The 119,266-nt window shown below is 41.4% G+C and overlaps 2 protein-coding genes, 1 non-coding gene and 1 pseudogene across 18 annotated transcripts; 2 read left to right on the forward strand and 2 right to left on the reverse strand.

Annotated features, from left to right (window-relative positions):
- Positions 1-6,010: 6,010 nt before the first annotated feature.
- NLRC4 (NLR family CARD domain containing 4) lies at positions 6,011-52,309 on the forward strand. 3 transcript variants are annotated; one of them, XM_055253545.2, is made up of 9 exons: positions 6,011-6,159; positions 15,255-15,373; positions 19,523-19,783; positions 20,597-22,591; positions 31,823-31,915; positions 34,632-34,802; positions 37,238-37,330; positions 38,006-38,173; positions 51,993-52,309. In XM_055253545.2, coding segments are annotated over exons 2-9 (3,075 nt in total). In that variant the 5' UTR covers positions 6,011-6,159; positions 15,255-15,372; the 3' UTR covers positions 52,286-52,309. The 3 variants fall into 3 exon arrangements, with proteins under 3 accessions (XP_055109520.2, XP_063479803.1, XP_063479804.1); XM_063623733.1 differs by lacking the exons at positions 6,011-6,159; positions 37,238-37,330 and having other exon boundaries at positions 15,019-15,373; XM_063623734.1 differs by lacking the exons at positions 6,011-6,159; positions 20,597-22,591 and having other exon boundaries at positions 15,019-15,373.
- On the reverse strand, positions 14,930-111,699 carry SLC30A6 (solute carrier family 30 member 6). 14 transcript variants are annotated; one of them, XR_010117199.1, is made up of 15 exons: positions 111,612-111,697; positions 106,186-106,272; positions 103,450-103,534; positions 102,254-102,296; positions 92,995-93,060; positions 85,412-85,492; positions 84,874-84,909; positions 83,841-83,935; positions 80,146-80,194; positions 79,711-79,830; positions 73,083-73,185; positions 70,829-70,876; positions 68,215-68,283; positions 37,200-37,293; positions 14,930-15,023 (listed from the first exon to the last, which is right to left on the reverse strand). XR_010117199.1 is itself a non-coding variant. In XM_063623772.1 (15 exons), exons 1-15 carry the CDS (start codon positions 111,612-111,614, stop codon positions 56,534-56,536), a joined length of 969 nt encoding a protein of 322 aa, XP_063479842.1. In that variant the 5' UTR covers positions 111,615-111,697; the 3' UTR covers positions 52,668-56,533. The 14 variants fall into 14 exon arrangements, 12 of the variants coding, with proteins under 12 accessions (XP_063479846.1, XP_063479842.1, XP_063479841.1 ...); XR_010117198.1 differs by lacking the exon at positions 14,930-15,023 and adding an exon at positions 20,202-22,463; XM_063623772.1 differs by lacking the exons at positions 14,930-15,023; positions 37,200-37,293 and adding exons at positions 52,668-56,552; positions 66,833-66,897.
- LOC129468772 (U6 spliceosomal RNA) lies at positions 63,190-63,296 on the forward strand. Its single transcript, XR_008652832.2, has one exon. It is a non-coding gene; the product is annotated as a U6 spliceosomal RNA (small nuclear RNA).
- On the reverse strand, positions 75,434-79,700 carry LOC134731310 (ATP-dependent RNA helicase DDX50-like; annotated as a pseudogene).
- Positions 111,700-119,266: the final 7,567 nt, after the last annotated feature.

The raw sequence follows: 119,266 nt of genomic DNA on the forward strand, positions 1-119,266 counted from the left end.
AGCTATTTTCATCCCTCAGCCTCCCGAGTAGCTGGGTTTCCAGACATGCACCCCCATGCCTGGCTAATTTTTCGATTTTTTTTTTTTAGTAGAGACGGGTTTTGCCATGTTGGCTAGGCTGGTCTTGGACTCCTGGCCTCAGGTGACCCACCCTCCTTGGCCTTCCAAAGTGCCAGATTACAGACGTGAGCCACATGCCCAGCCAGATGAATAATTTTGTTTTGTTTTGTTTGAAACAGAAACTCACTCTGTCACCCAGACTGGAGTGCAGTGTCACGATCTTGGCTCACTGCAACATCTACCTCCCGGGTTCAAGCGATTCTCATACCTCAGCCTCCTGAGAAGCTGGGATTACAGGCATGCACCACCATGCCTGGCTAATTGTTTTGTATTTTTTAGTAGAGATGGGGTTTCACCATGTTGCCCAGGCTGGTCTCAAACTCCTGGCCTCAGGTGATCCGCCAACCTCAGCCTCCCAAAGTGCTGGAATTACAGGCGTGAGCCACCGTGCCCAGCCAGGATGAATGATTTTAGATACTGTCTAGCAAGCCCTGATCATTTTTTCCTATCCGGACTACTCTCAGTAGCCCTGAGTCCATCGACCCAGAAATCTAGAGCATCAGTGGATGGTGGGGGTACACCCTCCTGCCTAGCTTCTGGAGGCTTCTCTCTGTAGCATTGAGGAAGTCTGGAATTTTCAGTCCTCTACTAGAGCTGGGAGTAGCAGAGAGAGAGAGAGCCAGTGTGTCAGGCAGGGGTGAAGAACACGCATCCGAAGGCTGAGATGTAGACTGCCGAGTTGGAACAAGAGGAGGAGGTAGCCATATCTTAGCAACCTGGTAAATGGCTGCTTCCTTGGGGATGTTGGTATCATAATCTGGGAAACTGCAAACTGCCCAAATACTGTAACACAAATGCAAGGAGTGCAAAAAGCATGACGAGACTGAGCGTGGTGGCTCACGCCTGTAATCCCAGAACTTTGGGAGGCTGAGGTGGGCAGATTGCTTTACACTGGGAGTTTGAGACCAGCCTGGCCAACAAGGCAAAAACCTGTCTCTACTAAAAATTACAAAAATTAGCCTGGCATGGTGGCGCATGCCTGTAATCCCAGCTACTCGGGAGGCTGAGGCAGGAGAATCGCTTGAACCTGGGAGATGGAGATTGCAGTGACCTGAGATCATGCCACTGCACTCCAGCCTGGGTTACAGAGTTAGACTCTGTCTCAAAAAGAAAAGCATGACTAATTCCCCTAAAGAAGTAATTTTATCATTAATTGACTCCTTGTACATGACATTCATTTGTCATAGGCATCTGAAACATGTTCCCTCTTCCCTATGCCATGCCTCCACAAATAACACAGTTATCAAACCTCCTTGAAATTCTTTCTTCTTCTTGCCAAATATCTCTAGTTGTTTCAAATGTTAATTTTAGAACACGATTTCAGACTCCTTGAGAGTCAATCTGTCCTCCAGCATTTAGTTTATTCTACCAAAGCCCCTTTTACATAGAGTATCTGAATTATTAGTCCAATTTTAAGGGGTGAGGATGGGGAATTATATATATTTATATACTTATAAATATTTGTATTTATATACTTACATATAAATATATTTATTTATTTATTTTTATTTATTTATTTATTTTTTTGAGACGGAGTCTCACTCTGTAGCCCAGGCTAGAGTGCAGTGGCACAATCTCGGCTCACTGCAAGCTCCGCCTCCCAGGTTCACGCCATTCTCCTGCCTCAGCCTCTCCGAGTAGCTGGGACTACAGGCGCCCGCCACCACGCCCGGCTAATTTTTTTGTATTTTTAGTAGAGACAGGGTTTCACCGTGGTCTCGATCTCCTGACCTCGTGATCCGCCCTCCTCGGCCTCCCAAAGTGCTGGGATTACAAGCGTGAGCCACCGCGCCTGGCCTAAATATATGTATTTATATAATATTGTATATAAATATGTATTTATATAGTATATGTAAATATATATAACTTATATTTATAAGTGATATATTTATATATGTATATGGAATATGTATAATATATACTTATTATATATGAATTATAATAATATATTTATATTTATATATTTATATTTATTTATGTATATGTATATTTATATATGTATATGTATATTTATATATGCATATGTAATATGTATAATATATACTTATATATGAATTATAATAATATACATAATGTAAATATAGATATGACAGAGGATGATAAGCACAATGTACTTGTATTTCCTAAAGGAGGTAGTCAAGAAGATTTAACCCTCCTGGCCAGGCACTGTGGCTCACACCCGTAATCCCAGCACTTTGGGAGGCGGAGATGGGCAGATCACCTGAGGTCAGGAGTTCGAGACCAGCCTGGCCAACATGGTGAAACCCCCGTCTCTACAAAAATACAAAAATTAGCCGGGCGTGATGTCGAACGTCTGTAAGCACAGCTACTCGGGAGGCTGAAGCAGGAGGACGGCGTGAACCCGGGAGGCGGCGGCTGCAGTGAGCCAAGATCACGCCATTGCACTCCAGCCTGGGCGACAAGAATGAAACTGTCTCAAAAAAAAAAAAAAAAAAGCCGTGTATAGTGGTGCACGCCTGTAATCCCAGCTACTTGGGAGACTGAGGCACAAGAATCGCTTGAACCCAGGAGGTGGAGGTTGCAGTGAGCCGAGATTGCAGCCACTGCTCTCCAGCCTGGGTGACAGAGTGAGAATCCATCTCAAAAAAAAAAAAAAAAAAATTGACCCCTCTTTATTAAGGCATGTTAGGAAGCTGCCAGCCTGATTTCGCCCAGTGACTTCCCTGCCACTAAATATGTAAGCAGAAGACTAACAGAATTCCAGAATAATTATTTTTGGAGTTATGAGTTACAGGCCTCTAGGAAGAAAAGTATCGTGACTTTTTCCTTCCCTCCGCATTAAACTGGGAGCGAAAAGCATGAGTAGCTACATATGCTTAAAGTCACAGAATAGTTAGTGCCATGTGGTACTTCACAGATGGCATCTCAGCTGATATTCACAACAACCCTGGGGCAACTTGGGGAACCATCATTGCACTGCTAAGAAGCTAAAGTGACTTGTATTAGTCACAGGGAGGATCCCAGACTTGAACTCAGGTTTATTTGGCTCCAGAGCTCTGGGCATTTCCACTTTACCACACTCCCAGGATAATAAGCATTGGGAGAGACTGGGAGGAAGAGCATAAGGGCAGGGGACATAACTGTTGGAACGTAGGATGCCGAAGTTACTAGTTAATTACCTATTTGAAATGCCCTGAAAACACCTGACTGCAAATCCACTCTCAAAGGAAACTGGTGAGGCAGCCCGGAAGATGTACTTGAATGAATATGGATATAATTTTGCTTATTTTACTATGAAATACTACTGTATTAGTCTACTGTGGTTGCTGTAACAAAATATCACAAACTGGGTGGTTTAAAACAACAGAAATTTATTCTCTCACAGTTTTGAGGACCGGTCCAACATCAGTATCATGGGGCTGAAATCAAGGTGTCAGCAGGGCCACACTCCTTCTGGGAGCTTTGGGGGAGAATCCATTTATGCCTCTTCCAGCTGCAGGTGGCCGCTGGCATCTTTTGGCTCGTAGCCGTATTACTTGAATCTCTGCATTTATGGTCTTACTGACTTCTCCTGTCAGTTTCAAATCTCCCTCTGGCTCTCTCTAATAAGGACCATTATTATTATTATTATTATCATTATTATTATTATTATTATTATTATTATTATTTGAGATGGAGTCTCGCTCTGTCACCCAGGCTGGAGTGCAGTGGTGCGATCTCGGCTCACTGCAAGCTCTGCTTCCCGGGTTCACGCCATTCTCCTGCCTCAGCCTCCCGAGTAGCGGGGACTACAGGCACCTGCCACCATGCCCGGCTAATTTTTTTTTTTTTTAATTTTTAGCAGAGACGGGGTTTCACTGTGTTAGCCAGGATGGTCTTGATCTCCTGACCTCGTGATTCGCCCGCCTCGGCCTCCCAAAGTGCTGGGATTACAGGCGTGAGCCACGGCGCCTGGCCGATAAGGACCATTATTAAGGGCCCACCTGGGTCATCCAGAATTCTCTCCCCAACTTCAGAGCCTTAAATGGAACACATCTGAAAAGACACAATATTTGCGGTTCCCAGGGATTAGGATCTGGGATATTTGGGTAGCCATTATTCAGCCAACTACAATCATATTTCTACATTTTCCCTTTTTATTCTATATTACATCATTTATTAGTACAAAAGTAATAGGTGTTTGCTATGAAGAATTAGAATATACAGGCTGGGCATGGTGGCTCCCGCCTGTAATCCCATTACTTTAGGAGGACAACACGGGTGGATCACTGGAGACCAAGAGCTCAAGACCAGCTTGGCCAACATAGCAAAACCCTGTCTCTACTAAAAACACAAAAAATTAGCCATGGTGGTGGCCCACACCTGAAATCCCAGCTACTTGAGAGGCTGAGGCACAATAATTGCTTGAGCCTGGGAGGCAGAGGTTGCAGTGAGCCAAGATGGAGCCACTGCACTCCACTCCAGCCTGGGCAACAGAACAAGACTCTGTCTCAAATAAATAAATAAATAAATAAATAAATAAATAAAATAAAAAATAAATTAGTTAATAAATAAAATTAGAATATACAGATAAGCCAAAGAAAGAAATTTAAAATTGCCTATAATTGTATTCCCCAGCAATAAGCACCATTACTATTTTGGTGGCTGTCTTTGCAGTTTTTTCTCTTGAACATATGTTTATATATAAGCTTCATTACAATTTAAAAATCTAGCTGATAGTGTAGCCCTCAATCTCACTTCAGAGAAACCCACCTCACAAGTTGGGAAACACTGACACTGATGCCCCTTTAGAAAACCCAGGATGTAGACATTTATTTGCGGGGGAAACTTTGATATCCCTCTGTGGCAGATAGGCTACTGTCAGAATGCTCTTTTTGAAATAAGAAGTTACGTAACATAAAGACAAGTTCCTGGTAGTTTGTGCAAAGACAGAGGAAAGAGTATGCAAGAATGTCATCCTCAAGAGAAGCGCAGAGAGATTTCTTCAGTCCTCAGCTGAGTATAAGCTGGCCTCCTGGAGTCTGTGAACACAAATATCCAATGTGAGTGTGCCTGTGCAAGCCCCTGGCTGTTTATACTCCGGAGGGTGTCCCCATGCGTCATCGGTGGAGTGGACCAAAACTGGTGATCTGTTTGCCCTGTGTGACCTTGCCCAGAGCCCTGCTGACTGAGAGAACACATCTGCTGGAAGTCCTCTGGGATTCAAGGTACAGGGGTAAGCATGACCTTGAATGCAGTAGCAATGTGCTTTAGACAACTAAGCTGGCTCATTTCATTTACTGCTCTATCTCCCACGGTTAAGCATTAAAAATACATGTGGGGGCTGGGCATGGTGGCTCACGCCTGTAATCCCAGCACTTGGGGAGGCTGAGGTGGGCAGATTACCTGAGGTCAGGAGTTCGAGACCAGCCTGGCCAACATGGTGAAATCCTGTCTCTACTAAAAATACAAAGATTAGCCGGGCATGGTGGTGCACGCCTGTAGTCTTAGCTACTGGGAGGACTGAGGCAGGAGGAATGCTTGAACCTGGGAGGCAGAGGTTGCAGTGAGCTGAGATCGTGCCACTGCACTCCAGCCTGGGTGACAGAACAAGACTCTGTCTCAAAAAAAAAAAAAGAAGAAAGAAAGAAAAAGAAAAAAATACATGTCAGATGTTCAAAAGACTTTGTTTCATTTTAAGGTATAGAATAAGTAACTCAATAAGTAACAGCAATAGAATTCATATGTTGTGAACAAACAGGAAACAAATGAGTAATTCCTTTCTTGACGGAATTTCTAGCTCTTGCATCTTTTACTCTGAAGTCCTACTTCTTCCCTGGCTACTCCTGCCTACACCCATCTTCCCTTTCTGAACTGGTAGTACTTGTGTCTAAACCACTCTTATTGTGCTTTGAAAAAAAAAAAAAAGGAACTGCTCAGCAGTTCCCCTCTCTGTACACTGTCCTCTCACAGAACAAGAAGGTATGTGGTCTACAAGAACTCGAGGCCTCACTGAAACAGAAAGCAAATACAAAGAAACTTTATTTTAAAAACGAGTCTTGGTCCCCCAAGAAGAGGGCAATTGGATTGCTCAGCCAGGTACTGTGGGTAGAGATGGGATTTTTAAGGTCTGGGGCCCAAATATTAAAATTTGGGTTTACATTCATTTAAAGCTTGTGTCTGGGATGTACAAAAGCCTTAACATTGACGAGTGTGGTTTGCATGCCTGGCTGGATTTGCCTGCCGAGAAACCTTTAGGGGTGGTTAATCGGGTCTGCTGGGGCTTCATCAGGTTCAAGGGGTACATGTATCCCTTGGACTACTGTGAGATGGAAAGGACTTTGGAAACACTTTTTGGCATTACAGAAAGGAAACTCACTCCTTTTTTTTTTTGAGACGGAGTCTTGCTCTGTCACCCAGGCTGGAGTGCAGTGGCGTGATCTCGGCTCACTGCAACCTCTGCCTCCTGGGTTCAATCAATTCTCCTGCCTCAGCCTCCCGAGTAGCTGGGATTACAGGCGCCCGGCACTGCGCCCCAGCTAATTTTTGTATTTTTAGTAGAGATAGGGTTTCACCATGTTGGCTAGACTGGTCTTGACTCCTGACCTCGTGATCTGCCCGCCTTGGCCTCCCAAAGTGCTGGGATTACAGGTGTGAGCCACCGCGCCCGGCCAGGAAACTCACTCTTGTTGCTAAGACTGTTGTTAGAATCACAGATGATCAAAGCTGAAAGGAACCAGGTAGACTACTTAGTCCATCCAATCTCCCAAGTTACTGATGAGAAACCTGATATTTGGAGACAGAAGTGAAAGAAATCACCCTTTACGGGACACCTATTTCGTGATAGGGTCTTTACATACATTATCTCAGTTGATCCTTGCAGCCTGGCTTTGAGAGGTGGAAAATGTGGTAGAGAGGAGTTAAATGTCCTGCCCTACGTCACACTGCTAATTGTCTACAAAACTAGGATAGAACCTGGTCAGCACACTTCTTAACTGTTCACACACTTTTATAATATTAGTCGTATTAATGTGTTTAAAATACCACAGACTGGGTGACTTAAACAACAGAAATTTATATTCTCACAGTTCTGGAGGCTGCAAGTCCAAGATCAAGGTGTCAGCAGGGTTGGCTTCTCCCCACGCCTCTCTCTTTGGCCTTTTCTCTCTGTATGCACATTCCTGGTATCTCCCTTTGTGTGTCCCAATTTCCTCTTCTCATAACAGCCTCATTTGAGCTTAATGACATCTTTAAAGGCCCTGTCTGCAAATACAGTCACATTCCGAGGTTCAGGGCTTCAACATATGGATTTGGGGGAAGCCCAGTTCAGCACATAACACTAATATTAACATGTGAGATTGCTGAAGCCTATTAAAGACCTAAGAACATTCTAGTCTAGAGCCTTTTTACTAGAAAGGAAGACAGATAACACCTACTGACCATATTTGTCACAACTACTTTCATGTTTAATCTTCACAACAGTCCAGGGAGGTGGATATCATGCATGATTCGGAAAGCAAGATTTGGAAAGGCTAAGTAACATGTCTAGGGATACTTACCTCATAAGGTGCAGAGTGAGGATTTGAATTCAGATCTGCAATGCCAAAGCCCACACACATTTTCCATTTCTGTGTGCTTCCTGTCTGCTCCTAATTCTATGTACTCTTTCCCTTATTTTATCTGTGAGGTGTGGGAATGACCCCATAGACGTGGGTTATATGGGTCTAGAGAAACTTCAGTTCTCTGAGGAGCTCATGTAACCATTTATAAGAAAATGCCAATTTTAGAATTAGTACTAAATATTATTTTCCAGCTAGGCACGGTGGCTCATGCCTGTAATCCCAGCACTTTGGGAGGCCGAGGCAGGCAGATTGCCTGAGCTCAGGAGTTCATGACCAGACTGGGCAACATGGTGAAACCCTGTCTCTACTAAAATACAAAAAATTAGCCAGGCATAGTGGCGTGCACCTGTAGTCCCAGCTACTCAGGAGGCTGAGGCAGGAGAATTGCTTAAACCTGGGAGGCAAAGGTTGCAGTGAGCTGAGATCATGTCACTGCACTCCAGCTTGGGAGACAGAGTGATACTCCATCTCTGTGTGTGTGTGTGTGTGTGTGTATGTATACATATATATTATACATTATATATATAATATATATTATATATTATATATAATGCATATATAATATATGTATAATATAATATATATTATACATATATTATATATGCATTATATATAACATATATATATAATATATGTTAAATATATCATTTTCCAATGTACAAATGTGGGGAAAGGACTTCTTCTACCCAATTCAGTTATTCACTGGACAGCTTACGGGGAGGCGTTGCAGGGCCATAGCTACATTCCAGGGGAGTACACAGGTCTCAGTCCTATTCTTTTTTTTTTTTTTTTCTAACACGGAGTCTCTCTCTTTCACCCAGGCTGGAGTGCAATGGTGCTATCTTGGCTCACTGAAACCTCCACCTCTGGGTTCAAGCAACTCTCCTGTCCCAGCTTCCCAGGTAGCTGGGTTTACAGGTGTGCACCTCCACACCTGGCTAATTTCTTGTATTTTTAGCAGAGACGGGGTTTCACCATGTTGGTCAGGCTGGTCTCAAACTCCTGACTTCAGGTGATCCACCCTCCTTGGTCTCCCAAAGTGCTGGGATTACAAGCATGAACCACCACACCTGGTCCACAGCCGTGTTCTTTATGCCAGTGGGTAACTGAGAAAAATTACATGAGCTTCAGCATACTGGTTGATTTTGTTCTTGAGAGCAATTAAAAACTTTATACGTCTTAGCTCCTTCCTCTGTCTTCTTCTTCTTTTTCTACCCTCACTTAAACTTTGACCCAGTCAGGGATGGTCTGATTCTTCCCAAACCCACCCCTTTTTGGGGAAGTAGAAAGGGAGAGAAGAATCTACAGTTGCTGCCATTCACTGAGTCCTTCCTGTGTGCCACTCACTACCCCTTGATTGAGGACTCTTAGTGTGTCAGTGGTAGAGCTGTAGCTTGAACACAATCCTGACACCAAAATGTGCCCTTGCTTAAGCTCCTGAGCTGCCCCAATTTCTTTTCCTTCTTTTTTTTTTTTTTTTTTTTTTGACACAGAGTCTCGCTCTGTCACCAGGCTGGAGTGCAGTGGTGCAATCTCGGCTCACTGCAACCTCCGCCTCCCGGGTTCGAGTGATTCTCCTGCCTCAGCCTACCGAGTACGTGGGAGTACAGGCGCCTGCCACCACGCCTGGCTAATTCTTGTATTTTTAGTAGAGACGGGGTTTCACCATGTTGGCCAGGATGGTTTTGATCTCTTGACCTCGTGATCCACCTGCCTTGGCCTCCCAAAGTGCTGGGATTACAGGCATGAGCCACCGCGCCTGGCTGCTCCAATTTCAATGACAATTTTTTTTATATTGTTAATGAATCAGTTTTAACATAAAAGGGAAATTTTATTTTCTAAAAATAGATATGCTTTTGAAGCAGCATCATTGTCTGCGGTAAATACCCGATGTTCGTTGTCTCACGCCAAAGGAATCCAGGACACAGACACACAAGAAGTGAGTTTGAGAGTGGAGGTTTAGGCCAGGCACGGTGGCTCACGCCTGTAATCCCAGCACTTTGGGAGGCTGAGGCGGGCAGATCACGAGGTCAGGAGATTGAGACCATCCTGGCCAACATGGTGAAACCCCATCTCTACTAAAAATACAAAAATCAGCTGGGTAAGGAGGCATGCACCTGTAATCCCAGCTACCCGGGAGGCTGAGGCAGGAGAATCGCTTGAACCCAGGCGGGAGAGGTTGTAGTGAGCTGAGGTCACACCACTGCACTCCAGCCTGGCTACGCAGTGAGGCTCCATCACAAAAAAAAAAAGTGGACGTTTAATAGGCGAAAGAAAGAGAAAAGAGAATAGCTCTCTCTCCTGCAGAGAGAGAGGGGAACCTGAGTGAGTGGTTTTGTGGTGAAATGCATGGTTTTGTTGTTGTTGTTGTTTGTTTTGTTTTGTTTTTTCAGACTGAGCCTCACTCTGTCGCCCAGGCTGGAGTGCAGTGGCGTGATCTCTGCTCACTGCAAGCTCCGACTCCCGGATTCACGCCATTCTCCTGCCTCAGACTCCCGAGTAGCTGGGACTACAGGCGCCCACCATCACGCCTGGCTAATTTTTTGAATTTTTTAGTAGAGACGAGGTTTCACCGTGTTAGCCAGGATGGTCTGGATCTCCTGACCTCGTGATCCGCCTGCCTCAGCCTCCCAAAGTGCTGGGAGTACAAGCGTGAGCCACCGCGCCCAGCCAATGCATGGGGTTTTAGAGATGAACTTGAGGCCGGGCGCGGTGGCTCACGCTTGTACTCCCAGCACTTTGGGAGGCCGAGGCGGGCGAATCACAAGGTCAGGAGATCGAGACCACGGTGAAACCCCGTCTCTACTAAAAATACAAAAAATTAGCCGGGCGTGGTGGCGGGCGCCTGTAGTCCCAGCTACTGGGTGAGGCTGAGCCAGGAGAATGGCGTGAACCCGGGAGGCGGAGCTTGCAGTGAGCCAAGATCGCGCCACTGCACTCCAGCCTGGGCGACAGAGCGAGACTCTGTCTCAAAAAAAAAAGAAAAATAGAGATGAACTTGAGAAGGTGGTGTCTGATATACATAGGGCCTGAGAGATTGGTCAGAACAGGTATGACTTTGCATAGCGCACGAAGGAGCCGGCCATTCCACCCTTATGTTTTATTATGCTCTATCTGGCCGGCGCTATGTTGTCTGTTCCTACTGTACACATGGTTGAAAAAGAAAAGGGAAGATGGATCCGCCATGTTGAATATGCCTGGCCCCCAGGTGGCTTTTTTTCTATGGGCACAGCTACTGGCATTTACCAATGCAAGCTTTTAGCTTATCTATACTTGCAGCTTGATTTTTCAGGCTGCTTTTTATTAGAAAAGAAATGATTTAGGGACTGCTTTTTATAAAAAGGAAACTTTACCTAGGACTTTCTTACCCTCACTTATCACTCTCACAACAGAAACATTCACAGCAAACTTGCCATGGCTGTGAGCACCTAGTTTAACCTGAGGAGATCCTTAGTCAAAGAGCTTGTGAAATTAGAAAGATTAGAGTCAAAGTAAGCTATTCTTAGAGAAGTTTTTGTGGGAAAGGACTCCCTTGTACAAAATTATTCATTGTTCTGTATTTATGATAGCCCCAAACTGAAAACAACCCAAACATCCATCAATAGGAGAATAGATAAATAAATTATAGTTTTTTGTTTTTTTTTTGTCGTTGTCCAGGCTGGAGTGTGGTGGCACGATCTCGGCTCACTGCAACCTCTGCTTCCTGGGTTCAAGCGATTCTCCTGCCTCAGCCTCCCGAGTAGCTGGGATTATAGGCATGAGCCACCACGCCTGGGTAATTTTTGTATTTTTGGTAGAGACAGGGTTTCACTGTGTTGGCTAGGCTGGTCTTGAACTCCTGACCTCAGGTGATCCGCCCACCTCAGCCTCCCAATGTGTTGGGATTACAGGCATCAGCCACCGTGCCTGGCCAATACACTCTAGTATTTTATACAGTAGAATACTACTAAGCAATGAAATGTTACAAACTACTTATACTACAAGCAACAGCATGAGTAACTTACAGAGGCATTGTGTGGAATGAAAGGAGTAGCACATACTGTATGATTCCATTTATGTGAAGTTCTTCAACAGGCTAATTTATGGTTTAAAAAAATCAGAATAGCGATTGCCTTTGAGGGTGTGGCGGAGATGGAATTTGACTGAGAAGGGGCACAGGATACTTTCTAAGGAGAGGGCAATGTTTTCTGTCTTGATAGGTGTTTGAGGTAGAAGCATTTTTCAGCTCATCAAAGAGTACAGTTAAGATCTCTGCTTTCACTGTAGGTGAATTTTTCCTAAGAAAGAATAATAAACCAATATTGAATTCTAGTTAATTATATGGACATAGAAATGTACTAACATCTGCAACTTATATTGAATGTGCAAGAAAATAAGTAAAATAGATTGATAAATGAATAGAGGGATGGATTTTCTCTATGTTTGAAAATGTTCATAATAAAATGTTAGGGTAATGGCCAGATGCGGTGGCTCATGCTTGTGATCCCAGCATTTTGGGAGACTGAGGCAGGCAGATCACTTTTTTTTTTTTTTTGAGACGGAGTCTCGCTCTGTCGCCCAGGCTGGAGTGCAATGGCGCCATCTCAGCTCACTGCAAGCTCCGTCTCCCGGGTTCACGCCATTCTCCTGCCTCAGCCTCCCGAGTAGCTGGGACTACAGGCGCCCGCCACTGTGCCCAGCTAATTTTTTGTTTTTTTAGTAGAGATAGGGTTTCAGCTTGTTAGCCAGGATGGTCTCGATCTCCTGACCTTGTGATCCATCCGCCTCGGCCTCCCAAAGTGCTGGGATTATAGGCATGAGCCACCGCGCCTGGCCGGCAGGCAGATCACTTTAGCCCAGGAGTTTGAGACCAGCCTGGGCAACACGGCAAAACTGTCTCTAAAAAAAAAAAAAAAAAATTAGCCAGGCATGGTGGCACACACCTGTGGTCCCAGTTACTCAGGAGGCTGAGGTGGGAGGATCACCTGAGCCCAGAAGGTTAAGGATGCTGTGAGCCATGATCAGGCCACTGCACTCCAGCCTGGGTGACAGAGTGAGACCCTGTCTCAAAAAAAGAGTTTTAATGTTAGGATAACATGAGTTCCCATGCCAACTCCATTCACATGAGTTCCCAAGCCAACTCCATTCACATACTGCAATCACACTCACATAGCTCCCATTTTGTTTCTCTCCACCCAGTGATTCTAGTTCTCTTCCCCACTTCCTGTCTGCCCTCTCATGCTGTCTTTAATTCAGACTTTGCATCTTCATCCTGATGCAGGGGGTCGTGTATGTGTGCATGAGGAGCCGGGGTAGATCATCTAACTTGGTTTGGGAATGCACACAGAGCAGTCTCAGAGGCTTCTGGGCCCCTGCTTTTCAGAGTGTGTGGAGAGGAAAGGGAGAAAGGAAGTTGCTTTTCAAAGCATCTAGGAGGATGAAATGACAGGACCATACCGTTTCTTATCTTAAAAAATTGAAATCCGTTTCTTATCTTAAAACATCACTTTAAACATGCTCCTCATACCATAATCTCTCCCAGTTGCTCATAGGATAAAGAACAAATGCCTCATCTTGGCATACAATCTTTCCATAGCTTTTCCCCTTTGTACCCTGGAAGCATAACTCCTTTTTTCTGTCTCCTCAATTACTCATATTGATAGGGAAGGGGGGCAGGGAAGTGCTGGGAAGAGAAGGGCGGGTCCCTGGCAAGGGCTCCACCCCCAGGCCTGTGCCCACGGACCTAGTTGAGGACAGGCACTCCTGCCTTGGCGCCCAAATGTTGCATTTCCCAAGACCACCCTGGCCTGCCACACCGTCATCCTGTGCGTATAAAAATCCCAGAGTCCCTTGCAGGCAGACACACAAGCGGCTGGACATCGAGAGGAACACATCGGTGGAAGAAGATACAAGCAGCTGGACGTCGAGAAGACGTTGAAGGGAGAATGCTGGCGGAAGAGCACACAACAGACACTGGCACGCCAGCAGGCCATCCACCAGAGGAACTACGCGGAGTTTGGCGTGGAGGGTTGGAGAAGAGTTGGCGGTCTGACTCCGGGGAAAAACCATCTCCCTTCTGGCTACCCCATCTGCTGAGAGCTTCTTCCACTTAATAAAACCTTGCGCTCATTCTCCAAGACCACGTGTGATCCAATTCCTCCGGTACACCAAGGCAAGAACCCCAAAGCAAGAACCTCGGAATACAGAAAGCCCTCTGTCCTTGCAGTAAGGCAGGGGTCTCACTGAGCTAACACAAGCCGCCTACGGACAGCTAAACTAAAAGAGCACCCTGTAACACACACCCACTGGGGCTTCAGGAGCTGTAAACATTCACCACTAGACACTGCCGCGGGATTGGAACCCCACAGCCCGCCCATCTCTATGCTCCCCTAGAGGTCTGAGCAGCGGGCACTGAAGAAGCGAGCCACACCCCCATCGCACGCCCTGAGAGGGAACAAGAGAACTTTTCCCCTTTCCATACTCCCTGATCTCATCCTCTCACTTGCAAGGCGTTTTACATCCTCCCCTCCACCTCCACCCCAGCCCAACTACCTGGCTTCATCTTACTTATCCTTTTTTTTTTTCTTTTTGAGGCAGAGTCTCACTCTGTCTGCCAGGCTGGGGTGTAGTGGCGCGATCTCGGCTCGATGCAACCTCCGTCTCCCGGCCTCAAGTGATTCTCCTGCCTCAGCCTCCCGAATAGCTGGGACTACAGGTGTGTGCCATCACGCCCCGCTAATTTTTGTATTTTTTTTTTTTTTTTTTTTGAGATGGAGTCTCGCTCTGTCGCCCAGGCTGGAGTGCAGTGGCGCAATCTCGGCTCACTGCAAGCTCCGCCTCCCGGGTTCACGCCATTCTCCTGCCTTAGCCTCTCCGAGTAGCTGGGACTACAGGCGCCCGCCACCACGCCGGGCTAATTTTTTTTGTATTTTTAGTAGAGACAGGGTTTCACCGTGGTCTCGATCTCCTGACCTCGTGATCCGCCCACCTCGGCCTCCTAAAGTGCTGGGATTACAAGCGTGAGCCAATTTTTGTATTTTTAATAGAGACAGGGATTCACCATGTTGGTCAGGCTGGTCTCGAGCTCCTTACCTCAGGTGATCCGCCTGCCTCGGCCTCCCAAAGTGTTGGGATTACAGGCGTTAGCCACCGCGCCTGGCCGTACTTATCCTTTAAGACCTGGTTCATGTGCTGTCTCCTCCATGAAAACTTCCTCCCTGGATGATTCCAGTCCATATACTCTTTCCTGGAAATACTGGAGAGAACGTACCCTCTGCATCATTCATGTTGACACTTATACCGTCTTTTGGCATTTAATTCCAAGTTGCCTTCTTGGCTCTGAACAGCAGAAATGAGAAGAACCTTTGAAGAGAAGGGCAGAGTTCCAGTTGAACATAGTTTAGAGCTCTAGGCCAGGAGTCCAAACGCCTGGGTTCTCTTTAGGGCTTGGCCATGAATAGCCAGGGGCTGTGAGCAAGTTTTTATCTGGTTTGGGTCACCATTTTCTCATCTATGAAAAGCGGGGCATTACCTAGATAATTGCACCAGCCCCTCCACCTGATAGTCTCTGGTTCTGTTTTGTTTGCTTTACAGAATGAAGAGTAGTTTTACAGAAAAAAGAGGACAATATTGGGATCACCTTTGATCTGTCCATTTGGAAATAATATTTTCTATTGAGTTATAGAAAGGTGGGAAGCTTTCATTCAGAACAAGTAAGTATATGAGAAATAACATCTGCCTGGTTATACAGTCTGCTACCAAATACTGGTGATGTTAAATGGAAAATCAGTTCATGGCTTCCTCTGACCAGTCATGTGTGGAATTACCAACAAATATTCTTCTGTTGTTTTAGGAATTCAGTTACAAACATGGTAACTTGTGATAAAAGGCAGAACCACAGATAGGATAGGACTTACACAAAGAGTGACCAGGTGTATGTTTTAAACTGTTAGTTCTCATCACCTGTTCAGCCAGACAGCAGAGAGCTACACGTCAAGCTCATTGTGAAGAAACATGGTGTAGATCTAAGTGGCAACAAAAATGTAGCTCTTTCCACTTTAACGACTGGGTGTAGATCTAAGTGGCAACAAAAATGTAGCTCTTTCCACTTTAACGACTGGGTGTAGACCTGAGCTATCTAGTATATTAATAGTAGCCACTAGCCCTCTGTAGGTATTTAAAGATGAATTTAAATAAAATAAAATAAAATGTAAACTTCAGTTGCAAAGTCACTGTAGCCAGATTTCAAGTACTCAGTAGTCACATGTGTCTAATGACTACCATATTGTATAATGCAGATATAGAACATGTTCATTATCACAGAAAGTTCTATTGAAAAGCATTGGTCTAGATAAAGAGATATTCTGAAAAGAATGAATAATGAATAAATGAGCAGCATTTTTTCCACCTAATTACTTGATAAGGAAGGAGTATGATGGTCTACATACAAGGAGATATAACAGTAAAATAATATCTTACTGTTTATATATATATATTTATTTTTAATTTTTTTTGTGAGACAGAGTCTCGCTGTGTAGCCCAGGCTGGAGTGCAGTGGTATGATCTTGGCTCACTGCAACCTCCACCTCCTGGGTTCAAGCGATGCTTCTGCCTCAGCCTCCTGAGTAGCTGGGACCACAGGCGTGTGCCACCATGCCCAGCTAATTTTTTGTATTTTTAGTAGAGATGAGGTTTCACCATATTAGCCAGGATGGTCTCCATCTCCTGACCTCGTGATCCACCCGCCTCAGCCTCCCAAAGTGCTGGATTATAGGCGTGAGCCACCGTGCCTAGCCACTTTTCCAATTTTAAGACATTTTTGTGTATGAGAGTTATGTGACTTATTCAATATCATGAGTCTTTTAAATAACGTGTCTTCATTTTACAGGTGAAGAAAGGTAGTCTTAGGAAGGCTAGGCTGTGAACTTGTGTGTGTGGGTCTCTAAGCCTTTCTGAGGCTGTATTGCTTTTTTTTTTTTTTTTTCCGAGACTGAGTTTTGCTCCTGTTGCCCAGGCTGGAGTGCAATGGCGTGATCTGGGCTCACCACAACCTCTGCCTCCCAGGTTGAAGTGATTCACCTGCCTCAGTCTCCCAAGTAGCTGGGATTACAGGCGTGCGCCACCACGTCTCGCTAATTTTGTATTTTTAGTAGAGACAGGGTTTCTCCATGTTGGTCAGGCTAGTCTTGAACTCCCGACCTCAGATAATCCGCCCACCTCAGCCTTCCAAAGTGCTGGGATTACAGGCGTGAGCCACCGTGCCCGGCTAAGGCTGTATTTCTTTAGCTCTAAACTGAAGATCACAACGGGACACAGACTTAGAGGTTACTTCCATAGGGATGATGTGGAAGCTAGAGAACAGATGAGACCCCAGAAGGAGAGAGATGGGACTCTCTTTCAGGACATGTAGACAGGGACTATTCCGGCTGAGGTCAGCAGTAGAGCTCTGCAATGGTGAGAAAGGACAGCTGGGGTGGGGTCCTGGTGCTTGGAGTGATTGATGGTGCATTTCAGGCCAGAGAGGTTCTGCGGTCTTTGAGAGGAGTGCATTCCCTCTCTGTTCAGTCAACACAGGTTTGAAAGCCAGGAGCAGCCAGGTGCGGTGGGTCACGCCTGTAATCCTAGCACTTTGGGAGGCTGAGACGGGCAGATTACCTGAGGTCGGGAGTTCGAGACCAGCCTGACCAACATAGAGAACTCTCATCTCTACTAAAAATACAAGGCTGGGCGCAGTGGCTCATGCCTGTAATCCCAGCACTTTGGGAGGCCAAGGCGGGTGGATCACGAGGTCAGGAGTTCAAGACCAGCCTGGCCAAGATGGTGAAACTCCATCTCTACTAAAAATATAAAAAATTAGCCGGGTGCAGTGGCAGGCGCCTGTAGTCCCAGCTACTCAGGAGGCTGAGGAAGGAGAATCATTTGAACCCGGAAGGTGGAGGTTGCAGTGAGCCGAGATCGTGCCACTGCACTCCAGCCTGGGTGACAGAGTGAAATTCCGTCTCAAAAAATAAATAAATAAAATAAAAATACAAAATTAGCTGGGTGTGGTGGCGCATGCCTGTAATCCCAGCTACTTGGGAGGCTGAGGCAGGAGAATCACTTGAACCCGGGAGGCAGAGGTTGCGGTGAGCTGAGATTGCGTCATTGCACTCCAGCCTGGGCAGCAAGAGCAAAACTTCATCTAAAAAAAAAAAAAAAAAAAAACCAGGAGCAGCCTAGCCCAGGAAGAAATCTAGTGCAGATGGTGTCTGAGAGTTAAAAACCAGGAAGACATTTCTCCGAGCTCTCACAAACAGCGTAGGTACAGTGCCTGGGTACGGTGTGGTCTGCATTTCAGAATTAGATCTTGCAAAGTCAGACACAAAAAGGACACAGCTACCCTCAACACCAGGCGAGAGAGCTTACATTGGATAAAAACCAATGTTTTGATGTGCTACTCTTCAGAAAAGACCTAAGTGTGTGGGAGATACAATGTGCTCTTCCTTTGTCCGGTGACACCTGAATAAAGGCTAACATATATTGAACGAACATATATTGAGCTACTATAAAAATAGTAGCTAACATATATTGAGTTATTACTTTGTATGAGATACTATACATGAATTATTGTAACAACTTCCTAAGTTAAATACTGTTCTTGACACCATCGTACAGATGAGGAATCCCCAGTGTGCTGGAGCTAGTTCTTACTGTGATGTGAAACCTGATTATTGAATTTTCAGTATTTTTGTTAGCAAGTTAACATAAGCTGTTAGCTTGAAATAGGCCATGGTAGGAATATTTATACCACGGGGATTGGTGATTGCTACAGATTAGGGCCTTTACTTCCAGAGGGCCAGTTTCTGAAACCATTTAGCAGCACATCCTTTTTTTTTTTTTTTAAGACGGAGTGTTTTGCTCTCATTGCCCAGGCTGGAGTGCAGTGCCACCATCTCGGCTCACTGCAACCTCCACCTCCCAAGTTCAAGCGATTCTCTTGCCTCAGCCTCCTGAGTAGCTGAGACTATAGGCATGCACCACCACACTAGGCTAATTTTGCACTTTTAGTAGAGACAGGGTTTCTCCATGTTGGTCAGGCTGGTCTGGAACTCCCTATCTCTGGTGATCCGCCTGCCTCGGCCTCCCAAAGTGCTGGGAATACAGGTGTGAGCCACCGTGCCCGGCCAGCAGCACATAATTGAAATAGACTCAAAGAGGCTTAGTGACTTGCCAAGGTCACACAGATGGTAGCAAATGGCAGATCCTAGGCCAGTGCCATTATTCTAAAGCCAACGGTCTTACCACTACGACCTCACTGGGGACTGTTTTATATCGGAGGGACAAGATAACTCACCTTACTTCTTCACCAAAGCAAAACCATCTTGCTCATCAATAACTCTGGGGTTAGAAATGCTTTGCAGAGGCTGGGCACGGTGGCTCATGCCTATAATCCCAGCATTTTGGGAGGCCGAGGCAGGTGGATCACAAGGTCAGGAGTTCGAGACCAGTCTGACCAAAATGGTGAAACTCGTCTCTGAAAATAATACAAAAATAAGCTGGACATGGTGGTGCGTGCCTGTAATCCCAGCTACTCAGGAGGCTGAGGCAGGAGAATTGCTTGAACCCAGGAGGTGGAGCTTGCAGTGAGCCGAGATCGCGTCACTGCACTCCAGCCTGGGTGACAGAGCAAGACTCCGTCTCAGAAAAAAAAAATGCTTTGCAGAGCATTTCTTGTAGGTCTGGAATTCAGGCATTTGGCATCTCCATAACTCAGGAGATGCCCATAGGAAAAAAATGCATGGCCCTAATGCTCTGGAGACAGATGCTGATATGCACATTTTATATAAGCAAATAAATATGTATATTTCTCTCCATCTCCTCAGTGAATTTCATAAAGGACAATAGCCGAGCCCTTATTCAAAGAATGGGAATGACTGTTATAAAGCAAATTACAGATGACCTATTTGTATGGCATGTTCTGAATGGCGAAGAAGTAAACATCATTTGCTGCGAGAAGGTGGAACAGGATGCTGCTAGAGGGATCATTCACATGATTTTGAAAAAGGGTTCAGAGGCCTGTAACCTCTTTCTTAAATCCCTTGAGGAGTGGAACTATCCTCTATTTCAGGACTTGAATGGACAAAGTAAGTATCAGTTAGTTTCGCATCTATTTCTGCAAGTAGAATAGACCATAACAAAGATCCATCATCCCCATGGCAGAGCCTCTGCTTTTCCTTCTCTTCATATCACCTGGCAGTGGCCTCTGATTCCTGCTAAGGAAAAGCTTAGATTATTTCAGGAAAAACTCATAGTAGATCAATTGATGGTGAAGCCAAACAAATAACCCCAGGGCCAGGGAATAAATGATTGAGTATAGTCTCACTGCAAGATAAAACTGGACAATAAGTGCACTAGTTAAGCTGCCAATGCAGCGATGGTTCTCAGCATTCCCTGGTTGGATGAGATCTACCTATGGGAGAGAGGCCCAGCTGACTACCTACTCCATGTCCAGGCCTCCTGGTAAAGACAGCCTGACTGACAGAGGACCATGATTCTATGTTTCATAAAATATTGTTTTTTTTTAATTAGTAAATAAGGTCATGACAGATTTTACTCAGAGTGAAGGCCTAATATGCTGACAGTTATCCCTAACCATCTTTCTCTGCCAAATTCTTTACTTTCCTTAACCCAAACACAAGCTCCTCCCTTTTCCAACCAGCTGCTATAAGATTTGGTTGTGGAAAAGAGGAAACAGAAAGCAAAAAGGGGAGTGGGGTAAAGGATGCCGGGGAAAGGCGGAGCAGACAGAACCCTTTGTGCCAGCTCAGAACTGGGAAAGAATCTTACATTCACCAATGGCAGATTCTCAGCCTCACCCCCCCGTTCATCCTCCTGAACTCTAGGTTTTGAGGAGACACAGAATTGGGTCCTCTTTAACATCACCTCTTCTCTAATAGGTCTTTTTCATCAGATATCAGAAGGAGACTTGGACGATTTGGCTCAGGATTTAAAGGACTTGTACCATACCCCATCTTTTCTGAACTTCTATCCCCTTGGTGAAGATATTGACATTATTTTTAACTTGAAAAGCACCTTCACAGAACCTGTCCTGTGGAGGAAGGACCAACACCATCACCGCGTGGAGCAGCTGACCCTGAATGGCCTCCTGCAGGCTCTTCAGAGCCCCTGCATCATTGAAGGGGAATCTGGCAAAGGGAAGTCCACTCTGCTGCAGCGAATTGCCATGCTCTGGGGCTCTGGAAAATGCAAGGCTCTGACCAAGTTCAAATTCGTCTTCTTCCTCCGTCTCAGCAGGACCCAGGGTGGACTTTTTGAAACCCTCTGTGATCAACTCCTGGATATACCCGGCACAATCAGGAAGCAGACATTCATGGCCATGCTGCTGAAGCTACGGCAGAGGGTTCTTTTCCTTCTTGATGGCTACAATGAATTCAAGTCCCAGAACTGCCCAGAAATCGAAGCCCTGATAAAGGAAAACCACCGCTTCAAGAACGTGGTCATCGTCACCACCACCACTGAATGCCTGAGGCACATACGGCAGTTTGGTGCCCTGACTGCTGAGGTGGGGGATATGACAGAAGACAGCGCCCAGGCTCTCATCCGAGAAGTGCTGATCAAGGAGCTTGCTGAAGGCTTGTTGCTCCAAATTCAGAAATCCAGGTGCTTGAGGAATCTCATGAAGACCCCTCTCTTTGTGGTCATCACTTGTGCAATCCAGATGGGTGAAAGTGAGTTCCACTCTCACACACAAACAACGCTGTTCCATACCTTCTATGATCTGTTGATACAGAAAAACAAACACAAACATAAAGGTGTGGCTGCAAGTGACTTCATTCGGAGCCTGGACCACTGTGGAGACCTAGCTCTGGAGGGTGTGTTCTCCCATAAGTTTGATTTTGAACTGGAGGATGTGTCCAGTGTGAATGAGGATGTCCTGCTGACAACTGGGCTCCTCTGTAAATATACAGCTCAAAGGTTCAAGCCAAAGTATAAATTCTTCCACAAGTCATTCCAGGAGTACACAGCAGGACGAAGACTCAGCAGTTTATTGACGTCTCGTGAGCCAGAGGAGGTGACCAAGTGGAACGGTTACTTGCAGAAAATGGTTTCCATTTCGGACATTACATCCACTTACAGCAGCCTGCTCCGGTACACCTGTGGGTCATCTGTGGAAGCCACCAGGGCTGTTATGAAGCACCTCGCAGCAGTGTATCAACACGGCTGCCTTCTCGGGCTTTCCGTCGCCAAGAGGCCTCTCTGGAGACAGGAATCTTTGCAAAGTGTGAAAAACACCACTGAGCAAGAAATTCTGAAAGCCATAAACATCAATTCCTTTGTAGAGTGTGGCATCCATTTATATCAAGAGAGTACATCCAAATCAGCCCTAAGCCAAGAATTTGAAGCTTTCTTTCAAGGTAAAAGCTTATATATCAACTCAGGGAACATCCCCGATTACTTATTTGACTTCTTTGAACACTTGCCCAATTGTGCAAGTGCTCTGGACTTCATTAAACTGGACTTTTATGGCGGAGCTATGGCTTCATGGGAAAAGGCTGCAGAACACACAGGCAGAATCCACATGGAAGAGGCCCCAGAAACCTACATTCCCAGCAGGGCTGTATCTTTGTTCTTCAACTGGAAGCAGGAATTCAGGACTCTGGAGGTCACACTCCGGGATTTCAGCAAGTTGAATAAGCAAGATATCAAATATCTGGGGAAAATATTCAGCTCTGCCACAAGCCTCAGGCTGCAAATAAAGAGATGTGCCGGTGTGGCTGGAAGCCTCAGTTTGGTCCTCAGCACCTGTAAGAACATTTATTCTCTCATGGTGGAAGCCAGTCCCCTCACCATAGAAGATGAGCGGCACATCACATCTGTAACAAACCTGAAAACCTTGAGTATTCATGACCTACAGAATCAACGGCTGCCGGGTATTGTAAATATCAGTGGTTTGTGCTATGTTCACTTAAAAAAAAATAACAGTGTATAAATTTGGAAAAGGAGAGAGGAGACTTTATTTCTTCTAAAGGGTTACAGCCTGCAAGGTGGCCATCCCATAGGCTGGGAAACATGCCTCCAACCAAGACCAGAGACAGGCACCTCGAAGGAGGGTTGGGGTAGACGCTTTATGTTGAATGGGTTGGCTAAACATACATATTCAACAGATTACAGGAGGAGCTATGAATATTCATGAAGGTGTTCTTGACTCATGCATATTGAATAAACACGTATGTAACATACAACCCATGTTCACTTTGGGGTGGAGATTTAGCATTTGAATCAAGCTTATCCAACCTGCAGCCCGCGGCTGCACGTGGCCCAAGACGGCTTTGAATGTGGCCCAGCACAAATTCATAAACTTTTAGAAAACATTATGAGGTTTTTTTTTGCAAATTTTTTTTTTTTTTTTTTTTAGCTCATCAGCTATCATTAGCGTTAGTGTATTTTATGTGTAGCCCAAGACAATTCCTCTTTCAATGTGGCCCAGGGAAACCAAAAGATTGTACACCCCTTTAAATGATTTAAATGTATTACAATTAGGCCTATACTTGAGAAGTTCTTTTCAGAACACAAAGGTAAGCAGGTACGCAACCTCTGTAAACCAGCCAGAACCAGTCTGTGGTTGGTGGTCCTCTGATCAGGAGAAAGTTACTGAAATCACTCTCTTCTCCAATCAAAGCTGTAGTTATGGCAGATGGAACAGGGATTGTTAGCATTTGTGAGCTAGATGAGTTGCGAATTGTTTAATATTCACAACTATCAATATTGCTTATCTTGAAACCAATGCTTGTTTAGCTACCAAAGAAGAAAAATCTGTGGCAGTTACGACACACTTTATTCTTTTAAAAATTTTTTTTTATTTTTCGAGGTAGGGTCTTGCTCTGTCACCCAGGTGGGAGTGCAGTGGTGCGATCACAGCTCATTGCAGCCCCAACCTCCTGGGCTCAGTTGATCCTCATTGTTTGATTTTTTTTGGAGAGATGAGGACTCACTATGTTGCCCAGGCTGGTCTTGAACTCCTGGGATCAAGCAATTCTACTGCCTCCACCTTCCAAACTATTGGGATTACAGGCGTGAGCCACCATGCCCAGCCTAGGACAGTTTATTCTTTAAGTGTAAAGCTGCATGACTTAGCCTTTGCCTGGCATGGTCTTATGTCCTCTTTATAACTTGGTAATTTATTGCCACAAAAAGGCTGTTCTGTTAGTATTATGATCTCTATGTTAACAGTAATGTTGACGAGTTGTGTTCAAACCATACAAGAGAGGGAGTATAATGATGTGTGTTTGACCTCCCATCCTGTCATGGCCAGGAACTGAGTTTAAGGTTTTTTTCTGGGGTCCCCTTAGCCCAGAGGGGATGCATTCAGTTGGTGGGGGGCTTAGGATTTTTAGTTTACGGCTATAATCAAGCCTGCTGGAAATATTAGCCAGGAATACTGTGAAAATATTAGATATCATATAGTTTTGCTTTATTTATTATTTATTTTTATAGATATGGGGGTACAAGTGCAGTTTTGTTATATCGATATATTTCGTGGTGGTGAAATCTGAGCTTTTAGTGTAACCACCGTTATCAATTAGTAACCACCGTTATCAGATTATTTCTCATCCCTTGCCTCCCTGTCACCCTCCCACCTTTCCAAGTCTCCAGGTCTATTCTGGTTTCTATCTCCATGTGTACATATTATTTAGCTCCCACTTGTAAGTGAGTATATATGGTATTTGATTTTCCGTTTCTGAGTTATTTCACTTAAGATAATGGCCTCCAGTTCCATCAATGTTGCTGCTAAAGACATGATTTCATTTTTATTAGTTTTGTTTTAAATTTTCGCCAGGCGTGGTGGCTCATGCCTGTAATCCTAGCACTCTGGGAGGCCAAGGCGGGCGGATCATGAGGTCAGGAGATCGAGACCATCCTGGCTAACGTGGTGAAACCCCGTTTCTACTAAAAGTACAAAAAATGAGCTGGGCGTGGTGGCGGGCACCTGTAGTCCCAGCTACTCGGGAGGCTGAGGCAGGAGAATGGCCTGAACCCGGGAGGCAGAGCTTTCAGTGAGCCGAGATTGCGCCACTGTACTCCAGCCTGGGCTACAGAGCAAGACTCCATCTCAAAAAAAAATAAAAATAAAAATAATAAATAAATAAATAAATAAATAAATAAATTTTCTAGTAGTTTCTACCAGGTGTCAGGACTTGAAAGGAAGGTAGAAGGGCTGTGGAGAGAGGTCTATGTTGGGGGAAAGCTGTTAGATTGGGAGCCATAGGGAAGATTCCCAGAGCTGTAGTCTGATTGGAAAGATATATATACACATACATGCATATATACATATATGTACGTGTTTAAATATATTAAAACTATTTTTATTAAAAATATAAATATATTAAAAATATTTTTATTTTTTATTTTTTATTTTTTTTTTTATTTTTTTGAGACGGAGTCTTGCTCTGTCGCCCAGGCTGGAGTGCAGTGGCGCAATCTCGGCTCACTGCAAGCTCCGCCTCCCGGGTTCACGCCATTCTCCTGCCTCAGCCTCTCCGAGTAGCTGGGACTACAGGCGCCCACCACCACGCCTGGCTAATTTTTTTGTATCTTTAGTAGAGACGGGGTTTCACCGTGGTCTCGATCTCCTGACCTCGTGATCCGCCCACCTCGGCCTCCCAAAGTGCTGGGATTACAAGCGTGAGCCACCGCGCCCGGCCTAAAAATATTTTTTTTAAAAAATGTATTGGGAGGCTGAGGCAGGTGGATCACCTGAGGTCGGGAGTTCGAGACCAGCCTGACCAACATGGAGAAACCCCATCTCTACTAAAAATACAAAATTAGCCAGGCGTGGTGGCTCATGCCTGTAGTCCCAGCTACTCGGGAGGCTGAGGCAGGAGAATCACTTGAACCTGGAAGGTGGAGGTTGCGGTGGGCCAAGATCATGCCATTGCACTCCAGCCTGGGCAACAAGAGTGAAACTCTGTCTCAAAAAAAAAAAATAAAAAAAAAAAATATATATATACATGCAGGTTAAGCTTGTCTTCAGCAAATCCTTCTCCTGCAAGCACCCCCATCTCTACCCAATACCCAGTCCTTCCCTGCCAAGTGGCACCCTGCCCTACTTCAAGTCTTGGAGGAAATCCAACCTGTAAATTAATCACCTGCAGGAGCTAGGAGCTAATTGTGTTACAAGATTCTCATCTGGGAAATTGTAGAAGATACTCAGCTCCATTCCCACCCTAACTGTTGTTTACTTGGTTGGGGCCAGGCCAGGTGACTCACACCTGTAATTCCAACACTTTGGGAGGCCAAGGCAGGAGGATTACTTGGGATCAGCCTGGGCACAATAGGAAGACCCTGTCTCCAACAAAAATTAATCATCTGGGCATCATGGTGCATGCCTGTAATCCCAGATACTCTAGAGGCTGAGAGGGAGGATCACTGGAGCCCAGGAATTTTCAGGCTGCAGTAAGATATGATCATACCCGTGCCTGGGCAACAGAGCAAGACCCTATCTCCAAAAAGAAAAGAAAAAGAAGAATGAATGGCAGAAGATTTGGGGAATATTGTCTAACATGATGAAGTTTCAGATTTTAGACTTCAGACACAGATATGTGAGGGCAATCTTTCTGGGTAAAGGGGATACTTCCCCAAATTCCAAATAACACTAAAGGAGAATATCTGCCCTACCTGTGTAGACCAGCCTGGTTGCCCAGAGCAGGAACTGCTATGTGGTGTGAAGCTATGGGAAGCAGGAACCTTGCTGTACTTAACTGTAGCAGTCTGGGGTTAGTTTTCAAACACAAGCAATTTCCCACCCAGCTCTGCCTTGCTTGTCACCCTACAGAGAAACTTTCTATCATTTTAAGATTCTAGAATTTTTTGTAGATAACCTTTGAAACCTCCTCCCTAATGCGGGAATCCCTTCTGTAAGATTCTGGATGTCATGAAGACTGTATTAGACTACCTTCTGTGTCAGGAAGCTCACCATCTACTCTTGACAACTATTCTTTTATCCTGATCTTGTGATCTTGTAAAGTGATCACCTATGTGCTGAATTTGGCCTACATGGTGTCTAGAATTCTTTTTTAATGTTTGCCATTTAAAAAAATTATTTACTTTATTTAATTATTATTTTTTTGAGACAGGGTCTCACTCTGTCGCCCAGGCTGGAGTACAGTGGCACAATCTTGGCTCACTGCAACCTCCGCCTCCTGGATTCAAGCAAGTCTCCTGCCTCACAATCCCAAGTAGCTGGGATTACAGGCGTGCGCCACCACACCTGGCTAATTTTTGTATTTTTAGTACAGAAGGGGTTTCACCATGTTGGCCAGGCTGGTTTCAAACTCCCAACCTCAGGTGATCCACCTGCCTCGGCCTCCCAAAGTGCTGGGATTACAGGTGTGAGCCACCACACCTGGCCCCAACCTGTTGAATTTTTAAAGGTATACATAACCATAGGCAACATTATTGAACACATACAGGTATTATTGAAGTGAATATCGTGTATCAACTCATTTAGATGTCTTAACCCTAGAAGGTTAATTTTTTCTGTTTTTCATTTTTGTGGATACATAGTAGGTATATATATTTATGGGGTACATAAGATGCTTTGATCCAGGCATGCAATGTGTAATAATCACATCATGGAAAATGGGGTATCCATCCCTTCAAGCATTTATGTTTTGTGTTATGAACAATCCAATTGTACTGTTAGTTATTTTAAATATACAATTAACTTATTTTGACTTAGACACTATGTTGTGCTATCAAATACTAGATCTTATTTATCCCTTCTAAGTATTTTTTTGTATCCATTAACCATTTCCACCTCCTTCCTACTACCCTTCCAGCCTTTGGTAACCATCCTTCTACTCTCTCTCCGTGAGTTCAATTGTTTTGATTTTTAGATCCTACAAATAAGTGAAAACATGTGATGTCTGTCTTTCTGTGCCTGGCTTATTTCACTTACCATAATGACCTCTATTCATCTGGTTTTTTTGTTTGTTTGTTCGTTTGTTTTTGAGAAGGAGTCTCACTCTGTTGCCCAGGCTGGAGTGCAGTGGCGTGATCTCGGCTTACTGCAACTTCTGCCTCCCAGGTTCAAGTGTTCTCTTACCTCAGCCTCCTGAGTAGCTGGGATTACAGACGTCCAATAACATGCCTGGCTAATTTTTGTATTTTTTAATAGAGATGGGGTTTCACCATGTTGACCAGGCTGGCCTCGAACTCCGGACCTCAAGTGATCCACCCACCTCAGCCAACCCAAATTGCTGGGATTACTGGCGTGACCCACTGTGCCCGGCCTATAATCCCATTTTCTACATAATGCTCAGCCTCCTAAGTAGCTGGGACCACTGACATGTGCCACACCTCACTACCTCACTAATTTTTTCTCTTCTCCTTCTCCTTCTCCTCTTCCTCCTCCTCCTACTTCTCCTCCTCCTCCTCCTTCTTCCTCTCCCTTCCCCTCTCCTTCCCCCTCCCCCTCTCTCCCTCTCCTCCTCCTCCTTCTTCTCCTTCTTTTTTGTAGAGAGGAGGTCTCTCTATGTTGCCGACGCCAGTCTTGAACTCCTGGGCTCAAGTGATCCTTCCCCTCAGCCTCAAAAACTACTAGGATTATATGTATGAGCCACTGCACCCAGCCAGTTTTAGAAGGGTTTTTTTTTGTGGGGTTTGCAGAAGGGGGTGTTGTAGATTCCTTGACATTTTTATCATAGACAATCATGTTATCTTCGAAAAGAATGATTTTAAATTCTTCCCTTCCAATCTGAATTCCTTTTATTTTATTTTTTTGCCTTATTTCCTGACTAGGACTTGTAGTACAATGTTGAATAGTGACATGAATGAACATCTTGCCTTGTTCCTGAACTTAGGGAGAAAGCATTCAGACTTTCACCTTTAAGTATAATGTCAAACGTAGTTTTCTTGTAGGTGTCTTTTATCAAGTTGCTTAGAATTTCTTTTTTTTTGTCATGAATAGATGTTGGATTGCGCTAAAGGTGTTTTCTGTATCCATTTATATGATCATGTCATTTTACATGAATGGATGTTGGATTGTTTTTATTAAATTATTTTTAGATTATTTTTGAGGCAGGGTCTTGTTCTGTCACCCAGGCTGGAGTGCAGTGGCATGATCATAGCTCACTGTAGCCTTGACTTCCTGGGCTCAACAGATCCACCCACCTCAGACTCCTGACTAGCTGGGACCATAAGTGTGCACTATCACATCTGGTTAATTTTTAAATTTTTTGTAGAGACGAGTTCTCACTATGTTGCCCAGGCTGGTCTCAGACCCCTGTGCTCAAGAGATTTTCCCGCCTGGGCCTCCCAAAGTGCTGGGATTACAGGCGTGAGCCACCCAGCCTGGATGTTGGATTATGTCACGTGTTTTCTGCATCAATTTAAGGGATCATGTAGTTTTTCTTTTAGACTGCCAATATAATGAATTATATGGATTGATTTCCAAATATTGAGCATCCTGCATTCCCTATATGAAGCCCATTTGGAGGTGGTATAATATTCCTTTTTATTTTATTTTATTTTTTTATTTTTAGACGGAATCGTGCTGTGTCACCAGGCTGAGTGCAGTGGTGAGATCTCGGCTCACTGCAACCGCCGCCTCCCGGGTTCAAGTGGCTCTCTTGCCTTAGCCTCCCAAGTAGCTGGGAGTACAGGCGCATCACCACGCCTGGCTAATTTTTGTATTTTTAGTGGAGATGGGGTTTCACCACATTGGCCAGGCTGGTCTCGAACTCCTGACCTCGTGATCCACCTGCCTCGGCCTCCCAAAGTGCTGGGATTACAGGTGTGAGCTACCACGCCTGCCATAATATTCTTTTATGCATGACTGAATTCAATTTTCTATTTTGTTGAAGATTTTTGAATGATATTGGTCTAAAGTTTAATTTTCTTTCTTTTCGAGATGGGGTCTCACTCTGTCACCCAGGCTGGAGTGCAGTGGCGTGATCTCAGCTCACTGCAATCTCCACCTCCTGGGTTCAAGCGATTCTCCTGCCTCAGCCTCCAGAGTAGTTGGGATTACAGGCGCCTGCCACTACGCCCAGCTAATTTTTTGTATTTTTAGTAGAGACGGGGTTTCACCATGTTGGCTAGGCTGGTCTCGAACTCCTGACCTCGTGATTCGCCTGCCTCGCCCTCCCAAAGTGCTGGGATTACAGGCGTGAGCCACCTTGCCCAGCCTCAATTTTCTTTCTTTTCTTTTCCCTCCTTTCCTCCCTCCTTTCTCTCTCTCTCTTTTTCTTTCTTTCATTAAAGACAGTATCTCATTCTGTCACCAAGGCTGGCGTGCAGTGGTGTGATCACAGTTCATTGCAATCTTGAACTCCTGGGCTCAAGCGATTCTCTTGCCTCAGCCTCCTGAGTAGCCAGGACTACTCACACCTGCCACCACACCTGGGTAATTTAAAAAATATTTTGTAGGGATAGGGTCTGGATATATTGCCCAGGCTGGTCTCGAACTCCTGGCCTCAAGTGATCCTCCTACCTCTGCCCCCCAAACACGGGGATTATAGGAGTGAGCCACTGTGCTTGGACTAAAATTTTTTCTTCTACGTCTTTTTCTGGTTTTCATATCAAGTTAATGATGGCTTCATAAAATGAGTTGGGAATTATTCTTCATACTTCTATTTTCTGGAAGTGACTGTGTAGAATTGGTGTTATTTCTTCTTTAAATGTGTGGTAGATATGAAGGCAGTTGAAGGAGGAAAAAAAATGAAAATAAATGTGTGGCAGAATTTGCAAGTGAACATATCTGTGCCTGCAGATTTCTTTTTGGGGAAATTTTAGATAACAAATTCAATTTCTTTAATAGCTAGCTATAAGGTTATTCTGGTTACCTACTCCGTATCACATGAGTGTTGGTAGTTTGTGGTTTTCAAAAAATTAGGCAATTTCATATATGTTGTCAAATTTATGTGCATAGATTTGTTTATATTATTCTGTAATTGTCCTTTTAATATCTGCAGTATATGTAGTGATATCCCCTTTTTTGTTTCTGATATTGGTAATTTGTGTCTTTTTCTTTGTCAGCCTTGGTAGAAATTTTTTAATTTTATTGATCTTTTCAAAGATCCAACTTTTAGGTTCATTGATTTTTTTCTATTGTTTACCTGCTTATAATTTTGATTTCTGGGCTGGGCATGGTGGCTCACGCCTGTAATCCTAGCATTTTGGGAGGCTGAGGCCAAAGAATCACTTGTGCTCAGGAGTCCGAGACCAGCCTGGGCAACATCGTGAGACCTTGTCTGTGTTTTTAATTTTTATAATAAAGGTATAATAATTTTGATTTCCACCCTTATCTTTATTGTTTTCTTTCTTCTTTCATTTATTTTGCTCTCTTCTGTAATTTCTTAAGTAGTATGCCTAGGTTGTTGATTTGAGGCCTTTCCTCATTTCTAATATAAGTATGCAATGCTGTAAATGTCCCTGTAAGCACTGTGTTAGCTGCAGATTTTTTTTTCTTTTCACCCTTTGTGAGGGGAGAGCTGCAGATTTTGAAGTTTTGTTTTTATTTTTATATTTTTCAGAATATTAACAAATTTTCCTTGAGACTTCAATGCATGATTATTTTAAAATGTGTTATTTAATTTCCAAGTATTTAGAAATTTCCCTGTTATTGGCCGGGCACTGTGGCTTACACCTGTAATCCCAGCACTTTGGGAGGCCAAGGCAGGCAGATCACGAGGTCAGGAGATCGAGACCATCCTGGCTAACATGGTGAAACCCCGTCTCTACTAAAAATACAAAAAAAATTAGCCGGACATGGTGGCAGGTGCCTGTAGTCCCAGCTACTTGGGAGGCTGAGGCAGGAGAGTGGTGTGAACCCAGGAGGTGGAGCTGGCAGTGAGCCGAGATCACACCACTGCACTCTAGCCTGGGCGACAGAGCAAGACTCTGTCTCAAAAAAAAAAAAAAAGGAATTTCCCTGTTATCTGGGAAATTGGTATCTAGTTTATTATTTGGAGAACATGCTTACGGTGAAGTACAATGCCCATCTTTTATAAAAAGTATATTTTTATGTCTATTTCATGAGCATTTTTGGCTCATGGTGATCATTAAAATATTTTGATTGGTAACAAAAATGACAGTAATAGTAAATGACATAGTAAATAGCAAATATCTGCTAAAGAGTCCAATCTTTTTTCTTTTGACAGGTGGTCTGACTGACAGCTTGGGTAATTTGAAGAACCTTACAAAGCTCATAATGGATAACATAAAGATGAATGAAGAAGATGCTATAAAACTAGGTCAGATTTCTGTTCTCATATTTGTATTAATGTAAGTTTGAAAATAAGAGGAGTTAACTTTAGGCTGTGACACTGGCTGTGTCTGCACAAGGCAAGGATGTTTTTATGTACTTGTGGCTACATTGGTTTCCCTAGGCATTTTCCCTACTGACATTACAATCCTTCAGCATCATTTTATTCAAATTGTACAACACCAGATGGTAACCCTTTTGGGAAGAGAGCCCATGACGTGTTTTTAACTTCCGTCTCCCTGGCTCATTGGCTATGTTTTTATTTAATGCATAGAAACAATATTTTAAAGTTTATAGGATGGTTTCATAATTGCATAGAAACAATATTTTAAAGTTTATACTATGGTTTCATAATTAGTAAAATTTCGTAAATGAAATAGGACACAGGAAACAATGTGAATCAAGAAAACTTTGGGGGAAGCATGCTTTCACTCTACACTGGAGGTTGTGTTTCCCCAATCAAAAAAATGAAAAGGAAAAGGAAACTTCAGGAACACAAGCAGAACACATGGCTTACCACAGGGAACCAGGCCCTCCAGGCCAGGGAGGATTCCTGTTAAAGCTGCTTTCCTTGAATGTCCCTGTTTTCTCGTGTGTTGGATTTTTTTTTTTTTTTGGCTCTTTTTTTCCCTACTTCAGTCCTCACTAAAATACTCCTCTCTTCCCTTCATCTTGTTCTTTCTTATTCTGCTTCCTGCCGAAAGACAACTCTAGCCTATAATCAAAACATGGCTGAAGCCTGGGCACGGTGGATTAACCTGTAATTCCAGCACTCTGGGAGGCCAAGGAGGGTGGATCACCTGAGTTCAGGAGTTCGAGATCAGCCTGGCCAACATGGTGAAACCCCGTCTCTACTAAAAATACAAAAATTAGCTGGGCATGGTGGTATGCACCTGTAATGCCAGCTACTTGGGAGGCTGAGGAAGGATAATCACTTGAACTCAGGAGGAGGAGGTTGTAGTGAGCTGAGATTGCTCCACTGCACTCCAGCCTGGGTGACAGAGAGAGACTCCATCTTGAAACAAAAGCAAAAACAAAAGCAAAACATGGCTGACTTCTTTTCTTTATATGGCCTACATGAGAATAATCAACTTAATTCAGTGTTCAATAAACATTTATTGCATGTATATAAATTACACAGAAAATCAGAGCTGGAAGGGGATTGAGAGCATCTAATTCCACTCATTCATTTCACAGAAAACTCCAATGGAACCTAAAATAGCTTATTGACTTGCTCAAGATCTTACCAACTGGTAGAAAGAGGTCAAAAAGTACCTCTCTAGGATAGCCTGCTTCTGCTATTAAGGAACCAAAATGTGAACTTGACTAAACCAGTCTAATTATATTAGTAATAATTTACTCTTTATTAAAGAGTTACTGTGCTATAGATTAGACACTAGCCTCAGCAGTTTTTATATACCTCATTCCATTGAATCCCCACAACAGTCCTAGTACATAATTATAATGATCCCTAACGCTTCAGCTAAAAGATTGAATAACTTGCCCAAGTTTATAATTATTAAGTAGGGGATCCAAGAACTGACTGCAAAGCTCATGCTCACAACCTCTAACCTGTATATACTCCCATGACAATAATGAACATTTATTGAGCACTTACTATGTGCCAGGCACCACATTACATATGTTACATACATTATCTGCAACCTTCCCAAAAGCTCTGCAAGATTGATATTATTAGAATCATATATTTCTTTTCTTTTCTTTTCTTTGAGATGGAGTCTCGTTCTGTCGCCCAGGCTGGAGTGCAGTGGCGAGATGTCGGCTCACTGCAACCTCTGCCTCCTGGGTTCAAGCGATTCTAATGCTTCAACCTCCGAAGTAGCTGAGATTACAGGTGTGCACCATCACGCCCAGCTAATTTTTGTATTTTTAGTAGAGATGGGGTCTGCCATGTTGGACAGGCTGGTGTCAAACTCCTGACCTCAGGTGATCCACCCATCACTGCCTCCCATAGTGCTGGGATTACAGGCGTGAGCCACTGTGCCTGGTCATTAAAATCATTTATTTCTTTCCTGTAGGCAACAGTACCATCAAGATAAGGCAATATTTTAATGACACAAAGTGAGGCCTAACCAATCCTAAACTGCACATTAGCTTTAGACCTAAGAAGGGGGGTATTTTAGAATGTTTCCAATTGTACTGTTGATATAAGGTAAATCTTTCTTCTGGTTAAACATGCTGCAGTGGATGTGGTCTTCATTCTAAAGCTTCAGGCAGGCTCCATATCATAAGTCCCAGGCAAGGCTTTTGAGGCTGTAGACAGTTGCACTAGAAGCACTCCAAGGAGCCAAGTCCCCATCTACCCCCCTGAACTCAGCCCCTTACTGTTTAAGATTTTTGAGAAGATTGAAAGGAGAGTGCTCTAGAAGACTTCATCCATGTAAAGAATTATAGTAAGAGTATACATTGATGCCCATTAAAAAGACTACAAATTTACTACAGTGTTTCTCATGCTACTAAGAGAATAACCTCCATATAAGCGATTTTTGTGTGGTCCAAGAGACTGGAAAGTGAGAGTTGAAAGAAAAAAAGCTCTCTTTGACTCTTTGTAACTTAAGGTCGCTGCAGGAAGAACATGGGAAGGTCTCTGCACAATGATTCTTTGCTTTCTTTTCAGTTCATTAATCTATGCTTAAATCGAATTAACTTGGTATCCTAATACATTCCTTTCTATCTTTTTTCAGCTGAAGGCCTGAAAAACCTGAAGAAGATGTGTTTATTTTGTTTGACCCACTTGTCTGACATTGGAGAGGGAATGGATTACATAGTCAAGTCTCTGTCAAGTGAACCCTGTGACCTTGAAGAAATTCAATTAGTTTCCTGCTGCTTGTCTGCAAATGCAGTGAAAATCCTAGGTAACTGTTGCTTCCATTAACTGAATGAGGACAGTATAACAGAACATGTGATACTATTATACTAATTCACACTAAATGTCTCAAATGGAAATTTAATTTTAAGGAAAACTGGAAAAGATAATAAAAACTTCTGGATAATAAGCAGATTGTTTTTAATGATTTTTCTCCATACTGGAATTAAAATCAACTATTGATGGATAATAGGGGAGAATTTCAGAATAATTGAAGATGTAAATTTTAGAGAAAGTGAAAAGGAAGAAAGTAAGAAATAGGTGCTTGAAACTTGCCACAGAACCTGTCATATAATTTACTGCCTAATAAACATTTAAATGAATGGATAAATGATTGAGAAGTGGGAGATAAAGATTTTCTTAAATGATCTCAGTCCTCTAATTCCTACCCATTGCCCTGTTAAGATGAAGTTAATGTGCATTGATATGACAATTGAGTCATATCAGTTCCCAAAGGGATGCATATCAACTAAGGGGAAACTTACTGCATATTTCTGGATAAACTATACATATGTAATTCAGACATATTTTAAAATTTAGATTTTGGAAAAGAGTGGTATAATCTTTTTAAAGTTAAACTATATAACTGCTGGGAGTCTCTAAAGATAACTAAGGAAGCCATTTGTATACTAATATAAAGTTACAGCTAGAGAAACCCACAGTTGAAAAAGGCTAGATAAGTACTGGGAATATGAGAACAATGAGCACATGCCTTTATTTCTCCACTTACTGATGGAGAGAGACAGGCTTAGAACTGGAAATAGCAAATGTACTCTTTTAAAGAGAAGTTCAGCAGGTTTCTTATTGTAGAGCACAAAACCCAGAAGATACTTTAAGAAAAGGGCTCATATGATTGATTAAAAATAATAGCCAATATTATAACAAGAGTACATATTCATGAAAAACTTGTCTGATTGTTTTAAAAAGGAGATTTTTCTAGCCCTGATAGAAAAAACTTCAGCTAGATTAAGCAAGAGTGATAATATGTGAAGAAAAGAACTAAGCAATTCTTAGCTAGACTGGTACCATTATAAAATTAATGTTTGCATGCAAAATAGTTTTCCATTACCTCAACATATTTGTGTCTTTGTCATTCAAATACGTCTTTTGTACATAGCATAAAACTGGGTCTTGCTTAAAAAAAAAGTTCTGAATATGTGATTATCTCTGCCTTTTTTTTTTTTTTTTTTTTTTTTTTGAGACGGAGTCTCGCTCTGTTGCCCAGGCTGGAGTGCAGTGGCGCGATCTCGGCTCACTGCAAGCTCCGGCTCCCGGGTTCACGCCATTCTCCTGCCTCAGCCTCCCGCGTAGCTGGGACTACAGGCGCCCTCCAACACGCCCGGCTAATTTTTTTTGTATTTTTAGTAGAGACAGGGTTTCACCGTGTTAGCCAGGATGGTCTCGATCTCGTGATCCGCCCGCCTCGGCCTCCCAAAGTGCTGGGATTACAGGCTTGAGCCACTGCGCCCGGCCATCTCTGCCTTTTAATTAGAATGTTTAGTCCATTAGGATTTAATGTAATTGTTGATATGGATAAATTTGAATCTGCCATTTTGCTATTTGTTTTCTTTTTTTTCATCCATTTTTTTACTATGTTTTTATTATTATTATTATTATTATTTTTTTTTTTTTTTTTTTTTTTTTTGAGACAGAGTCTCGCTCTGTCGCCCGGGCTGGAGTGCAGTGGCGCAATCTCGGCTCACTGCAAGCTCCGCCTCCCGGGTTCACGCCATTCTCCTGCCTCAGCCTCTCCGAGTAGCTGGGACTACAGGCGCCTGCCACCACGCCCGGCTAATTTTTTTTGTATTTTTAGTAGAGACGGGGTTTCACCGTGGTCTCGATCTCCTGACCTCGTGATCCGCCCGCCTCGGCCTCCCAGAGTGCTGGGATTACAAGCGTGAGCCACCGCGCCTGGCCCTATGTTTTTATTATTATTAACATCACAACTATTATGTCAATAAAATCATCTAAGTTGAGGTACACAAAACCAGCTCATTTCATTTTTGTTGTTGTTGTTCCTGTTTCTCCTGCATGATTAAGGCCATTTATAATTGAAGCAACTTTACATTTTATCTGGTCCAACTACCTCATTCTATAGAGGAAGACATTGAGGCTTAGAGAGACCAAGTGATTCTTCCATGATGAAATAACAACTACATCCCATGCTGCTTTAGGCTCTACGTGACCTGGAATTTATTACTGAGAACCTAGGACCAATGACTATTTGCCCATTTGGTCATAACCATGGGATTTGGGGGTTACACCTATGCCAGTGCCTTTGGAAATAATTAAAATAACCAAGACAAGTTATGGTTTGCATTACTATTAGCAGAAAAGATAAGAACTCAAGTATTCTAAGGATACTTCAAAATACATTTATATTTACCTGAAAATATTTTTATTTTGGATTACTTTTTTTCCCAGCTCAGAATCTTCACAATTTGGTCAAACTGAGCATTCTTGATTTATCAGAAAATTACCTGGAAAAAGGTGGAAATGAAGCTCTACATGAACTGAGTAAGAATGACAATTCAGCCAAAATCAGATACTTGAATATGTTTGGGTAGTCAAAATACATAGCCTGGACCCTGAGGTCTTTTATACCCATGTGTGCCTTACTAGATGCACCCCCCTTAGGAAAATCATTTAGGCCTTTCTTAAACTGCCCTTAAGGAACACAGGCCCATGTCTTTTAAGTCACCAGTTTACATATGCTCACTGCACTGAGGCGGGATCCCACCTGCTTTCCTCCTTTGAGGAGGCAACTGTCAAGAGTAGCTGATGTGCAAGACAAATTTGCTTAAGGAATTGGTGATACAACTTTTTAGGTGTGACAGTGATATGTGATTATGGTTAAAAGGAAAAAAAAGGAAAGAACTGATTCATATTGTCCATGATTTGCTTTAGGATAATACAGGAGGAATTAGGTCAGGATTAAGCAAGATTGCCCATGATTTAATGTTTTTGAAAGGTGGCTTATTAGTATATATAGTTTTATTATATTCTTCTGCATAATGTTTGTATATGCTTGAATACTTTCCAAAAAATAACCAAAAATTAAGTAGATTCTCATTACAGATTGAGTAGGCTGCAGGGCCACCAAACATAAAGATCATTCCTTCCCCAACATCCCTTTGTTCTTCCTCAGTTTTGAGATCATCCAGTCCCTGAACTGCTCTTTGTTTCTTCCAGTTGACAGGCTGAACATGCTAGAACAGCTCACCGCACTGCTGCTGCCCTGGGGCTGTGATGTGCAAGGCAGCCTGACCAGCCTTTTGAAACAACTGGAGGAGGTCCCACAACTCATCAAGCTTGGGTTGAAAAACTGGAGACTCACAGATACAGAGATTAGAATTTTAGGTAGGTACACACATACAGAGCCAAGATAAATGGATTTGGCCCTTAAAAAGTTCTTAAGTTGGCTTTGCTTATTTTGCCCCCTTATTTTATTTTGCTTCCTCTTTTTTTAAAATATAAATGTGTCTAAGGAATTCATTCATGTTACAGTAAGAAGACTTAAAACACTGGCCTTCCTTCAGGTTGTATGCCCTTTACCTACAGAATTAAATGAAAAGCATTCACAGTATCCAACAAGATGTATTATATTAGTCATAGCTCTTACTAGCCTTAACTTTCTGAAATTCAGCAATGCCCCTCCCTCCAATATCAGGAAATATTTTCAAGTTACTTATTGGGTATTCAAAACATATAAAGGTGAATGTAGCTGTATCTAAATAGAGCCACAAAGTATCTTTAAATAGCTGTAATATCCAGAAACAAATAGATCTATATAAATGACTGAAGACACCACAAACCTCAGGCAGTTGATGAAAGAAGCCCTCATACTATCTGTATTAGTTTTCAATTTCTGTATAGCATATGGCCTCAAAACATAATGGCTTAAAACAATAACCATTATCTCACAGTTTCTGTGGTTCAGGAATTTGGGAGTTTAGCAGGTTAGCTCTGGCTTGACCTCTCTCATGAGAGGGTCTGCTGGAGGATCTCCTTCCAACGTAACTTCTCACATGGTTGGCAAGTTAACACTGGCTGTTGGCTGGAGGCCTCACTTACTCATCACTAGACCTCTTCATAGGCTGTGAGTGTCCTCACAACATGGCAGCCCACTCATTTCTGACATATCCCACTGGTTGCACAAGTTATTCCAATCCAGCATATGGAAACATTAATACAAGGAGGTCAGGCTCATCAGGTTCAACTTGGAGGCTATCATACTAAAGCCAAGGACTCATGAAAACAGCCTCGATCACCTTCATTTCTCTTACAGATTGTCTAAAATGTGTTTAGTTTATGTAACATACAATTTATTAAACTGTTTTTGTTTTTTTTTTTTTTTTTTTGGCGGAGTCTTGCTCCGTCGCCCAGGCTGGAGTGCAGTTGTGCGATCTCGGCTCACTGCAAGCTCCGCCTCCCGGGTTCATGCCATTTTCCTGCCTCAGCCTCCCAAGTAGCTGGGACCACAGGTGCCCGCTACCATGCCTGGTTAATTTTTTTTTTTTTTTTGTATTTTTAGTAGAGATGGGGTTTCACCGTGTTAGCCAGAATGGTCTTGAGCTCCTGACCTCGTGATCCGCCTGCCCCGGCCTCCCAAAGTGCTGGGATTACAGGCGTGAGCCACCGCACCCGGCCCTATTTAAACTGTTTTTAAGTGTAAAAGCTTTCTGGCATTAAGTACATTCATATTATTGTGCCACCATCACAACGTGCATCTCCAGAGCTTCTTCATCTTCCCCAACTAAAATTCTGTACCCATCAAACATTAACTCCCATCTGCTGCTCTTTTTAGAACCTTCTTTCCTGGAGATGTGTACCTAAGTCCTTAGGCTGCCCAAGGGTGTGCCTTCCTAATGGTGCTTTAAGTTCTGGATCTTTCCTTCCTTTAATTCCTAACTTTACTTCTATCCACTCCCTCAACCCATTAACTCACATCATCCTGGTGTCAGTCTTTCAGGCCCTTCCTCTATTTTAGGTTATATTAGAGTCAGGTGGCTTCTGTGACAGACTAATTAGCTAGCTGATAAATAATCTCTCTTAGGTAACCTCATACCTTAAGTGAGCTGGAAAAGATGTGTCTTTTCAAAGAGGCCCTTGAAGAATATATAGATTTAGAATTCATGTTGGGGAGGCATTTTTAGGTTGAGGTCTTTTAGCGTCCTTTAAATCTTTAAGTAGGTAGCTGCCTACTTTGTCCACTCCCAAGGCTGGCCATTGAGACCAGAGAAGGAAATGGTGTGCTTACTGAAATAAAAACTGAGCTAGGCAATAATTTGTAATTTGACTTTATTTTTATTTATTTGTTGAGACGGAGTCTCGCTCTGTCTCTCAGGCTGGAGTGCAGTGGCATGATCTGGCTCACTGCAACCTCTGCTTCCCGGGTTCAAGTGATTCCCCTGCCTCTGCCTCAGCCTCAGCCGAGTAGCTGGGATTACAGGCATGCTCCACCACTCGGCTGATTTTTGTATTTTTAGTAGAGCAATTTGACTTTTGCCATGTTGGCTAGGCTGGTCTCGAACTCCTGACCTCAAGTGATCCACCAGCCACAGCCTCGGCCTGCCAAAGTGCTGGGATTACAGGCATGAGCTGCACCAGGCCCTCAGTTTTTTTAAAAAAAGAATTTGTGAACTGGGCATAGTAGCTTACATCTGTAATCCCTGTGCTTTGGGAGGCTGGGGTGGGAGGATTGCTTGAGACCAGGGACTCAAGAGCAGCCTGAGCAACATAGGCAGACCCCATCTATACAAAATACTTTTTTAAAAAATTAGGCCGGGCGTGGTGATTCACGCCTGTAATCCCAGCACTTTGGGAGGCCGAGGCAGGCGGATCACGAGGTCAGGAGATTGAGACCATCCTGGCTAACATGGTGAAACCCTGTCTCTACTAAATATACCAAAAATTAGCCGGGTGCCCAGCTACTCAGGAGGCTGAGGCAGGAGAATGGCATGAACCTGGGAGGCGGAGCTTGCAGTGAGCCAAGATCATGCCACTGCACTCCAGCATGGGCGACAGAGACTCCGTCTCAAAAAAAAAAAATATTAGCTGGGCATGTTGGCACATGCCTGTAGTCCCAGCAATTTAGGAGGCTGAGGAGGGAGACAATCCCTTAAGCCCAGGAGGTTAAAGTTGTTGTGAGCTGTGCTCATGCCACTGCACTCCAGCCTGGGTGACAGAGTAAGACCCTGTTTCTTAAAAAACAAAAAAGTCAATTCAGTAAGAATATATAATCATTTTATATATATATTTATATATATACACACACACACGCACACACACACACACGTATATTCACACATATATATATACACACACACACACACACACACACGCATATATATGTCCCCAACACTGGAGAACCTAGATATATAAAGCAAATATTGTTAGAGCTAAAGAGATAGATAGAACCCAATACAACAATAGCTAGAGACTCAACACCCCATATACAGCATTGGACAGATCTCCCAGACAGAGAATCAACAAAGAAACATCAGACTTAATCTGCACTATACACCAAATGGACCTATGGGATATTTATAGAGCATTTCATCCAACAGCTGCAGAATACACATTCTTCTCCTTAGCACATGGATTATTCTCAAGGATAGACCACGTTAGGCCACAAAATAAGTCTTAAAAAATCCCCCAAAATAGAAATCTGATTCAAGTATCTTCTCTGACCATAATAGAATAAAACTAGAAATCAATAACCAGAGGAACTTTGGAAACTATACAAACAAATGAAAATTAAACAATATGCTCTGGAATGACAAGTGTGCCAATGAAGAAATTCAGAAGGAAACTGAAAAATTTCTTGAAATAGGCTGGGTGTGGTGGCTCATGACTATAATCCCAGCACTTTGAGAGGCCAAGGCGGGAGGACTGCTTGAGCCCAGAAGTTTGAAACCAGCCTGGGCAATATGGTAACATGTCGTCTCTACAATTAAAAAAAAAAATATATATCTATATATATATATCTATATATATATATATCTATATCTATATATATATATATATTTAAAATTTCTTTAAGACAAATGAAAATGGAAACACAACATACAGAAACCTACAGGATACAATGAAAGCAGTATGTCCTGTCCCCCACCTCCCTCCCTCCCTCCCTCCCTCCCTCCCTCCCTCCCTCCCCCACTCCTCTCTTTCTCTCTTTCTTTTGAGACAGGGTCTCCCTGTTGCCCAGGCTGTAGTGCAAAGATGTGATCACAGCTCACTAGCCTTGAACTTCTGGGCTCAAGGGATCCTTCTTCCTCAACCACCCAAGTAGCTGGGACTAGAGGCCACTATGCTCTGCTAATGGACCTTCCTCTTCAACGATCTTCCCTTCCACTCTCCTTCATCCATTCATTCTATGAGTATGCAATGACTAGATTATGATAAGCCACTTAAAATTGTTCTACCTGCAAAATAATAAATGCAGATATCCCATTCTCAAACCACAACCTCCTGTATTTCTATCTACTCCTAATCGCCAGTTCTTTTACTTCACTGGGACTTCCAGTCCGTTGATCCCACTACCTTCTATCTATTTTTCAGGCCCTTTCTATTTTGACTTGCCTTCCTACCTAGTTTCAACTGCATCTTCCATCCCTGCAAACATTCTTGTCCTTAATAGCTGAAATTCTCATGGCTCACAGTAGCATGCGTCAATTCAGGCAATGACTTTGAGTGATGGATGTGTGTGATAGATGCAATGGTGAAATGAAGAGTGTAATGAGAGATGGAGTCTCTAATTAAAGAAAGACCCCCTAATGAGATGCAGGCAGAACATGAGATGTGGAATGTGAGGTATGAAATGAAATACAGTAGATGGGGTGTACTTTCCTGACAAAACTCCAGGCCTGGATTGTCCTTAAATTTCCCTTTTTAAAATTTTGTAACTACACTCAGGATACTGGGGAAAAACTGCAAAATTTGGGAGATAAATACAAGTTCATACTGACAAATTTCAACGAAAATATTTAGAAGTGAATGCTAAGAAAACGCTGTATATCGAAACTTGTGGCATGCAGCAAAAGGCAGCAAAAAAGAGTAACTTTACAGTGGAGAAAGCTGTTGACACTACCTCGGTCAGGTGAACAAGGTCAACATTAATAGTGGTGATTCATGTTGATAGTATGTACCTAGATATGACATGACGAAAATAGTACTTTACCTCTATGATATTCCTCCCCAAAGATCCACATCCCCCATCTAACGATGAGAAAAACATCAAACAATCCTAACTGAGGGACTTCTACAAAAAACTGACCAGTATTCCTTGAAACTGTCAAGGAAATAAAAAACAAGGTGATTATGAGAAATCGTCACAAGCATGAGGAACCTAAAGAGACATGACGATGAAACGTAATGTGCTATCTTGGATGAGTTCCTGCAACAGAAAAAAAGACATTTGGTCAAAACTAAGGCTGGGTCAGGTGGCTCACACCTGTAATCCCAGCACTCTGGGAGGTCGAAGTGGGCAGATTGCTTGAGCCCGGTCTGAGCAACATGGCAAAACTCAATCTCCAAAAAATTAGCTGGGTGTGGCAGCGTACGCCTGTAGTCCCAGCTACGTGGGAGGATGGCTTGAGCTCGGGAAGTTGAGGCTGCAGTGAGCTGTGATCATTCCACTGCATTGCAGCTTGGGTGACAGAGTGACATCCAGTCCCCTCCCCCCCCAAAAAAATAGAAACAGAAAGAAAGTGAAAATACAACCTACAGAATGTGAAAAAAAAAAAAACCTGCAGATCACATTATCTGATAAAGGACTTCTATCTTGAATACATAAAAAAACTCTTATGGCCGGGCGCAGTGGCTCACATCTGTAATCCCAGCACTTTGGGAGGTCGAGGCAGGTGGATCACAAGGTCAGGAGTTCGAGACCAGCCTGGCCAATATGGTGAAATCCCATCTCTACTAAAAATACAAAAAAATTAGCCAGGCGTGGTGGCACATACCTGTAATCCCAGCTACTCGGGAGGCTGAGGCAGAAGAATTGCTTGAATCCTGGAGGCGGAGGTTGCAGTGAGCCGAGATTGCACCACTGCACTCCAGCCTGGGTGACAGAGCGAGACTCCGTCTCAAAAAAAAAAAAAAAAAACAAAACTCTTACAACTCACAGATAAAAAATGCAAATAACCCACTTTGTAATAACCCAATTTGTAAAATGGGCAAGCATCTGAACAGATATTTCACCAAGGAAGATATTTAAATCGCAAAATAAATACCAGAAAACATAATCAATATCATTAGCCATCAGGGTAATAATGTAAACCAAAACTACAATGAGATACCACCTGAGACCCACTAGGGATGGTTATTATTTTTTATTAAAAGACATACAATAACAAGTGTTGTTGGCAAGGATATGGAGAAATTCATATGCTGGTAGTTAGAATGTAAAATGATGCAGCTGCTGAGGAAAACATTCTGGCAAGTTGTTCAAAATGTTAAACATAGAGTTGTCATATAGACCCAGCAACTCTTTTCCTAGGTACTCAAGATGCATGAAAACCAATATCCCCACAAAAACTTGTATATTAATGTTTATAATAGCATGTTTAATAGCTCAAAACTGGAAACAATTCAAATGTCCATCAAATAATGAATGGATTAAAAAATGTAGTATGAAAAAAATTAGTCGTGTGTGGTGGCACATGCCTGTAATCCCAGCTACTTGGAAGGCTGAGGCAGGAGACTGTCTTCAACCGAGAAGGTGGAGGCTGCAGTGAGCCGAGATCGCGCCACTGCACTCCAGCCTGGGTTGGAGAGTGAGACTCTATCTCAAAAACAAAAAACAAAACAAAACAAAACAAAAAAAAAAAATTATAGCACTAAATGCCCAAAAGAGAAAGCAGGAAAGATCCAAAATTGACACCCTAACATCACAATTAAAAGAACTAGAAAAGCAAGAGCAAACACATTCAAAAGCTAGCAGAAGGCAAGAAATAACTAAAATCAGAGCAGAACTGAAGAAAATAGAGACACAAAAGACCCTTCAAAAAATTAATGAATCCAGGAGCTGGTTTTTTGAAAAGATCAACAAAATTGATAGACTGCTAGCAAGACTAATAAAGAAGAAAAGAGAGAAGAATCAAATAGATGCAATAAAAAATGATAAAGGGGATATCACCACTGATCCCACAGAAATACAATCTACCATCAGAGAATACTACAAACACCTCTACACAAATAAACTAGAAAATCTAGAAGAAATGGATAAATTCCTCGACAAATACACCCTCCCAAGACTAAACCAGGAAGAAGTTGAATCTCTGAATAGACCAATAACAGGCTCTGAAATTGTGGCAATAATCAATATCTTACCAACCAAAAAGAGTCCAGGACCTGATGGATTCACAGCTGAATTCTACCAGAGGTACAAGGAGGAACTGGTACCATTCCTTCTGAAACTATTCCAATTGATAGAAAAAGAGGGAATCCTCCCTAACACATTTTATGAGGCCAGCATCATCCTGATACCAAAGCCCGGCAGAGACACAACCAAAAAAGAGAATTTCAGACCAATATCCTTGATGAACATTGATGCAAAAATCCTCAATAAAATACTGGCAAACCGAATCCAACAGCACATCAAAAAGCTTATCCACCATGATCAAGTGGGCTTCATCCCTGGGATGCAAGGCTGGTTCAACATATGCAAACCAGTAAGTGTAATCCAGTACATAAACAGAACCAAAGACAAAACCCACATGATTATCTCAATAGATGCAGAAAAGGCCTTTGACAAAATTCAACAACCCTTCATGCTAAAAACTCTCAATAAATTAGGTATTGATGGGACGTATCTCAAAATCATAAGAGCTATCTATGACAAACCCACAGCCAATATCATACTGAATGGGCAAAAACTGGAAGCATTCCCTTTGAAAACTGGCACAAGACAGGGATGCCATCTCTCATCACTCCTATTCAACATAGTGCTGGAAGTTCTGGCCAGGGCAATCAGGCAGGAGAAGGAAATAAAGGGTATTCAATTAGGAAAAGAGGAAGTCAAATTGTCCCTGTTTGCAGATGATATGATTGTATATCTAGAAAACCCCATTGTCTCAGCCCAAAATCTCCTTAAGCTGATAAGCAACTTCAGCAAAGTATCAGGATACAAAATCAATGTGCAAAAATCACAAGCATTCTTATACACCAATCACAGACAAACAGAGAGCCAAATCATGAGTGAACTCCCATTTACAATTGCTTCAAAGATAATAAAATACCTAGGAATCCAACTTACAAGGGATGTGAAGGACCTCTTCAAGGAGAACTACAAACCACTGCTCAGTGAAATAAAAGAGGATACAAACAAATGGAAGAACATTCCATGCTCATGGGTTGGAAGAATCAATATCGTGAAAATGGCCATACTGCCCAAGGTAATTTATAGATTCAATGCCATCCCCATCAAGCTACCAATGACTTTCTTCACAGAATTGGAAAAAACTACTTTAAAGTTCATATGGAACCAAAAAAGAGCCCGCATCGCCAAGTCAATCCTAAGCCAAAAGAACAAAGCCAGAGGTATCACACTACCTGACTTCAAACTATACTACAAGGCTACAGTAACCAAAACAGCATGGTACTGGTACCACAACAGAGACACAGATCAATGGATCAGAACAGAGCCCTCAGAAATAATGCCGAATATCTACAACTATCTGATCTTTGACAAACCTGACAAAAACAAGCAATGGGAAAAGGATTCCCTATTTAATAAATGGTGCTGGGAAAACTGGCTAGCCATATGTAGAAAGCTGAAACTGGATCCCTTCCTTACACCTTATACAAAAATTAATTCAAGACGGATTAAAGACTTACATGTTAGACCTAAAACCATAAAAACTCTAGAAGAAAACCTAGGCAATACCATTCAGGACATAGGCATGGGCAAGGACTTCATGTCTAAAACACCAAAAGCAATGGCAACGAAAGCCAAAATTGACAAATGGGATCTCATTAAACTAAAGAGCTTCTGCACAGCAAAAGAAACTACCATCAGAGTGAACAGGCAACCTACAGAATGGGAGAAAATTTTTGCAACCTACTCATCTGACAAAGGGCTAATATCCAGAATCTACAATGAACTCAAACAAATTTACAAGAAAAAAACAAACAACCCCATCAAAAAGTGGGCAAAGGACATGAACAGACATTTCTCAAAAGAAGACATTTATGCAGCCAAAAAACACATGAAAAAAATGCTCATCATCACTGGCCATCAGAGAAATGCAAATCAAAACCACAATGAGATACCATCTCACACCAGTTAGAATGGCAATCATTAAAAAGTCAGGAAACAATAGGTGCTGGAGAGGATGTGGAGAAACAGGAACACTTTTACACTGTTGGTGGGACTGTAAACTAGTTCAACCATTGTGGAAGTCAGTGTGGCGATTCCTCAGGGATCTAGAACTAGAAATACCATTTGACCCAGCCATCCCATTACTGGGTATATACCCAAAGGACTATAAATCATGCTGCTATAAAGACACATGCACACGTATGTTTATTGCGGCAGTATTCACAATAGCAAAGACTTGGAACCAACCCAAATGTCCAATAATGATAGACTGGATCAAGAAAATGTGGCACATATACATCATGGAATACTATGCAGCCATAAAAAATGATGAGTTCATGTCCTTTGTAGGGACATGGATGAAACTGGAAACCATCATTCTCAGTAAACTATCGCAAGGACAAAAAAACCAAACACTGCATGTTCTCACTCATAGGTGGGAATTGAACAATGAGAACACATGGACACAGGAAGGGGAACATCACACTCTGGGGACTGCTGTGGGGTGGGGGGAGGGGGGAGGGACAGCATTAGGAGACATACCTAATGCTAAATGACGAGTTAATGGGTGCAGCACACCAACATGGTACATGGATACATATGTAACAAACCTGCACATTGTGCACATGCACCCTAAAACTTAAAGTATAATAATAATAAAAAAAAAAAATAAATAAATAAATAAATAAATAAATAAAAAAAATAGCAGGGGCTGGGCCTGGTGGCTCACGCTTGTAATCCCAGCACTTTGAGAGGCCAATCTCTCTTAATATTTCCTGGCAATCTTACCGTGTTTCTGTATTCAACACTGTATGTAAACTATTTCACACTTTTTCTTCTCAATCAGTACTCAGCGTCTCCTATTTCACAGAGGATGTGATTGTTATTTTTTCTCTCCTTCTCCTGTAGAGCTTATAGTAGGTTTCTCTTCTCCTACCTAAGTGCAGTCTCTTTAGCAGTGCCTGAGATGCCAGCCTTGCCCTCACTCCGGTTCAGGGACATCATTTTATTGATTGTGCCTCTTGTTACTGGCTCCCTCCTGTCAGTTTTTAAAGTTGCTCAAATCTCTTCCATTTTAAATAAAACTCTCCCTGAGTCCTATCTTCCTCCTTTGGTTATCATTCTATCTCTCCTCTCCTTCAAGGTAAAAGCTCTAAAACAAATTTTATGTACCCTTATGACATCTCCATTTCCTGACCATCTGCTACTTCCTACGCATTGCATCTCCCCACACCCCTCCATGTGGCTGAATTTCAATAGACACTTTCAGAAGTGTTTACTTGATTCCTCTGCAGGAGTTGACACTGAGCACTCCCTTCTTTTCAAAACATTCTCTTGACCTCCATGCCACCTTGGCTACTTCTGTCTTCTTTCAATGGTGATTCCTCTACCCAGATATTAAATGTTCCTAGCTTTCCTTAAAGCTTGGTCTAGACTATCTGCTCTTCTTCCTCAGAGATTGCATTTGATCTCCAAGCTTTGCCATGTTTTGCTCTTGACTCCCAAAATTTTCTTACCCATCAGCAATCTGAGACTACAACATAAAAATCATTGCTAGCTCAGGTATCTGTTTCACCTGTTTTTTTGTTTGTTTTTTTCCAGGCTGGAGTGCAGTGGCGCGACCTTGGCTCACTGCAACCTCTGCTTCCCGGGATTCTCTGTTCTCTATTCGCTTCTCCGAATCCCAAGTGATTCTCCTGCCTCAGCCTCCTGAGTAGCTGGGATTATGGGTCCCTGCCGCCATACCAGCTAATTTTCATATTTTTAGTAGAGACGAGGTTTCATCATGTTGGCCAGGCTGGTCTCAAACTCCTGACCTCAAGTGATCTGCCTGCTTCAGCCTCCCAAAGTGCTGGGCTTACAGGCATGAGCCACCACACCTGACCAATTTCACCTGCTCTAACAAAACCCTTTGTTAAATGGCATCTTTCAACTTGGATGTTTGAAGCTGAACTCTGCTATCCAGCCTGTTCTCAAAGAGAGCTCATGCCTGTAATCCCAGCACTTTGTGAGGCCGAGGTGGGTGGATCACTTGAGGTCAGGAGTTCAAAACCAGCTATGAAACCCTGTCTCTACTAAAAATACAAAAATTAGCTGGGCATAGTGCACATACTTACAATCCCAGCTACATGGGAAGCTGAGTTGGCAGGATCACTTACTTGAGCCAGGGCGGCAGAGGTTGCAGTGAGCTGAGATCGTGCCACTGCACTCCAGCCTGGGCAACAGAGCCAGAACCTGTCTCAAAAAAAGAAAAAAAAAAAAAAAAAGAGCCATCACAGACCGTATTCATGTTCTAGAAGCTCTGTGTTAAATCCTGGGCCCAATCATTCTGCTGTGTAGATCCTGCTATCATACTTTATTTTCCAAAAGCTCTTTCTTAGCATCTTATTGTTGCTGAGTAGATGCAATCTACTGAAAAACTTAGGATCTCTGAAAAACTGAGGTCTTTGGAGTTTGATTTTTCTTGTTTTCTACAGTGCCTGATTTCTTTGAGAGTTGTTTGGCTTTTAGTCTCAGTCTTCCTTGTGGGAGGCTGTTGTCAAATGTCTGATAATCCTGTACTGTCCTCTTCACATTTGAGAGTGAGACAGAAGTTGATAGGGAGTTCTGTGTGTCTAAGGGAGGTGGTGACTTTTTGATAGGCTAACTTCACTAGGGGGTGATTGGGGAAGCAAAATGGCCCCTTCTTTGTAGGGCCTTTTCCTGGGGGGCAGTTCCATTTCTCCTAAGAAGAATCCTCCAGTCTTCCACCTGGAGCATATAAGCCCAACTGCAAGTGTCTGGGAACAAAGTGGAGTGGGAAAGCCTATTGCTTTTGTGTGCTCCCAGGGTATCCTGACCTACCATAGCACCCACCACCCATCTAATTACTTGATAATGCATGTCTTCACACTATTTTGTAAGCCCATTTAGACAGGGACCATGTCTGTCATTTGCACATATCCCCAGCACCCAGCATAATCTGCAGCACATAGTAGCACTAAAGATGTTGCTGAATGAATGAACAGTGAGAGCTCTGGTACTGGTTTAGGTGAACTACAGGACAACACTAACGAGAGTTGTGTTTGGGATACAGGAACCCCCAAGAATCAGAACCCTTCTACCCAGGGCATTTGAGATTTTTCCTGGAATTCCAATCAAGCCATTTGCACTCTCCACAGCCCACATACAGCCTATGGCTCTAAATGTCATGGATTCTGTTTCTCTCAGATATAGTCTGCTCCTCATAATATAAGCACTGCAGATTAAATGAACAAAAGACATGCCCTTGGTTCCTGCACTAGCACACATTCCAATAATTATCTAAGAAACTCTCTTAAATTGATGATAAGATCCTTATACCTTAGTAGATAACCAGTATAAATTGCTCACACTCTGAGGGTGGAATGGGCTTTAAATTCTTCTTAAATTCCTTTTAGGTGGTGCAAATATGTTCTGCTAGGTGAGAAGGAGAAAAAAAGTTGATCTTTGGGGAAGGAGCCTTAAATAGACACACAACTGGCAACCAGCATTTGGACTGAGTGCATGCCATGCTAGGAAGCATATGGAGAAGGGGCAAAGGCAGAAAGGACATGAACATGAGATGGAAGAGAGAGCAGGGAGAAAGCCATCCTCCAAGGAACAGAGGAGGTGGAAGGCAGGGGAAAGCGAGGACCTATGTACTATTTGGGCTGGGCACAGGCTAAGCTGCGATAACAGAGACCCAACTATACACATCTCCCAAGAAACACAAGTTTAATATACAACAAATTAACCCTCCAAAGTTGGGTGAGGTACACTAAGACTAAGATGAGCTCGGATGAGCCGAATAATGTGGATTGATAAGCCAGGCATACATCTTCTGCAATTTGTGTGTGACACTCTGGAGTATAAACATGTAAGTAACAGAGTTCCCGTGTCCAGTCTGCCTGTCTGTCCACTCTGTACTTCAAGGTGAACTTAGTCATCCAGAAAAGGCCAGGTAGGCGGGTAGGGCTAACGTTTTGCACAATTTAATATGCATAATTAACACAGAGCTAGTTTTGTGAAATCCTAATGTTGTATACTGGCCAATCTGTATGATGGTACATGACCTGAAAGAAAGGTAGTTTTTCTTATTGCAAGACTCACTTGGGTTCCAGTACCACCTAAACTGGTAACATAGGATAAAGAATGAACACTAAATTATTTGTGTGTGTATATACACACACACACACACACATCCTTTGTATGTGTGTGTGTGTGTGTGTGCATTCTTTGTGTATTAGAAAGACAGGATATCCACCTACCCTCTGTAGGAAATACTTTAGGTGCCCTATTATGTAAGGAATGGAGGAACTTCCTGAAGAGGCTCGGGAGGGTTATACATAAACAGATAAACAAAAACACCCACATCTTTAGATACTGAAGGAGGCTCACTTACTCAAGTTTACAGTTAGGAACATACCCAAAGAAACAACAGTTAGGTAGTGTTTACTTTTTCAGAAGAGGAAACGACCTAATATTGCCAAAGATTGACTCCAGTTTTGAAAACAAGTACTGAATAATAGCATCTCTCACACATCAATTTTAAAGCAATCTTCCATTTCCTAGGAGTAAGGAAAAGGGAAAAAAATGTAATTCATTTATATATTGTTGCTACCTCATTACGAATCATTATTTATCAGATTCCCTTATACTCTAGGAAAAATATAATAGACCATATTCACAATCACTGCCCTAGCTATAGAGAATTATATTAATAATTTCTTTCTGAGGCAAAGCACTGGTTCAAACATGGCCATTTCAAAGTGAAAAAAAAGTATGTAAAATAAATGTAGAACCTATTTTTTTTTAAAATATTTTTCTTCCAACTAATATACTTATTTCTTTACTCAGGTGCATTTTTTGGAAAGAACCCTCTGAAAAACTTCCAGCAGTTGAATTTGGCAGGAAATCGTGTGAGCAGTGATGGATGGCTTGCCTTCATGGGTGTATTTGGGAATCTTAAGCAATTAGTGTTTTTTGACTTCAGTACTAAAGAATTTCTACCTGATGCAGCATTAGTCAGAAAACTTAGCCATGTGTTATCCAAGTTAACTTTTCTGCAAGAAGCTAGGCTTGTTGGGTGGCAATTTGATGATGATGATCTCAGTGTTATTAAAGGTGCTTTTAAACTAGTAACTGCTTAAATAAAGTGTACTCGAAGCCAGTAAGTGCTCTGGGACCTCATTACTTTAAGCCTGGTAGTTAAAAAAAATCTTGCAAAAGGATGCCAAAGAAGATAAGGAAGTGGAAAGAAGTTTAATTTGATGATTAAAAACATGCAACAGTTTTGTGTCTTAGCTCTCCTACTAGGATTATTGGCTCCTTGAAGGAACCCTCATTCATCTTTGTGTTACCTTTGGTCTGGGTCACACCAACTGGTATACTGAATGCATATTAACTTAGTATAGTGCCTGGCATGTAACAGATTCTCAACAATATTCTCAATAAATATTCGCTGAATATGAGATAAATTATTAATAGCTACTGAATAAAGATTATTTAAAATCAGAGAGGAAACTCCATATATGTTCTTTAATCCAAACAGTTTAATTCAAACAATCTGGAATGTAAAAAGCACTTTCTGATATTAGAAGGAGATCAGACTCCCAAAAAAGATCAGCATTCTTTAGTCAAGCAAAACTTGGAAGTTTACAAATAGCTAAATCAGAGGCTTGAAATTCAGGTCCTCTCCAGTATCTGCTACATTATATGTAATTCCAAACATGACTTCAGAGATTAAAGAAGAAAGGGAAGATGTTTCCCATTCTTTTGTACCCTATATAAACTAAGGGTACCCTGCCCTAATCTTTTTTCCAACACTTCCCCAAATAACCCTTCCTTACAAAGAAAGAAGTCTAAGAAAACTCTCTAATCTAAATATATTTAAGTAGAGGCAAGCCTGAAAAAAACACAAAAACCTAAATGGTGTTAGGCTGTGGTTCACCTATTCTCATGGCACCTCAAATTAATGGCTTGGGTGTTGGTGTAGGTAACACTTGGCCTGTATGTTGAGGTAGTCACTAGATAAAATTCTGGGCACAACATCTGTTTAGCAATTGGGCACACATTCTACAGATTTAGCCATAACGTTTTGAAGCTGATATTTTACAGATCAACTAATTAATTCCTCTCCCTAACTTTACAGATGAGAAAGCTCATATGATTTGCCCATGGGTTATAAAACTACTTCCTTACACAGTGGCAGCATCAGAACTGGAATTCAGATCTCTTGCCTCCTATGCAGTGTTTTTCTCATTATAATATGGTGACTTCATAAAGCAGGGTTAATTACACTCCACAGAGCTTACATCTTAATCACAAACAATGGGACAAATATTTAAATTGAACTTCTTTCTCTGTCTAGCTTCAAGTGATTCTGTGGCAAGATTTACTAGTAAGGCTGCTGCCTATAGGCCTATGCTGGGCGAGCTCCTTATTTTCATATCCAGAAGTTAGTCAGAGCTTGGCAAATAAGACTTCTCTATATAATAATGCATGGGCCAATGTCCCCTGTAACATCTTACATTCAGGAAGTAGGGCCAATTCTTTCATAACCCACAGGCAACTGTGAGTGTCCTTTCTCAAATAGTGAAGGTAGGTATTAAAGCACCTTTGGTGGGACAGATGCACAGGTGTTGCCTCTGAATTGGTGTTGAGGAAGTAGGCATAAAACCTCACACAGAACTGTGTTTGGTACCTGAACATTTTAAAATCCTATGGGGATGGGGAAGACATGCATGGGGTGGCAGCACATACCTCTTAACCATAACTCAGGACATGGCAGTTCAGATTTCATGCATGACCCTAATTCACATTTAGTTGAGATCAATGGAGGAAGAAGAATCATCCTGTAATAGTAGACCAATAACAGATACAGTAATAGTTGGAAAACATAAGATAAAGGCCAAGGAACAGGTTGCCTTATTACATTTTACGAAGTATCATTTTCCCCAGTAGTCAAGGTAGCGTAGGCTGTATTTCTTTAGCAGGTCACATGCCTCAACAGGGGTTGCAGATGTCAAAGACAATGACCAACTCCTCACTAAGAAAAAGTCTTTAGGACATGGTCACTTATTACCACAGATGACAATTCTGCTTGACACAGATGGCTTCTTGGATGTTTTTAATCCACAGTGAAGAAAAAGGATTTCAAAGTGCTGCTCCTATTTGAAAGTGAATGAGTTGACTGAAGAAACTGTTGCAAATTCTAGAAAAACAAAAATCTTCTCTAGATAGCTGGCTGATGGCTGGGAGAGTCATAAATCTCCAGGAGCATTGGATTCCAGGAAAGTTAAGTCCATTCTCAAAATCCCATTTTAAAACTGTTATGGTATGCATAATAAAATAAAACAATAAAAAACCCTCCTAGGTCATGTGTGACTGCTGCTTGTTATACTTTTTGGAAGTAATATTAGCCATGTTAGAAAGTCCTTAAACTCTACATTTGGAAAACAACTAAAAAATAACATAATCTACGTAATTCTCACACTTCATCACAGTTAACAATTTCCCATTTTTGACAAAGCAAAACAAAAAGAAACTGCCCACTGCAGACCTAACAATGCTGTATTCTATAATCTAAGGTCCATTATGCTTTGGTAAAATTATATTATATATGCTCAAATTCTTTGTGCAACTTGAAAAGACATAAAATTCCATATTATGTATGGAACTCCATGTGTTTTGGTAATATATTTGATATATTTTGTTAATAAAATAGGAAATTAAAAAGCCAATGAATGGAAATGTGTCAGAAAAGATAAATTCATTATGTCAGTATTTGATTAAATGTAACATAGAAAATTGGGATTCTTTCACTGCATATCACCAAAAGTTGGGTAGTCCCTTAATCAAAATAAAACACCGAGAACCATGGACTATTTACAAATGTACTAAAATTTTTAAAGGAGAGAAACTTTAACAAAAATCTTGATAATTAAAAATTCAAATTGTGCTAGATAGCATGTATTCCAAAATTTCTGCTAAAAATTTTTGCTTTTAGTTTGTAAGACATAATTCAGGAGAATCTCAAAGAAAAATGTAGCAATTAAGTTGGAAAAGCTATAAAAGAGACTTTTACTTTTTGAACAGACATTTTTCCCTTTCCCAAAATGTGTATTACTCAAGAAGCATGTTTATAAATTTCACTAAAGAAAATATCGGCCAGGCGCGGTGGCTCACACCTAATCCCAGCACTTTGGGAGGCTAAGGTGGGTGGATCATGAGGTCAGGAGTTCAAGACCAGCCTGGCCAACATGGTGAAATCCCCCATCTTTACTAAAAATACAAAAATTAGCTAGGCGTGGTGGCAGATGCCTGTAATCCCAGCTACTCGGGAGGCCGAGGCAGGAGAATCATTTGAACCCAGGAGGCAGAGGTTGCAGTAAGCTGAGATCACGCTACTGCATTCCAGCCCGGGCGACAGAGTGAGACTCCATCTCAAAAAACAAAACAAAACAAAACAAAAACTAAGGAAGCCTTAATAAAGTACAGCCTTAAGTTAATAATAATGTATTGGCCGGGCACAGTGGCAGAGCAAGACTCCGTCTCAGAAAAAAAAAGAAATATTGTATCTTAGTAATGTGACAGATCCACTCCATCAAGTGGCTCTTATAAAGGTAAGGTCACATCACACTGCAGTCAACTACAAAACCAAAGATACCAAAATCCAAATTTAAAGAAACACATTTTCTAAAGGAAGCCTATTTAAAGCCTTTAACATTTACGAGGATTTCACTGTCACAAATACATTTTACAAAAATATAGTTTCATAGGTTTCATGAAATGTGAACAAGCTTACTATTATCTAACATTTAGAGTAAATGATTAAACAGTCAATGCAAAGTTGGATTACTAAATAAATTGGAAGCCAAAGAATCAATATTCTTCATAAAAATAAGTTAGAGTCTATCATGGTCTTGGTTGTCCAATTCTATTATTAGTTCCATATCTACTTGGTATATTTGTAAAACCAGTCCTCAATCCTTGAGTTGCTCCAATTCCTGGAACTCCAAGTCCTTGATTAAGCATGCTGCTGTAAGGTGTGTGTCCATGATTGAGACCAAAACCATAAGGCCTTGTTTGTGTGTTTAGAAGAATAACTGGGTTCACATTTTTCCCAGGAGTGTTAAATGAAAATTCTGGAGGTGGACTACTAGGTTTAGCTGGAGTTGATGTAACTGGGTTCAAATCATCAGTACCCTTTAAAAGAGGGATTGGGATTACGTGATGATCTGAAAAGTTTAGGACATTGGCTGCAACAGGCCCAGACAATAAGGCAGGCCTAATCCAGTCATCCTTGAAAATTTGAACAGTCAGAGTAGACACTAGAGTGTACAGCCTGTTGGTCACATGAGCAAGAACCATTTGTTCATTGGCATCTCGTCGAATTCTTACATGCACTGATCCAGCCTAAAAGGGGCAAAATCATAACAAAGAGATTGCTTAGAATTACACTAACGAAAATTTCATTAGATAAAACATTTATGATTTGTTAAGTTCCTGGCATTTTCTTTGAAAGAAAAAGCTTAATGTTAATATTTCTTAAAGACTACTTGCTGGTGATTATCATTGTAATGAGTTAAATAATTTGTGAATCTTTAAAATACAAAAAAAGAAATATCCACGTAGGAACAAGATAGGCATGTTATAATACAAGGAAGAATATAAATGAAACATAGGAAAAATACAATGTAAGAGCCGAAAAGGTAGGTATTAATTCCAATTGAAGAAGACTTCAAAAGGAGATGGCATTTAATCTAGGGTTGGTGATTAAACGGAATTTCAAAAAGTAGAGAAGCATTCCATACTGAGGGAAAAGCGATGAAAATGTATGGCATACTTGGTAAGAATAAGCAATAATACTAATATATAAAGAAGTCCTGGCCGGGCGCAGTGGCTTACATCTGTAATCCCAGCACTTTGGGAGGCCAAGGTGGGTGGATTACCTGAGGTCAGGAGTTCGAGACCAACCTGGCCAACATGGTGAAACCCCATCTCCACTAAAAATACAAAAAATTAGCCATGCATAGTGGCGTGTGCCTGTAATCCCAGCTACTTGGCAGACCGAGGCAGGAGAATAGCTTGAACCCAGGAGGCGGAGGTTGCAGTGAGCCAAGATCGCACCACTGCACTCCAGCCTGAGTGACAGAGTGATATCCTATCTTGAAAAAGAAAAAAAAGAAGTCCAAGTATTTCAGGGGGCAGAAGAAGGAGGAGGGAGAGAGAAGGAAAGAAGAAAGAGAGGAAAAAGAGAAGGAGAAAAAGAGGAAGGGGCTGGGCGCGGTGGCTCACGCCTGTAATCCCAGCACTTTGGGAGGCTGAGGTGGGTGGATCACCCCTGAGGTCAGGAGTTCGAGACCAGCCTGACCAACATGGTGAAACCCCGCCTCTACTAAAAATACAAAAATTAGCCGGGTGTGGTGGCATGTGCCTATAATCCCAGCTACTCAGGGGGCTGAGGCAGTAGAATTGCTTGAACCTGGGAGGCGGAGGTTGCAGTGAACCAAGATCACGTCATTGCACTCCCAGCATGGGAAGAGAAGAAGGGAAGAAGGAAGGAAGAAAAATGATAGGTAGATAATAAGGTTAAAAAGAGGCTACCAGAGGACTCTAAAATGATAAGGAATTTCTATTTAACATCAGCAACCTAACAGAAATAAATAATCAGACTTCAGAAAAATTGTAGGTATAGATGACTGGAAATCAGGTAGGAAAAAAGCTTCAACAATCTAGATTAGAAATGAGAAGAGCTGCCAAGTGCAGTGGCTCATGCCTGTAATCCCAGCACTTTGGGAGGCCAAGGCAGGCGGATCACCTGAGGTCAGGAGTTCGAGACCAGCCTGGCCAACATGGCGAAACCCCGTCTCTACTAAAAATACAAAAATTAGCTGGGCATGGTGGCATGCACCTGTAATCCCAACTACTCAGGAGGCTGAGGCAGGAGAATCACTTGAACCTAGGAGGCAGACGTTGCAGGGAGCAGAGATCATGCCACTGCGCTCCAGCCTGGGAGACAGAACAAGACTCTGTCTCAAAAACAAAACAAAACAAAACAAAACAAAACAAAACAAAACAAAACAAAACAAAACAAAAGAGGAGAGCTGAGCCAGGCCAAAAATAGTGGGATCAAAGAGGGACAGACAGATATATCATATTCCAGGGGCAGAAATGGAAGGACTTGATACCCAGCTGGAAGTAAAGGATGAGGGAGATTGACTCATCAAAGATGATATCAAGGCTTCTAAGGGATAGAGAGCAGCAGGCATTACAATGAGAGTTAGAAGTATATTCGTTAACTTGAAAAAGTGTTTACCATAAATTATGGGTTTTTTTGGTTTTGTTTTTTCATTTTCTTCGTAGAGATGAGGTCTCACCATGTTGCCCAAGCTGGTCTCGAACTCCTAGGTTCAAGTGATCCTCCTGCCTCAGCCTCCCAAAGTGCTGGGATTACAGGCATGAGCCACCATGCCCGGTCCATAAATTATGTTTTTAAAGTAGATAATCAGCAAATGATCCTATTTTGGTTAACACACACACACACACACACACACACACACACACTCCCCCAGCCTGAGCAACATGGTGAAACCCCATCTCTACAAAAAATAAAAAAAATTAGCTGGGTGTGGTGGCACACATCTGTAGTGCCAGCTACTCAGGAGGCTGAAGTGGGAGAATTGATTGAACCTAAGAGGTCAAGGCTGCAGTGGCTGCACCACTGCACTCCAGCCTGGGTGACAAAGAGAGACCCTGTATCAAGAAAAAAAAAAAAAAAAAAAGAATTCAACCCCATTTACAATATCCACAAAAGAAATAAAATACCTAGAAATACATCTAACCAAGGAGGTGAAAGCTCTCTACAAGGAGAACTATGAAACACTGCTCAAAGAAATCACAGATGATACAAACAAATGGAAAAACATTCCACGCTTATGGTTTGGAAGATCAGTATCATTAAAATGGCCATATTGTCCAAAGCAATCTACAGATTCAATGCCATTACTATCAAACTACCAATGCCATTTTTCATAGAAGTAGAAAAAAATATTTTAAAATATCTATGGAACCAAAAAAGAGCCCAAATAGCCAAAGCAATTCTAAGCAGAAAGAACAAAGCTGGAAGCATTACGTTACCTGAATTCAAACTATAAGGCTACAGTAACCAAAACAGCATGGTACCGGTAAAAAGACAAACACATAGACCAATGGAACAGAATAGAGAACCCAGAAATAAAGCCACATACCTACAGCCATCTGATCTTTGACAAAGTCAACAAAAATAGGCAGTGGGGAAAGGACTACCTATTCAATAAATGGTACTAGGATAGCTAGCTAGCCATATGCAGAAGAATGAAGCTGGACCTTAACTTTCACCATATAAAAAGATTAACTCAAGATGGATTAAAGATTTCAATTTAAGACCTCAGCAGGGTGCTATGGCTCATGCCCTGTAATTCCAGCACTTTGGGTGGCCGAGGTAGGCAGATCACCTGAGGTCAGGAGTTCAAGACCAGCCTGACCAACATGGTGAAACCCTGTTTCTACAAAAATGAAAAAAAAAAAAAAAAATTAGCTGGGCGTGGTGGCAAACACCTGTAGTTTCAGCTACTTGGGAGGCTGAGAAGGAAAAATCACTTGAACCCAGGAGGCAGAGGTTGCAGTGAGCTGGGATCATGCCACTGCACTCCAGCCTGGGCGATAGAGCTAGACTTCGTCTCAAAAAAAAATCAGACCTCAAAACTGTAAGAATCTTGCAAGACAACCAAGAAACACCTACAGAATGGGAGAAAATATTCGCAAACTATGCATCAGACAAAGGTCTGATATCAGAATCTATACAGAACTTAAAAACTGAACTAGCAAAAAACAAATAACCCCATTAAAAAATGGGAAAAAAAACACGAACATGATTTTTTAATGATGGCTATTCTAACTGGTGTGAGATGGTATCTCACTGTGGTTTTGATTTGCATTTCTCTGATGGCCAGTGATGATGAGCATTTCTTCATGTGTTTTTTGGCTGCATAAATGTCTTCTTTTGAGAAGTGTCTGTTCATGTCCTTTGCCCACTTTTTGATGGGGTTGTTTGTTTTTTTCTTGTAAATTTGTTTGAGTTCATTGTAGATTCTGGATATTAGCCCTTTGTCAGATGAGTAGGTTGCAAAAATTTTCTCCCATTCTGTAGGTTGCCTGTTCACTCTGATGGTAGTTTCTTTTGCTGTGCAGAAGCTCTTTAGTTTAATTAGGAAACAACAGGTGCTGGAGAGGATGTGGAGAAATAGGAACACTTTTACACTGTTGGTGGGACTGTAAACTAGTTCAACCATTGTGGAAGTCAGTGTGGCGATTCCTCAGGGATCTAGAACTAGAAACACCATTTGACCCAGCCATCCCATTACTGGGTATATACCCAAAGGACTATAAATCACTCTGCTATAAAGACACATGCACACGTATGTTTACTGCGGCACTATTCACAATAGCAAAGAATTGGAACCAACCCAAATGTCCAACAACGATAGACTGGATTAAGAAAATGTGGCACATATACACCATGGAATACTATGCAGCCATAAAAAAGGATGAGTTCATATCCTTTGTAGGGACATGGATGAAACTGGAAAACATCATTCTCAGTAAACTATCGCAAGGACAAAAACCCAAACACCGCATGTTCTCACTCATAGGTGGGAATTGAACAATGAGAACTCATGGACACAGGAAGGGGAACATCACACTCCGGGGACTGTTGTGGTGTTGGGGGAGGGGGGAGGGACAGCATTAGGAGATATACCTAATGCTAAATGACGAGTTAATGGGTGCATATTGGATAATGTGGCACATGGATACATATGTAACAAACCTGCACATTGTGCACATGTACCCTAAAACCTAAAGTATAATTAAAAAAAAAAAAAAAAACACGAACAAATACTTCTCAAAAGAAGTCATACAAGTGGCCAAGAAGCATGAAAAAAATGGTCATCATCACTAATCAGCAGAAAAATACAAATCAAAACCACAGTGAGATACCATCCCACACTAGTCAGAATGGCTATTACTATTATTATTTATTTATTTATTTTGAGACAGAGTCTTGCTCTCTTGCCCAGGCTGGAGTGCAGTGGCACAATGTCAGCTCACAGCAACCTCCACCTCCTGGGTTCAAGCAATTCTCCTGCCTCAGCCTCCCAAGTAGCTGGGATTATAGGCCCATGCCACCATGCCCAGCTAATTTTAGTATTTTTAGTAGAGACAGGATTTCGCTATGTTGGCCAGGCTGGTCTTGAACTCCTGACCTCAGGTGATCCACCTGCCTCGGCCTCCCAAAGTGCTGGGATTACAGGCATGAGCCACCACGCCCGGCCAGAATGGTTATTATTAAAAAGTGAAAAAACAACAGATGCTGGTGAGGCTGCAGAGAAAAGCGAATGTTTATACACTGTTGGTGGGGATGCAAATCAGTTCAGCCACTCCAAAAAGCAGTTTGAAGATTTCTCTAAGAACTTAAAAACAGAACTACCATTTGACCCAGCAATCCCATAACTGGGTATATATCCAAAAGAAAATAAATCTTTCTACCAAAAAGACACATGTACCTGGATGTTCATCGCAGCACTATTCACACAGCAAAGGCATGGCACCAACCTAGGTGCCAAATAACTCCTAGGATTGATGGGCACCTAGGTTGGATTGCTTAAGGAAGAGTTCGAGACCAGCCTGGGCCACATAGCAAGACTATCATTATAAAAAATAAATCAGCCAGGCACACATATGCAGTCCCAGCTACGAGGAAGGCTGAGGCAGGAAGACTGCTTGAGCCTAGAGGGTTGAGGCTGCAGTGAGCCATGACTATGCCCCTGCACTCTAGCCTGGGTGACAGAGCAAGACCCTGTCTCAATAAATAAAAAATAAGACATAAATAAGAAAAATAAAAGTTAAAGAAACGGACAGAGACAAGTATCAAGGATGACAGTATTTATCTCTAGATGGCAGAATTATTAATGATATTTACTCTCTTTTTTATGACTTAGTTACAAGTTTTTATTTTCTTAACAATTGGGTACTATTTGCCTAATAAATACTTAAAATATATATATATATATATATCATAGATGGCCAGGCATGGTAGCTCATGCCTGTAATCCCAGCACTTTGGGAGGCTGAGGTAGATGGATCACTTGAGCTCAGGAGTTTGAGACCAGACTGGACAACATGGCAAAATCCCATCTCTACAAAAAAATACAAAAATTAGCCGGGCGTGGTGGTGCACGCCTATAGTCACAGCTACTTGGGAGGCTGAGGTGCGAGAATGGCTTGAGCCCATGAAGCAGAGGTTGCAGTAAGCCAAGATCGTGCCACTTACACTCCAGGCTGGGCAACAGAGCCAGACCCAGTCTCAAAAAAATAGAGTAAATACAATTAAATAAAATGTCCAGCAGACACTCTATGTTGGTCTCTAAATAAACACAGATTTTCAAAAAAGAAAAAAAATTCTTACAAATCATAAACTGCACATAAATTAGCCAAATTGTTTAGTAACAATGTATCTGAATCTATGACTTGAAATACTAGAGAAAAATAGTAAGAGAGTTATTGTCAATCATGAGACAGAGAAAATATCTATATTCCTTGAATTTGACTTCTAGTTTATTACTTTTAGCTAAGACAAGCCATGTCTTGAAATCAAGTCATCTTTGATTTTTCCCTTTTCCTTTGCCACTACCATTCACAGTTGTCACTACGTAAGTATTAAAGATGCCATATCCTCTTTCAGTCTGATATGGAAATCAAAGTAATTAAAATAAGGAAACTCTATTTTTAGAGTATGAACTTGAAAATTCTCCTATAATTACAGTGCATACGTTAATCCATGGCTTTTGTGATATTAACTTTTAGCAGCTCAAAACTTGTTTTATTAAATTCCTGGGTCTTAACCAGGGACTTCATAGGTGTGGTTTCTAGATGCCAACTTCTGAGTTGATGACTATATTCTTTGTGTTTATAAGCCACCCAATGTCATTAACACAATTAAAAGAATGGTTAAGTGGTCATTTCGGCAGCACATATACTCAAATTGGAACAATACAGAGAAGATTAGCATGGCCTCTGTGCAAAGATGACATGCAAATTCATGAAGTGTTCCATATTTTTAAAAATTAATTAAAAAAATAAAGAATGGTTGAAAATGAACTATAAGACTCAAAGTGTGTAGTTCCAAAAGGCATTCTAGAAGGCAATTTGGGAATTTGCATCAAAAGCCATAAAAAATGTGAATATTTTCAGATTTACAAAAACTTCTAAAAATTCATCTTTAAGAAATAATCATAGATATTTACAAAGATTATCCCATAAAAATGTTTATCCCAGGCTGGGTGCAGTGCCTCACGCCTGTAATCCCAGCACTTTGGGAGGCCGAGGTGGGCAGATCACAAGATCAGGAGTTCAAGACCAGCCTGGCCAACACAGTGAAGCCCTGTCTCTACTAAAAATACAAAAAATTAGCCAGACGTGGGGCATGGTGGCGGGCATCTGTAATCCTGGCTGTCTCTCCGCAGATTCTACAAAAAGAGAGATTCCAACCTCCTGAATCAATAAAAAGGTTTAACTCTGTGATGAATCTACACATCACAAAGCAGTTTCACAGAGAGCTTCTTTCTAGTTTTTATCTACTTGGGAGGCTGAAGCAGCAGAATTGCTTGAACTCGGGAGGCGGAGGTTGCAGTGAGCCAAGATCATGCCATTGCACTCCAGCCCAGGTGACAGTGTGAGACTCCGTCTCAAAAAAAAAAAAAAGTTTATCCCAGACCTGTTAATATAGGAAAAATAGAAGAGAATCTAAATATTCATGAAGGGACTTATGAAATAAATTATGGCATATTTAGATAATGTAAAACTAAGAAAACCAAAAAATTATGTTGGGATTCTTGCAAGATGGCAGCAGTGGTGGCAGTTTTTGAAATGCCTCAAATATTTCCATTAAAACAAAGAAAGTAAAATAGCAAAACTGAAAATCTATGGACAATATCCACAAAAAACCAGGTAACCCAGTACCCCTATGAAAACCCAAATACAAGGTATAAGACCTTCAAGGTAACACAATCTGTGCAGCAGGAAGCAACAGCACATCTGACTGACCTAAAAACCCCAAAGCAGCTAACAAGACTTAATGGAAATCTAGGACAGCCAATATGAGAAGAGCAGCTGCAACTGGGAGGAGTTTTACACATTCACAACAGTGGGCAAATACACTGGGTCTGCAATAAGGACTGGAATAGTCTGAGCCCTATGAGTTCTCAAAAGTAACCAGGCATAGCTCCCCTCCAAAAAAAAGAAGCCCCATATCAAAAAGAAACAATGACAAGAGAATCCAAACTCAGTAGTACAGTTGAGAAAAAGGACAGAAGAAGTTCAGATAAAAATGTAAGGCAGGGCCAGGCACAGTGGCTCGTGCCTGTAATCCCAAAACTTTGGGAGGCCAAGGCAGTAGGAGTGCTTAAGGCCAAGAGTTCAAGACCAGCCTAGGCAACACAGCAAGACTCAGTTTCTACAAAAAAAATTAAAAAGATCAGCTGGGCATGGTGGCGTGTACCTGTAATCCCAGCTACTGGGAAGGCTGAGGTAGGAGGATCATTTGAGCCCAGACATTTGAGACTGCAGTGAGCTATATCTGTACCACTCACTCCAGCCTGGGTGACAAGGCAGGATGTTGTCTCCTTTAAAAAAAAGAAAAAAAAAAAGGCTGGACACAGTGGCTCACTCCTGTCATCTCAGGACTTTGGGAGGCCAAGAAGAGCAGGGAGGCCAAGAGCAGATCACCTGAGGTCAGAAGTTTGAGACCAGCCTGGCCAACATGGTGAAACCCTGTTTCTACCAAAAAATTCAAAAATTAGCCGGGCATGGCGGCATGCACCTGTAGTCTCAGCTACTGGGGAGGCTGAGGTGAAAGGATCGCTTGAACCCAGGAGGCGGAGGTTGCAGTGAGCCGAGATCACGCCATTGTACTCACTCTAGCCTGGTGACAGAGTGAGACCCTGTCTCAAAAAAAAAAAAAAAAAAAAAAAAAAAAGGTAAAAATGGCAGAGAGGAACAGAGCCAGAATAAAAAACTTTCTTCTTTCACAAAATCACCAGAAGATGGAGCTCTAGACCCATGAATATGTACACACTATCCTAAACCATGCCTAATTTTAAAGTTCAGGAAAACTAATTTCACATAAAAATGAGTAACAGAAAAGGACAGAGGGTCAAATCCCACACAAAGTTATGTAAGAAGAAGAGACTATAAAACAGATTATAAAAGATTACCAGACAGATAAAACTACATGTCAGATAAAACTATAACCTACTTTTAAAAAACCAATCAAAAGATATAAAACAAGATCATAAATCAAAATTAGAAAACCTTGGAAATGAGATGACAATTGTAATACAAGAAAAAAGATCACTTTAGAAATGAAGACTTACTCAGAATACAAACATAAGGAAACATACAGGTATACTTTAAGAGACACAAAAGGTTAAAAAAACAAATTAAAAGGAAATTAAAAGAATTTGAGAGAAAATAACAATAAGAAAGGCAAAGATCCAACATATTAAACATGCACATAACAGAAGTTTCCACAAAAGAAAACCAAAGAAAGAGAATAGAACAAATATTACAAAATATAATTAGATGTTTTAAAAAATTATTTTTGAAACAGCATTACTGAAAGCGTGCACTGTGGACCGAGTGCAGTAGCTCACACCTGTAATCCCAACGCTTTGGGAGGCCAAGGCGGGAGGATCACTTTAGGTCAGGAGTCTGAGACCAGCTTAGTCAACGTGGTAAAACCCCATCTCTACTAAAAAAAAAACAAAAATTAGCTGGGCATGGTGGTGCATGCCTGTAATCCCAGCTACTCGGGAGGCTGAGGCAGGAGAATCGCTTGAACCCTGGAGACAGAGGCTGCAGTGAGTCGAGATTGCACTACTGCACTCCCACCTGGGCGTCAGAGCGAGACTCTGTCTCAAAAAAAAAAAAAAAAGAAGAAGAAGAAGAAGGGGTGCACTGCATACCTGAAATAACTGATGAGGAATGACCAATGCCAAGACATATTCTAGTAAAGGTACTGAACTTAAAAAAAAATCTTTTGGGCATCCAGGCAAAAAAGATCAAGTGACATATAAAAGGAAAAAAATTAAGACTATCATTAGGCATTGTCTCAGAAATGCTTCATGCCAGAAATAAAAGGGATTATGTATTTTTAAGAAACTTGAAACAAATGTGTACTGAAGAGTTTATATCCAATCAAACTAATTTTTAATTATAAGGTCCACAAGCTGCTTTCAACATTCAAGAATTTAGAGAATATTGTTCCCAACGGCCCCTTCTAAAGAATTTAAAGAAGTGTAGTGTGGTGGGTCCCCCACTAGGTTATTTGAGGGTGTATGTCCACTGCCCGAACTCTGAAGGCCAGGCAGTGAGCCAAAGCCATGGTGCACAGTCGAGGAGCAAGCGACCCTGAGAACCAAAGATTTTAGAGAGCATCTGAGACCCTACCAAGGAAAACAGTCTCATTACACACATACAGCAGGCAAAGAGCGAGAAAATTAGCTTAAAAGCAGCTTAGAAATGGGAGGTGGGTAGATCTCTAAAGCTGTCCTGCTGCTTCCCAGGAGTGCCCCATAGGTAAGTCCTAATAAACTCACCTACTGGCCATGCTGGACCTGTCCAAGTCATTCTTTGGTCTCTTGACACTTTGGTCACTTGGCACCTTCCCAGTAAGGAGGCAGGGGATGTTACAGTCTCGTTTTTCTTGTAATAAGTTTTAGATATCCAAAATAATGAGAGAGGGAAAGAGTTGGGGAAGGTGGAGGTGAAGCAACCATTTTCCCATTACAAAAGTATAGCCTGAAACTAAGGCCTGCAAAGTGAGTAACATCATTGAACTGCTGGACCAGCTTTGATCTGTTTATCTATAAAATTTGTGTTATATTAGAAAAATCAAACCCTGTTTTTTTAAAATAATACTGTAGAAGAGTATTTAATGACATAGAAAACTGTTCATGATAAGTTAATTAAATGAAAAGAGCTAATTATAAAACAGCATGATCTCATTTTCTGTTGTTTTTTTTTTTGGAGACAGAGTCTCACTCTGTCACCCAGGCTAGAGTGCAATGGCATGATCTTGGCTCACTGCAACCTCTGCCTCCCGGGTTCAAGTGATTCTCCTGCCTCAGCCTCCTGAGTAACTGGAATTACAGGCGCGTGCCACACCACCATGCCCAGCTAATTTTGTATTTTTAGCAGAGATGGGGTTTCACCATGTTAGCCAAGTTGGTCTCAAACTCCCAACCTCAGGTGATCTGCCCGCCTCGGCCTCCCAAAGTACTGGTATTACAGGCGTGAGCTACCACGCCCAGCCCATGATCTCATTTTCTAAGGAAAATAAATGTATAAACACCAAAATATCAACAGCAGTTTTCTTTAGATGATAAGATTATAGTGCTTTACATTTTCTGTATTTTCCTCATCATTCCTAACGTACGAGTAAAACCGTGTCACAATAAAGTCTGGTATTGAGGTTCAAACTGAATTAGAAAATACGAAATTTTATGCTGAAGCAAGTTGTGTTACTGTAGTTCTTCAAAATATTCAGCAAACTCTCCAAAATGAGAATTACAGTTAAAAAAGAAAGCAATTGCACTTTTAATTTTTTTTTTAACATTTTCTTATTTGGGAATTACACTGACTACAAAGTTGTCTTATCTGGACACTCTTGTATTATTATCATTAACATGTTTGAAGGAAAAAAAATAAAAACACTGCTCTATTGTTTGGGAGGATAAGGTGGGAGGACTGCTTGAGGCCAGGAGTTCGAGACCAGCCTGGGCAACAGAGTGAGACCCTGTCTCTAAACAACAAAAAAGCCCTCAGTTAGGTAATTGAATTCATGTACATTTCAGACTCTGCTTAACGTAACTAGGAATCAAAGGCTCTATGAAAATTTTAAGGAAATACTTCTTTTCAGTCTTAAAAATGGAAGACTATATTTTAAATTATAACTAAAGTCATATGTAAAAGAACATACCAATGAGCCAAAACCTAGGGTCCAAAAATGTTCATTTCGGACTTCTAAAACTCCATCTAAGGTAGATACCTAACCAAAAACAGAAAGAGGTGATCAGAGTTGTCTGTACTTAACATATCCAATGCAGTTTAGTCACATTATGGACTTAGTTTAAGCTTAAGAATGACACAGCCAAATCCTGCACAAGGACACTCATTAGCTAAGAGAAGTCTCAGACCACTCAAGATACCATTCCTGTTTGTTCCATACTGACCTAAGACTTTGCTTTCCTAGTTTCTTGTTTGCCCCAATTCTTTTAGAATGAGGTCCCCACTGCTCAGTTTTAAACCCCTACCCCCACCAATTTCTTCAGCAGTGTATGGTTCTTTTCATATCAATATGGAATATATTTATATCTAGCACTTTGTGGCATCAGATTTTTTACTTAATTTTTTTGTTTTCTCAATCACTTCTTTCTCTGAAATCCCTTATAACAAATCTCTGTACAACACAGGATGTTGTTTGGATGTGAGTCTAGAAGAAATTCCAAGGCCAGATATATAATGTGTAGCCAATTGGTACAGTTACACAGGACACATACCCAAGGCCAGGCTTCACTAGTTGACAGCAGTAGCCAGTTATATTGGTAAAAGTGGCCTCTGTCACACTGACAATCAAAGGTTTAAAATAGTTTCAACATCAAAATAGTTCATTATTTTATTTCTTCATTAGTTAGTAGGTGGAAATTTATAACAAAAGAAAGTCTAGGCTGGGCACGGTGGTTCATGTCTGCAATTCCAGCACTTTGGGAGGCTGAGGTGGGCAGATCACTTGAGGCCAGGAGTTCGAGTCCAGCCAGGCCAACATGACGAAACCCTGTCTCTACTAAAAAAGTACAATTAGCCAATGGGGAGCAGAGAACACGGCACTGCACTCCAGACTGGGTGACAGAGCAAGACCCTGTCCCCCCTGAAAAAAAAAAAAAATCACAGCATTTGACCGGGCACAGTGGCTCATGCCTGTAATCCCAGCACTTCGGAAGGCCAAGATGGGAGGATGGCTTGAAAGCAGGAGTTCAAGACCAGCCTGGTCAACACAGCAAGACTCCATCTCTTTATATATATGTATATATTTAAAAAAAAAAAAAACAAAAGTCTGGGCACAGTGGCTCATGCCTGTAATCCCAGCATTTTGGGAGGTCAAGAGGGGAGGATCATTTGAGGTCAGGAGTTCGAGACCAGCCCGGCCAACATGGTGAAACCTTGTCTCTACTAAAAATACAAAAATTAGCTAGGTGTGGTGGTGGGAGCCTGTAATCCCAGCTACTCAGGAGGTTGAAGCAGGAGAATCGCTTGAACCCAGGAGGTGGAGGTTGCAGTGAACCGAGATCATGCCACTGCACTCCAGCCTGGGTGACAAGACTCAGTCTCAAAAAAAAACAACAAACAGGCTGGGCACAGTGGCTCACACCTATAATTCCAGCACTTTGGGAGGCCGAGGCGGGTGGATCACAAGGTCAAGAGATCGAGACCATCTTGGCCAACATTGTGAAACCCCATCTCTATTAAAAATACAAAAGTTAGGCCGGGCGCGGTGGCTCATGCCAGTAACCCCAGCACTTTGGGAGGTCGAGGTGGGTGGATCACAAGGTCAGGAGTTCAAGACCAGCCTGGTCGAGATGGTGAAACCCTGTCTCTACTAAAAATACAAAAATTAGATGGGCATGTGGTGGGCGCCTGTAATCTCAGCTGCTTGGGGGGCTGAGGCAGAAGAATCACTTGAACCTGGGAGGCGGAGGTTGCAGTGAGCCGAGATTGTGCCACTGCACTCCAGCCTGGGTGACAGAGCGAGACTCCGTCTCAAAAAAAAAAAAAAAAAAAAAAAACAAAAGTTAGCTGGGCAGGCCAGGCGCTGTGGTCATGCCTGTAATCCCAGCACTTTGGGAGGCCGAGGCGGGTGGATCACAAGGTCAGGAGTTCAAGACCAGCCTGGCCAACATAGCGAAACACTGTCTCTACTAAAAATACAAAAATTAGCTGGGCATGGTGGCATGGACCTGTAGTCCCAGCTACTCGGGAGGCTGAGGCAGGAGAATCGCTTGAACCCAGGAGGCAGAGCTTGCAGGGAGCCAAGACGGTGCCATTGCACTCCAACCTGGGCGACAGAGCAAGACTCTGTCTCAAAAAAAAAAAAAAGTTAGCTGGGCATGGTGGCACGCGCCTGTAGTCTCAGCTACTCAGGAGGCTGAGGAAGGAGAATCGCTTGAGCCCGGGAGGAGGAGGTTGCAGTGAGCTGAGATTGCACCACTGCACTCCAGCCTGGCGACAGAGCAAGACTCTGTCTCAAAAAAAATAATAACTAAATAAAGTAAATAAAAATCACAGCATTTATAATAGGGTGGTCATTAGGCCATTACCTTCCATATTTACTTCAAGCGAATTTGATTTCCAAATTGAACAATACCTCACATTTTTCTATGTTTGCCACTATATTATGGCTCCTAGTATGTTATTGTGAAGAACACGAACTTCCCTCAAATAAAATTCTAGGTAGAGTTGAATAAAGTATTAAAAGTATCCACCTTTTCAATTCCCTGATATAAAATAAAATGATTTTATTTACTATTCCATCTTACCTCTCTGATGAGTTTGTCCAACTGACCAATAACATGCGGTGGTGTTGTCTGGAGAAAAATATAACAAAATATGAATAACGGGGGAAGGAAAAAAGTTTGCCAACAATGGTCCTGAACCACCCCCCCCAAAAGCATTTTAAGCCAGCCTTTGCTTTGACAGGTGTCCTATCATGATTTAGAGAAGAGAGGTTTCAACTGGCCCCATTAGTGGAGCAATATCATCAACTGGCCCATACCTGTTTTTTTATCTTGAAGATAAGATAAAAAGATAAATAACACTTAAACAACCAACCAACCAACAAAAAATCTTTGGGAAATGATTACAAAGGTTGTATTTTGTATAGGGCATAGCACTATGCAACTATTATCTTATTATTTTTATTGTTTCTGGAGATGGAGCTACTGCCCTAAGTTTTGGAAAAGGCATAAGGAACCACAGTGCTTACATGCACATCCAAGCCCTGGGAAACTGTCTTTTTTTTTTTTTTTTTTTTTGGAATCTTGCTCTGTCACCCAGGCTGGAGCGCAGTGGCGCGATCTTGGCTCACTGCAAGCTCCGCCTCCCGGGTTCAAGCCATTCTCCTGCCTCAGCCTCCTGAATAGCTGGGACTACAGGAACTCGCCACCATGCCCGGCTAATTTTTTGTATTTTTAGTAGAGATGGGGTTTCACCGTGTTAGCCAGGATGGTCTTGATCTCCTGACCTCGTGATCCAACCGCCTTGGCCTCACAAAGTGAACACAGTGAAACCTCGTCTCTACTAAAAAGTACAAAAAATTAGCCGGGCGTGGTGGCGGGCACCTGTAGTCCCAGTTACTTGGGAGGCTGAGGCAGGAGAATGGCATGAACCCAGGAGGCAGAGCTTGCAGTGAGCCGAGATTGCGCCACTGCACTCCAGCCTGGGCGACAGAGTGAGACTCCGTCACACACACAAAAAAAAAAAAAAAAAAAAAAAATCTAAAAAAAATTTTAGGCCGGGTGCAGTGGCTCACGCCTGTAATCCCAGCACTTTAGGAGGTTCAAGGCGGGTGGCTCACCTGAGGTCAGGAATTTGAGACCATCCTGGCCAATGTAGTGAAACCCCAGCTCTACTAAAAATACAAAAATTAGCTGGGTGTGGTGGCACGTGGCTGCAGTCCCAGCTACTTGGGATGCTGAGGTAGGAGAATCGCTTGAATCCAGGAGGCGAAGGTTGCAGTAACCTGAGTGTAGCGCCACTGCACTCCAGCCTGGACAAGAGAGAGAGACTCCGTCTCAAAAAAAAAAAAAAAAAAAAAAAATTAAGTAACATTGTTTTCACTTGAAAAATAATAATAGTTTTAAATTTGTGATTTTGTCACATTATAAATATAGGAGGATTTGTGAGTATTTTACGGGCTAATGGACTTTCATCAGGTTCTTGCTATATGAATTTCAGAGATTATTGTTTGACTTCATTTCTCGCAGGGGCTTCCAGTAACTAAAAATTTCACAACCTGTACTGTTAAAGGGAGGGCATTAAAAAAATTTTTGTTTTGTTTTTTTGAGATGGAGTCTTGCTCTGTCACCCAGGCTGGATGCAGTGGTACAATGTCAGCTCACTGCAACCTCCGCCTCCCGGGTTCAAGCAATTGTCCTGCCTCAGCCTCCCGAGCAGCTGGGATTACAGGCGCACGCCACCATGCCCAGCTAATTTTTGTATTTTTTTAGTAGATACAGGGTTTCACCACGTTGGCCAGGCTGGTCTCGAACTACTGACCTTGTGATCTGCCTGCCTTGGCCTCCCAAAGTGCTGGGATTACAGGCGTGAGCCACCTCGCCTGGCCAAAAATCTTTTTGTAATTAAAAATTATGGCTGGGCACAATGGCTCCTGCGTATAGTCCCAACACTTTGGGAGGCCGCAGCAAGAGGATCATTTGAGACCAGGAGTTTGAGATCAGCCTGGGCAACATAGTGAGAGCCCAACTCTACAAATATATTTAAAAATTAGCTGGGTGTGGTGGTGTGTGCCTGTAGTCCTCGCTACTCAGCAGACTGAGGTGGGAGGGTCCTTTGAGCCTGGGAGGTCAAGGCAGCAGTGAGGCGAGATCCCACCACTGTATTCCAGTCTAGGTGACAGAGCAAGGCCCTGTCTCTTAAAAAAAAAAAAAAAAAATTAAAATTAAAAAATAAAAATAAAAATTTCACAATCTAGTAGAACAACACATACAACTTTTTAATCTGGTAGAAGAACATGGCTAATATTAAGCACACGCATTGGAAGAAGAACCTTACCTGGAGTAAGACTTTCCCACTGTACACACTCATGGGATACATAGTGCCAAATGTCATCAAGGCAATGGCTATAGCAGAGGCAGTGTCTACGGCAAAATAATTACTAAAAGGAAAAAAAATTCTAAATTTTAAATTTATATCTCAATGGGCATATTACAATTAAATCTCCTGAACATTAATTATCTAAAGCAACAGGACAGAGCAACAGGACACAATTTTATCACAACTGGCCACTACTTGCAAAGAAACATTTCAAAGAAAAAAAACTCCAGTTTTTAGAATTCTTTCCTTTCAAAGTTTAGTGGAAAAATAACTATTATGTTAATTAGTAGGAAGAAGTATGATGAAAACAAATGTGGACATTTCCCGGTCAGGCATTTTTTTGTCAAACTATCTGTCAACTAGAAAGAGCTGAAACACATTTATTTGCTTGAGACAGACAAAAAACTTCAACTAGTAATTTTTTTTTGAAAAGAGACAATAAAAAGAGGTTTTTTAATTCAAAGGTATAACTGGATAAGTAGATTTGTTTAAAACCATTCTTGTGAAATACTTTTTTAAAAAATATGACCAATTTCTTTGCAAATAGCAGACACATACCTCAACTATTATGACCTAATTTTTGGTGGATAATGTACATCATTAGGCAGAAATAGGCAAGCCCATACTGGTAGATTAACTATCAAATAGTCAAAACTCCGTTTGTGGCTCCTACTTCTTTTTTTTTTTTTTTTTTTTTTTTTTTGAGACGGAGTCTCACTCTGTCACCCAGGCTGGAGTGCAGTGGTGCGATCTCGGCTCACTGCAAGCTCTGCCTCCCGGGTTCACGCCATTCTCCTGCCTCAGCCTCTCCGAGTAGCTGGGACTACAGGCGCCTGCCACCACGCCCGGCTAATTTTTTGTATTTTTAGTAGAGATGGGGTTTCACCGTGGTCTCGATCTCCTGACCTCATGATCCGCCCGCCTCGGCCTCCCAAAGTGCTGGGATTACAAGCGTGAGCCACCGCACCCGGCCTGGCTCCTACTTCTTGATCGATTTCTATTCCCACTTCATCTTCTACCATCTTGTCGACTTCCTGAGCGACTCCCTTGTGGACTCTGTCTCACTGACCGGCTGCCAGATCGACCACTTGATCGGCCCAACTGGCCACTTGACCAACCGCTCCTCTGTCTGGAATTAGAAGATGTGTTTCCATCATAATATTCTTCAATTTCAGGTAATTTGGCTGGCACTGAGAATATCCAGTTGGAATCATGCCACTCTGCCTGTAACCTTTCTGACTTAGTTGTAGGAACATCAAAGCAAACACCCACATTTCCTTTCAGGAGGCACATTCTGGTAATCTGAGACACTGCATTACTACTCAGCTTTCCATTAAGTTCTTTCCAAGCACAGCTGACATCCTGTATTTCCTCTAGGCTTTCCAGAGTCATGGTCACAAATCCCTTATCAGAGGTGATCAAAGATCGTGGTTCAAAGCTTGATGCACCAGAAATGTGGGCTAAAGCTGCAGCCAATGCATCCACTGCCCCTTTCTCTTCTATCAGTATCTGAGCTGATGGTTGGAAAAAATCAACAGCAGCATAAGAAACAGAAGCCAGAGACCTTATGGCACCCATGCTTTTAGATTTAACTAAATCCATTGTAGAAGGAACACCTACACATTTAAAAGTAATTCCTGCTTTTTGTTCCACATATCTTAGTTGACCTCTTTCTCTTGGTTGATAAAAACATATACAAATCCCTGTCCGTCCAGCTCTACCTGTGCGTCCAGAACGATGGATATAGACTCAACATCCTGAGGAGAACTTTGAATAACCAGGTCAACTTCAGGAATGTCCAAACCACAGGCAGCCAAGTTGGTTGCCACCAAAACTTTAAAACTACCTTCTCTGAAGCCTTTTAGTGTAGTTTCTCTTTGTGACTGTGCAACGTCCCCATGTAAACACTGGGCATTCTGTTTTATGTGTGGATTCATGGTCATTTCAGTTACACTCCTCTTGGTCTCACAGAAAATAATAGCCCTCCCTTCAGACCCACTGTAGACTTGAAGGACATCTCCAATAACTGCTGGCCACTGAGACCAATGACACTGGATGGGCAAATGTTCCACAGTAGCTGCAGCCTTTTGAGTCATTTTTCCGACAACATCAATCTTCGTATCTGGATTTCACACATTTTTTTGCAACTTTGTATACCCACTGTGGGCAAGCTGCAGAAAAGAGTAAAGTCTGAGGATTGTCTTCAGAATCAGTTTTGTAGAATTCATGAATAATATCTTCAACTTGTTCAGCAAAACATAAATCTAACATTTGATCCACTTCATCAAGCACAACATGGTACAGTTTAGAAAGATCCAGTTGGAGCTGGGCATAGTGGTTCACGCCTGCAATCCCAGCACTTTGGGAGGCCAAGATGGGCAGATCACAAGGTCAGGAGATTGAGACCATCCTGGCTAACACGGTGAAATCCCGTCTCTACTAAAAATACCAAAAAAAATTAGTCGGGGGTGGTGGTGGGCGCCTGTAGTCCCAGCTACTCGGGAGTCTGAGGCAGGAGAATGGTGTGAACCCGGGAGGCGGAGCTTGCAGTGAGCCGAGATCCAGCCTGGGCGACAGAGTGAGATTCTGTCTCAATAAACAAACAAACAAAAAACTGTTTCTTGATTTCTTTGGAGTCTTTCCATCAAAGGGATGGCAAAATAGAATGTCTTTCTTTCCTGTTCCCGTCTGCGCTTGAGCTATTAAATCTCTTCCTTCATATACAGGACCAAAGGTCTTAACTTGAACAGCAAAGAGAGATGTTACCCCTCAACCTTTCAGAAGCTTTATAGTCTCTTCAGAAACAGGAAAATTGGAAAAGGTTCCTTCTTTCTGTTCACGTGTTAAGGTCTCCTCTAGTTTATTATCACTTGATTTATGAGTAGAACTATCTAAGGATGATACTTGCTTTTTTTTCATATTCATCAATATCTCATTCAGTAGATCTTTTCTTCTTGACTTATGAAATTTAGAGAATTCATCTGAAAGTCTATTAAATCCTTCTTCAGTGTCTCCATTTAGCTTCTCTTTCATTTTAGTTTTTTTGGTCTTGGGAGCATCCAGGTAATCTGTAACACCATTTTCTCTTGTTTCTGATTTCTCATCTGAGTCATAATGGTGACTTGACTTCCTTCTGCCACTCCAGCACTGTGTAATGTATTTTCAGCTTATCTTGTTTAAATCTTCATAACAACCATATAAGGGAAGTACAGGTCCATAATCCATTAGCCGAAACTGTGATATCCATAAAGCTCTTCTGCCTCTCCTCCTTCTGGCTCTCGGACTCCTCCAAGGGTGCTTCCAGTTCCATAATGTACCCCCAGAGGAGTTTCCCAGGCATTACTGGCCACTGCTGCCTCCCTCCGGGCACAGTGGCCACAACCACCTACATGCAGCGAAAACGTGAAAGGAAGCAGGGGCAGGGCGGCCACTCAGCAGTGGCTGTGCGTCACTTAACTAGTAATTTTTGATACAGAAAGACTAATGGAATCTGTCAGGAATTATATCAAGTTTCCAGTGAGCGATAATTATTTCCAATAAAACTTCAAATTCCCCAGGAATTTCACCAGGTAAGATTCTCCAGGAATTTTTTATGGTAAGACTGTAGTCAACATCAACAATTCAAACTGGCTGAAGTTCTACCAACAATACAGACCAAAATGCCAATAATTACAAGCTGATTGTGCATTCTTTTCTGCTTTTCCCCACATGCTGGGAATTGAAATGTGAATGAGACACAATCCTTGCCCTAGAAATAACAGGAGATACACATGTGAAAAACATAATGAAGCACTTTGGGCACTAAGGCAGAAATGTCTACAGAGTACCATGACCGCACAAAAGATTGAGTGACAAGGCTACTGGGGTGGAGATAATCCAGAAGGTGATATTTGGGCAGAGACTTCAAAGATGAGCAAGTGAAAGCAGCATGTGCAGGGGCATGAAAACCCTGACCCAGCAATAAAACCACAAATGGTCAGGAATAGATAGATGGATGGTTAGTAAGGTTGGTAGGGGCCTGATTACACAGGACTCTGTACTAACAACTTCAATTTTTGCAACTATGCAAAGGGGAGGGTTTTGAAACAGGAAGATATTATGTCCAAACTAGCAATTTTGAATGATCATACTAGCGACAAAATAAAAGATAACTAGCAATGGATGAGAATGAAAACTAGAAGACCAGAGGCTATTCTAGTTAGGCCAAGGAAATGATGATAAAGGTCTTAATTAGGACAGCAGCAATGAGAATGGGAAAGAGGGGACAAATAAACATATATATATATATGTTTATATATGTATCAACATATATTATGTGTGTGTGTGTGTGTGTGTGTGTGTATGTCTCATATATATATAACCTCCTCCGCTTCCTGGGTTGAAGTGATTCTCTTGCTTCAGCCTCCCAGGTGGTTGGGATTACAGGTGTGCATCACCACGCCCAGCAAATTTTTGTATTTTTAGCAGAGACGGGGTTTTGCCATGTTGGCCAGGGTGGTCTTGAACTCCTGACCTCAGGCGACCCAGCCGCCTCGGCTTCCCAAAGTGCTGGGACTACAGGTGTGAGCCACTGCACCCAGCCAAATAAATAAATATTAATAAACAATTACACAAGGCTTGGAGAAGAATTAGAAATGGCTTGGGGAGTGGTGAGAGAGGAGGAGGGAAGAAAAGTGGATATTTTAGGATGCACTGGAGTTCTTCAAAAAACTGAAATATTGGGGGGATGTGGGGGATGGTTAATGGATATAAAAATATAGTTAGAATAAATAAAATCTACTATTTGATAGCAAAACAGGGTTACTACAGTCAACAATAATTTATTGTACATTTTAAAATAAGAGCATAATTAGATTATAACACAAAGGAAAAATACATCCTTGAGGTGATGGATACCCCATTTACCCTGATGTGATTATTATGCACTGTATGCCTGTATCAAAATATCTCATGTACCCCATAAATATATATACCCACTATGTGCCCACAAAAATAAAAAATTAAATAAATTAGATAAATACAGAATTATCATATCACATGACCCAGTAATTTCACTTCTGGGTATATATCCACAAGAACTGAAGAAGGACTCAGATTATTTGTACACTCGTGTTCACAGCGGCATTATTCACAATAGCCAAAGAAATGGAACCAATTCAAATATCCATTGATGGATAAATGGGTAAACAAAATGCGCTGTTTACCCATTATGCATTGGAAAATGTGATTCAGCATTCCAATTTAAAAGGAAGGAAATTCTGACACGTTACAACATAGATGAACCTTGAAGACATTATGCTAAGTAAAATAAGCAGACACAAAAGAACAAATATTGTATGATTTCATTTCTATGAAGTACTTAGAGAAGTCAAATTCCTAGAGACAGAAAGTAGAATGGTGGTTTCCAGGGGCTGTGAGGAGGAAAAGGACAGTTGTTTAATGAGCATGGAGTTTAAGGAAGGAAGGAGGAAAAAGGTTCTGGAGATGGATGGTGGTAATGGCTGCATGCAATGTCACTAAATTTTACACTCAATGTAAATAAAAAACTCTATGTTGGGATTACAGTCATGAGCCACCGAGGCAGGTGGATCACCTGAGGTCAGGAGTTCAAGACCAGCCTGTCCAACATGGCAAAACTTCATCTCTATTAAAAATACAAAAATTAGCCGGCTGTGGTGGCAGGTGCCTGTAATCCCAGCTACTCAGGAGGCTGAGGCAGAAGAATTGCTTGAACTCGGGAGGTGGAGGTTGCAGTGAGCTGAGATCATGCCATTGCACTCCAGCCTGGGCACCAAGAGAGAAACTCCATCTCAGAAAAAAACCAACTCTGTATTATGTATATTTTAATGCAATTTAAAATAAGAATGCATTGGCATAAATGACAGTATTTTTCTTGTATCTCCCATTCACTGAGATGGGAGATAGAAGAAAAAACAGTTTCAGAGTTAAGGGAAAATAGGTTCAGTTAAAGTAGACACATATACAAGTCAGGAAGATACGCCTTTTGGAATTCAATAGAGATGTGGGCTAGAAAAAACAATCTGGGAATCCCACAGAAGTAGCAAACAAAAACAAATACTTGCATGTGATTTTAAAGGAAAATACACAAAACAGCAAGAACAATAAGGACAAATTCTAGTAAAGACTAATATTTAAAAGGTAGGTAGCCAAAGAATCACATGCCATAACACGTTAAGCTTAAAGCAGCTGTAAAGCCTATTTCCTAAAAGGCTTTATTTTTTAAAAATTGTTTCACACCTACGTCCTCTTCTCCTCCCTCTCTCGGCAATAGCAGCGGTGGTTCAGATCTCTTTCTTACTGTTCTCTTTTCTGTTTCACTCATCAGGTCAGCAGTAGGGAATTTAAATTGTTTTCCAGTCTGCATTATACAATGTGGTAAGAAATACTTATTGAACCCAATCCCCTTAATTTTCCAGATGAAGACACCTAAGGAAAAGACGTGACCTAAGTTACACAGGTCATAAGCAAAACTGCTAGAAGCTTGACCACTATCCATCCTGTCGATGCCCTTAAAAGTAAGGCCCCGGAAATCAAAACATACTTGACAACAATACAAAATACTCACTTAATTTCAATGAGCATATATGTAATACAAAGAGCAAATGCTCCAGCAAGATCAATCAAAACAAATGGATTCATTCGGGGAAGGAAGATACTGCTAAGTCCTGGAATAATTCCACACAAGCTAAGAAAAAACAAACAAAGAGTATCCATTAGCAGAATTCACATAAAACTGGTGACAACCTTGTAAAAGATAACTTGTATTTTGGTACCACATAGTGTACTTCTTAAAGAAAGCAAAGAGGATTTGTGAACAAAGCCCTTTCATTTATAAAGTTCTCTTTTGTATCGTCAATTAAAAAGTAAAGGGAGAATAACAATCTGATCTGTGTGATTCATGTAGTAACCTCAGCAATGAATAATTTAAGTTCCCATGATAGATGCATTTCTTGTGTATTCCTTTAAATTATGCATATCATGAAACTCTATAACATCTTACCTTCGACTAAGATCTGCAACATGCTCTTGAAGCCAGCTCGTACTAGCAGCTTTAAGAAGAAAATACTTAAATTATCTATATAGAAGAAAAAAAAACCACTACCCGAAATATTTGAGTTCTTTAATTTTAAAAAATAAATTTGGCAGTGACTGAATAATATTACAAAAGAACATGCTACTCCTCAAATCTATAAATGTTTCCTCTTTTATGCCCTTATGCCACTAAGTCAAAAGCAGTTTCAACTATTACACAATATACAGTTGACCTGAAGGAATTTATGTCATTGTTACTATTAAAGTTTTAAAGGTTCTTTATACTTTTTCTTTTGAGATGGAGTTTCGCTCTTTTTGCCCAGGCTGGAGTGCAGTGGTGCCATCTCGGCTCACTGCAACCTCTGTCTCCCGCGTTCAAGCAATTCTCTGGCCTCAGCCTCCCGTGTGGCTGGGATTACAGGCGCGTGCCACCACACCTGGCTAATTTTGTATTTTTAGTAGAGACGGGGTTTCACCATGTTGGTCAGGCTGGTCTTCAACTCCTGACATCAGGTGATCCACCTGCCTCGGCCTCCCAAAGTGCTGGGATTAAAGGTGTGAGCCACCGCGCCCGGCAGTTCTTTATACTTTTAAGCAGAGCTTCCTAACTAGTGCGCTGAGAATGGGCCATAGGTATAGGCTGAGTATCCCAAATCTGAAAACCAAAAATCCACAACTTTGAGCACCAACATGATACTCAAAGGAAATGCTCACAGGAGCGTTTCAAATTTTAAATTTTCAGGTTTGGGATGCTCAACCCATACATATAATGCAAACACATATAAGACAACCGAAAATGTGAAACACTTCTGGCCCCAAGCATTTCAGATAAGGGATATTCAAACTACATACAAATTAATTCCCTCAACTCTCAAAAAAGCCAGGTGAGGACCTGGGTACCTACAAAGACACTTGCCAGTTACTAGTCTTGGACAAGCAGCCTGTGTCTAGACTCAAGAATCTTCTTCCATTTATCCCAGAGTGCTACAGAAATATCCATTTTTAAAATGTGTACCATGATGTAAAAAAGATTGGCAAGACTTACGCAAAAGAAAAATAGTTGAGCAGTTAAGATGTCAGAATATCTGGCTTTAAATCATAGCTCTGCCTGTAACTAGATGTGTAGCATTGGGAAAGTAATTTAATCTCTCAGTGCCTTAGTGTAAAATGGGCATGATAAAAGTATTTACTTCATATGACTAGAATTAAATGGGTTATTCTATGTAAAGTATTTAGCAGTGCTTGGCATGTAGAAAGTACTTAATATTATTTTCCACTCAAATTTCAAGTAATTTCACAAATCTTTTTTTTTTGTTTTGTTTTGAGATGGAGTTTCACTTTTATCACCCAGGCAGGAGTGCAATGACGTGATCTCGGCTCACTGCAACCTCCGCCTACTGGGTTCAAGGGATTCTCCTGCCTCAGCCTCCCGAGTAGCTGGGATCACAGGCGCCTGCCACCATGCCCGGCTAATTTTTATAATTTTTTAGTAGAGACAGGGTTTTGCCATGTTGGCCAGGCCGGTCTCGAACTGCTGACCTTGTGATCCGCCTGCCTTGGTCTCCCAAACTGCTGGGATTACAGGCATGGGCCACTACACCCAGCCTTCATTTTTTTTTTTAAAGCCAGTCTTGCTATGTTTCCCAGGCTGGAATCAAACTCCTGAACTCAAGCAATACAACCACCTCAGCCTCCTGAGTAGCTGGGACTAGAGGCACATGCTACCAAGCCCAGCTAATGTCACAAATCTTGATGTTTCTGGTAACCTTCATTTCCAGCTAATGAAAATATAAAGTAGGCTGGGAGCAGTGGCTCACGCCTGTCGTCCCAGCACTTTGGGAGGCTGATGTGAGAGGACTGCTTGAGCCCAGGAGATTGAGACCAGCCTGGGTAACACAGGGAGACTTTGTCTGTGTAAAAAAAAATAAATAAAAATAAATAAATAAATAAAATAAAATAAAATATAATAAAAATATAAACTAGATAACTTTTCTGGAAATAAATTTGGCAATATACAACAAAGCCTTTGAAAAATACTGTATTTTTAATCCAGTAAATAATTCCTTCTCAGGGAATTTATCCTACAGAAAGAATAAAAAATGCAGACAAAGTTCATCTAAAGAGACTGATTATAGAGTTATTTATAAAAGGAAAAGTTAGAAATGTATAAAATATTTTAAAATATTCATAACAATATTATGCAAGCATTAAAAAATCATTTACATTCAAAGAGTATTTAATGAGAAGCAATACTGAAGACATAATGCCAACAAAAAAGCCAGACATGGCCAGACGCAGTGGTTCACACCTGTAATCCCGGCACTTTGGGAGGCCAAAGTGGACAGATCACCTGAGGTCAGGAGTTGGAGACCAGCCCGGCCAACATGGGGAAACCCCGTCTCTGCTAAAAATACAAAAATCAGCCAGGCATGGTGGCACATTCCTGTAACCCCTTGAACCAAGGAGGCAGAGGTTGCAGTGAGCCAAGATTGCGCCACTGCACTCCAGCCTGGGCAACAGAGTGAGACTCCGTTTCAAAAAAAAAAAAAAAAAAGCCAGGCATAAAATTGTAATATATACAATTCTAAGTAAGCACATAAAATTATATGTACATGTGCATACAAAAAACTGGAAGGAATAACATAGAAATGTTAACATATTATCTGTGGGTCATAAGATTATCAGTAGTCTTATTTCCTTCTTGTATCTTCCTGATCTTTACAGGGAAATAGTGTTTCTAAATCTTTGCACCATCTTAAAAATTTCTAGAGTAAGTGTTATAGTATTTTATAAATTATGAATTTTTTTCAAGAAATTCTGGTGATCTTAAGTATCATTATTTAATTTTCTAATTCATGCAGTAATTCTTTAACTCATACAAACACAATTTATCTTCATAACATTCATGAAGTTGTTTAAACTTCAATGGGCCTTTCAGAAAACTTTCTTCTCTTGACTGTCCTAGAGTGAGATCTAAAAAGATCCACACCTATCTGTGCTTCTCTATACTTCAAAGTGTGGGTCTGTGCACACATCCCATTTCTGTTTTCACCTCACTTCTCCATCTCTTAGTGGCTAACTCTTTTGTGGGTTAGTGGGATTCCAAAACACTGAAATTATTGAAAAAAGAAAATAATTTAGACTACAAAAGTGAAAAATCAGTCTGAAGTTGTAAACACTTCAAAATAAAAGAATATTTCAAAAGAAATAAAGTTTGGCTACTTGCAAATATATATGCCCATCCACCACTGCCAAAGAGAAGTTCCTGGGAACTTACTTTATTAACAGAATACAATTATTTTCAATTAGCATATCAACTATTCTAAGTATACCGGTATTTCTAAAATGCTTACAATAGACTTTTCTTAGATTACACATTTAAAAATCTCACATTATTTGGTAAATGTAATTTTTCATCACCACATGATTTAATTTACAGGTCACTCCTGCCTGTTTTAAAATAATTTGTTATTTTAAAGCTTGAACTAATGAGATTTTGTTTTATAATTTTCCACTTAAAAAAGACTTGAGAACATTTGGGCTAGTTCTCTCTTCTCTTCAGAATATACTTCCTCATTGATTTGAGTGAATGAAACAAACAAACGACTTGTTTTTATGAGAGATTAGCTGGATTTTTAAATTAATAGTAAATAAAAAACATACCTTCTGAGACATAAGCAAAAGGTTTATTCCGAATAGAAAGCATCGTGAACAGGTTGAAAGAAAGAGCCACAAAAGTACCAACTAATAATCTTCCCCTAAAAAGAACAACGATAACATTCACCTTTAATTTGTTCTTGGTATTATCAGTATGTAATTTCAATATGTAGAGGGACTAAGAGGTAGGAAGGTAAAGTGGTCTGCTTTAATGATTTGGTGTTTCCAGATACAGAATCTGAACTTAGTTTCTAGCCCCATCATCCATGTCCCATCTACTGCTGCTCCATCTTACAAAGGATAAGAAAGGACTTTTAGCATTAACAGTATCTTCCTACAGGTAAACGCTGTTATAAATATGTATAAATATTAATGGTATTTGTTTTACGATATACTGGACAAGTCAGACTTCATGGAATTAAACTGATCAGAATAGATAAGGTCCACATAGTTAGCAGCTATGCGGTTGAGAAATACAATTGTTTTTTCATATATATGATACATACAATTCTCTTTTCATATATATATGAAAATCACATAGTTGCAATATACATGAAACATATATACATTTCTTTTTTTTGGAGACAGGGTCTCACTCTGTTGTCCAGGTTGGTCTTGAACTCCTGGACTCAAGCGATCCTCCTGCCTTAGCCTCCCAAAGTGCTGGGATTACAGGTGTGAGCCCCTGAGCCTGGTCCAATTCTCTTTTCTATAGGTGCTATGAAAAGATTTTGAAGGTCAAATTTGAAATTACAGAAGACTAGGGGGAGCTGGCTTAGTGTTTCCTAGGTCTGGAAATAATGAGAAGCCTGAAGCCAAGATAGAAAGGCCTTCCTGTGTAGTATAAACATATTTAGAACTTGGGAACTGTTAAGAGTAAAGAAATGGAGTCTTGGTGTTAGGGAATTTTGTTTGTGAAATACCAGCAAAAACGTTATGTTGCCACAGTCTGAACTCTGACATTGGCCAACTGTTTAACAATACATCAATTAATAATTAAGAATCAATAGTAAATTATATATCGAAAATAAAATCTCACGTGTGTATCTCAGGCTGTTCCAAAAAGCGTTCTGCACTAAAAGAAATAAAAATGTATTAAATAAGTCCTATAAATTATAAAGTTAAAAAGCTTTATTAAATATATCACTAACCTGCCTTAAAGTTCACAAAATCTTTTAACATTATAACTATTAACTATTAGCAGTGATGAGGCAAGGAGACTCACAAATTATCCTTTTTAGTTGTTTTCTTTTTTCACAGATTATCCTTAATATGTAATGTCAATCTTTCTCTGCCAAGCCTATTTCAATGGGTTTGTAATAAGCATCAAACATGCCTGACTGAATCTTTGTTGCATTCACAACTACTTCTGATTCAATTTAGTAGCATTAAGGAAGGAAGTAAAAAAAATGAAACAGAAGAAAAAGTCTGAAACATAAAGAAAGTGTACTATCAAAACTCCAGCCCTGCTCATCTAAATTTTCATACCCTTGAAAGCAAATGTGTCTGATGGGTTTCTTTCATGTTCCCAAAGGTGTTGTAGGTGGGATTTAGAATAATGTTATATACAAGTATACCTTTCTTTTAATATAAAGAGAGCTCCCAACTGTGCCAAGACTGTGGAGGCAAATACAGCCAGGACTTCTAATCTTTCAAACCTGAAACCAAAACATTAATTAGATCATCACAATTCTTTGAATTCACAAACCAGTCTCTCTAGAACACATTTACATTCATTTATTTGCTTACTTAATACACATATGTGCTGTCTACTATGAGCCAAACACTGTTAGGGCAGATTAGGGTTTCTAGAATAATAATAAACAATGAAAATCACAGATTCCAAAGAGTACCTATTTGTACAATTCCCAGGACTCAGAAGAGAGAGCCCATGTCAGAAGCTTTCTCTTCCCAGAAAAACTTAAAGATGATTAAAAAAAAAAAAAAAAAAAGACAATTACCAGGACCCACTTATAGTCCTTATTTTTCTAGAAATAATCACATTCATAATAACACTTAATTGACCCACTGTGCGTTAGACACCAGAGTGCTTAACATATTACCTCATCTAAACCTCCCAACCCCTTATTAGAATTAGTTTATCCACTTTTTTCTTTTTTTTCAAGAGATGGGGGTCTCGCTATGTTGCCCAGGCTGGACCCTGAACTCCCAGGCTCATGTAATCCTCCCAGCTGCTCAGCCTCCCGAGTAGCCGGGACTACAGGCATGTGCCACCACACTTGGCTCATTTTTTTTTTTTTTTTCCAAACAGATAAGAAATTTAGGACACGAAGAAGAAAAGTAACTGTTTACAGTCATATAGCTAGCAAGTAGAAGGTTTTCAAACTCAAACACTCTGACTCTAGAATTCATATTTTAACCAGTTATTATACTGCCTCTCATTTCTATACATAATTACAGTGAATTATGAGTATATTTTATAATCCCTAGACTATAAGCCAGAGGCCAGGAACTGTTTTAGTTTTTCCTGCAACACATAGTCTAATGGTATTCAACATTTATGGTAAGTATAAATGCTTAAAATTTTTCAAGAAAATAATCATGGAGGCACAGAAAAGATAAAAAAAATTAAGACTTTACATCATATTGTTATTTGTAAAGGAAAAATGCTGGAATCAACAATAGAACATTATATATTGTTAAACAAAAAAAGTATTTATTGACATGGAAAAAGGTGAGTGAAAAAAGTAGGTTATAATAGAATACAAATTAAGTGTTTTTTCCAGCTACTGAAAAAATAAAAAAGAACAGGAAAAAACAGTATGCAAATGCATCAATGTTATTTGTGGAAGTTGAGAAGCTGATATTAAAACGCATATGGAACTGCAAAATGTGAAGGAAAGCAAAGATAATCTTGAAGAAGAACGAAGCTGGAAGATTTATACTACCAGATATCAATAGGTATTTCAAAGCTGTAATAATTAACATGCAGTACTAATCCAAGTCCAAATACACCAAATCGTACAGAAAAGAGAATCTAGAGACAGATCTACACATATACAGTCATCTGATCGGTAAAAAAGGTGGCACATAAAAGCAGTAAAGAAGAGCCAGGCGCAGTGGCTCACACATGCAATCCCAGCACTTTGTGAGGCCGAGGCAGGCACATCACTTGAGGCCAGGAGTTCAAGACCAGCCTGGCTAACATGGCGAAACCCCGTCTCTACTAAAAATACAAAAAATTAGCTGGGTGTGGTGGTGCGTGCCTGTAATCCCAGCTGCCTGGGAGGCTGAGGCACGAGAATTGCTTGAACCTGGGAGATGGAGGTTAGAGTGAGCCGAATTGTGCCACTGCAGTCCAGAATATGCCTTTACTCCTGCTTCACACCATACCAAAAATATCTATTCCAACTGGATTGTAGGATTAAATATGAAAAATCAAACAGTAAGGCTTCTGGGGATAACAGAACAAAGTGTCTTCATGACCTGGGGGTATGCCAAGATTTCTTAACAAGTGCACAAAAGGACCAACCCAAAAAAATAAATTTAATTTAAAACTTTTTTTTTTTTTTTTGTGACGGAGTCTCACTCTGTCACCCAGGCTGGAGTGCAATGATGCGATATCAGCTCACTGCAACCTCTGCTTCCTGGGCTCAAGTGATTCTCCTGCCTCAGCCTCCCGGGTAGCTGGGATTACAGGCAACCACCACCATGCGTGGCTAATTTTAGTATTTTTAGTAGAGATGGGGTTTCACCATGTTGGTCAGGCTGGTTTCGAACTCCTGACCTCAAATGATCTGCCCACCTCACCCTCCCAAAGTGCTAGGATTACATGCGTGGGCCACCGTGCCCGGCCTAAAATTTAAAATTTTTATTCATCAGAAGATACCATTAAGAGAAAGAAGGGCAACTAAGAGAAGGAGAAGATACTTATATATAAAGAAATGTTACAGATTAATACAGAAAAACGGAAAATGGTTAAAAGATTTTAACAAGCATTTTAAAAAAGAGGTGATCTGAATGGTTAATCAACATATGCAAAGGTGCTCAATTAGTCATAAGGAAAATAACTTAAAACCACAATGAAATACCACTGCATATCATAGAATGGCCTTTATAAAAACAGACCGTAACAGCTGGGCACGGTGGCTCCACACCTGTAATTCCAGCTACTCGGGGTATGGGAGGATCGCTTGAAGCCAGTTCAAGACCAGCCTGGGCAATATGGTGAGACCCCGACTCCAGAAATATTTTAAAAATTAGCCAGGCATGGTGGGATGTGCCTGTAGTCCTAGCAACTCAGGAGGCTGAGGCAGGAGAGCCACTTGAGCCCAGGTGTTGAAGGCTGCAATGAGCTATGATCATGCCACTGTACTCCAACATGAGTGACAGAGTGAGACCCTGTCTCAAAAAAAAAAAACGGCCGGGTGCGGTGGCTCATGCCTGTAATCCCAGCACTTTGGGAGGCCAAGATGGGTGGATTACTTGAGGTCAGGAGTTCAAGACCAGCCTGGCCAACATGGTGGAACCCCATTTCTACTAAAAATAAAAAAAAAAAAAAATTAGTCAGGCATGGTGGTGCATGCCTGTAGTCCCAGCTACTCAGGAGGCTGAGGCACAAGAATCGCTTAAATTCGGGAGGTGGAGGTTGCAGTGAGCCAAGGTCGCACCACTGCACTCTACCCTGGGTGACCAAGCGAGACGCTGCCTCAAAAAAAAGAAAAAAAAAAAAAAAAAGACAGTATCAACTGTTGGCAAGGACATGAAGCAATTGCAACTCTCAAACACTACCAGTGGGAGTATAAATTGGTAAAACTGCTCTGGAAAATGGTTTGGTATCATCTTATCTTTTAATAATGAACATGCAAATCCAAACTAATTCCACTCAAAGATACATACCCAACATAAATGGGTACACATGTGCACTAAAAGATATATACAAGAATGTTCAGAAGTAGTTTCATTTATAATAGCTAAAAAGTAAAAGTCATCTAAATGTCCTTAACAATTAAGCAATTTGTGATATATTCATATAATGGAATATGAGAGCAATGAACAAGAATGAACAAGATAGTACATACCACATTCCATCTACAGGATATTCAGAAACAGGCAAAACTAATATGCAATGTTAGAGGTCAGATTACCAGTTACTTCTGGTAGGGTCTGAATGCACATGAAGGGAGGTTTTGGGGGACTTGTAATGTTTTATATCATGGTCCAGAAAGTAACTATACAAATTTATTCATTTCTTAAAATTCATCAAATTGCACAAAGATATTACAGAAAACAAGACACGGTCCCTACTTTTATGAAATTTATTTTTTTTTTTTTTTATGTTTTGAGACGGAGGATGGAGTACAGTGGCACGATCTTAGCTCACTGCAGTCTCCGCCTCCCGGTCTCAAGTGATTCTCCTGCCTCAATCTCAAGAGTAGGTGGGACAACAGGGTCACACCACCACACCTGGCTAATTTTTGTATTTTTAGTAGAGATGAGGTTTCACCATGTTGGTTAGGCTGGTCTCAAACTCCTGACCTCAGGTGATCCTCCCACCTCGGCCTCCTAAAGTGCTGGGATTACAGGCATAAGCCACCACACCCAGCTCTGAAATTTACATTTTAAAGGGTAGGAACAGAAAAACAAATACCTTGTTTGGTAAGTTCTGTACAGAGAATTATAGTAGTCTGATGTGACAAGAGATTAACCAGATGACTATTTTTGATTGGGCCAGTCACTTAATGGAAATTAGCATTTAGTGATATTAAGATATGAATAACACGATGAAGCCAGCCTTGCAAAGATCAGGTGAAGAGCATATCAGGCAGATGTTATACAAAGGCCCTAAAATGGGAATGAGTTAGTAGCGTTCAAACAACAGAAAGAAAGTCAGTGTCCTATAGAGGGCATGAGAAGATTAAGTTGAAGAAAAGTAGGCAGGGTCCTCATCATATACGGGCTTTGTAAATTAGAAAAAGGAGTTAGGATTTTATTCTAAGTATTATGGGAAACAACTGGATGGTTTTAAGGGGAGAGGGATAATATGATACAGGTTTAAAAAGAAAAACACTGGCTGCAAATGAAAGTACCTTGGTCTGGGATGGCAGTAGTGGAGATAGAAATGGGATTGGGGGGTAATTCTGGATGTGTTTGTAGGTTACCTTGACATAATTAATCTGCTAATAGATTAAATGTGGGTGATGAGAGACGGTAATCAACAGAAATTCCCAGAACTTTTTGTTTGAGCAACTGAGTGCTGATGGTATTTACTGAGATGGGGAAAACTACAAAGGAATAGGTTTTTGGGGAAGAAACCAAGAATTTTTTCCTAAGTTTAAGATACCAATTAGACATCCATGTGAAGCTGTCAAGAAGGTAGTCTGAAATTCTAGATGGTTCTCAGGCCTAGAGAACTGGATTTTGAAGTCTCCAGATATATGTGATACTTCAGCTATGTGACTGATTGCAACTATATTTGAGTGTTTAACTTTATTGCTTAACTGCTCCTTTCTTTTCTGTTCACTCTAAGCCAAGTGAGCCAAAATGGGAGCCGTCATGTCCTTACATGACCTTGTCTTCTATCCACAGTAACTGATCTATAAAGACTGATGCCTGTTTCAAGCTGGCCCAAGCAACAGTTCTTTCTCATGATTTTCTGAACTAGGCAGCATTTATTTTCCAGAAATACTCTAGCTAGCTCTTTATTGCCTACCATAAATATTATTTTAACAGTAGTAATTTATTATTTCCTCTCTCGGATGAAGGTGAGAAGGTGTGAATTAAGGTCTTGCTAGGAGTATCATTCCAGATTGGTGGAGAAAAGTGGTCTGACTGAACAGGACATGCAGAGAAAAGCAGGCCTGGGAGGCAAAAAAATGACAATGTCCTCAGTGGTCTAGTGCCTGCGCCAGTTACTGTCTTCCCACAGTAGTTTGGTTACATAAATTGTAAAAGTCCTCCCATTTTTTCCCCCAAACTCATTTTTCTTTTTCTTTTTCTTTTTTTTTTTTGGAGGTAGGGTCTGGCTTTGTCTCCCAGGCAGGAGTGCAGTGGCACCATCTCAGCTCACTGCAACCTCTGCCTCCCAGGTTCAAACCATTTTCCGCAATTCTGTCTCCTGAGTAGCTGGGAATGTAGGCACACCTCACCATACCCAGCATATTTTTGTATTTCTTTGTAGAGATGGGGTCTCGCTCTTTGCTCAGGATGGTCTCAAACTCCTAAGCTCAAGTGATCGACCACCTGGGCCTCCCATAATGCTGGGATTACAGGTTGGCCAACAACATGGCAACACTCCATCTCTACTAAAAATATAAAAATTAGCTGGGTGTGGTGGTGCACACCTGTAATCCCAGATACCCTGGAGGTTGAGGCATGAGAATTGCTTGAATCTGGTAGGTGGAGGTTGCAATGAGCCAAGATCACACCACTGCACTTCAGCCTGGGCAACACAGCAAAACAGTCAAAAAAAAAGGCCGGGTATGGTGGATCACACCTGTAATCCCAGCACTTTGGGAGGCAGAGGTAGGTGGATCATTTGAGGTCAGGAGTTCAAGACCAGCCTGGCCAACATGGTGAAACCCCATCTCCACTAAAAATACAAAAAAAAAAACTTAGCCAGGTGTGGTGGCACACGCCTGTAATCCCAGGTACTCAGGAGGCTGAGGCAGAAGAATCGCTGGAACCCAGAAGGCAGAGCCTGCAGTGAGCCCAGATCACGCCACTGCACTCCAGCCTGGGTGACAGAGTGAGAATCCGTCTCAAAAAATAAATAAAATTAAAAATAATAAATATTTTTTAAAAATTCATTTTGATTTATGATTTATGAAAATCCTTATTTTGCATTAAAATTTTATGTTTACTTCTTTCCATTGTTTAAGCAAATAAAATCTAATTTTGTTCAGAAGAATATAGTCCCAATGAATGGTATGGTGGAAAACAAGACTAAGTTTGGGCCAAAAGTTTCTTTACTAAAGTAAAATTCCTTGGTCGATATGCCTCTTCAGGTAAAAAAAATAATAATAAAGTAAAATTCTTTTAAGTTGTTTCCTAGAATCTAAAAGGAACTCATGTTTAAATACATTTTTAAACCTTTAATATAAAAGATTATTTCCTTTCAACTTTCAGTAAATTTTTTTTTTTTTTTTTTTTTTTTTTTTTTTTGAGACAGGGTCTTCTTACTCTTGCCACCTGTAATGCAGTGATGCAATTATAGCTCAATGCAGCCTCAAACTCCTGGGCTTAAGCAATCCTCCCACCTCAGCCTCCCAAGCAGCTGGGACCACAGGTGTACACCATGTCCAGCTAATTAAAAAAAATTTTTTGTAGCGACAGGTCTCACTATGTTGCCCAGGCTGGCTTCTAACTCAAGCAATCCTCCTGCCTCAACCTACCAATGTGCTAGGATTACAGGCGTGAGCCACCACACCTGGCCTCAGTAATTTTTAAAATTATGGAAACAAATCTCAAATTATTTGTTGATCCATTGCCATCACAAATCCAGTTTCAGATGAAAATCCATCTTTACCACTGCCTGTTATTAAACTATATCACATTTATTTAACATCTAGAAGACACACTAACATGAAAATCCTTTGTACTTGCTCTAGCTAAAATAAATTCCCAAAATATTAAAGAACTTGATGTGAACTTTTTAAAATATTTGCTTTATAAAATATAAAAAACCTAATGTGAACATTTTATTTTAATATGACTTATACCTTAAATATTTATGTTTCTTGGAAGATGCTTTTCTATCTATTTTCTTTTGTTTGAGATGGAGTCTTGCTCTGTTGCCCAGGCTGGAGTGCAATGGCACGATCTCAGCTCACTGCAACCTCTGCCTCCTGGGTTCAAGCGATTCTCCTGTCTCAGCCTCTCAAGTAGCTGGAATTACAGGTGCACACCACCACACCTGGCTAATTTTTGTACTTTTAGTAGAGACAGGGGTCTGCCATGTTGGCCAGGCTGGTCTCGAACTCCTGACCTCAAGTGATCTGCCTGCCTCAGCCTCCCAAAGTGCTGGGATTACAGGCGTGAGCCACTGTGCCCAGCCTATCTATTTTCACTATCTGATCATCATTTCACTAAGTATGCAGCATTTATTTTCCAGAAATACTCTAGCTAGCTCTTTATTGTGTACTATAAATAATATTTTAGTAGTCATAAGTTAGCAGAAAATAAAATAATTTGAACTTACCCAAATGAATAGACAGGGCTAGGTTTCCTCATTGTTACCCAGTAACTTATTAAACATGTCATTAAACTAAGTAAAAAGAAAAATAAATTTAGTATTAGAACGAGAAGAGAACATGTGAAGATAAATTTTCAGAATTCCTAAGTGGTTGAAAGTTATCTGTGTTTGCACAGACTAAATTAATAATAAATTATTCCAATAATTAAGATAATTAATTCTAGTAGTTCACCATCTAATCGCAGTGAGCATCTGAACATGTGGTATACTTGGAAGATTTTAACATGTGAAGGAACAGAATAAAGTTATAATACATCAAGTCAGTTAAGCAGAACCTAAACTCATACTTCCACTACACAATGTTATCTACCCTAAATGGTTTCTGTAACTGAAAATGCTAAAAAATGACACATATGATTAATTTTAACTTTGATACGCTTCATTTCATCTTTGTTAAAAGTTAAACTAAATATTAATAATACCTTGACAACATTTTGAGTGAGATAAAATTATGTTCATTTTCCAAGTGTAGTAGAGAGATTCACTCTAAAACAAGTTACTACAATATGAAATTGAGGTAACGACAATCTGCGTTAGACCCAATTAAATATGTTAGTTACCTGATTAATAAAAGGCATCCTTCTTTTTTTTTTTTTTTTTTTTGAGACAGAGTCTTGCTCTGTTGCCCAGGCTGGAGTGCAGTAGTGCCATCTCGGCTCACTGAAACCTCTTCCTTCCGGGTTCAAGTGATTGTCCTGCCTCAGCCTCCCAAGTAGCTGTGATTACAGGCGTGCACCACCATGCCCGGCTAATTTTTATATTTTTTTTTTAGTAGAGATGAGGTTTTGCCATGTTGGCCAGGCTGGTCTTGAACTCCTGGCCTCAAGTGACCCACCTGCCTTGGCCACCCAAAGTGCTGGGATTACAGGCGTAAGCCACCACGCCTGGCCGAAAAGCCGTCCTTATAATATACTCCTATCTCATGGATCTTGAAGACATCAAAGTATTTTGTAATCCTTAAATGGAAATATGAAAGGTTCCATGAAGCAGGGAGCCAAGAGTCTGTCTCCCTAGCTCACAATTCCTCAATTCTCAGTTATTAACTATCCTTCATTTTTTTCTCCATCTATATTACAGCAGGAACTGATATATGTTCTTTTTTTAGATGGAGTCTCACTCTATCACCCAGGCTGGAGTGCAATGGCGCGATCTCGGCTCACTGCAACCTCCGCCTCCCAGGTTCAAGTGATTCTCCTGCCTGAGTAGCTGGGATTACAGGCATGTATCACCATGCCTGGCTAATTTTTATATTTTTAATAGAGATGCAGTTTCACCATGTTGGCCAGGCTGGTCAGGAACTCCTGACCTCGTGATCCACCCACCTCGGCCTCCCAAAGTGCTGGGATTACAGGTGTGAGGCACCACGCCTGGCCGGGAACTGGTATGTTCTTAACATGACCCTACTCCCTGGCCACAGCTGACTCATCCACAGATAGGCACCTGACGCATGCAACCTAAGCTGGGTCAAAATGCTGCTCTGGATTTGGAAGTAGGATTTGGAACTGGAACCAAGGCATTCCAGGCTTAATTTGGCTGCTTTCTTGAATGATGGAAATGCAAATTTGAAAATTTGGAGTAGTATTTGTATTTCTATCCCTGGATTTGGGAGCAGGGAACGTTGACCTACAGGAAGAAAATAGCTCAACGATGTCCATATACAGGGAACAGAGATGAGAGATAAAGAGAAGTTTGATTCTTACAGTGGGGCCCAGCTAAACCTCTGCCCTCAGATTCCATTAACACCCCTGAATCTGTAGAATTAAGTATCCTACACCTTTGCTCCCCAATATAGCTCCAGTGGAAGTCTGATGGCTGCAATCAAAAGAGCCCTGGCTAACTCCTTGAGAGTACTTCACACTCATCATGACAGGGTTCATATAGTGTGCTAACCTCACTTCCAACTCATGTAAGCAGCAAGAATATGGTATTTACATTGAAGTTAAGCAAATAATCTAGGTTGGTTTTGAATGGATGATTTTTGAAATTGCATCGGATAAAGGCAGCCAAATGAGTTTCTGCAGTCAGAAATATACAATTAGGCTGGGCGTGGTGGCTCATGCCTGTAATCCTAGCACTTTGGGAGGTCAGGGCAGGTGAATCATTTGAGAGCACAGGAGTACAAGACCAGCCTAGGCAACATGTCGGGACCCCGTCACCACAAAAATATACAAAAATTAGCCAGATGTGGTGGTGAACACCTGTAGTCCCAGCTACCCCAGAGGCTGAGGTAGGAGGATCGCCTAAGCCCAGGAGATTGCAGCTGCAGTGAGCCATGACTATGTCCCTGTACTCAGCCTGGGTGACAGAGTAATACCCTGTCTCAAAAAAAAAAAAAAAAAGAAAAGAAAAACGAAATATACAATTGAAGCTTCAATCATTAATTTATTATTTATGTTTTTTTTGAGACGGAGTCTCACTCTGCCGCCCAGGTTGGAGTGCAGTGGCACAATCCTGGCTCACTGCAACCTCTACCTCCTGGGCTCAAGCGATTCTCCCACCTCAGCTTTCCAAGTAGCTGGGATTACAAGAGTGCGCCACCATGCCCACCTCATTTTTTGGTATTTTAGTAGAGATGGGTTTTTACCATGTTGCCCAGGGTGGTTTCGAACTCCTGGGCTCAGGGAATCTGCCAGCCTCGGCCTCCCAAAGTGCTGGGATTACAGGCGTGAGCCACCTTGCCCAGCCAAAGCTTCAATTATTAATTGTAAAATTTTTCTTTGTAAATAATACTCTATAGATAAGATTTGTTAATAATAAGAAATCTGAAAAATTCAGTGTCTAAATATTAACTTTTGAAAATTTTACCCTTAAAAATGGATAAAAACCTCTGAAACTTTTTCTATAGTTCATCAATTTTAAGAAGTACATGTTTTTTCACATCTTAATAATCCTGAAATCAGGGTTAGTCTTACAACTTACAGTACATCACAGTTGAATTAGCAGCATTTTTCTTGGGGACACATAAAATAAGTATTTGTCTTAAAACTGTTGGCATCTAATATTTGATGAAATATGGTACACTGATCGAATTTACTTCCCATTACTACATAAATCTAAAAAATCAGTACCCATTTATTAACAAATCATTCAATATGTTTGATTTTATTTATATGCGTAAATCATTTTAATTTCCATAGTTTAATAACACCACTTTGGTATTAATGTTCTCCAATAAAATGTATTTCTACACCTCTTTGTAAAACAGTGGCATTTATTAACACTTAAAATTCTAAAATCAGATAACCACTTTCTTCTGTGTTTGGATATTAGTGAAGCTCTAAATGAATCTAAATCACACCTTTCATGTGAAATGTTATGTATTGATAGCTAACTCATATGGCAGATTATGAGCTTCTAAAGAAAGAAACTTCTTCAAATTAAATGAAAAGATTTTCCTTATGAACCTTAAGACATTAGGGAAACATTACTTAGTTTTAAAATTTTACTATTTTTGTTACCATTAGTTTATTGTTATCAAATATGGTTGGTAACATTAGTAACTATTCCCCAAAGTAACTTTTTAAAGTATATGCATGGGCTGAGCACGGTGGTTCACGCCTGTAATCCCATCACTTTGGGAGGCTGAGGTGGGAGGACCACCTGAGGTCAGGAGTTCAAGACCAACCTGGCCAACATGGTGAAACCCCATCTCTACTAAAAATACAAAAATTAGCCGGGCATGGTGGTGGGCGCCTGTAATCCCAGCTACTTGGGAGGCTAAGACAGGAGAATCACTTGAGACCGGGAGGTGAAGGCTGCATGCAGTGAGCCAAGATCGTGCCACTGCATTCCAGCCTGGGTGGCAGGATGAGACCCTATCTCAAAAATAAATAAATAAAATCCTGGTTTTTTTTTTGTTTGTTTTTTGAGACAGGGTATCAGTCTGTCACCAAGACCCAAGACTGGAGTACAGTGGTGCAATCATAGCTCACTGCAGCCTTGACCTTTTGGGCTCAAGTGATACTGCCTACTCTTCAGTGAGTAGCTGGGATTACAGGTGTGTACCACCACACTCGGCTAATTTTTAAAATTTTTTGTAGAGAAGAGGTTTCACTGTATTGCCCAGGCTGATCTTGAACTCCTGAGCTCAAGTGGTCCTTTCACCTTGGCTTCTTAAAGTGCTGGGATTACAGGCATGAGCCACTGTGCCTGGTCTATAGGGTATCTGTCACTGAGGCTGGAGTACAGTGCTAAGATCATAGCTCTCTGCAGCCTCAAACTCCTAGGCTCAAATGTCCTCCTGCCTCAGTCTCCCAAAGCACTGGGATTACAGGCATGAGACACCACTCTTGGCGGTAACATATTTAAACTGCTTTATTTTTAAATTGGCATTTTATTTACATAATTAAAATTCAAAATTTACAAAAGAGATATATAGTGGGAAGATTTTAAACGTGTCTCCCTGCCAGTCTTCCTCTTCAAAGACACCTATTATTATCAGTTTGTTTATCTTTCCTATGCATATTTACGCAAATACAAGCAAATGAGTGTAGTGTGTGGATGTGTATACGTGTGTATTCTTATTCTTTCCCCCTTTTTAATACAAATTGCAGCATACTATATACACTGTTGTGTATCTTGCTTTTTCCCCTCATTAGGACCTCTAAACCATAAAATGCTTTGATTTTATTGTTTAAAGCTACATAATATTTAATTACACAGATAAGTGGGTTCCCTATATCCAGCAGGATCAGTTTCATCTGTTGCTAGAAATGCAAATGCTTAGGTCCTACCCTAGGCCTCCTGAATCAGTAACTCTGGAAATGAAGCAATATGTATTTTAACAAGACCTTCCAAGTAGTTCTGATGTGTGGTCAAGTTTGAGAATTCTATGATATATACGTACCAAAATATGGGGTATTCATGCCCCATTATTTCATCATTCACATACTGATTGTTTCCAATCTTTTGTATGAATAACCTCATACGCAACTCATTTTTTTTTTTTTTTTTGGAGACGGAGTCTCGCTCTGTCACCCAGGCTGGAGTGCAGTGGCGCAGTCTCGGCTCACTGCAAGCTCCGCCTCCCGGGTTCACGCCATTCTCCTGTCTCAGCCTCTCCGAGTAGCTGGGACTACAGGCGCCCGCCACCACGCCCGGCTAATTTTTTTGTATTTTTAGTAGAGACGGGGTTTCACCGTGGTCTCGATCTCCTGACCTTGTGATCCGCCCGCCTCGGCCTCCCAAAGTGCTGGGAGTACAAGCGTGAGCCACCGCGCCCGGCACGCAACTCATTTTTAACCACAGGAATATATCTATAGCATAAATTACTAGAAAAGGAACTGCTATGTTTAAGGTTATGGGCATTTATAAATTTAATTGATATTTCCAAATTGCCCTCGAGATGCTGCACCAATTTATATTCCCACCAACAATGTATAAAAGTGCCTGTTTCCAGCCAGGACAGGTAGTTCACGCTTGTAATCCCAACACTTTCAGAGGGAAAGGCAGGAGGATCACTTGAGCTCAGAAATTTGAGACTTGCCTGGGCAACATAGGAAGACCTCATTTCTACAAAATATCAAAAAATTAGGCAGGTGTCATGGCACAAGCCTGTGGTACCACCCACTCAGGAGGCTGAGCTGGATCATTTGAGCTCAGGCAGTAAAGGCTGAGGCTGCAGTGAGCTGAGGTCAACCCACTGCACTCCAGCCTGAGAAAAAAGAATGCCTGTTTAGCCAAAACAATCTTGAAAAAGAACAAAGCTGGAATATTCACACTTTCCAATTTCAAAACTTACTACAGAGCTGCAGTAATCAAGACTGATGGTACTGGCATAAAGGACAGACATACAGATCAATGGGACAGACCTGAGAATCCAAAAATAAACATTCACATTTATAGTGAACTGGTGTTTGTTGTTGTTGTTTTGTTTTTTGAGATGGAATCTCGCTCTGTTGTCCAGGCTGGAGTGCTATGGCGCGATTCCGGCTCGCTCACTGCAATCTCTGCCCCCCAGGTTCAAGCGATTCTTCTGCCTCAGCCTCCTGAGTAGCTGGGACTACAGGTGTATGGCACCATGCCTGGCTAATTTTTGTATTTCAGTAGAGATGGGGTTTTGTCACATTAGTCAGGTTGGTCTCAAACTCTTGACCTCAGGTGGTCCACCTGCCTTGGCCTCCCAAAGTGCTGGGATTACAGGCATGAGCCACCACACTTGGCCCGTGAACTGGTTTTTGACAAGGGTACCAAGACAATTCAATGGGGAAAGTAGTCTTTTTGACAAATGATGATAGGACAACTGGTTATCCACATGCAAAAGAATGAATCTGAACCCCCAATCTCACACCATATAAAAAAATTAACTCGGCCGGGTGCGGTGGCTCACGCCTGTAATCCCAGCACTTTGGGAGGCCGAGGCAGGCGGATCACAAGGTCAGGAGATTGAGACCATCCTGGCTAACACGGTGAAACCCTGTCTCTACTAAAAATATCAAAAATTAGCAGGGCGTGGTGACGGGCGCCTGTAGTCCCAGCTACTTGGGAGGCTGAGGCAGGAGAATGGCAAGAACCCGGGAGGTGGAGATTGCAGTGAGCCAAGATCGCGCCACGGCACTGCAGCCTGGGTGACAGAACGAGACTTCATCTCAAAAAAAAAAAATATATATATATATATATATTAACTCAAAATGGATCAAAGGGCACAGTGGCTCACACCCATAATCTTAGCACTTTGGGAGGTGGAGGCAGGCAGATGAGTTGAGTTTGGGAGTTCGAGACCAGCCTATTCAATATGGCAAACCCTGTCTCTACTAAAAAATACAAAAATTAATTGGGCATGATGGCTCATGCCTGTAATCCCAGCACTTTGAGAGGCTGAGGCTACAGTGAGCCAAGATCATGCCAATGCATTCCAGCCTGGGTGACAGAGTGAGACTCCATCTAAAAAAAACAAAAACAAAAACAAAAAAAACATGAAAGACCTAATTTTAAGAGCAAAAACTATAAAATTCTTAGAAGAAAACAAAACTATTGCTCAGGCATGGTAGCTCATGCCTGTTATCCCAGCACTTTGGTAGGCCGAGGCGGGTGGACCACTTGAGGTCAGGAGTTTGAGACCAGCCTGGCCAAAATGGTGAAACCCCGTCTCTAATAAAAATACAAAAAGTTAGCCGTGCATGGTGGTACATGCCTGTAATCCCAGCTACTTGGGAGGCTGAGGCAAAAGAATCGCTTGAGCCAAGATCACGCCACTGCACTCCAGCCTAGGTGACAGAGTAAGACCCTAACTCAAAAAAAAAAAAAAAGAAAGAGTAACTATTGATATATGCTACAACAAAACAGAAAAGCATTGTGCTAAGAAGACAGTCATAAAAGACTGTATATTGTATGATTCCACTTATATGACATGTCCAGAGTAGGCAAATCTATCGAGAGAAAAAACAGATTAGTGGTTGCCTAGGGCTGGAGAAGAGAATGGAATGAGTGGGAGAATGGAATGACTGGAGAGTAATAGCTAAGGGGAGTGGTCTCTTTTTGAGATAAGGAAAATACTGTAGGTCAGGCGTGGTGGCTCACGCCTGTAATCCCAACACTTTGGGAGGCCAAGGTGGGCAGATCACTTGAGGTCAGGAGTTCGAGACCAGCCTGGCCAACACAGCAACACCCCATCTCCACTAAAAATACAAAAATTTGCCAGGCGTGGTGGTGCATGTCTGTATTCCCAGCTACTTGGGAGGCTGAGGCAAGAGAATAGCTTGAAACTGGGAGGCGAAGGTTGCAGTGAGCTGAGATCATGCCACTGCACTTCCGCCTGGGTGACAGAGTAAGATTCCATCTCAAAAAAAAAAAAAAAAGAAAATATTGTAAAGTTGATTATGGTGATGAATCCACAACTCTATGTATGAAGAGACTAAAAGTCATTTTAAGGCATATGAATTATAATATCTCAATAAAGCCTTTTTTTTTTTTTTGAGATGGGGTCTCACTCTGTCGCCCAGGCTGGAGTGCAGTGCCGCGATCTCAGCTCACTGCAATCTCTGCCTCCCGGGTTCAAGCAATTGTCCTGCCTCAGCCTCCCGAGTAGCTGGGACTGCAGACGCCCACCACCATGCCCGGCTAATTTTTGAATTTTTAGTAGAGACGGGGTTTCACCATATTGGCCAGGCTGGTCTCGAACTCCTGACTTTGTGATCTGCCCTCTTCAGCTTCCCAAAGTGCTAGGATTACAGGTGTGAGCCACTGAGCCCAGCCAAATAAAGCCATTTTTAAAAAACCAAAAGAGCACGTTTCCCTAACACACTCAACGACACAGGTATACTCAAATTTTTTAAGCTTTCCCAAAGTGACAGGCAAAACAGCATCTCAGAGTAATTTTAATTTGCATTTCTCTTACTGTTAGTGAAGATGAGCAACTTTTCGTGTCATTTATATTTCCTTTTCTGCAAACTCTCTGTATGAATTATAATTTTTTTTCTTCCTTTTCTTTTTCTTGGTCTTTGTCTTAAATTGTAGGGCCCTTCAAATGTTAGTAAAATTAGCTCTTTGAGGTATGAATTACAAATATCTTCTCAGGTTATTGTTTATGGTGACATTTGTTACCTACAGTTTTTAACTTTAATATAATCAAATCTATAAATATTTTGTTTTTTGAGACTGAGTTTCGCTCTTGTTGCCCAGGCTGGAGTGTGGTGGCACAATCTCGGCTCACTGCAACCTCCACCTCCTGAGTCCAAGCAATTCTTATGCCTCACCCTCCCAAGTAGCTGGGACTACAGGCACACGCCACCATGCCTGTCTAATTTTGTATTTTTAGTAGAGACGGGGTTTCACCATGTTGGCCAGGCTGGTCGTAAACTCCTGACCTCAAGTGATCCACCTGCCTCGGCCTCCTGAAGTGCTGGAATTGCAGGCATGAGCCACCCCACGTGCCCTCTAATTACTGTTATGTCTCTAATTATTGTTGTTTGTGTGTTTGTTCTACGTTGATAATTTTACTTATTTAGTAGATTACTTTCCTTTAAGCAAAGAAAACTTCTTCATAATTTACTTTTTCTCTCCATAGATTTGCCTGTTTTGGACATTTCACACAAATGAAATAATACAATATGTGGTCCTTTATGACTGTCTTCATAGCATAATGTTTTTGTTGTTTTCTTGTACGATATCAGTAGTTGCTGTTTTTATTGCTGAATTGTATGGCTATACCACATTTCTACCAAGTTCCTTATTGGCTCCAAAACATTAAGATTTCCTAAAAACTTACCTAAAAAGATCAAAAATGGTCAGGTAAGTATAGGCAGTTAAAGCTGCAAAACAATAAAAAAAATGATTAAGATATTACTGACCCCTCTAAAAAAATACAGCAAGTTACCTAAATTATTTCTACCAGGGGTATCCATTATCAAAAAAACTTTTGAGTCACTGGCCAACCTCATATATTGGCAGTTATCTAGTAAATTTGATAAATATATGTAGCCAAAGTTGGTTGGTAGAAAAGCTTACTTCCCAACCTGATTTCTCCATTAGGAAAAATGAAGCAATGAATGTTCAAAAGCCCTGTTACCATTTTTCTGCCTGCTTCTGTAATCTCAGCACTATTTCAAATGTATTGTTTGAATAACAGAACAAAAGAACAATGCAATAAAAAACATAAAAAGTTAAGATACAAGAAAAAAATTACAGAATTTCCTTTTTAAGGAAAAGCCAACAAACCTCAAAATCTAACTTACAAACTGCATAAATTAAAGTTTTAATCTATTACATCAAAAACAAATCTCCAGGCAGGCATAGTGGCTCACGCCTGTAATCCCAGCACTTTGGGAGGCCGAGGCAGGCAGATCATAAGGTCAGGAGATCGAGACCATCTTGGCCAACATGGTGAAACCCCATCTCTACCAAAACTACAAAAATTAGCTGGGCGTGGTGGTACGTGCCTGTAATCCCAGCTACTTGGGAGGCTGAGGCAGGAGAATCGCTTGACCCAGAGAGTTGGAGGATGCAGTGGGCCATGATCACACCACTGCACTCCAGCATGGTGACAGAGTGAGACTCTGTCTCAAAAAAAAAAAAAAAATCTCTAAATAGATTAAATGATTTTTAAAAAAATAACAGCTTATTTAAAATGAAAATGGCCAGGCATTGTGGCTTATGCCTGTAATCCCAGCACTTTGGGAGGCCGAGGTGGGTAGATCATTTGAGCTCAGGAGTTTGAGACCAGCCTGGGCAACATGGCGAGATCCCATTTCTGTTCTAAAATATATTTTAAAAGGAAAAAAACTTAAAAAAAAAATTACAATCCTAATATAGTTTACAGCGAAGTTTTAAATATATTCCCTTATTTAAATCATTTGAGTTATATACATTTCAGAATAATATGTTCTATGTAAGATACACCTTTATTTCCAATGAGAAAAATAAAAGTGAAAATAACAAATCCATAAAAATACGAAGGTGACATACCTATACTATTAGTAGAACTGCACCACATAAGCAGGAAGCCAGTACATATCAAGTTTATTACACCAAACAGCAGTATCTTCCAGGACTGTGAAAATAAAAATCACTCTTATGTGTACAGAAGTGATAAATTTCACGGGGTCTGTTCAAGTTGCTACAATTTATACTCTGATATTCAAAGGAATAAACATAACTTCCTTCAAAACGTCTGTGTCACACTTTCTACATCTACCAAAATTGTCATCAGCTAAGTTATTATAGTATACAAGTTTAAAAGAATAATTCCAGAAGGAGAGTTGTTCAAGAGAAAATAAATTCTGACACAGAAATTCTCAAATAGTTGAGAAAAATATACATACATATGCATATCATTTTGTCTCTATAAGTACATATTATAGAGACAATGATGAAGCAAATGGGGCCACATGTAAGCAACTGGTGAATCTGAATAAAGGGCATAATGATGTTCCTAAAAGTTACTAATCTTGTCCAGGTGCAATGCCTCATGCCTGTAATCCCAGCACTTTGGGAGGCTGAGGTGGGTGGAGGTCAGGAGTTCAAGATCAGCCTAGTCAACATGGTGAAACCCTGTCTCTACTAAAATAAAAAATAAGCCAGGCGTGGTGGCAGGCACCTTTATTTCCAGCTACTTGGGAGGCTGAGGCAGGAGAATCGCTTGAACCAGGGAAGCGGGGGTTGCAGTAAGACGAGAATGCGCCACTGCACTCCAGCCTGGGCGACAGAGCGAGACTCTGTCTCAAAAAAAAAAAAAAAAAAGTACTGACCTTGGCTGTTCAACATCAACCAAGTAAGGTGAGAAATAAGGAAAACTCTTGATTTTGGCAACACAGAGGTTTTTGGTTACCTTGTAAAAGCGGTTTATGTGAATTAGTGGGCACAAGTACCTAACTGGTATGTGTTTAATAAATATAGGGAGAAGAGAAGGTGAACAGTGTACTGATAATTCTTTCAAGTAGGTTTGCTACAAAAGGAAGCTGAGAAATGAAGCAGCCCTGAGAGTGGAACCTATAACATGTAATTACGATGCAAGAAAGAGGAGAATGATGCATGATGCAAGAAAAACAATGATGCAAGAAACAGAACAATTATAGGGACATCATCTTTCAGTAGGCAACAAGTGAAAGGATTGGCTTTATAGAGAACTGAAAGCTTGTCCAGAGAAACAGGAGGGAAGGCGGAGTGATGGCTGATGTGCTAATGATGGGATGTAGAAGTTTTCTTCTGATTACTTCTTTTCCCTTGGTGAAACAGGAAGCAAGATCATCGGGTTAGGGTGAGGATGAAGAAGGTATTAGAAGCTTGAGGATAGAAATGAAAGAACATCGTATGAAATAGCCATCTAGGAAATTGGAAATTTGAATGAACGAAGGAAATATAAAATGAAAGAAATATAGGCAGCACTAATGGTCTGTCTGGTCATGAATTCAAAGTGAGACCAGTCACATGGTTTTATTTCTCTCAGGTTACATTCAGTTGCTTAGATGCAAGTACAGAGCAGAAAGAAAGTGAACTTAATGAAGGTTAGGGATTTTCCAGGAATTAAGACAGAGGGAAGGGGAGCACAAAAGAGTTGAGAACATATAAAAGAAAATGATGCTAGCTGGGAGTAGTGGTGTACCCCTGTAATCCCAGCTACTCAAGAGGCTGAGGAGGGAGGATCCCTTGAGCCCAGGAGTTCAAGACCAGCCTGGATAATATAGCAAGATTCCATCTCAAAAAAAAAGAAAAGGGAGGGAAATGATAATGATGGAGCATAGAATCTAAGTTGGATAAGGAAGCAAATGAGAATAACGGAGTTGAAAAATAGTGAAAATATGGCAGAGTTTCAATTGGAGTGCCCATTGGTACTGCTTATTATTGTTTCATTGAAGCTGGCTTTACTTAAAAGTCATCAAATATTTACTGAATGCTTATATTGTACTCTATAAAAAGGTGAGCAAAATAGAGACAGTCACTTCCCTCAGAGAGTTTATCATTTAGACAACAATGAGAAGCATGAAACACAGTAACTAGAAGGTTTATATTGGTGGCCTAAAAGGATGGCAATTACACCTTTTTATTTACAGTCTCAAAACATATTTTTCTTGCCCTACATTAAAAATGAGAAAACATGGGCCAGGCACGGTGGTTCACGCCTGTAATCTCAGCACTTTGGGAGGCCGAGGCGGGCGGATCACCTGAGGTCGGGAGTTGGAGATCAGCCTGACCAACATGGTGAAACCCCATCTCTACTAAAAACACAAAAAATTAGCCGGGCGTGGTGGCGCATGCCTGTAATCCCAGCTACTTGGGAGGCTGAGGCAGGAGAATCGCTTGAACCCGGGAGGCAGAGGTTGCGGTGAGCCGAGATCATGCCATTGCACTCCAGCTTAGGCAACAAGAGTGAAACTCCATCTCAAAAAAAAATAAAAGAGAAAACATGGCTTAGACTGGATCCATTTAAATTTTTGAAAACTTAAAAAGCAACCACAAAACCATTTTTCTTTAAAACACTTCAGAATTAGAATCAAAACTTTAACAGAAGCTTCCTACCAAAGCAAAACAATTTAACACCAAACAACTGCAATTTTACACTAAAAAAATACTTTTCCAACATAGAAAAATGAAAACAGTGTGGCGAGATCAGGAGTGATTTCTATTGGCCTTAAAAATTATCTTTCTTCAATGTTATAATGTTGTTTGTGCAATAATTAAAATTGGGGTTAAAGAATAACTTACCCTTCGGTCAGCTGCTACAAGTCTAAATTCCCGTAACAACTTGCCAAAAAAGGATCTTTGTGGTTTTCGAAAGAGATGAATTGTCCCCTTTCAAACAAACATATACAAATCAGCATTTAAGTATTTAATCGTCTTCAGAGTTACCATGATATGATATAGTGGTTCCTATGATATGGTATGAGATAGTGGTAATAATAACCAATATTTATTAAGTACTCAATATACACTAAGCACTTATTCTAGACACTTTATGTGTATTTATGGATTTAATATTCACAATAAACCTATGTGGTGGAGACAACTTTTAGTAAGTCATCCAAAGTCACAGAGCTAGTAAATGGCCGAGCAGAAATTCAAACCCAGGCTTTTTAGCTCCAGACCATACTCTTTATTTTTAAATGGATAAGGCAACTTGAACCGAAAAAGAAATAGTTTGCCAAATAGCTCTACTGGAAATTTCTACTGAAAATTCACCTAATTAAAGCTATATATGTGGTTGTGCTTGGGGCTCATGCCTGTAATCCTAGCACTTTGGGAGGCCAAGGCAGAGGGATAACTTGAGGCCAGGAGTTTGAGACCAGCCTGGCCAACATGGCAAAACCCTGTCTCTACTAAAAATATAAAAATTAGCTGGGTGTGGTGATGCACACCTATAATACCAGCTACTCAGGAGGCTGAGGCGTGAGAATCTCTTGAGCCTGCGAGGTGGAGTTTGCAGTGAGCCAAGATTGTGCCACTGCATTCTAACCTGGGTGACAGAGTGAGACTCTGTCTCAAAAAGAAAGAAGGTTCAGGCAACTATTATAGTAAAACCCCTGAGATTCTCTTGGGCATTCAGTCAAAGTATCTGACATCCTGGCTAGTCTCCCTGGCCCCTGCTAGTATACAGTTTGGGGATAGTAAAGACAGGGCTCACCAATGAGAGAGGAGACCAAGTGGCAACTAGAGGGGATTAACCACCCAAGTTTAGGAAATCATATGGGAAAGCCTTAGCAAAACGGAGAGTTCGAACACATATGAGAAATTAACTTATGAGAAAAGCAGTATCCAATATCAGTGGGAGAAAATATAAGCCAGTCAATAAATGGTATTTTGATCAAGGTAATGTTTCACCCTTACCATACTCCTTACTCTATTATTATTTTTAAAAATAAAATACAGAATTATAGAGTACTTGACTGAAGAAAGTCTAGTTGTATTATTTTATAATCTGGGAGTTGGGGGAAACCTTTCTTAATAGGACATAAAACCCAAGAAGCTCTAAAGGAAAAAAATTGGTTGATTTTACTATATAATTTCATGGGTGAATGTAATACCCTAAAGGGGGAAAAAAACTTTAAGAAGGTCAAACTGAAAAAAAATTGTAATTCACAACAGACAATAGGCCAATCTTCTCTATACACAACGAGCTTCCACAAACTATTTTTAAAAAGATGAATAACCCAGTTTTAGAAGTTACACATTTATAAAGCTGGCCAAATCAATACCTGCTCATTATTCACATTTGCTTTTGCAACTTGGTATTGTTAATGTGAAATCATGATTTCTGTTGATACTTTAAAAATAAAAATGGTATGCCTCTCCCTATACACAGTCACACCCATCTCTTGAACCTCAGTTCCAGCTGCTTTTGAGGTCAGTCTGATTTTACTACACGGCAAACAGGATATTCACTCTATTGCAGCCCCATCCTGCGGGGAAGGAGTAGCTGGGACTACAGGTGCCCGCCACCACACCCGGCTAATTTTTTTTTGTATCTTTAGTAGAGATGGGGTTTCACCGTGTTAGCCAGGATGGTCTTGATCTCCTGACCTCGTGATCCGCCCGCCTTGGCCTCCCAAAGTGCTGGGATTACAGGTGTGAGCCACCGTGCCCAGCCAATAAATATACATATTTTTTTCTTGGCTGGCCATAGTGGCTCATGCCTGTAATTCCACCACTTTGGGTGGCTGAGTCAGGAGGATCACTTGAGCCCAGGAGTTCAAGACCAGCCTAGGAAATACACTAAGACCCTATCTCTACAAAAAAATTGAAAAGAAAAAATTAGCTGGGCATGGTGGTACATGCCTGTAGTCCCAGCTACTCAGGACACCAAGGTGGAAGGATAGCGTGAGCCCGGGAAGTCAAGTGGTGAGCCAGGACCACACTTTACTCCAGCCTGGGTGACAGAGCGAGACCCCATCTCAAAATAAATAAATAAATAAATAAATAAACATATGTATAAATATTGTATATGCGTATGTACATATGTATATATATTCTTTGCTTAAAGAATTACGTGTGAGTTATTTTGGTTCCAAAGATTTAAAAAATTCTCCTTAATACTGTTATTTTGGACATCTTCTGTTTAACCTTAGCCAACTTTAAGTTTCAGGTTAAGAGAATCAACAAGGTTTCTAAGAGGCAGAAGGCCACTTCTGATGCCATCCTGACAATGAAAATAAAACAAATATCCTAATGTCATATCACTCTTCCCAAAATTATATTGGCTCTCCAATGCTATCAGAATAAACTCCAAATTTTACAACCTGAATTTCCAGGTTTTCAGTGACTTAGCCTGTTTCTTTCCAGTCTTATCTCTTACTCCAGATAGAAACCCTCAACTTCAGTTAAACTGGTCTACTCTTTTGTCTCATGACCACTCTTGCGTGAAAAGGCCACATCTGTCTAACCCAAGCTCTTATTCATATAATGACAAACAAGTATTAGATTAAGAGTATTAGAGTGGGGCACAAAGTACTTAGTTTCATGTTTGACTTCTTAAATGAAGTCTTCCTAGATCATTCCAAACTATAGTGCTTTTTATGCCACTTATTTTGCATTAACCAAAGTAAAGCCTTCAACTTGTTACATTGCTTTGTAATTTTTTAGTAACTTCACTAATGACAAGGGCTATTTTTCTTTATATTTTGTTTTTATATACTTTTATTTTTAATATTATATATTTATATTTTTTATATTTTCTAAGAAAGCACTGTTTTCACACAGCATGTTAATAAACACAAAACCTTTTTCTCAATATTTTCTTTTAAAATATTTATTTTAAAAAATAAACCTTAAATACTGTTTCCCTGCATGACTAATACTAATGTTTCAAGCATAAAGATATAGTGCCATAGGTTTTCAGTGCTTTATAAAACAGACGTTTTATTTGTATTTTTCTTTATATTTTCTAAGAAAGTACTGTTTTCACATAGCATGTTCTTAATAAACACAAAACCTTTTCTCAATATCCTTTAAAATAAACCTTAAATACTGTTTCCCTGCATGACTAATACTAATGTTTCAAGCATAAAGATACAGTGCCATAGGTTTTCAGTGTCTTATAAAACAGATGTTTATTGAAAACTTCCTCTGGGCCAGGCACTGTACAAAGCTCTGGGAATACTAGAGTGAAACACATAGGTCCTGCTCTCAATGAGCTTACAGTCTAAAAAGTGAGAAAGACAAATAAATATACAACTTTAACATAGTCTGTAAGGATTACAGATGTTACTGGTAAAAAGCACAAGATTCAAGTTTTACTTTCTTAAATTAGGGCTGTGAGTTAATGAAGGTGTATAATCTGAAAGACCTCTGAATTTTAAGTTTCTTATCCCTTTATCTTCAACTCCCTTCAAATCATCAGTATTATAGGCAAGTTGTTTCTATTGTATGTATTCGTTTCGTGCAGCTTTACGTAACAAAACTGGTGTGTGTGTGTGTGAGTAAGTGTGTGTGTATAAAAGCACAAGGTACCACCAGAGCACAAAGGAGAAGCAACTAAAAGGATACTGGAACATGGGGGAAAGGCTCATGAAAAATAATTAAGGATATATAAGGGTTATTCTGATAAGGACAGCCGGTAGAGGACAGAGAACAATTCTGGGGATGGAAGAGCATATGCAAATTAGGTACAAAGGCTCAATTCATACAGCATGATTTGCAAGCTATTGACTGTGGCTGAAATACGGATGTTGCATACATGTATGCATTTGGCCGGGCACGGTGGCTCACGCCTGTAATCCCAGAACTTTGGGAGGCAGAGGCGGGAGGATCACCTGAGGTCAGGAGTTCGCGACCAGCCTGACCAACATGGAGAAACCCCGTCTCTACTAAAAATACAAAATTAGCCAGGCGTGGTGGCGCATTCCTGTAATCCCGGCTGCTCGGGAAGGTGAGGCAGGAGAATCGCTTGAACCCGGGGGGCGGAAGTTGTGGTGAGCCGGGATCAAGCTATTGCACTCCAGCCTGGGCAACAAGAGCGGAACTCCCTCTCAAAAACAACAACAACAACAACAAAAAGAGGCTGTAAAAGTAAGAGGTTTGATAATGGGTGGCTTTGTATGCCATGCTAAACAGGACTTTATCTTGAGTGCTACAGAAAAAAAAAAAAAAGAAAATTTGAGTAAGGGAGTGATGTGGTCAAATTTTAGAACTATAACTCTGGCTACAGGCTTCACAATGGTGAATGTTTTGAAGAGCGTAACTGAAGGCTATTTGATCATTAGCCAAAAGGGTAAACTTTTACCCATTTTCTGTGTGCAAAAGGATTACAGAAAATTTACAAAACATAAAGTGTGTGAATAAGGCATTTTCCCGACCATATCCACTTAAGTAAAAAACTTAGTACAGTGACAAAAGCTTAGGCACAAAAATGTGGTCTCTTTCTCATACGTAGGCTATCAATAAGTACTCCATAAATTTTTCTAATAAAAGGCACACACCACTTGGACACTTGAAATCCCAACCAACTGCTTAAAGTTCAGAGCTATATATTTGAGCTCTAAAGGCAAAGAATGACTAATTCTAACAAATTTGAGAGAAAACACCATATCCCAACAACCATAACGTCTACTGGGTCTTCCATTAGTTTCCACAAACGCAGAAATAAAGCAGCAATAAGATGTCCTACCAACACCTTGACTTTCTGTAGTTACTGCGCTTATCAAACTTGTTGACGTAATCAGGCTACTTAACATTTAGTAAAGCCAAGTTGCAGAGTGAGGCATCTGCCTTAAAACCCTATTACTAACCTTTTTTCTTCCGCTGGCGTTATCGCCACTGCTCTAAGAATCACTATTACAGTTGTTGCTGTGGACTTATTTTCAGATATTTTGTTGGTGGTCTAGTTGTTGACGCTGGCAAAGACTTTTATTACATTAAAGAAATCTCGGCAGAGGGAAGTCAGAAACTCGCCAGGAGCTGAAAGCTCGGCCTTGCAGCGGGGCCTGGATCGTGAGCGCCTGCGGAACAGGTGAGGGACCGAAAGGGACCAGAACTCTGAGGGGAACATTTTGGGAGACAGCCGCTCCTGCCACGGGGCCCGACTTCAACTCCAATGACCCCTCCTCTGGGTGGCTGAGGGATTTCAAGGCCGCTTGTGGACCAAATAAGATAAACCGAATCAGCTACAGCCGAAACCCTCATCCCAACAGCCAACTCACCATGATAAAGAGCGGCACAGCTCCCGCCGGAAGCCGTTCTGGGTGCTCGAGTTTTCCCAGAACGGAAGAGGTGGGGCACCAGTGGGCGATTGGCTGTGAGGAAAGCGAAGGAGGAAGCGCGTGCTTTGGCCTCCGGGTTCCGCCCCCTTCCCGGCTGTCCCTGCACTCCGTGGCGGTAGGCGGCTAGAGCGGCTCCCTCTGAGCTCTCCGAGGGGATTGGTCGGGACCTGAAGCGTTGAGGCTAAGGGCAAGGCAAGGAGCAACGAGTTTTTCATTATGTTAGAAAAATTTCGTTGAGTGGTGAAGCGCTTTTACCTGTGTTGTATGATTTAACCTTATGAAAATAGACAGTATTCCAGTTTTACAAGTGAGGAAAGAAGATTAACAAACTTGCCTCCGCCGGGCGTGGTGGTTCACTCCTGTAATCCCAGCACTCTCGGCGGCGAGGCAGGCGGATCACTTGAGGTCAGGAGTTCCAGACCAGCCTGGCCAACATGGTGAAACCCCGGCTCTACTAAAAATGCAAAAATTAGCCGGGAGTGGTGGCGCGCGCCTGTAATCCCAGATACTCTGGAGGCTGAGGCAGGAGAATCGCTTGAACCCAGGAGGCGGAGGTTGCAGTGAGCCGAGATCGCGCCACTACACTCCAGCCTGGGCGACAGCGCGAGACTCCGTCTCAAAAAAAATAAACTTGCCTTGAGTCCTACATACAGTTTGCTGTAGTAGCAGAATTTGAACTCGGACCGACTAATGGTCTACTTAATAAAATGCTATTTGGATTCTCTATAAAATTAATAATATAGAAGTAATGTTAATTATAGAAAACTTGGAAAATATTAAATTCATTCGATAAAGATTGAATATGTAGCACGTGTGTTTGTCAGGTGCTGGTCTCGTGAAAATTATATTCTGGTAGGGAAGACAGAAAACAAGTAGGGATAAAGAAATTTTTAAAAGATATTCATAAGTAGTGTCGTGTAGAAAACTGGGTACAGGTTGAGTATCCTTCATCCCAAATGCTTAGGACCAGAACTGTTTCCAGATTTTGGCTCTTTATCTTGGGGATGGGGCCAGAGTCTAAACTTGAAATTCATTTATGTTTCGTATACACCTTATACACATAGCCTCAGGGTAATTTTATGCAATTTTAAAAATTGTGTGTGTATCAAACAAAATTTTGACTACAACTTTTCACGTGCGGTCAGGTGTGGAATTTTCCACTGTGGCATCGTGTTGACGATCAAAAAGTTTTGATTTTGGAGCGTTTTAATTTCAGATAGTTGGATTAGGGATGCTGAACATGTAATGGTATACAGAACAACTGAGTAGGTGTGGTGCTCACGTCTGTAATCCCAGCACTTTGGGAGGCCTAGGCGGTCGAATCACGAGGTCAGGAGTTTGAGACCAGCCTGGCCAACATGGTGAAACCCTGTCTGTACTAAAAATACAAAAAATTAGCTAGGTGTAGTGGTGGGCGCCTGTAATCCCAGCTACTAAGAAGGCTGAGGCAGGAGAATTGCTTGAACCCGGGAGGCAGAGGTTGCAGTGAGCCCAGTGAGCCAAGATCGTGCCCCTGCTCTCCAGCCTGGGCAACAGTGCAAGACTTCGTCTCAAAAAAATAAATAAGAAGTAAAAAATAAAATCTTAGGTATTATCATCTATCTACAATCTGTTCTCCGCACTGCAGCCACAGTAATCTTTTTTAGTAGAGGAGAGGTCTTGCTATGTTGCCCAGGCTGGTCTGGAACTCCTGGGCTCAAGTGATCCTCCTGCCTTGGCCTCCCAAAATGCTAGTATTACAGGCATGAGCCAACACCCCTGTCCTATACCTAGGATTTAATGAGCATTCAATATGTGGTAGGCAGTATTCTAAAGAATTTGAGGCCAGGCACAGTGGCTCATCCCTGTAATCCCAGCACTTTGGGAGGCTGAGGCAGGCAGATCACTTGAGGTCAAGAGTTTGAGATCAGCCTGGCCAACATGGCAAAGTTGGCAGACAGCACAAGCTCTCTGGTGTCCCTTTTTATAAGGGCATTAATCCCATCATGACAGTCCCATCCTCATTATCTCATCTAATCCTAGGTACTTCCCAAAGGCTGAATCGCCAAAGACCATCACATTGCTGGTGAAGCCTTCAACATATGAATTTGAGGGACACGAATATTCAGTCCATAACATCAACTAAAGGAAACAAGGCTCTTTGATAAAATGGCTAAATTCAGGGCTGGGGCAGAGAAAATACATAGGTGTGGAACTTCTTGTGCCAGAGAGAAGAAAGTGCCCAAAGAATGATGAGCATTCTCTACTAAAAATACAAAACTTAGCCGGGTGTGGTGACAGGCACCTGTAATCTCAGCTACTCAGGAGGCTGAGGCAGGAGAATTGCTTGAACCCAGGAGGCGGACGTTGCACTGAGCTGAGATGGAGCCTGGGTGAGAGTGAGGCTCCATCTCAAAAAATAAAAAACAAAAAGGCTGGGTGCAGTGGCTCATGCCTGTAATCCCAGCACTTTGGGAGGCCAAGGTGGGTGGATCACGAGGTCAGGTTTTTGAGACTAGCCTGGCCACATAGTGAAACCCCGTCTCTATTGAAAATAGCCAGGTGTGGTGGCAGGAGCCTATAATCCCAGCTACTCAGGAGGCTGAGGCAGGAGAATCACTTGAACCTGGGAGGCAGAGGTTGCAGTGGGCCAAGATCGTGCCACTGCACTCCAGCCCAGGCGACAGTGCAAGACTCTGTCTCAAAAAAAACAACAACAACAACAACAAAAAAAAAACACGACTATGTTTTAGCTCATTTAATCCTCATAACAGCCTTTGATATAGGTACTACTATTATCCCTGCTTGGGAAAATCTTTACACACCTAGTCAGTGGCAGATCATAGACATGTGCCACCACACCCGGCTAATTTTTGTATTTTTAGTAGAGTCAGGGTTTCACCATGTTGTCCAGGCTGGTCTCAAATGCCTGACCTCAGGTGATCTACCTGCCTTGGCCTCCCAAAGTGCTGGGATTACAGGCATGAGCCACTGCACCCGGCCTGGAGAGGTACCTTTAAACCATATAAATATCACATTCCTCATTATGCTTGTAATTTGTTTATGTATGTATTCATATATTCACATGAGCTCATGGTTTATTTCATCTGATGGGTTATAATTACAATTACTTATTTTGATGCCCAGATTTGTCCAGTGGGAACCCTTTTAATCTGTGTGTCATTTCAATGATTCATCCTCATCATTCTTTGGGCACTTTCTTCTCTGGCACAAGAAGTTCCACACTCATGTATTTTTTTCTGCCCCAGCCCTGAATTTAGCCATTTTATCAAAGAGTCTTGGTTCCTTTAGTTGATGTTATGGACTGAATATTCGTGTCCCTCAAATTCATATGTTGAAGGCTTCACCAGCAATGTGATGGACTTTGGCGATTCAGCCTTTGGGAAGTACCTAGGATTAGATGAGATAATGAGGATGGGACTGTCATGATGGGATTAATGCCCTTATAAAAAGGGACATCAGAGAGCTTGTGCTGTCTGCCATACGAGGACATGGCGAGAAGATGGCCATCTGCAAGCCAGGAAGAAAGCCCTCACCAGAAACCAAACTGGCTGGTACTTTAATCTTGGACTTCCAAGCTTCTAGAACTGTGAGGATAAATTTCTGTTATTTAAGCTGCCCAGTCTATGGTATTTTGTAATGCAGCCCAAGCAGACTAACACAGTGAAGAATTTGGAAGGCAAGATATGGGTACTTTATGTGCTCATTACTATTGGAACGTAACTGCTCCAAGGCCACCTTGGTGGACAGACTAGGGAATATACATATTTGGACACATACACACGTGTATATTTATATGCTTATATGTCCTCTATTTTTATTTATTTTGAGACAGGATCTCGCTCTGTTGCCTAGGCTGGAGTGCAGTGGCACGCTGTCAGCCCACTGCAACCTCTGCCTCCCAGGTTCGAGTGATTCTCGTGCCTCAGCCTCCTGAGTAGCTGGGACTACAGGTGCGCACCACCACACCTGGCTAATTTTTGTATTTTTAGTAGAGATGGGGTTTCGCAATGTTGGCCAGGCTGGTCTCAAACTCCTGATCTCAAGTGATCTGCCCGCCTCAGCCTCCCAAAGTGCTGGGATTATATGCGTGAGCCACTGCACCCAGCCGATATTTTATCTATTTTAATAGATTTTAAACCATGAGTTCACTTTCTTAAACCCAGTTCAAGCTGAACTCCAGGTTTCATTCTAGTTTTCCCCCTTTCTGTATTTATAATTACCTTCTCTGTGTTTAGTATATTCACTTTATTCAATCAACTCTTTGGTGTGCAACCAATCTACCATCTCTGCTGACACTCTGCTGACACTCTTACCCCATATGGACACTCCTTTCTGTGCTTGAGCTTATTCCTCATTCCAGGTTGCCCCTATCCACCATGTGAATAACTGCCTCAATCTGTCCCTGACACCTCATACCTAGCTGTCCATCATTGTAGACACTGTCTTCACCCTGTTAGGTCTCTGACACCCAAATTTGGGCTTCCATAGGTCCCCTCTACCCAATGTAAGCACATTGATCTGAACAACTGTACGAACGCGTGCCTGAGACTGCTATCCCCAGAAAGGCCTGCTGGCAAGGTTGGCCCTTGCCAGGCATCTAGGAACTTGAATTTGAGGGGAGATTCCCTCTATTCCCTAACAAGCTTACTATGTCTAACAGTGAGGCATAACACTTTCACATGCTGTCACTTGTTGCTGGAGTGACATCCCGTGTGACTTCATTAGGAGAGAACCCTTAGAAGCTGGTGCTTGGTTTCCTCTGGACTTCACTTAATTCCTTTTTTCCCTTTGCTGAATTTGCTTCATATCCTTTTGCTCTAATAAATCGTTGGGAGTAAGACTATATGCTGAGTCCTGTGAGTGCTCCTAACGAATCATCAAACTTGCACATAGTCTCGAGGGCTTAACCACCTAATGACTTTAAAACAATAGTTCCGGCAGGGTGTGGTGGCTCTGCCTGCCTGTAATCCCAGCACTTTGGGAGGCCGAGGCAGGAGGATCACTTGAGCCCAGGAGTTTGAGACTACAGGGGGGTATGATTATGCCACTGCTGTCCAGCCTGGGGCAACAGAGACTCTGTCTCTAAAAAAAACAACCCCCAACCCCCTGAAAAAAAAAAATCCACAACAGTTCAGGAAGGAGGAAGCTAAGCAATTTAGTGACATTACTTAATTTCAGCTCTACCATCCCATTGTTTTATCTTACAGTTCTTCGCTGTTTTTCTTTCCTTGATTTCATTTGACCAATCACAAAATTCTTAGTAACCCATTTTATCTTCTCTAATGGCTTTTTAGATCTACCGCACCCCAGTGATGGGGTGAGAGATGACAAAATGCATTCTTATCACAATCTACCTTACACTAATGCTATCTCGCTTTGTGTACAATGTAGTAATATTATCTCAATATAATTACATTTATTGCCCTCTCTGACCCTTCATGCTATTTCTGTCCCATATTTTACTTATACATACATTATAAACACTGCAATACTATTTTTATTTGCTTTAAACAACAATATTTAGAAAAAGAAAAAAGTCTTTCTTATTTACCAACATGTTTATCATTTCAAAATTCTTAATTCCATCCTGGAGATACAGGTTCCCATTGGGAAATCCATTTACTGGTAAGTCCACCCAAGGAAAATTTTAATTTCAGATACTACGTTTTTCACTTCAGATTTATATTTTCCTTCAGCCTGAATAATTTCTTAAAGCATTCCGTATAAAGTCAGTCTGCCAGCAACAAATTCTGTTTTCATCTGGAAAAGATTTTTGTCTTCAGTTTTTCAAGAGATAGGGACTCACTCTGTCCCCCAGGCTGGAGTGCAGTAGCACGACCATAGCCCATGCCCAGCTAATTTTATTTTTTGATGGAGTTCTCACTAGGTTGCCCAGGCTGGTTACTCATGGCCTCAAGGGATGCTCCTATCTCAGCCCCCAAAGTGTTGGGATTACAGGCATAAGCCACTGGGCCTGGCCACTGCCTTAACATCTTGAAGGATATTTTAACTGGATACAGAGTTTTAAGTTAACCTTTGTTTCATCTTTGCACCTTAAAGATGTCATTCCATCATTTTCTTAATTCCATCATTTCTGATGAGGTTAGCCATCACTCTTGTTTATCTGAATGTAATGCTATTCCTTCCCACTCCCCACCTTGGTTGCTTTTAAGATTTTTTTTTTTTTTTTTTTGGCAATGTGATGTACCCAGATGCAGTCTTTGTTGTATTTATTCTGCTTGGGGGTTCAGTGAACTTCTTAGATCTGTACGTTGATGTCTTTCAACACTTTGGGGAAATTTTCAGGCATTATTGCTTCAAAGATTTCTCTGCCCCATTCTCTTCCTTTCCTTCTCTACTTCAAGTTACAGGAACTGATAATGTTCCAAAGGTCTCAAACCTCTATTTATTATTACCTTTTTTTTTGAGACGGTTGCCCAGGCTGGAGTGCAGTGGTGCGATCTCGGCTCACTGCAAGCTCCGCCTCCTGTGCTCATGCCATTCTCCTGCTTCAGCCTCCCGAGTAGCTGGGACTACAGGTGCCCGCCACCATGCCAGGCTAATTTTTTGTATTTTTAGTAGAGACGGGGTTTCACCATGTTAGCCAGGATGGTCTCAATCTCCTGACCTTGTGATCCACCCCTCTCGGCCTCCCAAAGTGCTGGGATTACAGGCGTGAGCCACCACGCCCAGCCAATTATTATTATTATTACTTTTTGAGATGGAGTTTTGCTCTTCTTACCCAGGCTGGAGTGCAATGGCATGATCTTGGCTCACTGCAACCTCTACCTCCCGGGTTCAAGCGACTCTCCCGCTTCAGCCTCCCAAGTAGCTAGGATTATGGGCATGCACCACCCATGCCCGGCTAATTTTGTATTTTTAGTAGAGACCGGGTTTCACCATGTTGGTCAGGCTGGTCTCGAACTCCTGACCTTAGGTGATCCGCCTGTCTTGGCCTCCCAAAGTGCTGGAATTGCAGGCATGAGGCATGGTGCCCGGCCTCTGTTGGATTTTTAATTCTTATTTTTCTGCTGAAACTCCCACTCTATTCACCCATTATCTCTTTTCTCGTAAATTATTTTAACATATTTTAACGCTATTTTAAAATCACTCTCAAAGACGTCACTTGTGCATCTGCTTCTATATATTTTCTGTTGAGTATGGTATGGACCACTTTTTTTTTTTTTTTTTCCATCGGGGAAGTTGAGTCAAAAGAATCACATAATTTTTATTTGCATGCTTAGTAACTGTTTATTATGTACTGAGCTTTGGATATATGCTGTGATGACTCTGAATTGTTTTCTTCTCAAGAATGCTGTGTTTCGGCCGGGTGCGGTGGCTCACGCTTGTAATCCCAGCACTTTGGGAGGCCAAGGCAGGCGGATCACGAGGTCAGGAGATCGAGACCACGGCGAAACCCCGTCTCTACTAAAAATACAAAAAAATTAGCCAGGCATGGTGGCGGGCGCCTGTAGTCCCAGCTACTCGGAGAGGCTGAGGCAGAAGAATGGCATGAACCCGGGAGGCAGAGCTTGCAGTGAGCCGAGATCGAGCCACTGCACTCCAGTCTGGGCGACAGAGTGAGACTCTGT

This window comes from Symphalangus syndactylus, chromosome 18, assembly GCF_028878055.3.
Source record: "Symphalangus syndactylus isolate Jambi chromosome 18, NHGRI_mSymSyn1-v2.1_pri, whole genome shotgun sequence".
Lineage (NCBI taxonomy): Eukaryota > Metazoa > Chordata > Mammalia > Primates > Hylobatidae > Symphalangus > Symphalangus syndactylus.

Excerpts from the sequence above, each read along its gene's own strand:
- SLC30A6 (XM_055253556.2), bottom strand. Across the intron at positions 93,061-102,253 it reads ACCATTTTTGATCTTTTTAG|TTTAATGACATGTTTAATAA; the intron begins GTAAGTTTTTAG and ends CTTTTTACTTAG. Across the intron at positions 83,936-84,873 it reads GAACAGCCTGAGATACACAC|GGGAAGATTATTAGTTGGTA; the intron begins GTGAGATTTTAT and ends TGTTCTTTTTAG.
- NLRC4 (XM_055253545.2), top strand. Across the intron at positions 31,916-34,631 it reads AGAAGATGCTATAAAACTAG|CTGAAGGCCTGAAAAACCTG; the intron begins GTCAGATTTCTG and ends ATCTTTTTTCAG. Across the intron at positions 34,803-37,237 it reads AAATGCAGTGAAAATCCTAG|CTCAGAATCTTCACAATTTG; the intron begins GTAACTGTTGCT and ends TTTTTTTCCCAG.